The sequence below is a fragment of the Aquarana catesbeiana genome, linkage group LG01, assembly GCF_042186555.1.
Source record: "Aquarana catesbeiana isolate 2022-GZ linkage group LG01, ASM4218655v1, whole genome shotgun sequence".
Taxonomy (NCBI): domain Eukaryota; kingdom Metazoa; phylum Chordata; class Amphibia; order Anura; family Ranidae; genus Aquarana; species Aquarana catesbeiana.
Genome location: NC_133324.1, coordinates 596,007,717 through 596,147,180, shown reverse-complemented (window position 1 = coordinate 596,147,180; position 139,464 = coordinate 596,007,717). Strand labels below are relative to the sequence as shown.

The window sequence follows — 139,464 nt, the reverse complement described above, 5'->3', positions numbered from 1 at the left end:
CCCTGTCCAGATAGAATGGATATACGCTAAAGCCCTGTTGGACACTGGAGCTCAAGTGACTGTTATACAGAGACTTTTATGAGAAATATCTCAAACACCTGCCCTTACAAAAGCTAGAAGAGCTAGAGATATGAGGCCTAGAGACTCAGAACTTCCCCTATGATGGCTACCTACCCATCAAACTTACCTTCGACCCGAGTGTGGCAGGTAAGGCCGAAACCTTTGATACCTTGGCAGTGGTGTGTTCTCACCCTCCAGGGGCTGATAGAAGTTCCCTCATTATTGGGACCAACACTGATCTGGTAAGAAGACTGCTCACACCACTAGTTCAGGAGAAGAACACCCCAGTCAAGGGTGTGCACCCCATGCTAACACAGGTGTATCAGGATCTTGTGCAGGAACAGAAGACCCCACCAGAAGGAGTGGGAAAAGTCTGGCGTCTAGAGAAGAGTGAAAAGCTGGTACATCCGAGTGAAGTAGTCTGCCTAAAAGCCTCTATCAAGCTGAGTTGGAGACAGCCCGGTCCCTTCATCATCCTTGAGACGGACAGGCAGAAAGAAGATAAGGGCTTGGAAGTTATCCCTGAAGTGTTGTCAACCAAGGCACTGAAGAGAAGTAAAGGAAGAGTCTCAGTCAGTGTTCACAACACAACAGCCTTGCCTGTGAAGGTGCCTGCCAGAGTGCTGCTGGGACAGGTCAGCCAAGTAACCCCAGTCTCACCATGTGGTTTCATGGGAGAACAAGACAAAGAGATTCCTCTGGAAGAGTTCTACCCAAAGAACACACCTCTTACACCTGCCTGGATGGAGAGAGCCAAGAACCAGCTCCTGAGATGGAAAAGCTGCTTTCTCAAAAAGTGCATTCAACGTGGCGGTTGCAAAGAGTGCTGAACACAAAATTCGGTTAGAAGAGGCCAAACTCTTCCGAGAAAGGGTCAGGCGGATTCCACTGGGAGATCTGGAAGACCTGAGAGAACAGCTGGCTGAGCTAAAGAGGACAGGGATTATCAGAGAGTCCCGGAGCCCATATGCCTCCCCAATAGTGGTAGTGAGAAAGAAGAATGAGTCATTACGGTTGTGTATTCACTACAGGACACTGAACCGAAGGACCATTCCTGACCAATACACCACACCTCGGATAGAGGATGCCTTACAGAGCCTGTCAGGGGCAAAGTGGTTCAGCGTACTTGATCTAAAAAGTGGATTTTACCAGATCCCCATGTGCCCTGAAGATAGGGAGAAGACCACTTTCATTACCCCTGTGGGATTCTTCGAGTTCAGTCACATGCCACAAGGCCTGTCTGGGGCCCCGGCAACTTTCCAGAGATTGATGGAGAAGACTGTGGGCGACATGAACTTGATTGAGGTGCTGGTGTACTTGGATGATATAGTGTTTGCTTGCACACTAGAAGAGCACGAAGAGCGCCTGAAGAAAGGCCTGAAGAGACTCCACTACGAAGGCCTGAAGCTTTCAATGGAAAAGTGCCAGTTCTACCAACCCTCAGTAAACTACCTGGGACACATCGTGTCCGTAGAAGGAGTGGCAACAGACCCCAAGATGCTAGAAGCCATCACCTATTGGCCCAGACCCACAAATGTGACTGAGTTTAGATCCTTCTTGGGCTTTTGTTTGTACTATCAGAGGTTTGTAGAAGGGTTTGCCAAGATAGCTCACCCACTTACTGAGCTATTGAAGAATCAGGAGGAAGCTGGCCTAGACTCAGATAAACCTGGTAAATCGAAGGAGGGACCCAGGAAGAAGAAAGAGTTCATTCAAGACCAGTGAACCCAGCAATGTGAAGAAACCTTCAGACAGCTGAAGTGAAGTCTTACCACTGCTCCGGTCTTAGCTTATACAGACCCTACCAAACCCTATGAACTGCATGTGGATGCCAGCCGAGACGGGTTAGGTGGAGTGCTTTACCAAGAACATGATGGGCATCTAAGGCCCATTGCCTATGTGAGCCGGAGTGCAATTCCTGCTGAAAGGAACTACCCCAATCACAAGCTTGAATTTCTGGCCTTGAAGTGGGCTGTGGTGGATAAGCTGAAAGACTATCTGTATGGAGCAGAGTTCGTGGTCAAGACAGACAACAACCCCCTCACCTACCTGCTCACCACTGCAAAGCTGGATGCCACCGGCCACAGGTGGTTGGCTGCCCTCTCAGTATTTACCTTCAGCCTGAAGTACAGACCAGGAGCTGGTAACCGAGATGCGGATGCATTGTCAGGAAGACCTCACTCTTCTCAGGGTCAGCCAGAAGAGTGGACCCAGCTCACCCCTAAAGGAGTAAGAGCACTCTGTGAAGGGGCGGAACAGCAAGGAAAAGGAGGAGCCAGAGCTGAAGAGGTTGGAGTGTCAGCTGCAGGAGTGCCTAAATGCTACTGTAATGTTGCTCAACTCACAGAGGAGGGTTTACCCAAGTTAACCAGAAAGGATCTCCGCAGAGTTCAACAGGAGGATCCACTCTGTAGCCTGGTATTGAAAGCTTTAGAGAGTCAACGTCCTGATTTACTTCTCAAGAGCACTCAGAAAGAAGCTTGCCTACTACACAAAGAGTGGGATCGGTTGCTGCTGCAACAAGGGGTGGTCTACCGAAGGGGCCCCTCTGAAGATCCTGAAGAGAAGTGGCAATTGTTTCTGCCAGAGAAACACAGAGAAAAGGTACTGATCGCCTTGCATGATCACAATGGCCATCTTGGATCAGAAAGGACTCTCCAGCTAGTAAGGGACAGGTTCAACTGGCCTTACCTGAGGACTGAAGTGGAGAGGCTACCTGCCTCAGGTGCATACAGAGGAAGACCTTACCCCAACGAGCTGCCCCAATGAGTCACTTAGAAAGCCAAGGGCCAATGGATCTAGTCTGCATAGACTTCTTGTGTTTAGAGTCTGACCTGAGTGGACAAGGAAACATTTTAGTAGTCACCGATCACTTCACCCGTTATGCTCAGGCATTTCCCACCAAAGATCAACAAGCAGCCACGGTGGCACAGATTCTGGTGGAAAAGTTCTTCGTACATTATGGTTTACCTCAACAGATCCATTCAGACCAAGGGAGGGATTTTGAAAGTACTTTGATTAAAAGACTGTTGGATCTCCTAGGTATCCAGAAGTCCAGGACTACTCCCTATCATCCACAAGGAGACTCTCAACCTGAGAGGTTTAGGAGAATGCTTCTCAACATGCTGGGGGCCTTGACCTCTGAACAAAAAACGCATTGGAGCAAGCATATCACTGCCTTGGTGCATGCCTACACTAGTACCAAGAGTGATACTACAGGATATTCACCTTACAGGTTAAGGTTTGGGCGAGAGGCCAGGCTACTGATAGACTTAGCCTTTGGAACTTCCTTGGACCACACCTCAGAGACCTCTCATCGAGGGTATGTGGATAGATTGAGGAGGAGTTTGACGATAGCCTATGAGAAGGCCCAAGCCACATCAGACACCAGAGGAAGTAGGAACAAAAATTAACTTTGACTTAAAAGTACGAGTTCAGAACCTACAACCCGGTGACCGAGTTCTACTAAGAAATCTGGGCATCCCAGGCAAAAGTAAATTGGCTGATCGCTGGAGGTCACAGCCATATGTGGTATACAGACAACTTCCAGTGTATGAGATCAGACCGGAAGGAAGCACTGGACTAGTAAAGACCTGGCATAGGAACCACCTCCTACCTCTCACAGAAGCAGTCAGGATAAACCTAGAGGAAGATCTACCTTCTACGTCTTCTGCTGCGCATCGACCAGTAACTAGATCTCAGCCTGAAGCACCAGAAGCTGAAGTGGGTGTAGAGATGGAAATAAGTTGGCTATGGCCATCTGAAACACCAGAAGCTGAAGCGGGTGTTTCACCTCAGACAAGAAGTGAAGATAGTGGGACTCTTAGACCTGGAGCCCCAGAATTTGTACCATTGTCTGGACACTCGGAGGAATACTTGTCCCCCACTGGCATTGTGATGCAAGAGACTGAAATAGAGGAAAGGAAAGCTTGCCCAGAAGTGGTGACTATACCCAAGAGACAAAGAGAAAAGAGAGACATTCGCGCCCCAAAAAGACTGACATATGATACACTGGGCGAGTTTTCTGAAGTGACTCAAATTACCAGTAAGAGAAATACTGAAGTGCCTGGTCCTTCTGATGTTAGTTCAGAAAGAGATAACCCCATCTCACCCCTTGACACATCTGTACCAGACTCTATAGTGTCAATAGCTCCCCATCACATGAAAATTGGTGGGAGGCTCCTCTGTCAGTCTTTTGCAATCGCTTAGAGGCAAAAATGTGCAATAGGACTAAGATTTTGAACATCTTTGGGGACCAAAGACTTAAAGCAGGGGGGAGTATGTAGCGCCAGCATTTTTGCCTACTAATGTAATACAATGTTAATTTATGAGCAGTATTATAATTTAGTATGTGGCACCATCTAGTGGCCAAATTGTGGAATGGACTGTATTTTATTTTCCTTATTCAAGAATGTGAGGAATAGTACAGGAAGTGACTGTTTATTTACTTTTCACGATAACCTACCTACCCAGAATGCCGAGTGATTTACCCAGCAACACTCAGTACTGAAATGCATGCTGGGTAGGCTATAAAAAGGCTTCGTGTGGCCATCTTAGGTCTCTTCTGGGCGCGTGGCCTGCCTGTGAGGACCTGTGCGGAGGTGTTCCAGAGAGCGCGGCCTACACCTACTGCGGAGCGGCACAATCAGCGACTCTGCTGTGCAACAGTGAGCTGTAGAGACGCTGGGACAGAGCTGAGAAGGATCCGGAGACGACTGTCTGAGCCATCAGAGGGTCCCGGTTCATCTTGCGGAGCGGTGTAACGGCGCCGGGCGGCGGGAAGCAAGACCCAGTGCACCGGAGCGGAACTGTCCTGCTACACAGACCTAGATGGGTTAGAGGGCTGCTGCCCAAAGTTTTCTAACGCACTTTTACACATCTGATTCTGTAACACAGTGTGCTGGGACCTGTAGTTCCACACAAGGGATCTTAAGGAACTAAAGACTGAGTTTCAAACAGGCCTCAAGCCTATCCTTGCCTATACTTCTAGCACTGTGTTACATGAAGTTAATTGCATCAAAGACAGTTGCAGGTTACTATGCTACTAGGATAATTTTCAACATCTACTTTATCTAACCCCGGTTTATTTAACCGTTGGATTACAATTCATAAATAGCTAGCAGAAGATAGAAGACAAAGAAAAGACTGCCTCTTTCATTGCAAGGCCTTGCATCCTATTTCTGGTTAATGGAGAATTCACACTCTAAAGCAGGGGGAGCTCCCTAGGTATTGCATTTGTGCTTTATTTATTAATGTTGTCTTCTTGTAGTTGCAAGGGCGCACTGGAAGTGGGAAGGTGCCCAGAATTAAAGTGTTTCCCATTCTGGCATTAGTCCCACTTGGAGATGCACTTCCAGAGACCAGTTAATACAATTTTATGTGTACAACGTATTGTATGTTTGTGTGACAGTACCAATATTGTAATACTACTTTTATACTGATTCCAGTAAAGATCACGTTCCTGGTTAAGTACAAACTGTGTGTAGTGTTGTTCCTTTTTTAGCAGGTGGAACATCGGATACCCAGGTAATAACAAAGGTATACTGTTATTATATTGTACATTGTGGGGTTATCCTTCACTATTAGCTTCACACTAACACCGCATCACAGTTGTGATTGAGTCAAGCCATTGGGGGTGTTAAAGCAGAGTACAGGCCCAATCAAATATCAGCAGCTCCTTCGGGGGTCAGTGCTACATATATATATATATATATATATATATATATATATATATATATATATATACACACACACATACATATATATATATATATATATATATATATATATATATATATATAATATATATATATATATACATATACACACACACATACACACACAGTCTCATATTTTATATATATATATACACACATATATATATATATATATATATATATACACACATATATATATATATATATATATATATATATATATATATATATATATATATACACACACACATATATACATACATACAAACACACATATACACTCTGCATCCAGTGTAGCCTATATCTACAGTGCATTCTGTGGTGTACTGTTTTTTAAAACACTTCAGGCGGTGTAGACAGTATCTAATACAGTGTGTACAGTTTCTACTACACTTCTGGTGGTGTACACAATACAATGCAGCAATAGTACAGTTTCTACTACTTTTCTAATACACTTCTGGTGGTGTACACAGTATACAATACAGTGTAGTGTGGTGTTGCAAAACAAAAAATACATCATGTCCAGAAGGCCACCAAGGAGAGGCAGACACTCACAGGCCACTAAAAGATGGCAAGCAGCCTCTGTGTCTACAGTGGTGGTCGTGGACATGATGCATCCTCTGCAGGTGGTTGTGGGGCACGATTGTCCTTTTTTTCTGCTGCTGGTCGTGTTATTGAGCCAGAACATGCAGAAGAGTTGGTGGAGTGGATAACAAAGTCGTCCTCATCCTCTGTCACCCAGGCTCAGAGTAGTTTGCCTTACAACGCAGCTGCCAAAGCGGCATAATCCACCGGCTCCTTTTCCACAGTCACTCCTTCCATAGCCCCACTATCATGCACGGAGGAGTCCACATAATTATTCGACCACAGTGTTGGTTATATGCTGCTGGAGGATGCACAGCGATTTGAAGGCTCCGATGTTGGTTCCCAGGTTGAGGAAAGGAGTAACGAGAGCCTAGAGAGAGGGGGTGACGAGGAGGGAGGGGAGGATGAGGTCACTGATTGTACTTGGGTGCCTGAGAGAAGAGAGAAGGAAGCACAAATCCAATGAGGCAGGATGTCCTCTAGGGGGCAGCTTAAGGGCAGCCACCCTATTGTATCACACCGCAGAGCTCCACAATTGCAGGGCGCTTCTGACTCCCCGCTGACAAGTTCCTTGGTGTGGGCCCTTTTCGACACGTGTGCAGCAGATTGCACCGTTGCTGTTTGCAACCTATGTCTGAAGCAGATCAAGCGTGGCCAGAACAGCAGCCGCTTGGGCACCACATGTTTGACCAGACATATGGTGACCTGCCATGCAGTCCATTGGCAACAGCACCTGAAAGACCCACATCAAAGAAAAAGGCAGACTTCTCCTTGCTCCTCATCTGGGATCTCCAACCCTACTATACCTCCAGTCCTCTCAAAAACTTGCACTGAGAGGAATGAAGGTATAGCAATAGTTGTCTGAAGTACTTGCAGCCAATCTGCTAGCAGTACACCACCATCTGATTTTAGCAGGCAAATTTCCCTACCCCAGTTGCTGAACCGTAAAAAGAAATTTGGTTTCAGCCAACCACATGCTCAGCATCTAAATGCTAGCTTGGCCAATTTGCTAGCACTGCAACTGCTGCCTTTTCAGCTGATAGACTCTGCCCCCTTTCGTGATTTTGTGTAATGTGCTGTACATCAGTGGCAGGTTCCAGAACGCCATTTCTTTTCACGGAGAGCCATTCCAGCTCTCTACCGGCATGTGGAAGGCAATGTCTTGGCCTCGATGGACAGGGTGGTCAGCAGTAAGGTTCATATTATCGTTGACTCATGGTCCAGCAGGCATGGACAGGGACGTTACCCTTCCTTCATGGCGCACTGTGTAACTCTGCTGGCAGCTGAGAAGGATGCAGGACAGGGTTCAGTGTTGTTGCAGTTTCTTCCGCCAGCACGCCTCCAAAATACTAGCGGTGATTCTGCCACAGCTCTCTCCTCCACCCCCTCCTCTTCTTCTTCCTCCTCTATGGCCTCTTCCTCTGCAGATTTGTCCTCTGAACCAGCGGTGTTCCATAGGCGTTCAAGGGGCTACGCAAGCTGTCAGGCTAAAAGATGCCATGCGGTGCTTGAGTTGACCTGGGGGTCCTAGTAGATGACAGGCTCAGCAATGGCATGCAATCCAAGCTGCTGCTAACAAAGCAAACAGAATATTGGCATGCATTAAAAAGGGGATTAACTCCAGAGATAAAATGATAATTCTCCTGCTCTACAAGACTCTGGTCCAGCTGCACCTAGAGTATGCTGTCCAGTTCTAGGCACCGGTCCTCAGAAAGGATGTACTGGAAATGGAGCGAGTACAAAGAAGGGCAACAAAGCTAATAAAGGGTCTGGAGGATATTAGTTATGAGGAAAGGTTGCGAGCACTGAACTTATTCTCTCTGGAGAAGAGACACTTGAGAAGGGATATGATTTCAATTTACAAATACTGTACTGGTGACCCCACAATAGGGATAAAACTTTTTTGCGGAAGGAAGTTTAACAAGATGCGTGGCCACTCATTAAAATTAGAAGAAAAGAGGTTTAACCTTAAACTACGTAGAGGGTTCTTTACTGTAAGAGCGGCAAGGATGTGGAATTCCCTTTCTCAGCGGGGAGCATTGATAATTTCATAAAACGAATAGATAAGCACCTGAACGACCACAACATACAGGGGAATACAATGTAATACTGACATATAATCACACACATAGGTTGGACTTGTGTCTTTTTTCAACCTCAACTACTATGTAACACTGGGGCAGAGATTCTGTCAGCTCTGCAGGGGCAGGATTAGAGGTGGTTGATGCCACGCCAGCTTCAGCCAGGAATGGTTGTATGCAACAATGGCACCAACCTTCTCTCCGCCCTCTGACAGGGACACTTGACCCATGTTCCATGTTTGGCACACGTCCTGAATTTGGTGGTACAGTGGATCTTGAGCAGGTACCCAGGCTTACAAGATCTCGTGAGGCAGGCCAGAAAAGTCTGTGGTCATTTCCATCGGTCAAACAATGCCAGTGCCCGGCTGGCTGACATTCAAAGGGGATGCAACCTGCCCACCAACCGCCTCATTTGTGACATGCCCACCAGGTGGAACTCAACGTTGGCAATGCTGCAGTGGCTGCACACACACAGCAGAGGGCAATCAATGAGTACCTGTGCAAGTATGGCACCAGGACAGGGTCAGGGGAGCTTGGCTTCTTTTTGCCACGCCAGTGGCTACTGATCAAGGATGCATGCACTGTCCTGTCACCATTTGAGAAGGCCACATGGATGGCGAGCAGTGGCAATGCATGCATTCTTACCTCTCAAGGCCCCCTTTATCCAGGTAGCATTCCTGCGGGCCCGCCAAACACACAGGAATAAGAGGAGGAGGATTGTGTCAGCATGGGTGTAGAGGATAACACTCAGCAGCAGTCTCAAGGGATGGTTTTCATTCCCCAGAGACCCAAGGAGTTGTACGTGGCTGGGAGGAGGTAGTTACGGATCATGTGATCCTTAGTGACCCAGAATCGAATGCCTCTGCAAATTTACGCTGCCTGACCTCCCCGATTCTGCAAAGCCTGCAAAAGGACCCTAGGATTCGTGGTATCATGGAGAGGGATCATTACTGGCTGGCAACCCTTCTTGATCCATGTTACAAGGGTAAGGTTGCAGAACTCATCCTGCCTTCACAGAGGGAGCAGAGGATGATACATCTTCAGGAGGCCTTGAAGAAAGGTTTGTGCAAAGCATTTCAAGACCCTGGGGGGGTTACAATTTCCTGGTGCTGGACAACATGTTGCTGAGGCTTTGTTCAGTCAGAGGAAGAGCGGTGGAGAAGGTGGTCGGCGGACCGATGCCTTTAAACAATATTTCAGTCCTCAGTGCCAAGGTCTGATCAGTTCAAGCAACCATCGCCAGCGTCTGCATTACATGGTGCAGGAATTTCTAGGGGCAAGAGCAGACCTGGAGACCTTTCCAACAGAGCATCCACTGATTTACTGGGTCTCGAGGATGGACCACTGACCAGAACTTGCTCAATATGCAACTGAGCTACTAACAGATATCACATTAACTGACCAAGAATTGTATGTGTTAGACCAAGGTTTAAAATTTGCACGCACCAAAAATATGGATAAATTGAAACATTTGTGGAACTGCAGAAATTTGGGAGGAAACTGAATCTAAAAAAACATTCTGCTACTAAGGAAGCTACCACTTGAAGTGTTACCACCTGAAAAGTACACACATAGTGGTTTACGTAATAAATCTACATTTTACCCCAAAACATCTGCACACCAGTTTATAGATGTGTTTAAAAAAATGGTAGAAGCAGATATAAGAGAAATTCCAATACAAAAAGACTTTATGGACAAATCAATCTGGGAAGGGATTAAGGGATTAGAACAATCAAACAAAGGAATAACGTAATTCGCCCAGCAGACGGGGGGGGGGGGTATTGTCATATTAAAAAATAGATTATGATACAGAAATGACACGCATTCTGAGTGATGAAAGCACTTATAAAAAGCTTACTAATAATCCTACTCGGAATTGAAAAATTTCAGTTACAAGAATTAGTGAATAATAGAGGGGACAACAACATTCTTAACAAAAGAGAAAAAAGATGTTTAGTTCCAGGTGCCCCCATAATGCTGGTGCTTTACCAAGTCCCAAAAATACATAAGAATACAGCCAAACCACCAGGCAGGCCAATACTGAGTGGTATAAATTCACTATTCTCCCGACTGGGAGAGTATATAGATGTTTTTCTCCAACCCCTAGTGGCGAAAAGCCCATCCTATTTAAAAGACAGCAAAGATGTCATCAACCATTTACAATATGTTGAAATCAATGAGAACAGCATCTTGGTCACAATAGACGTTGAGTCTTTGTATACCAACATTCGCCAACAAGACGCAATGAATGCAGTCAAAAGGGCACTGAATAAGTTCACTAATCTGAAATACAGACAGAGAAAATTTATTTTAAAGGGCCTGAGACTTGCTATGACCAACAACTTCTTTTGGTATGGGGGACAACATTATAGCCAAATCAAAGGCGTTTCTATGTGTTCCTAAGTGTTGTTAACATTTTTCTTAACAAATGGGAGGAAGAGGTAATATATGGTAACATCTGGCCTGACCTGCAGGTATACCGCAGGTACATAGATGGTATTTTGCTGGTATGGAAAGGAACTGAGTCCACTCTAGATGAATTCATTAACCATATCAACAGCAGTGTCTATGGCATAAAATTCACGGTAAAAGTTCATAAACAAAATATAGACTTTCTGGACCTCTATATCTTTAAACAAGAGGGTATGTTGAACATGAAGAGCACGGACAGGAATGGCTATATTCCAATCAGGAGTTGTCACCACCCCAAGTGGAAGATGGCCATTCCAAAAGGCCAATTCATGCGTATAAAGAGAAATTGTACCATTCATCGAGATTACATAGAACAAACGTTTTGATCCAAAGGTTCAAAGATAAAGGGTATCACCACAACATACTATTAAAGTAAGAGAACAGGTGGGAGGCATGGACAGGAATGGACTCCTAACAACAAAAAAGAAAGAAGAAAATTAGTATGATGTCACCTTCATCACAGGCTTTAATAAACAATTCAAGTTTTTGGAACAAAGTATGAAAAAATACTGGCCTATTCTACAAAAAGATCCCATTTTAAATAAAGTACTACAGAGTAAACCTAAATTATTGTATCGAAGGGCCCCAGGTCTAAGAACAAAGTTAGTAAGAAATATACCTGACCCCCCCAAGAAAATAGCAACCACTATGTTAAACTTGGAAGGATTTTAAAGATGTGGACCCTGAGAGCACATGGAGGGCTCCCAGGAAAAGGTCATCTTTCACCTCTCACTAAACCAATAAAGAATACCCCATTAAACCATTCATAACATGTGGCACTAGAAACGTAACTTACGTCCTGGAATGTACCCGCGGCTACCAGTATGTGGGCAGGACTTCTAGGACATTAACAAAACAAGTCAGTGAACACATAAACATACATAGTGGATTCCCAAAACATAGTGTTTCCAACCATTTTAGGATGGCGCACAACAAAGACCCAGCTGGACAATCCTATTATGTTCTTGACACCATTAACAGACATTGGGGGGTGCCAATATGATCCAAAAAACATCCCAGAACGAAATTAAATGGACTCCAAACTTTAATACCATTAGGGTTAAATGTAGAATTAGATCTTAATTGCTTAATTACAGATTATCAATGATTAAATCAATTTTTAGATTTTTTTATAATTTTCTAAAACCTCTAGATAATTACTATTATCTAAATGCGAGCAACAAAGTTTCCATGAGACATCTATCATTAGAGGTAAGAATTCACACTCCCAATGAGATGTATATTATGATACTAATTATTTTAATTTTATTTTTATCATAATAACTTATCACATCACTTATTTCACAGTATTATACAATATCATTTTACAACTAATAAATCTCATGTCAAAATGTATAATTTAATTATCACTATAAATCCAAATTCACTGTACTTTATTAAAATATATTTTAATATATTTTATTTAATACTATGTAATTTCACTTATTCACACAAACTGCAAATTTAGATTGCACCACTAGATGGCCTTTCTAAAATTAACATTCCTAGTTTAAATGCTATTCGCCTTATGACCACTTTAGGGCCTCCTTATTACTCACCTATATTATATATATATATATATATATATATATATATATAAAACAATAACATCAGTATGATCTCTGTACATGTCACCTTGTCACAGAATTTAGATTGTACGCTCCCCCTAAGTAGATAGCAGGTGTTTAATATAATTAACGAGATTCGAAGTTAGGGTATAAATGCCCTTAACCAACATGGTGGAATCAGAACTTCCTGATGATGGCTCTGTGATTGGCCAAAACGTGTAGAGGTTTTACCGTGTCATCGCGACACACTTCCGCCCATGTGAAACACCCGGGAATCGAGTATATGCCGGGTGCCAGGACTATAGGCACTTTTAAATGTGAGTGGAAATATTTAATTGTCTTTTACCAAATAAACTTGTTTGTAATGGCATTGCGCAATGAGGATATTCCTTTGTAATTTCCATCCATATGAAGTTTTTTTTGGCATGAGATGTCAGTCAACAGACTTCTACAGGTCTGTTGACTGACATCTCACATGCTTAAGAGACCATACTAGAGATAGCTGGTCAACATCAAGTAATGAGTGCACATCCATGTGGGGCACCCAATCTGAGCACATGGATACGTCATTTAAGCACGAGCACTTTATATTATCACCTATAGGGATTGTATCAGATGTATATGTGTGTATATGAACTTAATTAACACTAAGCGCAGCAAACTGTTTTTATATTGCCTATTGCTTTCTAGCAAATTTTTACTGCAGCTGGTGTATGGTTGAACATTTTTCTGATATCCATAGACGCTAAGGTTTAATTTTTTCTTGTCAATTGAGCTACTGGCCTGTCCTGCATCCAGCGTGCTTTCTGAAAGCACATTCAGTGTTGCTGGAGGGTTTGTAATGGATCAAAGAGTGTGCCTGTCCACAGACTCCGTTGATAGGCTCACAGTCATAAAAATGAATCAGTCTTGGATCAGCAGCTATCAAGCACCTGATGCTGATGTAACTGATTGAATTTGCTATGGATGTGGGATCCCTTGAAGACTGCCTATGCTGACTATCCTATTCCTCCTCAATCTTGATGATGCTAGCTTCCAACAATATTTTTGGTTTAGGGCACCACCACCACCCAAGGCTCAATTTTTCTGCCCCTGTTTAACAGGGGCATGTAATTACAATTTTTGATATAATGTTTCACAGCAGGGCCCATTCCTGCGCCCAACAAGAGTATCTGTGAGGGGTTACAGTGTTGTGGCACCATCACAAGGACCAATTTTTCTGCCTCTTTTAACAGGGGCATGTAATTAAAATTCTTGATATAATTTTTCAACGCAGGGCCCGTTCCTGCGTCCAACAAGAGTAACTGTGAGGGGTAACAGTGTTCTGGTACCACCAACACCTAAGGCCCAATTTTCTGCAGAGTATATAGGGTAGGCCGTATAGTATATATACTGCTGTTCAGAGTATTTAGTGCCTGGGGGACATCAACGGGATTTATTTTAAAATATGGGTGCGGGGTTCCCCTTAATATCCATACCAGACCTGAAGGGCCTGGTATGGATTTTGGGGGTGACATCCACACCATTTGTTTTTGGGATTTTTATCTATATTGCTGGGATCTGACAATACATTACAGCCGTGAGCAGTTTTAAATTACATTTTTTCCTTTAGAAATGTAATTTTGCTGTGGCACTGTTATAAACATGGGAAAAATGCGCTACTTCACAGGCATACTAAGGACACCCCCCAGGCACGATATTTAAAGAAATATTTCATTCTTATTGTTTCACTTGTTTCAAGCATTATTAAAATCACTGAGCCCCAAAAAAAACGGCCGTTTTAAAAACTTTTTTTTGCATTGATACACGTCCCATGGGACAGGACCCGGGTCCCCAAACACTTTTTATGGCAATAACTTGCATATAAGCCTTTAAAATTAGCACTTTTGATTTTTAACGTTCGTGTCCCATAGACTTTAACGGTGTTTGCACACATTTTTTGCCTGTTCTGCTTTCTATTGCGAACCAAACCAGGGGGTGTTCCGGCTCATCCCTAATAAGAGGCAAGGCCACACCCCCAAGCCTGTTTAAAGGGGAGGGGGGGAATAGGGAAAGACTGCCACGCATCGCAGCCCCGGGGTCAAAAAAAATCTTGTCACCCCCCCTCTTCCTGAAAAGGGGGTTCACTCAGGGCTAAAGGAAGTATACTATATTGTATCACACTGTTTCTAATACCCCTATATTACAGCAATAAAAGCCAGTGTGTATAACTATAGATATTTATGTATATATGGCGATTTGAATTTTACAGACAGTTTGGCTCAATAAAGAAAGATGTATTAATGTGGATGAGTGATAAATTGTTTGATTATGGTGTGGCAGGTCGCTAGAAAAGTGGGTGACTTCCACCCTGTTTGGCAATGTAATAATGTGACCTGACACAACCTAATCATAGCAGTGGCAAACCTCAATCCCTAATATATGTTTAAACAAAAAATGAAGAGGAAAGAATGGGACTTTATATGAGGCATGTCACTGAATAAATATCTAGATTATATTGATCATTAAATTGTTTATTAATTCCAAATCAAGTTAAAAAGTATCAGTAATCTTTGGTAAAAGGCATGATATACTGTAAATAACAGTTAACCCATATACACATACAATTATTATGCAAAGTAAATACAACATAAATAGCAGTACAATTTCATAGATCATTCATCCATTAATAATAAACATAAGCAATTGCTCTTAGTGAGCCAAACTTGTCTGGCCATCAGTTCAAAGTGTACTCGACGCACGTTTTATGGCTCACTCCACTCATCAGGAGTAAAATGCTCTGAAATTAAATCAATAACGTATCTATAAATATAGGATACCCTTTAAAAAGAGAACCATCTCTCAAAAAAGGGGGGGTCTATAACTTACAAAATAGTCCAATAGCGACGCCCAACCTATATCCAAGGGAAGACGGGGGATAGGGATGATAATCCCCCCCCGGGGCTGAAGTGAGGAATCCCATCCGAACTGGGGACAGCAGCCAGGTGAATACCAGGCAACCATATCACAACCATATGAATCTTGTGTGTGCTTGATAACCCACACTGCTCTGCAAGGATATGTAAATGAGACCATGTGAGATGAATGAACTGTTGATAAGGTGAACCTATACCAAGGACTAAAGGAAGGTGATATATGGTGTGTGATTGCTGCAGTGAACTGAAGTGTTCTAACTAAAAGGACTGCTACCACTCTTCTTTGCAAAAATACTCTCTTTCAGATTGCGAGGACATCTCCTGTGCACAGCCCTCTTCAGATCACCCCACAGATTTTCAATCGGTTTCAGGTCTGGGCTCTCTCTAGGCCATTCCAAAACATTAATCTTCTTCTGGTGAAGCCATTCCTTTGTTGATTTGGATGTATGCTTTGGGTCGTTGACATGCTAAAAGATGAAGTTCCTCTTCATGTTCAGCTTTCTAGCAGAAGCCTGAAGGTTTTGTGCCAATATTGACTGGTATTTGGAACTGTTCCTAATTCCTTCTACCTTGACTAAGGCCCCTGTTCCAGCTGAAGTAAAACAGCCCCAAAGCATGATGCTGCCACCACCATGCTTCATGGTGGGTATGGTGTTCTTTTGGTGATGTGCGGTGTTTTTGCGTCAAACATATCTTTTGGAATTAAGGCAAAAAGTTCAACCTTGGTTTCATCAGACCATAACACATTTTCCCACATGCTTTTGTGAGACTTTAGATGTGTTTTTGCAAAATTTACCAAACTTGAATGTTTTTCTTCATAAGAAAAGGCTTTTGTCTTTCCGCTCTACCCCATAGCCCAGAAATATGAAGAATACGGGAGATTTTTGTCACATGTACCACACAGCCAGTACTTCCCAGATATTTCTGCAGCTCCTTTAAAGTTTCCGTAGGCTTCTTGGCATCCTCCCTGACCAGTTTTCTTCTCGTCTTTTCATCAATTTTGGAAGGACGTCCAGTTCTTGGTAATGTCACTGTTGTGCCATTTTTTCTCCACTTGATGATGACTGTCTTCAATGTTCAATGGTATATCTAATGCCTTGGAAATTCTTTTGTACCCGTCTCCTGACTGATACCTTTTAACAATGAGATCCCTCTGATGCTTTGGAAGCTCTCTGCGGACCATGGCTTTTGCTGTAGGATGCGACTAAGAAAATGTCAGGTAAGACCTACTAGAACAGCTGAACTTTTTTTGGGGTTAATCAGAGGCACTTTAAATGATGGCAGATGTGTGCTGACTCCTATTTAACATGAGTTTGAACGTGACTGCTTAATTCTACATCCCCAGTTATAAGAGGGTGTGCACACTTATGCAACCACATTATTTTAGTTTTTTATTTTTACTTCCCCCCACCTAAAAGATTTCAGTTTGTTTTTGAATTGAGTTGTACAGTTTATAGGTTGCATTAAAGGTGGAAAAAGTTCTGAAATTATTTATCTTTGTCTCATTTTTTCACATCACAGAAATATGACATTTTAACAGGGGTGTGTAGACTTTTTATATCCACTGTACATAGCATAATATTTCCAGGATCATTGGTACATCTTAAATCCATACCATTGCGATGGAGATGTGTTCACTGGAGTAAACAAAGTGATACCTAAGTCATAGATGTGGATAAAGAACTTGGAATCTTATAAAATTTAACTGTTGGAAGGAGACACCATAACCACTGATGTAGCATAAAGATTTTTCGGTTTTAAAGCTTACTGCTGGTAAGTGGGGACCCAGGAAGGGAGCACAGAGTGGCACTGGAATCCTCACAAGCAGTAACTGAACACGTGTTGGCCCTTTATTTGCACAGATGGACTTAATCTTTGATTGCACTTTATGAATTATATGTTTGCACTTTATCCACTTCAGCCTCGGAAGGATTTTCCCCCTTAATAACCAGACTATTTTTTAGAATACGACACCGCAACGCTTTAACTGACAATTGCGCGGTCGTGCATTGTTGTACCCAAACAAAATTGACATCCTTTTTTTTCCCCACAAATAGAGCTTTCTTATGGTGGTATTTGATCACCTCTGTGGCTTTTATTTTTTGCGCTATAAACAAAAAAAGAGTGACAATTTAAAAAAAAAAAAGCAATAGGTTTTACTTTTTGCTATAATAAATATCCCCCAAAAATATAAAAAAACAAATTTCTTCCTCAGTTTAGGGCAATATGTATTCTTCTACATATTTCTGGTAAAAAAAAAAAAAAAAAAAAAAAAAAATCGCAATAAGCGTATATTGATTGGCGCAAAAGTTATAGCGCCTACAAAATAGGGGATATGTTTATGGCATTTTTATTATAATTTTTTTTTTACTAGTAATGGCGGCAATCTGCAATTTTTATTGGGACTGTGACATTGCATCGGACACTTTTGACACATTTTTGGGACCACTAACATTTATACTGTGATCAGAGCTAAAAATGGCCACTTATTACTGTATAAATGTCACTGGCAGGGAAGGGGTTAACACTAGGGGGCGATCAAGGGGTTAAATGTGTATCCTAGGGAGTGATTCTAACTGTGGGGGGATGGAACTGCCTGAAGGAGGAGACATATCGCTGTTCATACTTAGTATGAACAACAGACGTGTCTCCTCACCCCTAACTGAATGGAGATCTGTCTGTTTACATTGACAGATCTCCGTTCTGTGTCTCTCAGGAGCGATCGCGGGTGCCCGGCGAACACGCGCATTGGCTCTGTCAACGCGCCGCGGGCGTGCCCCCGGTTGCGTGCGCCTCCTAGTGGTCTTAATGTAGCCAACATATACCTACAACGATTTGTCCAGGCGAGCCAACCTTCCACATTATAACTGCGGCGGCTGGTCGTCTAGTGGCAATTCAGTCACATTGATTATTTATGGTAATGGAGCAGAGCTAAGTATAATTTTTTTGCATTTCTTTTAGGGATTTTTTTACCTTACACAATAGCAGCAGCCCATCAATTCAAATTAATTTAATTTATTTTGTATTAATTGTACACACCATAGCGTGGGTTTTTTATAAAATTTTCATTTCTGCCGCTTGCCAGCAGGTGGGGTATACCTGCTGTAGGTCTGTTTGTTCACGAGATCAAAAGGAAAGTAAAACATTTTCTCTAGCAAAAGAAAAAGAGGGACTAAATGCCCTGTCGTTAAATTAGAATTTTAACATGGGATATGAATTGCCTCCTCAGAGTTGCACTCTGTGTGTCAATTGGCACAGAGGGGGCCTCAGGAGTCAGTCATTGACGGTGCCCATGCTGGACAATGGTAAAGTGATGGAATACAGCAGGCGCCTGACTGATCCAATCATGGCCTGAAAGGCTTCGACCGAGTGGGCGTGTCCGCGAACTGCAGAGGTGTGGCTGCGAGTCGGTTTTGTGATTGACCGGACACGCCCCATGCTGATGATACGTGACCCTTGTTGGGAATAAACAAGCATTGGAAGGCATTTTCTCTAGCAAAAGAAAAAGAGGGACTAAATGCCCTGTCGTTAAATTAGAATTTTAACATGGGATATGCATTGCCTCCTCAGAGTTGCACTCTGTGTGTCAATTGACACACAGAGGGGGCCTCAGGAGTGAGCATACACAAGAGCCCCCCTAACAAGCAGCTTGCTATGGGGGCACTTGGGGGGCCAACAGGGGACCTGGGAAGAGGAGGATCAGGGCTGCTCTGTGCAAAACTATTGCACAGAGCAGGTAATTATGACATAGTTACATAGTAGGTAAGGTTTAATAAAGACAACAGTCCATCCATTTCAACCTGGATGTAAAATGTTTATCATTTTAAAGTAGGGCTGCGGAAATTAATGATTAATTCCTCGACTAATCATTAATTTTTTGATCGATCAAAATTCTTTTGATCGGTACTCACCTCTCCGCCGGCTTCCAGGTTTTCAGGGAGTTCCATTGGAGATCTGGTGACGTCACGGACATTGACATCACCAGACTCCTCCCCCCTTTTCACAGTCATTGACGGTGCCCACGCTGGACAAAGGTAAAGTGATGGAATACAGCAGGCGCCTGACCGATCCAATCATGGCCTAAAAGGCTTCGCCCAAGTGGGCGTGTCCGCAAATTGCGGAGGTGTGGCTGCAAGCCGGTTTTGTGATTGGCCGGACACGCCCCATGCTGATGATACGTGACCCTTGCTGGGAATAAACAAGCATTGGAAGGCATTATGAAGGTGAGTGTGTTGTCTGTACTGGATAGGTCAATTGCGGAGGAGGAATCGTGGTGATTTAAAGTATATATACAGCTTGAATCTGTATTTTGGTTTTAGATTAGGTCATGCAGAGAGAAAACACCTCTCGGTTTAGGCTTTGCCTTGTGCATCCCAGTGTGGAGCTTTCATTTCACTTCCTGTCCCAGAGACACAATGGGAAGTGAAATGGCATTCTCATTTTAGATGGTTGTCAACAGGACTAGTATACCCATTGGAGGCATTACCCAGATAGCAAGCAATTGAGCTGCAAGTTTGAAAATGTCTTGTTAAAGTGGAGGTCCACCCTAAAAACAAATTTAACATTAAAAGACTCCTTAAAATTTTAAAGTCGTGGATTGTGGAAACTAACTAGTGTCGGGTGATTGCATATAGTGTATACCACATTTACCACTGACTAATGCAGAGTTGCAATGCAAGGAGATCAGCTAAAAGTAGTTGGGTCTGTATGTGTGTTATAATTAATCGAAATTAGTCGATTAATCGATTAAAAGAAAAATCGATTAATCGAACATGAAAATTTTAATCAGTAACAGCCCTATTTTAAAAGGGGAAAAAAAGGGAAGCTGTACAATCACTTTAAATCTTCAGAGAGTTCACAGGTCTTCTTAAAATGAGCTATTATAATTTTTGAAGTATTGATAAATAGGTGTTATATTTATGAACTGGCTGTGTCTATATGATTACAACAAAACATATTTAACAAGATTTTACCTTGCAGTGCAAAACACTAAGAGTCCACTTATACTTTTTCCAGTAAAGCGCAATACCAAACATATTATGTTGGAAGTCTGTTCTGTCTCATAATTTTATCAGTTTAAGATTTAAAATTGATTTTCACTCCCACCGTGACCCAATAAAAAATAAATGAAAGAGAATCTGCCAATGATCCATTGACTTCTATTTGTGTAAAGAATCCAGTAATAGCACCACTTGGGATGAGACACAATGAATGTGTAAATCTTTTTAACAAAGGAACTGCACTGCATTAGCTTAGAATGGTAATCCCCAAATGATGAAAAAAGTACACTTTCTGAAAGAGGTGGTTATGGAGAATAGCTGAATGAATTTTCTAACATTCACAAGCAACCTGTTAGCATGTCAATGTTTATTCTTTCTGAAAGCAGATAAAATGTTGAGTCTCCATGAGTCTTCATTAGTCTTGTAGTTTCTATTTTAAAACATATTCTCAATAGCAGACTGACATACCATCAAAAGATTAAAACATGAAATAAAGAATATGGAGATTACTATTGCTGACCTATACTTCTGAAAATGATAGTTGTCAGGCTTTTATGCTAATCAAATATATTCACCATTTTCTGTGTCACTCTTGAGAAAGCCTTACAGAACTTTTGACTTTGACTGTCTACTTGCTCTATGCTCATTCCAACTTGGTCGTTCAAAAAGTATTGATGTTGGGGCAACCAAGCAGCTAGCATGTTCAGGAAGAGGTCAGCAATAGAGGCCTCCATATTTCACTCAGTACAGTTTTCTTTGGGGATGTGCCTGAACTGCAATGGTTAATTGCTTCTTTTGGTCTAGAGAAAAAAAAAAAGATTTACTTACCCAATTCTCTACCCTGCAGCTAGACCAGTCCCTGCAGCATTTTTTCCTCCGTGCTTTAGCGGTCTAGGGTCCTGACCTCATCAGGACAAAAGCAGAGTCCAAAGCTCTGCCTTGGACATCATGACGCCAGGGACAGTCTACTGGTGGAGCGTGGGGGACAGGTAAGTAAAACCTTTTCTCCTCTACCCTCAACATAATGAGCTATTAACCCCTATGGTGCAGTCACAGCCCTACTGCAAGGGATAATTGTTTAGTTGCCCAAAGTTGCGATTTAAGTAACTGCATTAGGACACAACCAGCAAAAATATTTTTTTACTGTTGCTTTATGGTATAAACCAGGGGTCCTCAAACTTTTGAAACGGGGGGCCCAGTTCACTGTCCCTCAGACTGTTGGGGGGCTGGATCAATGCAGCCTCACCAGTGCCCATCAAACGCAGCCTCTCCAGTGCCCAGCAATGCAGCCTCACCAGTGCCCAGCAATGCAGCCAGCCTCTCCAGTTCCCAGCAATGCAGCCAGCCTCTCTAGTGCCAAGCAATATAGCCAGCCTTTCCAGTGCCCTGCAATGCAGCCAGCCTCACCAGTGCCCAGCAATGCAGCCAGCCTCACAAGAGCCCAGCAATGCAGCCTCTCCAGTGCCCATCAATGCAGCCAGCCTCTCCAGTAAACAGCAGCGGTCAGGGTAAATGGCCTTGGTCATAGTTTGAGGACCCCTGGTATAGACCATAGGTTATTATAAAGCAAAGAGGTGGTCATCCTTTTTCCAAATCAGTGATTCTGTTTTTGAATTTTCTGACATGTTGGTGGTATATCTTTATCTTGAATGTTATAAGTTGCACTAGTAAATACAGCTAGATAAAAGAAAAACTGTGTCTTCATTTCAGGCTGCAAAGGAACAAAATGTGAGTATTTTAAAGGGGGGTGATTCTTTACTATACCCACCGTACTGTCTACCTAACAACATAACAGTTTGACCAACTTACCCATAATTATCTCGCTTCAAGGCTGCCTTGGGGTGCATGTCAAAGTCTTTCAAAAAGGCAATCAGCACCTCCAATCTAGCATAAATATAAATAAAACTTTAATTCTGAAAATAAAATCATCACAAACTGTTGTAGTAAAATCCTGCTCAAGCCAAATAACATTTAGATCTTTACAAGTTTCTTTACAAAAAAATGCATACTTGAACATTGAAAGTGAAGCAATTAGATTGGTCAGGCCAGCAAGTAATAATATTATGGAATGCCAGCTTATTATGTAATTTTTTTCAAAACATTTACAAAGGTGCCAAATAGACCCCTGAATTGTGTAAATGGCCCCAGCTCTAGTGTCATGTGCCAATATCACAGCAGGATAGTCTTCCGCAGTCAGGTATCAAAAATAGAATTTTGCAGGGCTTGTAGTACCCCAAGTAGGGCCACAACAGTATTATGTTCATATAATATCACAGTACATCTTTTTCTTCAACATTCAAAACTGTATGTTTTGTAATGCCGATATTCTCCAGTGTTAAGTCTTTTCTCAGTTCAAGATAAGATTTAGGAATTGGTGTGCAAATTGTATAAAAAACAGGGTGGTATCCAATTTTCATCATCCAGTCCAATAATACCTGCAAAATAAAAACCACAGAAAACAGTCTGTTAGTGCAAATTGTAAAACAACTATCACAAAAATTCCATGTTTCGTACACTTATACAGTAAAAGGTGACCGCTATATGCAAACTGACAATTTCATATTCAAGTCAAGTAACCCAGAGAAACGCACTCATCTTTTTTTTTGTGCTTTTGCCAGTGCCATGGATGGAATGTTGTTGAGGGACACCAGTTCTTTTCTCTTCTCCTATATGGTTTCTCTAAATAGAACTGTACAAGCATTGAACTTGCTGCTGTGTTTTTCTTGGTCATTCTTTAGGGGCAATGCGTTTCTGTATCGACTTAAGAATGCAGCTATTGTATCTGATTCTTCTGGCTGTGGATTGTTATTCTCCAGGAATGAGTCAGATCTGTACACATTATTCACAAAGAATTGATGTAGAAAAAGAGAAGTGATGGCAGAAAAAAGTATGAATAGATCTATGTGTTTCCCAAGCATGGTTGAATTCACTTATTGTTGATTAACTCACAACTACTCTTTCACTGAAATAATACTTCATAATGTTAGTTTTGAACTTTCTTCCTGCTAGCTTGAGGTCATATCCTGTGTTCTTGATTTTAACTTCATATTGATTTATGTCACCCCTTTGCCTTCTTTCCTCCAAACAGTACATATTAAGTTCCCAAAGTCTCTCCTGATATTTTATGCCTTAGACCTTTCACCTTTTTTGTTGTCCGTCTCTGGACTTGTTCTATCTTATCTTTTTGTAAGTGAGGCCTCCAGAACTAAACACAGTGGGGTTGATTTACTATAACTGGAGTGCAAAATCAGGTGCGGCTTCCATTTTTTTTTTTGGGTCAAAGTTTAAATTTAACAATTTAGCTGCACCAGGATTTTGCACTCTCCAGTTTTAGTAAATCAACCTCAGAATTCTAAATGAGGTCTAACTAAAGATCTATATAGGGGAATAAGGACCTCCTTCCTCCTGCTGGTGATCCCTCTAGTGATGCATCCTAAAACTATTTGCTTTTCCCACTGCATGGCGACACTCTTTGCTCATTTTGCAATCTTCTAAAATAAGTACCCCCAAATCTTTTTCCTCTTTAGTGCTGGTCAACACTGCACCCCCAATATTGTACTGAAGGGATTCTTTTTCCCTAGGTGCATAATTTTACATCTGGAAACACTGAACTGCACTTTCCACCACTTTGACCAATTTTTCAGCAATGCTAAATCCTGCTCTATGTTACAGACACTTCCAGGGATATCAACCCTATTACATAGCAAGAAGGAGGGTTTCACCGTATCAGATCAAAACTGTAGGTGCCATATCCGTACTATATATTTGAGATAATAAGGAAATCCCCCTTTGTTGGGACTTTGTAGGCAACATACACATGTGTTATGCAAAAGATTGCATTTATTAAATATGCATAAAAATACGACCATAGAAAATGATCGATTATTAAAAGAACATCAAAGTTTATACAAAAAATGTACACATATGAAAAACGACAAAAACAAAAAAACAACAAGTTACATGAAAAATATGACAACAAAACTGTAACGGGGTACTGGGGATTACTATATACCGGAGAGTACAATTTTGTTGTCATATTTTTCATGTAATTTGTTGTTTTTTTGTTTTTGTCGTTTTTCATATGTGTAAATTTTTTGTATAAACTTTGATGTTCTTTTAATAATCGATCATTTTCTATGGTCGTATCTTTATGCATATTTAATAAATACAATCTTTTGCATAACACATGTGTATGTTGCCTACAAAGTCCCAACGATGGGGGATTTCTTTTTTTTCTCAACCCTATTACATACCTTTGTATCTTCAGAAAAAAAAAAAAAAAAAACATACCTTAAACACCAAACCTAAAGTTACATCACTTACAAATAGACTAAAAATAGAATAGGACCTAGTACAGAGCCTTGTGGTACACCATTAGTATGTATGTAGCTGCATTTAGCCATCAATGTCACTGAAGCAATACATAGCACTGTAGCAGCAGCCTCTGTCTAATTATGGATATGTTTCCTCTTTTATGGGCAGCAACAAGTGTGAGCCAGGAAGCTGAGGAAATATTATTGGTTTGAGGTTAGCTCAACTGACTGCACAAAGCATAAGAAAAAAAGTTAAAAATATATTTTCTGTAGGTTCTTGACAAAGACTTAACATTATACATGTAACATATGGAACACAAATCCCCACTTCTATTTTCATGTTAGAATGTATTTAAAGTAGATGTTCTATTAGTATATGGCTAGTACCCACCTAAAGAATGTGCTGCAGCTCACCACCTTCTTAAGAAATAGGACATGTGGTACAATTATCTAAGTACATTAAGCAGGTTTATTGAAATTAATGGTATCCGTGTGATTCTGCTATGCTCAGATGTGAACAGAGCCTTATGATTTCATAGAAAGCAGGTGGTAGGAGCCTTTAAAACATGAAAGAGGAGCCTAAAGCTCTACCTACAGGCTGGACATAAAAACATATTTTTTTTAGTCCTGACAATACTCAAAAAATATATATACAAAGCCACTATACATTCCCTTCAACTCTGGTTAATAAAATCAGTTCTGGGATCCCAGATCTGTACGATCGTGTATTAGTAGCCAGAGATATATGGATCAACACCATATTAAACTGTAACATTTGGTTATGTATCAGAGGTTTCTTGCAATACTTACAAGAGAACTGTAAGACTTGTAAAACCGTCTTTTATAAACACGCCCACTAGGACACCGTAAAGCAATGGTGACCACCTGTAGGAAAGATGACATTACATTAATCCTAGCTAAAAAATTACATTTTTTCTCTTAAAATATTCAAGAATGTTACCAAGGTATGTTAAAATCGAGAGCATGAGGACTGCGACAGTTATTATTTTAGGGTGTTACAGCACTACATTGTAACGTTGATGTAAGTGTTATATGTTAAAAGACAATTATAATACAGCACAATGCAGTGGCCAGCTATGACTTTCTATTCATCTCAGTAGTAGGGACAGTCCAATGGAAACATGATTTTCTTTTTTATTTACACCAGTACAAGCCATCAGGCTTATTGCACTGTTTTAGTGTAATGTATAACCCAAGTAACCAATCAAAATATTCTCTCTGGTCTGATTATAATAAATAGGATTCTAGTGGTCTCCTGTTGGTTACCACAGTTTGCACAATATTAAGAGATTAGTCAGTGAATGTTATGAGACAGTCCTGACAAAATTGGAACTAATAATTTTTAGTTTTCATACTTGCAACAGGCCTCATCATGTCCAAAAAGACCAAACAATTCTGTAAATGTGAACATACTGCATGCACAGCCTAAACTGTTAGATTTTTTTTATGTGGTGGATGCCTCACGGCAGCTCTCCACACACCGCTTCTACATCTCCTAAGGGACATAGAGACAGAAATGTTTGAGATGTAGGCATGAGGAAATAGAACAAAAGAATAGCAAGGGGATACGGTAATCTGTATATTTGGGCAGAGGAGACTTGCTCCTGATGATATCAGAGTCTCCAGAATTCCAAACTGGCAGGATGCTGTCAAGATCCCGAGGGTTAGGGAGATGCTATGGTTAAGATGTAATCGTCTGAATAGAAAAAGGTGTTCCAGTAGAATTACCTAAGGTTGAATGCTTCCTCTTTGCATCTGCCAAACCATGAGAAAGATCCAGACATCCACTTCTCAAGATTCAAATTAATCTTATTCGGTAGTGGAAGAAAAAAAAAACAATTATACAGCGATCAGTGCTAAAAATAGCCACTAATTACTGTATAAATTACACTGGCAGGAAAGGGGTTAACACTTGGGGGCGATCAAGGCGTTAAGTGTTCCCTAGGGAGGTTTTTCTAACTGTGGGGGGAGTGGACTGACTGGGAGTAGAGAGAGATCACTGTTCCTGATCACTAGGAACAGATGATCTCTCTCTACTCCCCTGTCAGAATGGGGATTCGTTTGATTACATTGACAGATCCCTGTTCTGGCTCTCTGCTCAGCAACCACGGTTGGCCAGCGGACATCGCAGCCACCGGGCACGCGCATTGGTTCCGGCAACGCAGGAGCGCCTGCTACTGCAGTTGAAGCGGCCGCCGTACAGCTACGGCGATTCGCGCAGCCTTGCCAACCTGCCGCAGTATGACAGCAGCTGGTCGGCAAGCGATTAATCTGTTCTGTACGGCAGGTAATGATGCTTCTGGAACAGTATTAGGCAGGAAGGATGAAATCCATAGTTTGCCCAGAATGGGGACTGATTGGTGGTAGCATGAACAGAATTATTGTATGCAAATTCGGCACAAGGGAGCAAGGCTACCCAATTATCTTGAGCAAAAGAAGAAAAGCAACAGAGATATTGCTCTAGAGTCTGATTTGTCCTCTCCATTTGGCCATTATTCTGCGGATGATAGGCGGAAGACAAGCAGACTTCAATGTTCAAGGCTTTGCAGAGAGCCCTCCAGAACCTGGAGGTAAGTTGCACGCCACTGTCGGATACAATGCTGTTTGGCAGGCCATGTAACCTAACTATATCTTTGATAAAGAAGTGTACTGTATCCATAGCCGAGGGAGTACCTACCAGGGGCAAAAAGTGGGCCAACTTTGACATGCGATCTACTACCAACAGAATAGTGGAGAACCCTTTTGAGGGGGGCAAATCCATTTTAAAGTCCATGGATAACATCTTCAAAGGGTGGTCTGGGGCTGGCAGTGGTCTTAACAGACCCCAAGCTTGAGTGTGACTACCTTTATTTTGAAGACAGGTTGTACAGGAACCCATGTAATCCTTGCAATCTTGCCTTAGATTAAATCGCTGAATAAGCTCAAGAGTTTTGTGGACCCGATATGGTCAGTCAGCTGGTGGTCACGGAAGGTTTTCAGGACCTGGAGTCTGGCTCCTTGGGGTACAAAATCTTGTCTCCGTGCCACAGAAGTCCTTTCTGTTTTCTGAGTGCAGAAGTCTCAGATTCAGAGCATTATGCTGAGGTCTGTTCAAGAGTAGTCTTCAGATCAGGTTGGATCAGAAGGAAATTCTGAGGGGACAAGATAGTGCTGGGGATGACAGTCTCAGGAGTCTCTGGGAACATGCGTGAGAGAGCATCTGCCTTCCCATTCTTGGATCCTGGGTGATAGGTGAGATAAAAGGTAAATCTGGAAAAGAACAAAGCCCACCTGGCTTGCCGTGGTCTTAGACGTTTGGCGGATCTGAGATACCCCAGGTTTTTATGATTGGTGAATATCAACATGAGGTGAGCTGCCGTCTAGTAGATATTGCCATTCTTCTAGTGCAACATTTATGGCCAGAAGTTCCCGATCCCCCACATCATAATTTCTTTTGGGCTGGCTCAATTTTTGGGAGAATAAAGCTACTGAATGCAATAATGCTTTAAGACCTTGACGTTGGCACAGGACAGCACCTGTGGCAACTTCTAATGTATCGACCTCCAAGACATAGGGCAGAGCTGGGTCTGGGTGTTGCAGAATGGGAGCGGAGGTGAACAAGGCCTTTAGTTTATCAAAAGGCGCTTGAGCATCCTGGGACCACTGAAAAAGGGTGTGGCAAGTCTGCTGAGTAATCGGAGCAATAATGCTAGAAAATGTATCTTCGCTGGAAGTTAACAAACCCCACAAAGCTTTGGATGCCCTTCTCATCTGTGGGGGCACTCCAGCATGGTGGATACCTTCTGAGGGTCCATGGCCACCCCATCTATGGAAATGATTAGGCCTAAGAATTGTATGAACGTCTTTTCAAATTCACACTTCTCTGCTTTCGCGAGAGAGTCCACACTCTCTCAGAGTGGCTAGCACCTTTTAAACATGGGTTCTGTGCAGCTCCAAGGTGGCAAAGAAGATGAGGACATCATCCAAATAAATGATCTGGAAGTTATCGAGGAACGCTCTAAAAATGTTGTTTACAAAATGCTGGAAGGTAGCTGGGGCATTATATAATGGCATAAAAAGATATTCAAAGCGCGTTTGAAAGGCTGTCTTCCATTCATCTCCCTCACGAATGCGCACAAGATTGTAGGTGCCCCGTAAGTCCAGCTCAGTAAAGACTTGGGCAGCCTGAAATCTCTGGAAGAGCTCAGGAATGAGAGGAGAGGATAACGGCTTTTAATGATGATCTTGTTGAGTTCTCTGTAGTTTACACAGGGCTTGAGGGTATGGTCTTTTTTCTCCACAAAAAAGATGCTTGGACCAGCTGGGGAAGAATGAAGGACAAATTAACAAAAATTCCTCTTATAGTGGGATTTCATAGGCAACTCAAGTATAGACAAAATATGTTTAAAAAATAATTTATTTTATTAAAGTTCCTTATAAAATATTATTTAATATTCATATATAGTACATGTGAAGCTCTGTGCTTCATATCACCTTTAATACATATGACATTATGGAAATAACAAATTATTTACAGAAAGTTTTTATAGTGGTGTCTCCTAGCTAGACGCAAGTATTGCACCATAGACAACACATTCCAGCCATCAAGAAGCTGGAGAAATCCAACGCGTTTTAACAATTTCAAAAGAGGTCTTCTTCAAGGATTATGTACCACTCTGCAACATAGATCACCTTTTTTTTTTTTTTTTTTTTTTTTTTAGAATCATCATAACACTTATATGGCATCATTTTGTATCATATCTCACACTATGAACTTACATAGTATTATCTTTCTGGTCAAAAATGCCTTTCCCAAAGTGTTATATATACAGGCAGCACTGAGGCTTCAAAACACAAGGAGCATTTGGTCGCCCGAATCAATGGGGTGGACAATACACCCAATCCTCGTGTTCTAAGTGACAATGGGTGAATCCCAACAAGAATTTAATATTCTCTTTCCAAAAGATATTCCCGCTGATATACATATCTGACGGAACTAAAAACCACATTAAGTGTGTAGCTACATACAATATCTAAGATGGGGGACCTACAAGGCAGGGAATGAGAGGAATTGATGTCCAATATTCAGACTAATTTTAAAACTAAAGAACAGGTGGAGTCAGATGTATCCTCTCTATTTTCTAGTCTGAAAAAAAATCTTGAGAAAAAAATCTGCCTTATTAAGTCCTTTGAGAGATACATACGGGAAAATATAAACCCCATTGGGCTTAGAATTCAAAATGTCCCTACATTGGATAATATAACAAATGATATGAAAAAAAGAGTGGGAAAGTAAATTGAATGAATGCTCAAAAAAAAAACTTAATGGTTTTGCTACAAGAGGAGTATTTACGACAACTTAAAAATCTTGATAAAGACATTGGTTCCTTATATGCACAACTGGCCCCCCTGAAGGTCCATGAACAATACAATGAACAGGAAAAAAAACTCATAGAACATCTAGAAATACACAGCAAAGGAATTCTCCAGAAAAAAAGTATTGGAGAGACAAAACGCATAACCGAGACTCAGCAGACAGGTGGCCTACACGGTGGAATAGACACACCAGTAAGCAAGAATTCAAATAAATCCAATGACACAGTGAGGAAAAATGGGAAAGAACTGGGCGCCACGCCAAAAACTCGTTAAGGTAGATTTTAGACAAGCACTATATGAGTCAACCACACAAGACACACAAAGGCATAGAACTGTACATGGTAAAGACCACACAGAAGGAGGATTAACTATTATTAATCTGTCATCTCACTGGCTAACGGAAGAAGAGAAACAGGTGCTGTCCCTGGGGCTCTCTTTCTGTCCCAATAAAAGTATAGGCAAATTTGAGACCATCAAATATGTACATTTATTTTCTAGAAAATTACTATTTAAAAAGTATGTAGTTTAAACAGGCAAAAAAGGAAGAGGAGGTCAATCCTAATCTTACAGCGGTGGATTTCAGAGCCATTCAGGATCTGAACCTGCTGATCCAAGAAAGTGAAAATAGCAGTGATAAGGAAGAAAAAATACCCCAAAAAAGCTTCCGTAAAAAAACACATAGGTTGCCACCCTTAAACCAGAATTCTGCCCTGGCCCTGTTTGTTAGACAAACAACAAAAGAAATTGAGACTCTAAATAGCAATACAAGGATCAGTAATCTGGATCCAAACGAACAGGCTGCCTTAAAATAATTGAAAGCTAACATCAGAATTAATATAAAACCCTCAGATAAAGGAGGAACTATAGTCCTTATGGACAATGAAATGTATGCAACATGTGTCTAAAAATCCTCAAAAATAAGAAATGCTATCATAGGATCCCTGCAGCTTTGGTTGATAAGTTCAATCAGGAATTTTAAGAGTTAACAGATGAGGCATTAATAGATGGAGTCATCTCTAAGGAGATGTGAGAATTTATTTGGATCAAACATACCCGCATACCAACCTTCTATGCACTCCCGAAGGTGCACAAAGATGCAACCAATCCACCAGAAAGACCGATCATCTCTGGGAACAGTTGCAGCTCTGAGAGAATAAGCCAAATAATTGAGGCACATTTGAGACCACATGTGACCAGTCTAGCGTCCTATACTAAGGATACTATACACCTACTGAAAATATTGGAAATCCTAGAGATCCCAGAGATGGCAATCCTCATTACTGTGGATGTAGAGTCACACAACAGTATTCCACATGACAGAGGTATTGCCACCATTAAACACATTCTCGGACAATAAAGTATGCAGGAATGTAGATTTAATGAGATGATACTTCACATGTTAAACTTCATCCTGCATCACAACGTTTTTCTTTTTCAGGGCTCCCGCTACCTCCAGGTACAAGGCGTAGCAATGGGGACATATTGTGCCCCATACTACACCAAACTGAACCTGGGGGTGTGGGAGCAAGACTTTCTCTTGGATGATTGTAACTCTGTATACGTGCCTCATACAGTAGCCATGTGGCAAAGATACATAGATGACATTCTAATTGTCTGGGATGGACCAGAACACCTACTCAAACAATGTTTAGCCAAAATGAATCAAATTTATTATTAACCATGACCTATGATTTCCATAAGGTCAACTTTTTGGATATATGCATCTAGAAAGAGAAAGTAGGGCAATTCATCAGTACGCTCCATAGAAAGGAAACAGCGGGAAACACCCTGTTGCATGCCGATAGTTTCCATCATCAGTCCCTAAAAAAATCCATTAGGCAGGACTGCACTATCAATGAGAACTTTCAGATGTAAGCGGACGAACTAAGAGGCTACTGTTATGGGGGCTATACAAAGTCCTGTTTAAAAAGCCTTCAACCATGTAAGGTCAACTAAGAGATAGGATCTTCTTTTTACAGTGAGGAAAAAAGTTTTGGATCCCCTGCTGATTTTGTATGTTTGCCCACTGACAAAAATGATCAGTCTATAATTTTAATGGTAGGTTTATTTAAACAGTGAGAGACAGAATAACAACAAAAATATCCAGAAAAATGCATTTTAAAAAAGTTATAAATTGATTGATTTGCCTTTTAATGAGTGAAAAAGGGATTTGACCGCTTCGTAAAACATGACTTAATACTTGGTGGCAAAAGTTTTGCTGGCAATCACAGAAGTCAGATGCTTCTTGTAGTTGGCCACCAGTTTGCGCACATCTCAGGAGGGATTTTGTCCCACTCCTCTTTGCAGATCCTCTCCAGGTCATTAAGGTTGTGAGGCTGAGGTTTGGTAACTCGAACCTTCAGCTCCCTCCACATATTTTCTATAGGATTAAGGTCTGGAGACTGGCTAGGGCACTCCAGAACCTTAATGTGCTTCTTCTTGAGCCACTCCTTTGTTGCCTTGGCCGTGTGTTTCAGGTCACTGTCATGCTGGAATACCCATCCACGACTGTTTTTCAATGGCCTGGCTGAGGGGAGAAGGTTCTCACCCAAGATTTGACTGTACATTACCCCGTCCATCATCCCTTTTGTTGCAGTGACGTTGTCCTGTCCCCTTAGCAGAAAAACACCCCCAAAGCATTATGTTTCCACCTCCGTGTTTGACGCGGGGATGGTGTTCTTGGGGTCATAAGCAGCATTCCTCCTCTTCCAAACACAGCAAGATGAGTTGATGCCAAAGAGCTGGATTTGGTCTCATCTGACCACAACACTTTTACCCAGTTCTCCTCTGAATCATTCAGATGTGCATTAGCAAACTTCAGACAGGCCTGTACATGGGCTTCCTTGAGCAGGGGGACCTTGCAGGTGCTGCAGGATGTTAGTCCTTCACGGTGTAGTGTGTTATCAATTGTTTTCTTGGTGACTATTGGTCCCAGCTGCCTTGAGATCATTGGCAAGATTCTCTTGTGTAGGTCTGGACTGATTCCTCACCGTTCTCAGGATCATTGAAACTCCACAAGGTGAGATCATGTATGGAGCCCCAGACCGAGAGAGATTGACAGTTATTTTGTGTTTCTTCCATTTGCACCAACTGTTGTCACCCTCTCACCAAGCTGCTTGGCGATGGACTTGCAGCCTATTCCAGCCTTGAGTAGGTCTACAATCTTGTCCCTGACATCCTTGGACAGCTCTATGGTCTTGGCCATGGTAGAGATAATGGAATCTGATTGATTGCTTCTGTGGACAGGTGTCTTTTATACAGGTAACAAGCTTAGATTAGGAGCACTCCCTTTAAGAGAGCATGCCTAATCTCAGCTCATTACCTGTATAGAAGACACCTGGGAGCCAGAAATCTTGCTGATTGATAGGGGATCAAATACTTATTTCACTCATTAAAATTCAAATCAATAACTTTTTTTGAAATGCGTTTTTCTGGATATTTTTGTTATTCTGTCTCTCATTGTTAAAATAAACCTACCAATAAAATTATAGACTGATCATTTCTTTGTGGGTAAACGTACAAAATCAGCAGGGGATCAATTTTTTTTTACACTCACTGTAAGTCCAAAAAAAGGAAATAAAAAAGGATGCGGTTACTATAACTATTCTAAGATTTTCAAATGAACATACAGAAGTACGAAACATACTACAAAAACATTGGTCAATCCTAAGAGGCTTTCTTCTGGGATGACACCCATGCAGACCAATATGATGCAATGTGTGGTGAATGGTCTGAGCACTGACAGGCTGACCCCCCCACTGCTTCAACCTCTGCAGCAATGCTGGCAGCACTCATATGTCTATTTCCCAAAGACAACCTCTGGATTAGGGATGAGCCGAACACCCCCCTGTTCGGCTCGCACTAGAACATGCGAACAGGAAAAAAGTTTGTTCGAACACGCGAACACCGTTAAAGTCTATGGGACACGAACATGAATAATCAAAAGTGCCAGATCCCGGCCCCCCCCTGTGTGAAATGGTAAGGGTGTTAGTACCCCTACCATTTCACTAAAAAACTGTCAAAAATGTTAAAAATGACAAGAGACAGTTTTTCACAATTCCTTTATTTAAATGCTTCTTCTTTCTTCCTTCATCTTCTTCTTCTGGTTCTTCCTCCGGCGTTCTCGTCCAGCATCTCCTCCGCGGCGTCTTCTATCTTCTTCTCCTCGGGCCGCTCCACACCTATGGCATGGGGGGAGGCTCCCACTCTTCTCTTCATCTTCTTCTTCATTTTCTTCTCCGGGCCGCTCCGCATCCATGCTGGCATGGAGGGAGGCTCCCGCTGTGTGACGACGTCTCCTCTTCTGACGGTTCTTAAATAGCGGGGGCAGGGCCACACGATGACCCCGCCCCCTCTGACGCACGGGACATGATGGGACTTCCCTGTGGCATTCCCCGTGACGTCACAGGGAAGTCCCGTCAAGTCACTGTGTGGCCCCGCCCTCCGTTATTTAACCTCCCTGGCGGTATGATTATTTCGGATTTTAGGTGCTGAAAGCGGTACAATTATTTTGCATGGAAATTTGGCGTTTTATATTGTAGGTCTGTAAATCTTAACAATAACACACTTAAATCTGTCCAAACCAGAGTCTAGTAGATATCCCGGGTATGATAAAGTTTGAAACACAAAAACATAAATTATAATATAATAAATAAAAATAAATAATTAAAAAAAAAAAAAAATAGTAATAAAATAAATTTCCCCACAATTCACTATCGCTCAATTCTGCAAGTGTTCTAATTTACTATCGCTGTTTTCTAGCTGGTCTAAAGCCACTTTTGACATAAAGGGACACTTTTTGGTTGCTATGGACAATCTCCAGTTTCCAGGCAGAAAGAACAGTGTATATCATGTAAAACTGCATGCAGGGCATAGGACAAAGCACTGGGGACAAAAGGGATGTGAAATCATTTCATACAGTACTGTAATCTGTAAGATTACAGTACTGTATGTGTTATGATTTTTACTTTTTTTTTAATTTGCCGCCAGGCTCCGCCCCCGTGCGTCGCGCTGCTCGCAGGGAACGGAGCCTGGCACGGAGAGACTTCGGAGGAGGACGGAGCCCTCGGACACTGCGGGGGACATCGCAGGATCCCGGGGACAAGGTAAGTAACGCCGCCCCAGGATCCTGCAATGCGATCCCGAGTGTGGCTCGGGGTTACCGCTAATGAGACTGAATTTTAACCCCGAGCCACACTCGGGGAAAACCGCCAGGGAGGTTAAGAACCGTCAGAAGAGGAGACGCCATCACACAGCGGGAGCCTCCCTCCATGCCAGCATGGATGCGGAGCGGCCCGGAGAAGAAAATGAAGAAGAGAAGAAGATGAAGAAGAAGATGAAGAAGAGAGGAAGATGAAGAGAAGAGCAGGAGCCTCCCCTCATGTCATGGGTGCGGAGCGGCCCGAGGAGAAGAAGACAGAAGACGCCGTGGAGGAGATGCTGGACGAGAACGCCGGAGAAGAACCAGAAGAAGATGAAGGAAGAAAGAAGAAAGAAGAAGCATTTAAATAAAGGAATTGTCAAAAACTGTCTCTTGTCATTTTTAACATTTTTGACAGTTTTTTAGTGAAATGGTAGGGGTACCCCCTTACCATTTCACACGGGGGGGCCGGGATCTGGGGGTCCCCTTGTTAAAGGGGGCTTCCAGATTCCGATAAGCCCCCCGCCCGCAGACCCCCACAACCACCGGCCAGGGTTGTGGGGATGAGGCCCTTGTTTAGGGGGACCCCCACGTCATTTTTTTTTTTTTTTAATTTTGTCCGGTGTTCCCCTTAATATCCATACCAGACCTGAAGGGCCTGGTATGGAATTTAGGGGGACCCCCACGTCATTTTTTTTTTTTAAACTTGAAATTCCCATGCTGTTTTTATCAATGAACTTCTATGTGTATTGTCGGACCGGCAATGCAATAGCCGCGAGTAGTTTTAAATGACTTTTTTCCTTTGAAATGTCATTTTGCTGTCAGACTGTTCTAAACACGGGAAACATGCGCCCCTTTACAGGCATACTATAGACACCTATATATACAAAATATCTATCAGTGGTATAGGGCAGCAAAGTGGTGTAGTGGATAGCACTCTCACCTAGCAGCAATAGGGTCGCTGGTTCAAATCCCGACCACGGCACTACCTGTCTGGAGTTTGCATGTTCTCCCTGTGCCTGCGTGGGTTTCCTCCGGGTACTCCGGTTTCCTCCCACACTCCAAAGACATGCTGGTAGGTTAAAAAGAGCCCTGAGGCGATTCAGTTCGCATAGGTAGCGCTATACAACTCATTAATTCATTCACACCCCCCAGCTACGAAATTTAAAGGGATATTACACTTTTATTGTTTGACTTTAAGCATTATTAAAATCACTGCTCCTAAAAAAACGGACGTTTTTAAAACTTTTTTTTGCATTGATCCATGTCCCCTGGGGCAGGACCCAGGTCCTCAAACACTTTTTATGACAATAACTTGCATATAAGCCTTTAAAATTAGCACTTTTGATTTTTCCCATAGACTTTTAAAGGGTGTTCTGCGGCATTTGAATTTGCAGCGAACACCCCAAATTGTTCGCTGTTCGGCGAACTTGCGAACAGCCAATGTTCGAGTCGAATATGAGTTCGACTCGAACTCGAAGCTCATCCCTACTCTGGATATGATGCTGAGCACATGCACTCAACTACTTTGGTTGACCATGATGAGGTCTGTTCTCAGTGGAACCTGTCCTGTTAAACCGCTGTATGGCCTTGGTCATCGTGCTGCATCTCAGTTTCAGGGTCTTGGCAATCTTCTTATAGCCTAGGCCATCTTTATGTAGAGCAACAATTCTTTTTTTTCAGATCCTCAGGGTTCTTTGCCTTGAGGTGCCATGTTTAACTTCCAGTGACCAGTATGAGAGAGTGAGAGTGATAACACCAAATTTAATACACCTGCTCCCCATTCACACCTGAGACCTTGTAACACTAATGAGTCACATGACATCGGGGAAGGAAAATGGCCAATTGGGCCCATTGTGGACATTTTCACTTAGGGATCACTTGCCAGCGGTTTAGACATTATTTGCTGTGTGTTGAATTATTTTGAGGAGACAGCAAATGTACACTGTTATACAAGCTGTACACTCATTACTTTACATTGTAGCAAAGTGTCATTTCTTCAGTGTCGCCACATGAAAAGATATAATAAATTATTTACAAAAATGTGAGGGGTTTACTCACTTTTGTGAGATACTGTAAGCGTTACGATTCTAAAAAAGGTGATTTATGTTGCAGAGTGGTACATTATCCTTAAAGAAGACATCTTTTGAAATGGTTGAAACGCGTTGGATTTCTCCAGCTTCTTAAATCTTGGAATGTGTTGTCTATGGTGCAACACTTATGTCTAGCTAGGAGACACCACTGTAAAAACTTTCTGTAAAAAATAATTTATTTTCCATAAGTGGATATGTCATATGTATAAAAGGTGATATGAAGCACAGAGCTTCACATGTACTATATATGAATTTTAAATAATATTTTATAAGAAACTTTAATAAAATGAATTATTTTAAAATATTTTGTCTATACTTGCGTTGCCTATAAAATCCCACTATAAGAGGAATTTTTGTTATGCATCAAGGGATGATGGCAACTACACCCCCAGTCATATGAACTTCTTTTTCGATGAAGACAAATTAACCCCTTTTCTAGGTTCTAGTCAATGTATTTGCGTAACGCCTCAAGCTCAGTCTCTGAAAGCAGCAATATTCATCCAAAAGGAATCTCCGCACCAGGCAAAAACTTGATTGGACAATCGTAAGGAGGTGGTAATATGTCGACTTTCATTTTATCGAAAATGTCCAGGAAGTAGTAGTAGACTGCAGGGACATCATGGCTGCCGCCTGTAACAAGACATTCAGAACAAGTTGAGTTGGGGTAGGTCCAGGGACTTATGGTATGTAGAGCTCCGGCGGGAGAACTTACTGGGTCTCACAGGACAGCTGCGAAGGAAATGTCCGGCTCCTCCACAAAAGGTTGGCTTGCTGGCGGTGAAGTCTTTCATTGAAGGTCAGAGCAGAGCAGACCACACCAATTTGCATAGGCTCTCCTTTGGAAGTTACTGGAGTGGCAGGCATAGGAGCAGGAGCAGGTGGGACTTTAGGCAGCATCCATAAAGGCTGGAACGATTGTGACCTTCACACCCGCAGGCGTCTGTCAAGTTGGATGGCTAGCTGAAAGAGACCCTCTAGTGTGGTGGGGGCCTCCACTTCTGCCAACTCATCCTTAAAAGCTTCAGACAGGCCAAGCTAGTACTGATATCCAAGACTGCCTCTTTCCACACTGTATCTGCAGAGCATTTATGAAAGTCCACCATATAGTCTTCTACAGGGCGCCATCCTTGCTGCAAGGCATGAAGAGCAGCTTCAGCAGTGGCCACGTGTTGTGGGTCATCATATAATTGGGCCATAGCCTCAAAGAATGCATCCACCAAGTTAATAACAGGATTCTTCTGCTCCAGCAGGTGGTGGGCCCAAGACTGGTTCATCGTACACTAGAGAGATAATGAACCCCACTTTAACAGACTCTAGAGAAAAAGTTATTGGCTGAAGGGCCAGATATAGCAAGCAGGCATTCTTGAATGCTCTGAACTTCCTTTGATCACCCGAGAAATGTTCTGGAGTGGGTACTCTTGGTTCAGGAGGTGCAACCACCACAGGAGGAGCAGAAGCTGAGCATTTTTGGACAGGTGAGGCGGATGTAGCATCTGCAGCAGGCGGATCAGGAGTTGCTGTAGCAGAGGACACCATCAGGTTCTGTAGACGACCCTCCAACTGTAAATATCCATCCTGTAGGCTCGTCACTGCTTAGGTAAGGGCTGCGACTTGCTGGCACAAAGCTTCGAGCACGGAAACACCTCTGTCGGCCTCTGACATATTGGTTGGATGATACTGTCATGTACCTGGTTGGAGGCCAAAGTGCTAAGAGAGCTTCCCTTGTGGCTGAGTAAAGGGCAACCTTGAAGGTAGTGACCGGGAGTGCTATGCCCAAAAGGAGCAGGGGTTGCCAGCTGAGACAGGCTAAGTGATGAGGAGATGTCCGCTGGATGGTGGCTGGACAAGCAGGATGCACTGCTGGGCAGGAGTTCCTCAGATGTACCAGATGAGACTTGGCAAAAGGGAGAGTCAAAAACAGGGTCAGGAGCCAGGCCAGTAGTCATACTCGGAATGTCAGCCAGGTGTAAGGAAAAAAGCAGAGCTCGGAGTAAGCCAGGGTCATACACTGGTAATCAGGCAGCAGCGGAGTCCAAAGAGCATGCCAAAGGTCATACAGGGATCGGCAGGCAGCAGCAGGGTCAATGGAGCAAGCCGGGGGTCAAAGCCAGGCATGGAGACAAAACAGGTCAAAAGGCAAGCCGGATCGGTAACAGAAAATCCAATAGTAAAAGGAAGTCTGGAACACACGGGGAAGCATCCAGCAACTAATGGACCAAGCTGCTGGCTTCAAAGAGGCCACTGGGCGCCAGAATCTGTCATGCATTGTGTGCACCCTGGCACACGTGTCTGCGCAATTGCACACTAATGTTCGCAGCCGCATGTGCATTTGCAGTGGCGAATGTCTAGACGCCACCAATCTGCAATTCCGTTAGGCATTAGCAGATGTGCCAGTTCTTCGGCGAACCGTTCCTGACATGGAGGAAAGAGGCATGGAATCAGTTTATCAGCGGCATCAGGGAAGATATACATTTGGTTTCTGGCATGCTTTCACCCTCCAATAATCTGGGGGTCACATGAGAGGGTGAACTGCTTTACAGTTTTGGGTTCAGTTTTATGCTTCTTTGGAACACTCAATCACGTGGATTTATGTGTAATTTTATATAGACTCTCACTTTTGGAACTTTAGCTGTGTTTAAAAAAAAAAAAAAAAAAAAAAGTTTTCAGTTTATAGCACATTCTTGCACTATACATACACCCTGTTCCAAATTATTATGCCAATGATATTTTTCTCATTTACCTAAATAATTGATGTAAACAACAGTCAGCATAATTCTCATGTTATCAACTATTAAGAGTACAATTCAAATTTTATTGAACAAACCTCCTAATGATAACAGTTTTTTTTTTTTCGAAATAAAAAAACTTACAATGCACTGTTCCAAATTACTACGCATAGTACGTTTCAAAACACTTTATAGGTTGTAAAGAACTGAAAATTGTCATTTGTTGTGTTTGCAGCATATTTACAGAAATCAAAAGCTATTTCAATCAAACTTTGAACAACATTTTAACTTTTTAAACATTTTAACAGGTCACGTTACATTTTAACATAGGACCCCTTATTTGATAGCAGCTTCACGAGTCTTGCATCCATTGAGCTTGTGAGTTTTTGGACAGTTTCTGCTTGAATTTGTTTGCAAGATGTCAGAATAGCCTCCCAGAGCTGCTGTTTGGATGTAAACTGCCTCCCACCCTCATAGATCTTTTGCTTGAGGATGCTCCAAAGGTTTTCAATAGGACTGAGGTCAGGGGAGGATGGAGGCCACACTATGACTTGCTCTCCTTTTATACCTATAGCAGCCATTGATGGTATTCTTTGCAGCATGAGATGGTGCATTGTCATGCATGAAGATGATTTTATTACGGAAAGCATAGTTCTTCCTTCTGTTCCAGGTAAGGAAGTGGTCAGTCAGGGACTCCACATACTTTGCAGAGGTCATCTTGACACCTTCGGTGACCCTAAAGGGGCCGACCAGCTCTCTTCCCATGATTCCGGCCCAAAACATGACTCTACCACTGCCTTGCTGACATAGCAGCCTTGTTGGAACAGGGTGGCCGTCCACCAACCATCCACTACTCCATCCATCTGGACCATCCAGTGTTGCATGGCACTCATCAGTGAACAGGACTGTTTGAAAATTAGTCTTCATGTATTTTTCTGCCCAATGCAGCCATTTCTGCTTGTGAGCATTGGTTAGTGGTGGCCAAATGGAAGGTTTATGCACAGTTGCAAGACTCTGGAGGATTCTACACCTTGATGTCCGTGGGACTCCAGAGGCACCAGCAGCTTCAAATATCTGTTTGCTGCTATGTAATGGTTTTTTAGCAGCTGCTCTCTTGATCCAATGCATGGATCTGGCAGAAATCTTCCTCAATGTGCCTTTATCTGCACGAAACCCGTCAAACTCTGAATCAGCCACAAATCTCTTCATAGTGCGATGATCACGCTTAAGTTTTCATGAAATATCTAATGTTTTCATAGAAAAATATGTATAATGGCTGCGCTTAGGACAAGGATTAAGGTGTGCAGCCCCCCTAAAAGGAGCTTCCCTAAGGATCCTCCAAAAAGTATAAATAATCCACAATGGCGTAGGCGCTCCCTATAGGATAATATGGGATGACCAACTGCAGTGAGGGGGGAAGGGAGGGTTAATTTTCTCCTATGTGTCCTAAAACGTAGTGTTGTAAACTAAATTAAATATCTGAATAGGGTTTGCAAACCACGTAGACTCTAGTGGTGGTCTGTGAAGACCACAAGTAGATTGTGCCAAACTAATAGCACTCTTTAAGTGATAAGAAAAATCATAATAAATGGTGAACACATGAGTATGAAAGGTGTGAGCTAAACACCTATATTTGGTAGTGATACAGTTTCAAAAAGAGACCACCATATGGTATAGTGATTTAACATTGAACATACCTAAAAATGCACCTCTACCTACTAATTCAGGTATATGCAAATAACACCAAACAAATTATAAATAGTGATCGTAGTCCATAGAGTGATAAATTTCTGCAGAAAACGTGTATAGATTTTCTTCAAGCAAAGCCGTGACTGAAGTGCTTTTTAAATGTTCTTAGTGACTTTTGTGCTCCCCCTCAAGGGTCCCCACTCACCGAATTCAACAACCACGAAGGGGCATACAGCATATGATTGTATCATCCACAGTCTCCTCACCACCGCAATCGTGTAGGGCACCCAGGGTAGTCTCCGATCTCCGTACTGATGATTAAATTATATTGATGGTAGCTCCTTGTTTTTAGGCAGAGAAGCACTCCTGGCCCATCAGGGATGTCAGTCTTCTGGTACAAGACTCTATGACCTGTGCGGAGTACACGGGCTCATCCACCGGCCACCTCCTTCTCTCTACCCAGGTGCTTTTGAAACTGTATCACTACCAAATATAGGTGTTTAGCTCACACCTTTCATACTCATGTGTTCACCATTTATTATGATTTTTCTTATCACTTAAAGAGTGCTATTAGTTTGGCACAATCTACTTGTGGTCTTCACAGACCACCACTAGGGTCTATGTGGTTTGCAAACCCTATTTAGATATTTAATTTAGTTTACAACACTACGTTTTAGGACACATAGGAGAAAATTAACCCTCCCCTCCCCCCTCACTGCAGTTGGTCATCCCATATTATCCTATAGGGAGCGCCTACCCCATTGTGGATTATTTATATCTAATGTTTTCATACCTCGTCCAAGGCATTGAACTATTTCACTCTTTTCGGCAGCAGAGAGATCCCTTTTCTTCCCCATATTGCTTGAAAATGGTGCTCTGCTTAATAATGTAGAACACCCTCCTTTAGTAGTTCTTCCTTTAATTGGGCTCACCTGGCAATCTAATTATCACAGGTGTCCAAGATTGTTTTCGGTAATCAAAAGAGCCCTGAGACACAATGCCATCCATGAGTTAAACTGAAAAACAAAATATTTAATCTTTGTGACACTGAAATAGAATTTGCATAATAATTTGGAACAGGGTGTATTTTTGTAAGGCATTTATTTAGGATTAGCTGCTATATAAGTTTATTTATATCTTTATGAATATATTTTTTCAGGTTGCATTTTCGCTTATCAAAGTATTAAGTACGTGTGAAAGCCTTAAAAGCGAATTGCTTGCTATTAACTGCACTTTGCAAAGCCTTTATAAATAAGCAATTTATAATCCACTATTAGTATGACATTTCAGCATGGTCTCAAGCAAAAACATAGTACATACCCCTACTTCTAGTTCACTAGGTTCTTCCGGTAAAGAAATGACCTGTTAACAAATAATAATGTTACTGAACAGTAATACATTATTTACACACATACTTGTTGCATCATTTACAACAAGAAATAGCAAAATACAATGCATTTATAATAAACTAAGCACACCACAGAAAAGAAATAATTTGGCAGTTCACATATAGAACATCTGGTATGCTGTTCTACTCTATCTCCTGGGTCCTAATTTGATAACCTGAAATGAAGCCTCTTAAAGTTTGTCAGGCCAAAAACATTTTTTTAGTTTTGCATTAGTTTTGCATAACGTAGGGAAAGACTGAAACCTCTGTGTCTTTTTGCAAAAGCATGTCTCTTCTGCAATAAAGAGTTTAGGTTTAGTTCTGCTTTAAATCTTAAAGTCAATAAATCTTACACCACTCCCTAAGCAATAACATCTACAAACAAAACCCTAAAAATAAAAACCCTACTGAAATCATACAATAAAATTAATTCAAGTCCATTAATTAATGAATTAGTCCAACTGCAGAAAAAATAAAAAATCCACCCATGCAGTGGGCTGCCTGCAAGTGTTAAATGCTAGTACGGTCTGGGGCAGAGGATTGAGGAGTGAATACACACTCCTTGTTCCATCAGGATCCTACCAATGCTGTGATCGGTCCCCAGTAGTCTGATCTGTAAGCTAAGACTGGCTCTGATCACACTCCAGCCTTCTTAGCATACCATACAGGATTAATGTCCCTGTATTGTATGTGACGATGGTGAGGCACTGGAGTGTCAGGACAAGTCTGATCATTGGGGGAGCATAGGCTGAGTTCCCAGCACAGAGAGACAACTGATAACGGTGTGTTCTCCTGCTTAGTGTGGTCAGTTTTCATAGTAAAGCAGAGGGACTGGCAGGAACACCAGGAATTTCACCCAAATGAAGCAATACAAAGAGAACAGGGTACTTTTTCATACAAGTACATGGTACAGCAGGCACATATCAGAAAAATGAAATGTTGAGGTAACAAACACTTTAATGCTGGTTATATATCACAATGGCTAAATGTCTGTAGTTCATGTTCAGATTTGAATACCATAAATAACAACATGTTATTAGATTTTTATTCCAGGAGTATAGAGTTTGGCAATTCTAGAGAAATGCTTAAATAATGCATTACAATTTAACTAAACCCATTTGATTTTAGTCAACAAAAATGTAGGAGATTTTAGTGGACTAAAATACAACTAAAACAATTCAGATGACTAAAATACGACTTAAACTAAAATGGCATTTTAGTCAAAAGACTATGACTAAAAATCGAGATTTAACATCAAAATTAAACACTGGACAGTAGAGGTTCTAACCCCACTATTCTAAAAACACAAACATTCTCCTAGCAACTTCTGGAGGTTGCCATTAATAACTGTCCTATCAGAATAAATGGGGCTGCAGCATGCATGTGTAGTGTGACAAGGAGCTGGTTTTCTACACAGTGAACATTACCGGATTGGGGCCAAAGGTAATTATGTAACTGAGTGGGCTGCACTCAGGGAAGTGGAAGAAGTTAAAGTGGTTGTAAACCCTCCAAAGCAACTTCAGCACATTCCACTCCTCATAAATAAACCTATTGATCGCAGCCTGTGAAATTCTCCTTACTTGTTTAATCTGCTTACAATCCATCCTGCAATGTTTGATTACGTCACCGGCGCATGCGCGTCTCGTCCTGTGAATAATGGCATGCTCTGTGTGCTGTTTCCCCATCCATAACATGATGTGTACAAGAGCTCCGCTGTCTGCGGCACAGCTTTGCAGACTCGCGAGACTAGGCAGTCACTAGCAGCTTCCTGGTTCTCTCTAGTGACCTGACGTAAACCAGGGCATAATACAGACTAATGAAGAAAGTGGCTCGAGAAAGAGGCTTGGTTAAGAAACGATCGCGCATGTGCGCGATATTAGCAGGGGAAACAAGGAAGGGCGGAAGATGAGTCAGAAAACAGTACCTAAGATGGCACCGCTAATTGCAGGAAGAAAACTTTTTTACAAACTACTAAAACACAGTAAGTAAGCAACGATTATACTGTGCAAGGGTTGGAAATACGTTTTCATATCACACGAGATGAAAATCGCGATAAGGAATGCAGAGTTTACTTCCTCTTTAAAGGACAACTTCGGCAAAGGTGACGTTGTCCTTTGAACTTAAAGGGATAGTTCACCTTTACCACAAAACTGCCTATGCAAATCAGGGGCATCTATAGATAAAAAAATAAAAAAAAATATGCAGCTCTGACTAAAGTTGAATAAAGCCCTTGCTATAGGTGCAGGCCAGTTACATACTTTATGAAACCTGACTGGAATACTCCCAGGACGTTGCTAGGTACTCCCAGGACGTTACTAAGTGAGGCCTAGTCATCCTCCACCATCACAGGAGTGAGCTTTCAAATGCTGAGCTCAGAGCTACTGCATCAGGGAGCGAGAGTATGTGAGGGGGTTTAAATGAGAGAAACAGCTCACGCCTGTGATGGTGGAGGTGAGCAGTGATGACTAGGCCTCACTTAGAAACATCCTGGGAGTGCTTAGCAATACCAGTCAGGCGTCATATAGTATGTAAATGGCCTACACCAGGGATATGCAATTAGCGGACCCCCAGCTGTTGCAGAACTACAAGTCCCATGAGGAAAAGCAAGACTCTGACAGCCACAAGCATGACACCCAGAGGCAGAGGCATGATGGGACTTGTAGTTTTGCAACAGCTGGAGGTCCGCTAATTACATATCCCTGGCCTACACCTATAGCAAGGGTATTATGCATCTTTAGTCAGAGCTGCACACATAGGCGTGCGCACAGGGTGTGCCAGGTCACACCCTAATCAACCAGTGTGGCACAGATTCGCCCTGTTTAGACCCCTGATATTTCATTAAAGTAAAAAAAAAAAAAAAAACCCAAAAAAACCCCATAAAATAAAAAAACAAAAAAAAAAAAACAAAAAAAAACCACCACTACTGACACCGTCCACTGCCCTACTGAAACCGTCCATTGCTCTTCTCACATCGTCAGTATATACTGCATACACACACACGCAAATGTGTTTAAACTTTGGGGTGCTCCGCCTAGTGCAACAGGCTGTGCACAACTATGGCTGCACAGTTTGTTTTAATATACAAACACCCCTTACCTGCCTAGGCAGGTTTTTTGTAAAGGTGAACTATCCTTTTAAATCCCAAAAATCCCATTGCTGCCCCCAAATCTAACTACAACTCAACCTTTAACCTCTGTATGACTATTTTAACCCATTTCAACTGCACAAAAAGTTTCATGACAATACTATTCTATACTATTTAAATGTCTGCACCCAAATTGCAGAATATCCAAATATCCTGCAGAATACTGGATACAGCTAAGGCCCCTTTCACATGGGGCGGACTCCGCCATGAGCAACCTGCTGAGCGGGGAATCTGTTTGCTGATCCCTGGCGGATGGCTTGTCTGTGTCCGCTCCACTTATGCAGAGCAGACACAGACACAGCTCACTGTCCTCTATGGGTGGTCAGAAGTAAACGGACCGCCTTTCCATTTACTCCCAACAGCCATCCCATCTGTCTGTTTTTAGCGGATAGGATCGGATGTCGGTGGGTATCAAAGGACACATGTCAGTTGACACCTGACGCTCCATAGAGAGCAATGGATGGTCCGATCAGGTCAGACTAATAAACTGACAGGCATGTAAAAGAGGCCTTAGTAGAAAACTCTTTAGTGTTTTGACGATACATTTTTGTGCACAACAGGACACACTCTCTATTTTTTTTCAGCAAGTGCCCTTTAAAATTTATGAATACATCAAACTGATATTTTCAGCTCTTTCATCACATAATTTAATTTGAGCATTTTGTACTGGATACAGCCCAATATGTCATGGTGACACAGGTACGCTTACTTCTTGTTTTTACACACAGATCAAATCCTGAGTTTAACGCCTGCCTAGCCTTTATGAAGCAGTGCATATGGGATCATAAAATCTCTGGAATTCAAGTTGAACAGGAAACACTGACATTGCAAGGAATACAGAAAGAACTAGAAAATGATCTCATTATCTGTTTGCCTTAAACAATGCACCTGCTAAGCTTATTTGCATCTAAAATAATCACATAACTACAATGCATTTTTGGAACAACCCTTCCTGTTGTAAAAAAATATATATACAAGCTATAGTTACTAACACAAACAAATATCAATTTCCTATGATAAAAAATACACTGCTTTAGTTAAAGTACAGTATATGAAAACACACAACTTGTAAAACAAGCCATTCGGTTGAAAATATAAATGAAAGGCAAAACATTTGTGTATACATATAAAAAAATACCCCCCCCCCTTTTTTTTTTTAATAGTGATCACTTACTCTGTGTTCTCAGCTGCATAAAGAACTCAGAGCTGTGGGAGGAGAAATAACAGAACACCGATCTGTCCAGTGAATGGCTGTGCAGGGTGGGGTGTCAGCACAAGCCTGATTATTGGAGAGCAGGCTGAGTTCTCAGCACAGCTAGAGAACTGACCATGCTGTGCTCTCATGCCTAATGTGGTGAGTTTTTAATAGGAAAGCAAAGAGATTGGCAAAAGAGAACAGGATACTTTATCATACAAGTACATGGTACAGCAGGCACATATCAGGAATATGAAATGTTGGGTTTACATATTCTTTAATAACAAAAAAACAAAAAGTTATGTTTGGAAGGAAAACCTGTCCAATATTCCATCTCGAAAACTAAATAAACTCTTTAGGCATACACAAGTAACCTACACTTCAAAACACCACTAGGAAAGAGCTCTAATCTTTGCTCTTAACGACAAACCATGGGAAATTGTAAAATGAACTCCATCAGCACTAAAATTCAGGAAAGTGCTTACAAATAAAAAATAATAATAATAAAAAAACTGTTTAATTATTTTTCATGTAATTTACAACACCCAAACATGCTATACCTGTCTACCATTGCCATTTCTTGGCTCCTACACTGTAAACATAAAAAATGAAAGTAGCAGTCCAAGGTCTATGGGGGAAGAGAATAGTAAATTTACTCAGCTTCAGAGATTTTCAAACATGCTTGCAAAATGATGTGACTGTAGGTTTTTGGCACATCCCAAAAGCTAAACCCCAAAATATTTCTCTTTTTCTATACTTTTCTGTATGTCGTTGCTGCTGATCCCCAGCAGCCTATTTGCAGTCATCATCCATACTTTATGGACTCACTACAATAGAGGCCATTTCATGGGGCGCGTTTTCTGATAATGATAAAAGCACAGCATGCCTTCACAATAAGTGTCGGCACAGCCACTTACAGCTGTGGAAGGGTTAACTCTTATGTTCTACTGCTAGCATTTTGCAACCTTTTGGGGTCTCAGGGGTTGGTCATGAGATTGGGACTGTACTGAGACTTACGGTTCCTCCGAGGAGCACTGTTTTTCGTAATTGGCCTAAGCTTGAACTTCTCTCATCGAGATATGCCAGCTATGGACTTTACCTGCACAGATACTCTGGGGCAGCCACTGCTAGCGTTAGATTTGGAAAGGTTGTTCTGCTAGGTTATGCTTATCATGCTGTACTTTTAGTAAAAGTTATTAACCGCAAAAAGCCTGGTCTGAAGCCATTCAAGGGGTGCATATGGTGTCCTAGTGTGCACACACAAGGGCCTGAGTCTACAAACACCTGTGACAGCACATGAAAGGTTCTAGTCAAACTTCAGCAACAACAGGTTGACTACAACTAGTTGTTGGCATGGTACCTGGTAGGGTGACAGGTTCTCCGGTGGCAAGGGGGTCCAGTGTTATGGCTCCCTCCCTAGATGTCTGTCTCTGTCGGTCTCCGGGAGTGGACTAGCATCACAGAGAGTCATGGCCTGGTCAGTTGGTATGGAGCACGAAGGGTTAAGTGAGCATGAACGATGCTATGTGCTCAGTGGGACTCCATTTAGCTACTGGGAGTGAGGTGGCAGAGTACGCTGACTGGTGGAGTGAGCATAGGCTCTACATGTTCCTTTACGAATGCAACAGATACACCTTACAAGTGTGTAGTATACAGGACCTCGTCCTTGGAAAGGATTCCACACAGCACTGCACACAATTGGCTTGTTTATGAGTGGGAGGATTGCCCTAATGTTTGATTCTGCACATGATTGCAGCCCTTGATGGGTCCCGGCAATGATGAGCATGCCCTTAGGCAAGGTGTAAACCCAAAACATATCATTCTGGTCACCTGGCGTAGCCCAGAACTCAACCTGGGTCTCCTTTGTGACCCTTACTAGTTAATGGGGAACACATGGAGTAAGGGTCACCTGTCCATCACAAGGCGCACACCCTACCCTTACAAGCATTCTTCACTATGCGGACCTGTCCAGAACAGCACAGCCTTTCCCGCAATAACATAATCTAGGTTTGCACTGTTGCCCTATTCATTTCTTTATTACTGTACTGATAGAGATTATAGAGATACTGTATAGCTTACCCATAGGAATGAATAAGGCCATGGCATGCATGGGCACTAAGAGGAAGACATAGTGGGAACTTTTTCACTGAAAAGTCTGGGCAGGGCTGCACAGCATAGGTATCTGGATAAAGTAGAAAGGTAAGTATTTGAGCTGGTGACTTATAGTTGACCTGCAATTTTAAATATATCAGCAACAGATGTTTGCTAGGACTTTATAGTGGGTGGGATCAGAAATGCTAATGTCTCAGAAACAAGTGTCCCAAAGACCTTACAGTGGACACGATTAGAAATACACGGTTGCAGCTTCTGTGCAATAGAAGGTTCCAGAACACCAGGCTATTGATTATGTCATTTGTTAGCAGTGAACTGGTGCGATACATTACAACTATCACTGGATGAAAAACAAGAGGCATGAGTCAGTAACCTGTTTGTATGTCAAGGCTTAGTTTTAATTTTTGGCACATGATGAAAATGCACGCTGTGATCCTTAAAAAAAGATCATGAAGAGTTAATAACAATTTGCTCTGAGATGTATCAATCATATTGAATCCTAGCAGGTACCCAGAGTAATACCTGGTTTATCCTATAACAGCAGGTACCCAAAGTAATACCTGGTTTATCCTATAACAGCAGGTACCCAGAGTAATACCTGGTTTATCCTATAACAGCAGGTACCCAAAGTAATACCTGGTTTATCCTATAACAGCAGGTACCCAGAGTAATACCTGGTTTATCCTATAACAGCAGGTACCCAAAGTAATACCTGGTTTATCCTATAACAGCAGGTACCCAGAGTAATACCTGGTTTATCCTATAACAGCAGGTACCCAGAGTAATACCTGGTTTATCCTATAACAGCAGGTACCCAGAGTAATACCTGGTTTATCCTATAACAGCAGGTACCCAGAGTAATACCTGGTTTATCCTATAACAGCAGGTACCCAGAGTAATACCTGGTTTATCCTATAACAGCAGGTACCCAGAGTAATACCTGGTTTATCCTATAACAGCAGGTACCCAGAGTAATACCTGGTTTATCCTATAACAGCAGGTACCCAAAGTAATACCTGGTTTATCCTATAACAGCAGGTACCCAGAGTAATATCTGGTTTATCACCAACCCATTAAAATATCTGAAAATACCTTTTTAGGCTGTGGCTGTTCAGCTTTCAGTACAGGCTTTGTAACATGCTCTGGAAGTTTTCTTTTCCGAATAGCCTTTTCATTTGCGGTTTCCACTCCATAGTCCTCACTATCTACATTATCTTCAGACTCCTCTGCCTCCTGCTGGGTGAAATGGAAAAATCTGAGATTATGAAGCAAGCCTATGTTTATTCAAATTATGTAAGGCATTGCCATAATTAACATTCTTATGTTAATGTTCGTCCAGTGATACACTACAAATTAAGGATACAATCTAGCTATGTATAAAATAGCATTTCTCCGGAAAAGAATAGTATATTTTTAGAGGCCACATGTTTTCAGTTATTATCAGTTATCTTAAAATAATTTTGATCTGACTTTCATGTTTTTACATGCTTACGCTTCTATATTTTTGTTATCAAATTATGTAGAACAGTTTGTAGATTACCCATAAGAGTGAACATACACTTGTTCCAAAATGTTGCTGCAAAGTTTGTATCATATCTCAAAATCACAAATACAAAAACATTACCCCAAGGGGAAAAAAAAGAAGCAGGACTTTACTGGTACCAAGAGAATACACAATTACTTGAAATTCATACATTTTATTTACAAGCATGTTTCAAAAAAAAAATTAAAATTAGGGGTATTGTATTCCCCTCTTATACAGTTATATCTTCCATATTGAATTCTGATCTTATACATAGATTCAGAAATGGAGAGTTGGTAAGGTCAACACATTTCCCGAGATTGCATCCTCAGGACCTCTCATATACATTTAAGGAAGTGTATCCTAACTAAAGAATTACAGAGTACAAAATAATATACAATACAAAAAACATCATGGTCTCCTGTTCCTGTGCAAGGTCAGCGCATTTCACAAGATTGCTTCCTCAAGACCTCTCACATGCACTCACATGTCTCTACATAGAAAAGATACCCGGCGGTAATTGGCGAAATGTAGTGTCAGAATGTTTATACTGAAATAATAAAATAGTATTGTAATCATGAAAATATGCAAATCTTTGATTTGATTTGGGAGATTTACAATTTTCTACCAATACCAATAAGAAATTCAAGTTCGTTTATCCGTGCTATTTTGAAGACAAGTGATACAAATGATGTTGCTTAAAAATATATATTTATTAACTAAAAATACAGTGCAAAATAATATCAGGTATATTTCATGATAAAACAAATAAATGGATATACTTCTACATAGCAAAGATAAATGATGGTTCAGATAATATTCACAGTTCTCTTATTCAATTTCTTATAACAAAATACCACATTTCAATACTTAAATGATACTTGTACATTTTAAACCTGGTAACTTGTGAATAGCCTTCCGTGACTTCCCGGACTTACGTAAACAAATATTGTTTACCTTAACCACTTGACCACTGGGCACTTAAACCCCCTTAATAACCAGACCAATTTTCAGCTTTTGGTGCTCTCACATTTTGAATGACAATTACTCAGTCATGCAACACTGTATCTATATGAATTTTTTGTCCTTTTTTTCACACAAATAGAGCTTTCTTTTGGTGGTATTTAATCACCGCTGGGTTCTTTATTTTTTGCGCTATAAAAGAAAAAAGACCGAAAAATCTGTAAAAAAATACATTTTTCTTCGTTTCTGTTATAAAATTTTGAAAATTAGTAATTTTTCTTCATATATTTTGGCCAAAATTTATACCGCTACATATCTTTGGTAAAAATAACCCAAATCAGTGTATATTATTTGGTCTTTTGTGAAAGTTATAGCATCCACAAGCTATGGTGCCAATAGCTGAAAATTGATCACACCTGAAGTACTGACGGTCTATCTCATTTCTTGAGACCCTAACATGCCAGAAAAGTACAAATACCCCCCAAATGACCCCATTTTGGAAAGAAGACATTCCAAGGTATTTAGAAAGATGCATGGTGAGTTTTTTGAAGTTGTCATTTTTTCCCACAATTCTTTGCAAAATCAAGTTTTTTTTTTTCTTTTTTTTTTTTCACAAAATTCTCATACTAGCAGGTTATTTCTCACACACAGCATATGCATACCACAAATTACACCCCAAAACACATTCTGCTATTACTCCCAAGTACGGTGATACCACATGTGTGAGACTTTTACACAGCGTGGCCACATACAGAGGCCCAACATGCAGGGGAGCACCTTCAGGCGTTCTGGAGCACCCAGGCCAATTCTGACATTTCTCTCCTACATGTAAAAATCATCATTTATTTGCTAGAAAATTACATAGAACCCCAAAACATTATATATGTTTTTTTAGCAAAGACCCTAGAGAATACAATAGCGGTCATTGCAACTTTTTATCTCGCACGATATTTGCGCAGCAATTTTTCGAACGCGTTTTTTTTGAGAAAAAACTGTTTTTTGCTTTAAAAAAAAAACAAAACAGTAAGGTTAGCCCAATGTTTTTGCATAATGTGAAAGATGAAGTTACGCCGAGTAAATAGATACCTAACATGTCACCTTTCAAAATTGCACACGCTTGTGGAATTTATTTTTATTTATTTATTTATTTCAGGTACTTATATAGCGCCGTCAATTTACGCAGCGCTTTACATATACATTGTACATTCACATCAGTCCCTACCCTCAAGGAGCTTACAATCTAAGGTCCCTAACTCACATTCATACATACTAGGGACAATTTTAGACAGGATCTAATTAACCTACCAGCATGTCTTTGGAGTGTGGGAGGAAACCAGAGTACCCGGAGGAAACCTACGCAGGCACAGGGAGAACATGCAAACTCCAAGCAGGTAGTGTCGTGGTTGGGATTCGAACCAGTGACTCTTCTTACTGCTAGGCGAGAGTGCTAACCACTACACCACTGTGCCGCGGAATGGCGCCAAACTTCGCCACTTAAAAATCCCCATAGGCGACGCTTTAAAATGTTTTACTGGTTACAAATTTTGAGTTACAGAGGAGGTCTAGGGCCAAAATTATTGCTCTCGCTCTACCGATCGCAGCGATACCTCACATGTGTGGTTTGAACACCGTTTTCATATGTGGGCGGGACTTACGTATGCGTTTGCTTCTGCATGCGAGCACACGGACAGGGGCGCTTTAAAAATTTTTTATTTTTTTTTTATTGTTCATTTTACTTTATTTATTTTAGTTTGACACTTTTTTCCAAAAAAAAAATGTTTTTGATCACTTTTATTCCTATTACAAGGAATGTAAACATCCCTTGTAATAGGAATATGGCATGACAGGTCCTCTTTACAGTGAGATATGGGGTCAATAAGACCCCACATCTCACCTCTAGGCTGTGCCTGAAATAAAAAAAAAAAAAAAAAAAAAAAAAAAAAAAGAAAAAGATCCTGGCTTCGATCGTAGCGGTGAGTCGGTAGAAGCACCGGAGGGCGGCGGGAGGGGGGGGGGACGTCCCCTCTCGCCTCCCGTAAGAACGATCAAGCAGTGGAACTGCCGCTATGATCGTTCTTATGGTGTAGGGAATCGCCGGCTGAAAAAGCTGATATCTGAATGATGCCTGTAGCTGCACCCATCATTCAGATATCCCCGCACAAAGTCAAGGACGTCGTATGATGGAAGGCGGGAAGTGGTTAAAACGCTTTTTTTTTTTTAACACAAAGTTGTCCATTTATACAATATTTCTACCACATAACATGTACATACCAAAAATGACACCCCAAAATAGATTCTCCTACTCCTGAGTAAGGCGATAGCACATGTGTGAGACTTCCACAGCCTGGCCACATACAGAGGCTGGGTATGGCTGAGCATGGCTGGGTATGGCTGAGCATGGCTGGGTATTGCAGAGTATCGCCGAGTATGACTGGGTATGGCAGAGTATGGCTGGGTATCACCGAGTATTGCAGAGTATGGCTGGGTATTGCTGGGTATTGCAGAGTATGGCTGGGTATGGCAGAGTATTGCGGGTTATGGCAGAGTATTGCAGATTTTTGCGGGGTATTGCAGAGCATGGCTGGGTATGGCAGAGTATGGCAGAGTATGGCTGGGTATCACAGAGTATTGCAGAGTATGGCTGGGTATTGCGGGGTATGGCAGAGTAATGCGGGATATTTCAGGGTATTGCAGGGTATGGCAGATTATTGCGGGGTATTTCAGGGTATTGCAGGGTATGGCAGAGTATTGCGGGGTATTTCAGGGTATTGCAGGGTATGGCAGAGTATTGCGGGGTATTTCAGGATATGGCAGAGTATTGCGGGGTATTGCAGGGTTTGGCAGAATATTGCGGGGTATTTCAGGGTATGGCAGAGTATTGCGGGGTATTGCAGGGTATGGCAGAGTATTGTGGGGTATTGCAGGGTATGGCAGAGTATTGCGGGGTATTCCAGGGTATGGCAGAGTATTGCGGGGTATTCCAGGGTATGGCAGAGTATTGCGGGGTATTGCAGGGTATGGCAGAGTATTGCGGGGTATTGCAGGGTATGGCAGAGTATTGCAGGGTATGGCAGAGTATTGCGGGGTATGGCAGAGTATTGCGGGGTATGGCAGAGTATGGCAGAATATTGCGGGGTATTCCAGGGTATGGCAAAGTATTGCGGGGTATTCCAGGGTATGGCAGAGTATTGCGGGGTATTCCAGGGTATGGCAGAGTATTGCGGGGTATGGCAGAGTATTGCAGGGGTATTGCGGGGTATGGCAGAGTATTGCGGGGTATGGCAGAGTATTGCGGGGTATTCCAGGGTATGGCAGAGTATTGCGGGGTATTCCAGGGTATGGCAGAGTATTGCAGGGGTATTGCGGGGTATGGCAGAGTATTGCAGGGGTATTGCGGGGTATGGCAGAGTATTGCAGGGGTATTGCGGGGTATGGCAGAGTATTGTGGGGCATTGCAGAGGGCATTGCAGAGTATTGCACAGCATTGCAGGGCATGCAGAGTAGTGGGGATGGCTGAGCATGGATGGATGGATGGCTGGCTGGATGTCTCTGTGCAGCGTTGTGGGCACTACAGATGCAGCCCACAACGCTGCAGCCATCCATCCATCCCCCTCTCCGCTCACAGTGTACCGATCGGTACACAGGAGGGGAGAAGAGGAACCGGCGTCATCAGATGACGCCGGTTTGTTTACATGTGATCGCGCCGTCATTTGACGGCGCAATCACATGGAAAACGGCCGCGATTAGCGGCCATTTACCGGGATCCGTATGGACCCGGCGGTCACGGATGCTCTCGAGTGCGCGCCCTAGGGGGCGCGCGAGAGCAGAATTCTGGGAGGACGTCCCTGGACGTCCTCCCAGAGTTAAGCAACCGCCCTGTAGCCGTCATTTGGCTATGGGCCGGTTGTTAAGTAGTTAATACTATGATGTGATCTCTTCTCAAAACCAACAGACCTTCTTATTACACTCTTAAATGCACAAACAAAAATTGTTATATTGTGCACAGCTTGATAATTTGATCAAAACTTATATTTTAGATTTAGAATGAATCAATGGTTTAACACATACTATAACCAATCCAATTCTAAAACTTTGAAGTCAGTCTTATGAGTTATAACAATATATATGTATCTTCCTTGGTTTAGAAGCAAAACAAATTCATACTGCAGTTAGAATTCACTTCACTCCAAAGCAGAACTAACAATGGATTGGATTAGTCAAGAATATGCTCAACCAAACTTCAATTACCTAAAAAGGTATACATTGGAAAGATTAATACTTTACCAGGTCTTTAAGAATTCTGTCAGTTTGAGAAGCAAAGTCCCAAAAGAGACTTCTTTCCACCTTAGAGATAGACCTGTCCAGCCATCCTCAGAGCTCCTCCAGATCTTCCCCTAGCTCTCTCTTCCTGCTATCTGTCTCTCCTTTTTATCTCACCCCAAAAGTGGGTGTATGTCTCTTTACTATGTAACTGATGATGTCATATGACGATGGAGTTTATATGTTACCTTGACAACCAAGACCAACGCCATTTTGAATAATTACCAATTTCAGCCTCTTAGGGGCGGTGTTGGATCAGAAATTACTTTAAATGTGATTGACATGACCTTCTGACCTTGGCTTAGCAAAACATCACTAATTGTCTAATGGTTGACAATCAAGTGTCAATATCCCCAGCTTTCCTGGCGCTTCTTAAAATATATGTGTATGAGACAATATACCCCACACAATTAACTGAGGTCGTAAATGCCATGAAAGTGTAGTCAGGATTCTTACGATAAGCCTACCAGTTATTCATGAATGGTTTCCTAAATAAGGTACCATATTTGCACCCTATTAATAATATATATATGTAGTAAACAGGTTTATATAATGTTACCTAATAAAGATACATTGTAAAGATGTATAAAAGAAACATTATTATTTAAAATATATCATTTGTGGATAAGCCCTTTTTTGTTACGTGGTTTATTCTGAAAATATTATTTAGTTTTGCAGGCTGTGTAAGTTTGTACCAACTCCCCTTATCTATAAGTCTCAAAGGCAAAAAATATATAACCTGGGATACTGGTATTTTTACACAGTCTCAAGACATAAAGCAACTTTTGCAACAATGCCTATTCATGGGCTATGAACTCTGATTCAACTTTAGAGCCAAAATGGCTCCTCTCATGTTCATTTGAAAAATATACAATATAAAGGCCTATATATATATATATATATATATATATATATATAAATTCTTTTAACCCCAAATGTTCTGACAGTAGTCAGACTGAATGGTTCATATGAGGTACAATGGCTCTAGACCACATTTTCAAATATGCATATACAGTAAAACCTTGAATTGAGAGTAACTTGGTTTGAGAGTGTTTTGCAAGACAAGCTAAAATTTTAAATACATTTTGACTTGATATACAAGTAGCGAGTACAAAAAAGAAGAGAGGCGCCTCGAAGTGTAGCAATATGGTTACATTTAATGAAAGCACAAAATTTGGAAACTCACATTGTTGATGATTAAATGAGGCACATCTAAGTATGCAGATATCTGGGGTAAAGCTGTCCACATAGACCATCCTCACCACCGTTGGCGTCATCCCTTCCACAAGCGCTTCAAGCCTTGCTTTCAGATCGCTCTACTGCAGGGTAGTCTTCCCGGTCACGATTGCAGACTGACAGCGGTGAGAGCTGGCGGTGCGGAGGATGGTCTATGTGGACAGCTTTACCCCGGATGCTTGCATACTTAGATGTGCCTGTTTTAATCATCAACCATGTGACTTGCTAAATGTTGTACCTTCATTAACCACTTGCCGACCGCCGCACGACTATATACGTCGGCAGAATGGCACGGGCAGGCAAAAGGACTTACAGGTACGTCCTTGCCTGCCCGCGGGTGGGGGGTCCGATCGGACCCCCCCACGGTGCCTGCGGGGGTCGGCAAATCTCCCCCGGCGATCGGTGGTGAGGGGGAGGCCATCCATTCGTGGCCCCCCCCTCGCGATCGCTCCCAGCCAATGGGATCATTTCCCTGCCTCTGTATTGTACACAGAGGCAGAGGAAATTATGTCATCTCTCCTCGGCTCGGTATTTTACGTTCCGGGCCGAGGAGAGAAGACTGCAATGTGAGTGCACCAACACACACACACACAGTAGAACATGCCAGGCACACAAAACATCCCGATCCCCCCCCCGATCGCCCCCCAATCACCCCCCCCTGTCACAAACTGACACCAAGCAGGTTTTTTTTTTTTTTTTTTTCTGATTACTGTATTGGTGTCAGTTTGTGACAGTTACAGTGTTAGGGCAGTGAGTGTTAGGCCCCCTTTAGGTCTAGGATACCCCCCTAACCCCCCCTAATAAAGTTTTAACCCCTTGATCACCCCCCGTCACCAGTGTCGCTAAGCGATCATTTTTCTGATCGCTGTATTAGTGTCGCTGGTGACGCTAGTTAGTGAGGTAAATATTTAGGTTCGCCGTCAGCGTTTTATAGCGATAGGGACCCCCATATACTACCTAATAAGTGTTTTAACCCCTTGATTGCCCCCTAGTTAATCCTTTCACCACTGATCACTGTATAACCGTTACGGGTGACGCTGGTTAGTTTGTTTATTTTTTATAGTGTCAGGGCACCCGCCGTTTATTACCAAATAAAGATTTAGCCCCCTGATCGCCCGGCGGTGATATGCGTCGCCCCAGGCAGCGTCAGATTAGCGCCAGTACCGCTAACACCCACGCACGCAGCATACGCCTCCCTTAGTGGTATAGTATCTGTACAGATCAATATCTGATCCGATCAGATCTATACTAGCGTCCCCAGCAGTTTAGGGTTCCCAAAAACACAGTGTTAGCGGGATCAGCCCAGATACCTGCTAGCACCTGCATTTTGCCCCTCCGCCCGGCTCGGCCCAGCCCACCCAAGTGCAGTATCGATCGATCACTGTCACTTACAAAACACTAAACGCATAACTGCAGCGTTCGCAGAGTCAGGCCTGATCCCTGCGATCGCTAACAGTTTTTTTGGTAGCGTTTTGGTGAAATGGCAAGCACCAGCCCCAGGCAGCGTCAGGTTAGTGCCAGTAGCGCTAACACCCACGCACGCACCGTACACCTCCCTTAGTGGTATAGTATCTGAACTGATCAATATCTGATCCGATCAGATCTATACTGGCGTCCCCAGCAGTTTAGGGTTCCCAAAAACGCAGTGTTAGTGGGATCAGCCCAGATACCTGCTAGCACCTGCGTTTTGCCCCTCCGCCCGGCCCAGCCCAGCCCACCCAAGTGCAGTATCGATCGATCACTGTCACTTACAAAACACTAAATGCATAACTGCAGCGTTCGCAGAGTCAGGCCTGATCCCTGCGATCGCTAACAGTTTTTTTGGTAGCGTTTTGGTGAAATGGCAAGCACCAGCCCCAGGCAGCGTCAGGTTAGTGCCAGTAGCGCTAACACCCACGCACGCACCGTACACCTCCCTTAGTGGTATAGTATCTGAACTGATCAATATCTGATCCGATCAGATCTATACTGGCGTCCCCAGCAGTTTAGGGTTCCCAAAAACGCAGTGTTAGTGGGATCAGCCCAGATACCTGCTAGCACCTGCGTTTTGCCCCTCCGCCCGGCCCAGCCCAGCCCACCCAAGTGCAGTATCGATCGATCACTGTCACTTACAAAACACTAAACGCATAACTGCAGCGTTCGCAGAGTCAGGCCTGATCCCTGCGATCGTTAACAGTTTTTTTGGTAGCGTTTTGGTGAACTGGCAAGCGCCAGCGGCCTAGTACACCCCGGTCGTAGTCAAACCAGCACTGCAGTAACACTTGGTGACGTGGCGAGTCCCATAAGTGCAGTTCAAGCTGGTGAGGTGGCAAGCACAAATAGTGTCCCGCTGCCACCAAGAAGACAAACACAGGCCCGTCGTGCCCATAATGCCCTTCCTGCTGCATTCGCCAATCCTAATTGGGAACCCACCACTTCTGCAGCGCCCGTACTTCCCCCATTCACATCCCCAACCAAATGCAGTCGGCTGCATGAGAGGCATTTTCTTTATGTCCTCCCGAGTACCCCTACCCAACGACCCCCCCCAAAAAAGATGTTGTGTCTGCAGCAAGCGCGGATATAGGCGTGACACCCTCTATTATTGTCCCTCCTGTCCTGACAATCCTGGTCTTTGCATTGGTGAATGTTTTGAACGCTACCATTCACTAGTTGAGTATTAGCGTAGGGTACAGCATTGCACAGACTAGGACACACTTTCACAGGGTCTCCCAAGATGCCATCGCATTTTGAGAGACCCGAACCTGGAACCGGTTACAGTTATAAAAGTTACAGTTACAAAAAAAGTGTAAAAAAAAAAAAAAAAAAAAAACACAAACAAAAATATAAAATAAAAAATAATAGTTGTCGTTTTATTGTTCTCTCTCTATTCTCTCTCTCTCTATTCTCTCTATTGTTCTGCTCTTTTTTACTGTATTCTATTCTGCAATGTTTTATTGTTATTATGTTTTATCATGTTTGCTTTTCAGGTATGCAATTTTTTATACTTTACCGTTTACTGTGCTTTATTGTTAACCATTTTTTTGTCTTCAGGTACAGCATTCACGACTTTGAGTGGTTATACCAGAATGATGCTTGCAGGTTTAGGTATCATCTTGGTATCATTCTTTTCAGCCAGCGGTCGGCTTTCATGTAAAAGCAATCCTAGCGGCTAATTAGCCTCTAGACTGCTTTTACAAGCAGTGGGAGAGAATGCCCCCCCCCCCCCATCGTCTTCCGTGTTTTTCTCTGGCTCTCCTGTCTCAACAGGGAACCTGAGAATGCAGCCGGTGATTCAGCCAGCTGACCATAGAGCTGATCAGAGACCAGAGTGGCTCCAAACATCTCTATGGCCTAAGAAACCGGAAGCTACGAGCATTTTATGACTTAGATTTCGCCGGATGTAAATAGCGCCATTGGGAAATTGGGGAAGCATTTTATCACACCGATCTTGGTGTGGTCAGATGCTTTGAGGGCAGAGGAGAAATCAAAAAAAGAGTACCTGTCACTACCTATTGCTATCATAGGGGATATTTACATTCCCTGAGATAACAATAAAAATGATTAAAAAAAAAAAAAAATGAAAGGAACAGTTTTAAAATAAGATAAAAAAGCAAAAAAATAATAAAGAAAAAAAAAAAAAGCACCCTGTCCCCCCTGCTCTCGCGCTAAGGCGAACGCAAGCGTCGGTCTGGCGTCAAATGTAAACAGCAATTGCACCATGCATGTGAGGTATCACCACGACGGTCAGATCGAGGGCAGTAATTTTAGCAGTAGACCTCCTCTGTAAATCTAAAGTGGTAACCTGTAAAGGCTTTTAAAGGCTTTTAAAAATGTATTTATTTTGTTGCCACTGCACGTTTGTGCACAATTGTAAAGCATGTCATGTTTGGTATCCATGTACTCGGCCTAAGATCATCTTTTTTATTTCATCAAACATTTGGGCAATATAGTGTGTTTTAGTGCATTAAAATGTAAAAAAGTGTGTTTTTTCCCCAAAAAATGCGTTTGAAAAATCGCTGCGCAAATACTGTGTGAAAAAAAAAAATTAAACACCCACCATTTTAATCTGTAGGGCATTTGCTTTAAAAAAATATATAATGTGTGGGGGTTCAAAGTAATTTTCTTGCAAAAAAAAATAATTTTTTCATGTAATCAAAAAGTGTCAGAAAGGGCTTTGTCTTCAAGTGGTTAGAAGAGTGGGTGATGTGTGACATAAGCTTCTAAATGTTGTGCATAAAATGCCAGGACAGTTCAAACCCCCCCAAATGACCCCATTTTGGAAAGTAGACACCCCAAGCTATTTGCTGAGAGGCATGTCGAGTCCATGGAATATTTTATATTGTGACACAAGTTGCGGGAAAGAGACAAATTTTTTTTTTTTTTTTTGCACAAAGTTGTCACTAAATTATATATTGCTCAAACATGCCATGGGAATATGTGAAATTACACCCCAAAATACATTCTGTTGCTTCTCCTGAGTACGGGGATACCACATGTGTGAGACTTTTTGGGAGCCTAGCCGCGTATGGGACCCCGAAAACCAAGCACCGCCTTTAGGCTTTCTAAGGGCGTAAATTTTTGATTTCACTCTTCACTGCCTATCACAGTCTCGGAGGCCATGGAATGCCCAGGTGGCACAAAACCCCCCCAAATGACCCCATTTTGGAAAGTAGACACCCAAAGCTATTTGCTGAGCGGTATAGTGAGTATTTTGCAGACCTCACTTTTTGTCACAAAGTTTTGAAAATTAAAAAAAAGAAAAAAAAAATTGTTTTTTTTGTCTTTCTTCATTTTCAAAAACAAATGAGAGCTGCAAAATACTCACCATGCCTCTCAGCAAATAGCTTGGGGTGTCTACTTTCCAAAATGGGGTCATTTGGGGGGGGTTTGTGCCACCTGGGCATTCCATGACCTCCGAAACTGTGATAGGCAGTGAAGAGTGAAATCAAAAATGTACACCCTTAGAAATCCTGAAGGCGGTGATTGGTTTTCGGGGTCCCGTACGCGGCTAGGCTCCTAAAAAGTCCCACACATGTGGTATCCCCGTACTCAAGAGAAGCAGCAGAATGTATTTTGGGGTGCAATTCCACATATGCCCATGACCTGTGTGAGCAATATATCATTTAGTGACAACTTTGTGCAAAAAAAAAAGGAGGTGATCAAATACCATCAAAAGAAAGCTCTATTTGTGGGAAGAAAAGGACGCAAATTTCGTTTGGTTACAGCATTGCATGACCGCGCAATTAGCAGTTAAAGCGACGCAGTGCCAAATTGTAAAAAGTGCTCTGGTCAGGAAGGGGGTAAATCCTTCCGGGGCTGAAGTGGTTAAATGTAACCATATTGCTACACTTAGAGGCGCCTCTCTTTTTTACACTGTAGTTCCTGCAGGCTGCCATTTGTGGATGGACATTTTATGGTTACACAACCTATCACATTGCTACAATATTTTTATATGGGCTATAAACTGAAGGACTTATGAATAAATGGTTGTGGAACAAATCATCTGAGTTTCCATTATTTCTTATGGGGATATTTGCTTTGATATACAAGCGCTTTGGATTACAAGCATGTTTCCGGAACAAATTATACTCGTAAAATTATATTTTACTGTACTGAAAAATACTTTGATCTTAAAAATGAAAAACAAAAAGATATCTGGATGCTTGCCAAACAATTGCCAAGTGCTGTAGCCTGTACATTAGTTTATTCCTGCCTGACAACTTAAACCATTTTTCATCTCATGGCTTTCTAGACATATTTCAGATTTCTGCCAATTTGCCTTTGTCATCTACATACATAATTTCCATTGTGGTCTCTTGAATGACACAGGCTGCATTGTGCGTGTACTTTTTTTCAAAGCATTTCAACAGAATTCGATAGCAGGCAATTCTCTGATTAATGAGTCGTGTGTGGTACACAAATATTTACATGTAAGCAGGCCAAGCAGCAAATCTATGAAATCTAATATAGAAAAAAGAACTAACCATTATAAATGTGCATGTGTCATCAGACACAATAGGCTATAAAACTATATTACAGCACGTATACAATAATCCATTTTAAAATGGCCAGATTGTAAGTGTTCATATAGAAAGACAAATTCCATATGCAGTTTTTAACACATCAGAATATACCCAAAGCAGACATATCAGGGGAAATTTAGTTAACCACTTCAGCCCCGGAAGGATATACCCCCCTAATGAGCAGGCCATTTTTTTGAGATATGGCACTGCACCGCTGACAATTGCGTGGTCGTGCGACGCCGTACCCGAACAAAATTGATGTTTTTTCCCCACAAATAGAGCTTTGGTATTTGATCATCTCTGCGGTTTTCATAAACAAAAAAAGATTGCCAATTTTGAAAAAAAAAAAAACACAATATTTTTTACTTTCTGCTATAATACATATCAAAAAAAAAAATAAAAAACAAATGTATTAATCAGTTTAGGCCAATATGTATTCTTCTACATTCTAATTAAAAAATAAGAATAAAAAAAAAAAAAAAATTGCAATAAGCGCATATTGATTGGTTAACACCAGGGGGCAATCAAGGGGTTAACTGTGTTCCCTGGCGGTGTTCTAACTGTGTAGGGGATGGGCTTACTAGGACAACACAGAGATCGCAGTTCCTAATCACTAGGACCAACAGATCTCAGTATTGTCCCCTGTCAGAACGGGTATCCGCCTTGTTTACATAGGCAGGTCCCCGTTCTGCCTTTCTGTAACGCGATCACTGGTGGCCAGCGGACATCGAGTCCTCCGGACCTGCTCCTGTGGCGCGCGTGCCCACTGTATTTAACGCATGAACCGATGTAACAGGTACGTCAGTTCGCGCAACCAGGGCCACCCTGCCGCAGTATATGTGTGGTGGGCGGTCCAGAAGTGGTTAAGGGCCGTACACATGGGCCGAATATCGGGTGGCATCAGCTGGTTCAATAGAAACTGGCCGACATTTGGCCCATGTGTATGGCAGCTGGTCTGACAGAAGCCGGCTGTTTGGCCAGCTTCTGTCGAAGGGGCATGACCGGAAAAGGTCTGACGATCAGCATCCGATCAGCGCTCTCAGCCAATGGTTAAGAGTGCTGACTGGTGTGTTCTGGCGGAGGGGAGCTGTCCCCCTGTCAGAACACAATAGCTCAACAGGGGAGATTGCTGCACTAACATCGCAATAGTTAGTACAGCGGCTCCTCCCCGCTGAGTTGAACGAGAAAAAACTAATAGTGTGCACTAGGCTCAAAACTGGAGCACTCAGAATTTGGTGCAGCTGTGCATGGTAGCCAATCAGCTTCTAACTTCAGCTTGTTCAATTAAGCTTTGACAATAAAACCTGGAAGCTGATTGGTTTTTATGCAGAGCTGTACCAGACTGCACTCTCCAGTTTGAGTAAATCTCCCCCACTATCTATGAATCCTTTGTTTCTTCTCAATACCTTTAGACTAGGTTCGCATAGCAGGAGATTTTGACCGGCTCTCTCCCCATCGGCTCCGGTGCGAATTGCACAGGAGCCCTGTGCATCTTTTGGTCCATTTCAGGTCAGAATTTAGCCCAAAATTCAGGCTAAAATTGGACTTGAAACTGTAAATGGAGACGCACCGGACTCCTGCTGTGAGCCGCTGCATGTTCTAGTGTGAACCCAGCCTCAAAGAATGCTTGAGCCCTTCAAAAGGGCCCAGGGGAACTTAAGACCACCACTTAAACTTGAAACAACAACCACACTTCTTTAGAATTCAATATTAATGCCGGTGCCAAAAGGCGAACTTGACATATTTAGGCTGATAGGACTGAGGTTGGGATAATTTTTGTACACTATATGGCCAAGAGTTTGTGGACCCCTTAAGTACACAGATGGCGAGCTTTTGTGTTTTTGTGCATTGCTGTACAACAATGTTTTTTGCACAATTTGTATTATCTGTATGTATTTAAAGCATAACTCCACTTTTGTTGAGAAAAAAAACATTCCCCTCTGGGTGATCTATGTACATTACAACAATTTTAACAAACTTTGTTGCAGATTCCTACCTTTTGCTATTCTGAAGAAATCCATGTGTGTTGTCAGTGCCCATGTGGGAAAGTGAGTCTAATGGGAGTGGTTTCTTAATTATCAATCAGCTGTGCACCTGCAGGGCACTAATGAGGAAAGCTGCTGGGCCTGCATCCCTTTAGATGCAATTTCCTATTGGGAGCATCTCACCAAAAATTAAATTTGTGTTGCAGGGGATGCCTGATATCTGACTTGCATCTTAGTTCAAACTTCTGGAAAATTGATGAGTCAATCACACAAGCAGGAAATTATATATGGGGGGGGCGTTATGTACGCATTCTGTGTACAGAACACCACTAGGTAGCCATATTGCATTGCATTTTCAGAAAATTACAGAGCTGCAGATTGAAAAGGAAAGGTATTTTTTTAATACCATTCAATTACAATATGACTTGTGTCGCATTTGCATACGCTATATTATTTTTTCTTTATTTACTATTTTTTTCCCCCATGAAAGAGGAGTTACCCTTTAATTATTGTTATTGTTTGCAGTTGCAAAGATCTCCCCCCGATTCCGCCTAAAGAAGCAGTTCTACTGGGAAACGTATCAAGTTCACTAAAACCCCTTGGTTCCAGATTTCCCCACCATTTGTTCAATCAGTGGAATTGTTATTACATCATCATAGTAGGTGAGGTTGAAAAAAGACACAAGTCCATCAAGTCCAACCTATGTGTGTGATTATGTGTCAGTATTACATTACATATCCCTGTATATTGCGGTCATTCAGGTGATTATCTAATAGTTTCTTGAAGCTATCAATGCTCCCCGCTGAGACCACCGCCTGTGGAAGGGAATTCCACATCCTTACCGCTCTTACAGTAAAGAACCCTCTACGTAGTTTAAGGTTAAACCTCTTTTCTTCTAATTGTAATGAGTGGCCACGAGTCTTATTAAACTCTCTTCTGCGAAAAAGTTTTATCCCTATTGTGGGGTCACCAGTACAGTATTTGTAAATTGAAATCATATCCCCTCTCAAGCGTCTCTTCTCCAGAGAGAATAAGTTCAGTGCTTGCAACCTTTCCTCATAACTAAGATCCTCCAGACCCTTTATTAGCTTTGTTGCCCTTCTTTGTACTCGCTCCATTTCCAGTACGTCCCTCCTGAGGACTGGTGCCCAGAACTGGACAGCATACTCCAGGTGCGACCAGAGTCTTGTAGAGCGGGAGAATTATCGTTTTATCTCTGCAGTTGATCCCCCTTTTAATGCATGCCAATATTCTGTTTGCTTTATTAGCAGCAGCTTGGCATTGCATGCCATTGCTGAGCCTATCATCCACTAGGACCCCCAGGTCCTTTTCCATCCTAGATTCCCCCAGAGGTTCTCCCCCCAGTGTATAGATTGCATTCATATTTTTGCCACCCAAATGCATTATTTTACATTTTTCTACATTGAACCTCATTTGCCATGTAGTCGCCCACCCCATTAATTTGTTCAGGTCTTTTTGCAAGATTTCCACATCCTGCAGAGAAGTTATTGCCCTGCTTAGCTTAGTATCGTCTGCAAATACAGAGATTGAACTGTTTATCCCATCCTCCAGGTCGTTTATGAACAAATTAAATAGGATTGGTCCCAGCACAGAACCCTGGGGAACCCCACTACCCACCCCTGACCATTCCGAGCACTCCCCATTTATCACCACTCTAACTCGCCCTTGTAGCCAGTTTTCAATCCATGTACTCACCCTATGGTCCATGCCAACGCACCTTATTTTGTACAGTAAACGTTTATGGGGAACTGTGTCAAATGCTTTTGCAAAATCCAGATACACCACGTCTACGGGCCTTCCTTTATCTAGATGGCAACTCACCTCCTCATAGAAGGTTAATAGATTGGTTTGGCAAGAACGATATAAAGTTTATGGTTATAATTATCTGAAGTAAGGTTTCCCCCTGGAATGATGTTTGTAGATGAGAATTATTTCTTGAATACTTGCTTTAGGCAGGGATACCATTTTAATGAACTTTGTCTTAATCTTTTTTCATATTTTTGTAATAAACTTTTACATTTTTAACACGTTGTTGTTTCTTGGGCACCTCAAAAATCTAGTTCTCTATTTTTTTACTTGTATCTCGACTTAGGATGTGGTGTCCTTTGTTTTGCCCACATATATAGTAAACCTGTTAAGACATTGTAAATACTAACCAGTATACCTTTATGAGCTTTGTTTGAGTATTTCATTCTAAATCTACAACTGCCATGATTCTGCACATGTGATCAGTTATGACACCAGCCATTGGATGGTTTGACAGTTTGGTTGAGAGCACAACCAATGGGAGTGTTATATTTCTGGCACAGGCCGGAAAAGAAACTGTTTTATGGATGGGTTTACTTCTGCTTTAATCAGCCAAAAGTGTATTTGTGAAGTAGAGTGTTGGATGAGAAGATCTGGCTTGCAATTGACATACTAGTTCATCTCAAAGATATTCAGTAAGGATAAGGTCGCATGTCTGTGCAGGCCACTCAAGTTCCCCCATTCCAAATTCACCAAACCATGTCTTTATGGACCCTGCTTTATCTTGTCACAAGGTTAGAAGCACACAATTTTCTAAAATGTCTTTAGGCTCAATTCACAAAACTTTAAAAACACAAGAATAAATATTTTTATTTTGTGTCAAATGACCATCACTTGGAAATAAGGTTTCTTATCCTAATGTTTGATCTTCCCCACTGTTTGTGACAAATAAATTAACCCAACTGCTTTGCTAAATGACACACCCCGGAAAAGAACAAAAACAAGGCTTTGCAACCACGTGACCACAAAATTAAACTCCTAAAAATGGTTTTACTAACATAAACAAGCTTGTGGTTGAGGAATGATATTATTATAAACCAAAAAGGGAGGTCAGGAAAACTCCTAGTAAGTAAATGTGTCAAAATAGGCTATCAGAGTGTGTGCAATCAGCACAATTGTCACAATAGTTGAATACCTGTTATAAAACACTGAGCCTAATACCTAATTGCAGAAATAAAATCTAAAGCAAGTAGGTAGGTTCCTCTGAACCATAACATAACATGTAAAAAAAGGACCAGAGGGTCTAGAGACAGGATTCTTCAAAGAGGAACACTCAGGCTATGAAATATTAGAAATGGAACAAATTATTGGTGAATATAAATTATTACCACCCACAATAGAAAGTAAACATACATAACCTCCACCGCTAAATGAAGTAACATAAATAAATAACAACAGACACACCACCTAACACCCTCCTCATTCACTCCATGGCCCCCCAGAATCAACCAACTACTAGGACACGACCAAGGATATAGAGCAATAAAAATATGGTGTATGAAGAACCAAATTGCAGATATTATAGGCTCTAAAAACACCCAGGTGTATATATAACTAGTGATGTAGATTGACTTGAATAAGTAGATATGGTAGATCCTGCCAGAAACAATGTATGGAAATGAAACCACTGGGGCCGATGACCAAATATTCAGAGTGGATCCTTGGAAAAAAAATAGTAGAAGAACTCAAGCTTGTCGTACCTTCATAGGAATATCAGATCAGTGAAAACTGTCAATATACATAGTTACATAGTTAGTCAGGTTGAAAAAAGACACAAGTCCATCCAGTTCAACCTTAAAAACAATAAATAAATAAAATAAAAAATATCGTACAATCCAATATACCCAATTTTATACCCTCAGTTGATCCAGAGGAAGACAAAAAACCCCAGCAGAGCATGCTCCAATTTGCTACAGCAGGGGAAAAAATTCATTCCTGATCCCCCAAGAGGCAATCGGATTTTCCCTGGATCAATTTTACCTATAAGTGTTAGTACCCAGTTATATTATGTACATTTAGGAAAGTATCCAGGCCTTTCTCATAATTAAGATGAGTGTCCACATACTTTGGGTCATAGAGAAGGTGTGGTTAGGTGTTTGCAAACTTTTGGCCATATAGTGTACCATATACTATGCAACTGTAAATGATGCTTGAACCAATTGTGCATTTCAAAGCCTCATAAGGTGCCTCTCCTGCTGTCAAGCTGATCCAGTAAGACAATCATGAGACGCACAAAGTTCAAAGCAAAACAGGAAAAGAAGTTGTTATTTTCAAATATAACAGAGTGATCTATACTCTTATGGACAGACAGACTGTTCCACTATCTGCTCATGGAGAGCAGGCAATAGATTCGGTTTGACAAATTCAGTCAATTGGAGTCTTGGTACAAAACAATAGTATATAAATGTAAACTTAAGACAGCATGCCTTCTAATCTTACTTACACCAAGTGCATGACCTTCAGTTAATTTCCAGGTTTGGCCTGTCATCCTATAAAAGGTTTCTTCTTGCTTTTTAAGTTTTTCAGCTTCACGTGGCTTTAAAACATCCTCAGAGTATTCTCTTGCCTGTCAATGATAAATACTCCAAATAAATACAGTGTCTTCTGAAATAGGCAAGTGTTATGCCATTCCTATAGCCCAGGATAATGTACTAGAATGCAACAAAGAAACTGATTATTTGAAACAAGTACTCCCTAACATGCCACAAATAGATTAAGGCTTGAGTAATTTGAAATATACATATTGGGATTGAATTACTAAAACTGGAGAGTGCAAAATCTGGTGCAGCTCTGCATAGAAACCAATCAGCTTCCATTTTTTTTTGTCAAAGCTTAAAAGGGTTACTAAACCCTCATTTTTTTGTTTTGTTTTAAATAACAAACATGTCATACTTGCCTCCACTGTGCAGTTCGTTTTGCACAGAGTGGCCCTGATCCTCCACTTCTGGAGTCCAGCGGCGGCGCTAGTAGCTCCTCCATGCATCGGGAAACTACCTAAAAGAATCTCTCTCCTTGGGGGTATCCATGTGGGCGCACTTCTGAGTCCAGATTTTGCATCCATAGACACATAAAGCTGGACTCGACCCTGCCCCATTGGATCTGATTGACAGCAGCGGGAGCCAGTGCTGCACTGCTATCAATCAAGAGCCGAAACCCCAGCCAGAGAGGGCGTCTCTGGCGTAGTTAACGAACGGGCTCAGGTGAGTAACGGGGGGGCTGCTCAGTGACAGCAGTTTTTTCACCTTAATGCATAGGATGCATTAAGATGAAAAAACGCGAGGGTTTACAACCCGTTTAATTGAACAAGCTGAAGTTGAAGGCTGATTGGCTACTATGCACAGCTGCACTAGATTTTGCACTCTCCACTTAGTAAATCAAAATCAACCCCATTATGTATAGGAGATGATTTAACAGTGGCAGCGGATCTGTAAATTGTATGCACAATCCTACATCTTCTCTACTGTAAAGGTGATATGTCTTAGCCAACTGTTGCTACTGGCCTGCCTGCTCTCTTCCTTCATCTGTGTTTTGATTCTTCCTTGTGCTTACAAGCACAAAATGTTCCCAGTGCAGAAGGATTATAACTTCTGTTATTTACGGTTATCCGAAGCTCCATTAGAGAGATTTTCCCTCATTTCCTGTTTAAATGACAAAAATTTAACTGAAAGAAGGGAAGGCAAAATACAGACAGAAATAAACATGTAGTTCTTGAGTAGGGGAAGCCAAGAACCCTTGTCATATTAATTTATACATCTAATCTAATGAGAGCGCCAATTGTCCAAGAGTTCAAGGTTTTTAACCGCTTGCCTACAGGGCAGTTACACCCCCTTCCTGCCCAGGCCATTTTTCAGCACTGTCGCACTTTGAATGACAATTGCGTGGTCATGCCTCACTGTACCCAATGAAATTTTTATCATTTTCTTCACACACAAATAGAGCTTTCTTTTGGTGGCATTTAATCACTGCTGGGTTTTTAATTTATTTATTAATTTTTTTAGTAGAAAAGACCAAAAAATAAAATAAACATTTTTTTTACCTATTTTTTGTCAGTAAATTTTGTAAATAAGTAATTTTTCTCCTTCTCTGATGGGCACTGATAGGCTGAACTGGTGGACATTGATGAGGTGGCACTTATGGGCACTGATGAGGCGGCACAAATATGTGGCACTGGTGGGCACTGAGAGGTGGCACTGGTGGGCACTGATAGACGGCACTGATAGGCGTCACTGGTGAGCCCTGATAGGCGGCACTGGTGGGCGGGATTGATGGGTGGCACTGATGGGCAGCATTGATAGGCAGCACTGATAGCCAGCACTGACTGGCTATCCCACTAATGGGGACTGATTGGTGGCACTTGTGGGCACCGATTGCTGAAACTGGTGGGCACTAATTGCTGGCACTGATTGGTGACATGGTGTTGCTATATTGTAATCAGGGCACTGATGATCAGTGCCCTGATTACATGTTTTGTTGTTCCCGGCGAGGAGATGGCGCTGATCGGCTCTCCTTGCCACACACTCTGTCAGTGTGAGGCGAGGAGCGCCGATTACCGGCATCTCCGTGTTTACATGTGATTGGACACAGCCGATCACATGGTTAAAGAGCCGTGGACGTGGCTCTTTACAGAGATCGGGGTCGCGCCGTGTCCTAGCAACACGACGCGGGTGTGCGAGAGCGGCTGTTCTGGGACACCGTCATATGACGGCGTCCCAGAACGAGAGCGGCACCGTCCTGCCGTCATTTGATGGCGGGCGGGCGGAAAGTAGTTAAACATAAAATTAACTCATGGCAGAAAAAAATCCAACACTTTTTCAGAGCTTAGAAATTTTGCCAGTGCTTCAAGTGATTGTAAAGGGAAAATTGTTATATATAAAAAAACAAAAAAAAACAAAAAAAAAACCACAACAAACATGTAATACTTAGCTGCTCTGTGCAACAATGGTTTTGCACAGAGCAGCCCCGATCCGCCTCTTCTAGGGTCTCCCACCGGTGCTCTAGGCCGCCTTTCTTGCTGAGGTCCCCCATAGCAAGCCGCTTGCTGTGGGGGCACTCGTGCGTGTTTGCTCTTTGTGTCCATTAGACATAGAGCGTGTCTCAGCCCCGCCTCACTGGCTGTGATTGACAGCAGAGGGAGCCAATGGCTCCTGCTGCTGCATCTCAGCCAATCAGGAGGGAGAAACCTGGGAGAGCCTCGGGTCTCGAGCACAGCTGCATTGGGATTTGGCTTAGCTAAGTATTAGGGGGGCTGAGAAGGGAGCTGCACATTGAAGGTGTTTTACCTTCATGCATAGAATGCATGAAGTTAAAAAAACCTTCAGCCTTTACAACCACTTTAAGTGGACTCAGGTAAGCAGATATCAAATAGATCTGCACTGTGATTTACTGCTTGGAATGGTTGTTAGTGAGCGCAATAAGGGCTGTTTGCTGTGTTCCATAACAATGGCTTAACCTATACTCCCCCAAAACAGTTTTAAGCAGTAAATCTCAGTACAGGTCTATGGCTTACCAATTCCATCCAAAAAAACCCCAGAGAAAATAGAACATTTTATTACAATATTCTCACCTTTTTGTTTAAAGAATCTTGTTGACATTTTCTCAAAATTTCTTGCTGTCGGTCGATTTCATCTTGTGGCACTAAAGTTTTTTTTGTTTTTTTTTTAAATGAACAGAAAAAAGATTAGCTGTGTATAGAGAAGTTGTGAATGTCACAAGTACCTAGGAACAAGCCAATTCTAACAGGAGGTCCCATTGTAATTTCAAGGTCCTTTTAGGTAGAGGCAGTGAAGAGTCAAGAGCTTCGGAAAGTAACAGCACATGCCTCCCATATACCAAAAGCTACACAGATGCTACAGTGTTAGTAGATGTACAGTTGTGCTCATAAGTTTACATACCCTGGCAGAATTTATGATTTCTTGGCCATTTTTCAGAGAGTATGAATGATGACACAAAAACTTTTCTTTCACTCGTGGTTAGTGTTTGGCTGAAGCCATTTATTATCAATCAACTGAGTTTACTCCTTTTAAATCATAATCACAACAGAAACTACCCCAAATGACCTTGATCAAAAAAGTTTACATACCCCAGTTCTTAATACCGTGTATTGCCCCCTTTAATGAAGGAATGAATGAATGAATGAGTGATTTGTATAGCGCTACCTATGCCAACTGAATCACCTCAGGGCGTTTTTTGCCGCCGGTGTCCATCTACGGTATAGCGCGGTCCTTTACCCCATAGGGTCTCGATGGCGCTTACAAACACATACACATATTTGGCCAATTTTTTTTTTAGACAGGATATAATTAACCTACCAGCATGTCTTTGGAGTGTGGGAGGAAACCAGAGTACCCGGAGAAAACCCATGCAGGCACAGGGAGAACATGCAAATTCCAGGAAGATGGTGTCGTGGTCGGGATTTGAACCAGCGACGCTATTGCTGCTAGGTGAAAGTGCTAACCATTACACCACTGTGATGCCCTTTATTATCTGCCCATTCCTCTTGGCCAAAAGCTTCCAGTTCCTGTAAATTCTTGGGCTGTCTTGCATGAACTGCACGTTTGAGATCTCCCCAGAGTGGTTCAATTATATTGAGGTCAGGAGACTGAGATGGCCACTCCAAAACTTTCACTTTATTCTGCTGTAGCCAATGACAGGTCGACTTGGCCTTGTGTTTTGGATCATTGTCATGTTGGATGGTCCAAGTACGTTCCATGCACAGCTTCCTGGCTGAAGAATGCAAATGTTCCTCCAGTATTTTTTGATAACATGCTGCATTTATCTTGTCATCAATTTAGACAAAATTTCCTGTGCCTTTGTAGCTCACACATCCCCAAAACAGCAGCAATCAACCTCAGTGTTTCACAGTACGAATGCTGTACCTTTCATCATCAGCCTTGTTGATTCTTCTCTAAATCTAAATTATAGTTGTAGCCAAAAAGCTAAATCTTGGTCTCATCACTCCAAATTACTTTGTGCCAGAAGGTTTGAGGCTTGTCTATGTGCTGTTTGGCGTATTGTAAGCGAGATACTTTGTGGCATTTGCTTAGTAATGGCTTTCTTCTGGTGACTCGACCATCCAGCCCATCTTTCTTCAACTGCCTCCTTACTGTGTATCTTGAAACAGCCACACCACATGTTTTCAGAGAGTCCTGTATTTCACCTGAAGTTATTTGTGGGTTTTTCTTTGCATCCTGAACAATTTTCCTGGCAGTTGTGGCTGAAATTTTAGTTCATCTACCTGACCGTGGTTTGGTTTCAACAGAACCCCTCACTTTCCACTTCTTGATTAGAGAATTTGAACACTGCCGATTGGCATTCTCAATTCCTTGGATATCTTTTTATATCCCTTTCCTGTTTTATACAGTTCAACTACATTATCCTGCAGATCCTTTGACAATTTTTTTCCTTTCCCCATGACTCAGAATCCAGAAACGTCAGTGGATGAAAGATACAAGGGTCTGTCAGGAGTCCATAAACTCATTGACATTTTATACACACACACTTATTACAAGCAAACTGATCACAGGTGAGGATGGTTACCTTTAATAGCCATTCAAACCCTTTTGTGTCAACTTGTGTGCATGTTATCAGGCCAAAATCACCAGGGTATGTAAACTTTTGATCAGGGTCGTTTGGGTAGTTTCTGTTGTGATTATGATTTAAAAAGAGTAAACACAATTGATTGATAATACATGGCTTCAGCCAAACACTAACCATGAGTGAAAGAAAGGTTTTTGTGTTATCATTCATATTCTCTGAAAAATGGCCAAAAAAATCATAAATTCTGCCGGGGTGTGTAAACTTATGAGCACAACTGTAAGTGCTGCCACAAGACAGTCATCTTAAAATTCACTTTTCATTTTGAAAAATCAACCACCATGTAAACATTTAAAGTTCACCTTTAATACCTGTTTTTTCCGGTTTTCCCATATTGTTTTTTTTCAAAACTAGCTGGTTGCCACATGCAGGGCAGCTGATAAGGCAGTACAGCCAGCCCTCCTCTACTGGCCCTCATCAGTTCAAAAGGGGCCCAGGCATCTGATGAGCAGGAGGGCGGCTGCACTGCCTTATTCTACACTTCTTTCTCCCTCCAGTTGTGGTGCAGGAGGATCGATTGTTGGATCTGCGCCCCCATACACCTGCTTTCCGGAAACCCTCTGTGTGTCCCCCCTCCCTGCAGCGCTTCCAGTTTCACTCCTCTCCCACCGGCAGCTGCAGGCACACAGGGGGATCAGCAGGGCCGTCTTTAATAATGACTGGACCCAGGGCAAAGATTTTTATTGGGCCCCCCCCAGCTAGACTCAAAATGAGTTTACTGCAGCAGATCAGGCAGCGATTGTGATTGGCTGCCAGAGATTACAACACATCATTACAGCTCACAGATTAGTTGCTAGAGGTTACAGAACATCATTACTGCTCACTAATTGGATTCTAGAGGTTACTGCAAATCATTATTGCTCATTAATTAGTTGCTAGAGGTTACAACACATCATAACCTCTCAGTGCAAATAGCAGGTGTGGTCAAACTGCACTAGCATTGAGGGGTGCACTATGTGCAGAGTGCAGGACGGAGGTGGGTGCAGAGTGCAGGGGTTAGGTGAGCACAGGACTGAGGTGAGTGCAGAGTGCAGGGGTTAGGCGAGTGCAGGACTGAGGTGGGTGCAGAGTGCAGGGGTGAGGTGAATGCAGGGGTGAGGTGAGTGCAGGAGTGAGGTGAGTGCAGGAGTGAGGTGAGTGCAGGAGTGAGGTGAGTGCAGGAGTGAGGTGAGTGCAGGAGTGAGGTGAGTGCAGGAGTGAGGTGAGTGCAGGAGTGAGGTGAGTGCAGGAGTGAGGTGAGTGCAGGAGTGAGGTGAGTGCAGGAGTGAGGTGGGTGCAGGAGTGAGGTGGGTGCAGGAGTGAGGTGGGTGCAGGAGTGAGGTGGGTGCAGAGTGAGGTGGGTGCAGAGTGAGGTGGTGCAGAGTGGGATGGGTGCAGAGTGGGATGGGTGCAGAGTGGGATGGGTGCAGAGTGCAGGAGTGGGGTGGGTGCCAACCCCATTAAATCATTCTTTGCAGCTATTACCTTTTGTACCACCACCCCCTCCCTTTAGAATGTAAGCTCTACGAGCAGGGCCCTCCTGTACCTTTTGTATTGAACTGTACTGTAATTGTGTTGTCCCCCTTATACATTGTAAAGCGCTGCGTAAACTGTTGGCGCTATATAAATCTTGTATAATAATAATAGTAATGTCTTGATCTCATGGTCTTTGTGTTTTGTATAAATATTATTCACTACGTGGTCAGTTAGATGGATGCCTCTTATGCCCCGTACACACATTCGGATTTTTCGACAGAAAATGTTCGATGGGAGCCTTTTGTCGGAAATTCCGACCGTGTGTAGGCTCCATCGGACAGTTTCCATCAGAATTTCCATTGCACAAAATTTGAGAACTGGTTCTCAAATTTTCCAAGAACAAAATCCGTTCGCGTAAATTCCGATCGTGCCACATATGCTCGGAATCAAGCAGAAGAGCAGCACTTGCTATTGAACTTCATTTTTCTCAGCTCGTCGTATGTGTTGTACGTCACCGCGTTCTTGATGTTTGGAATTTCCAACCAACTTTGTGTGACCGTGTGTATGCAAGACAAGTTTGAGCCAACATCCGTCGGAAAAAAAACATGGATTTTGTTGTCGGAATTTCCGATCGTGTGTACGCAGCATTAGAGTTCATGATTCCTTAGCACTTTATATGCAGTTTATAGCTAGTCATTGTCCTTCCTTTCTATAAAAGTTTATGTGTCTCCATGAGGCATGGAAGACATAACCTGATTATTATGGTCTTCTGCTGTTCCTTCTCCCCCTCATACTTGTTGACACTTTTGTTACATGTATGGAGCACGCGAGTATTGTTTTCTGCTCTTCCTAGTGATCTTTTATCTTTGTTCTTTTCAAAACAACTAATAAAAATGATTAAAAAAGAATCCAGCTGGAGTGAAATGTATGGTAAGTAATACAGCCTCTAGTGATATCTCTTCTGATACCCCTAGAAATAACAAGCATATAACCCTTGCAGTGTGAGAGAACCCCGCTGAAGGTTTTTTTTTTTTTTTTTTTTTTATAATCGTGGGGTTCAGTCTTGAAGGAAACCTGTACTAAAAGAGATAAGGAGACTGCCATCATTGATCTCCTTCTGAAAATACTAGCTGCCTGCCTGTCTCTGACTTCACACAACAGTTCCAAACAACATTTTCTGAATCACTGTCCACAATCATGTAACTAGTGAAGTTAGAGAAAATTCAGAATTCTTGAATTGCAAATTTGTTTTGGGTCAGTTACCCATAAATCATCAAAGCTTTGGGATCAATGTAACAACCAGCCAACAAGTGTTTTTAAAAGAAAAACTCAATGATGACACCCTATGCCAGGGGTGTGAAACTCAATTTCATTGTGGGCCACATCAGTATTATGATTGCCCTCAAAAGGGCCGGTTGTATCTGTAAGATTAGATGTTCAGCACATCCCCTCCCCTTACATTAGATGTCAAGAGCCACCCTACCAACAGAAGTTGAGTTCCCTACTCTCCCTAACTTCACAATGCTCCCCCTTTCCTTATGCTGCTGCTGGGAAGAAGCTGGATGCATTGCTTGAAAGCAGAAAGTAGGGGTCTGGAGGAGGACCAGAGGAGGGCTGGAGCTCTCCTGCAGCTGCAGGAGAGGTGCGAGGGTCACATGAAATGGCCTGGAGGGCCGGATTTGGCCCGCGGGCCTTGTGTTTGACACCTGTGCCCTATGCCATTTTACAGTATGTGTTTGCTTTAGCCAAGTTGGCTATGTAACAAAAATAGAAACGATGCGGGATTGGAAAAATGGATGAAATATTGAGAAATAACTTTTACAGTATTCCAGAGACATGGAAGTGGATTTTAAAAAAGAACTAAAGTCATTTTTTGAATTTTGGATAGAAAAATGGAAGGTTATAAGCCCTGCCAGGTTTTTTTGCCATCTGTGTCCCATCAGGGAAATTTTCTTTCACTCCCTGTCCCATAGCCAAAAGAGAAGTGGGACGAAAGTGAGGGAATCCCTGGTTGTCACCAGAAGTGAGACAAAGGTGAGGGAATCCCTGGTTGTCACCAGAAAAGTGTCCTCATTGGAAGATATCCCCTCTAATCCTGTTCTGGTGACCTCTGGAAATTTGAGACTACCTTCACTTTTGGTGATAACAGACACCAGAACAAATAGAGGATGAATCTCCCTAACTGGGACACAGACAGCAATAAACACCTGACAAGTGTTCTAGTCCCTCTCCACCCTATCCAAAACTAAAAAAAAAAAAAGTTCTCCCTTCAGTTATACTTTAATATTTATCAAGGTAGATGGTTCCAAACTTTTTCTTCAAAACAGCACACAATGATCATATGGCCTTACCTGTTTGGGAATGACTAGTTTGACGAAAAGAGGAAAAATATGGAGTCAAATAATTAATGGCCAATGTAACAAAGGCTAGAATCAAGATGAACCTTCCACCCCAGAAAGCAATCTCTTTGAAACCTAAAAAAGGACAACAAGAAAAACAAATGACTTGCGGCAATGATTTCAATACACAGGCACAATAGTGTTTTAAAATGTCAAAAGGATGGCTTGAATTGATTAGTGTTATAAGCAGTACAAAGCCATCAATACGATAATAATCTGCTTTTTCACAGCGCTTGAAAGGAAACCTGTAATTAACACAAGCAGGATTTGCTGAAGACATCCATTTTTAATCCCTTCACTTAGCTTTGATCACTTTGGGGTCATTATTTGTGGCTTATCATAGCTTCTTCTTTCTTTTAAAAGTTATACGTTTTTCAAGAAAATATACAGGCACTGAAGGCCTATGAAATACTTTACATTGGAAAGGGGAAATGCAATTGTTCTTAGCAAGCAATCGGATCTCTGAAGCAGAACTGTGGTTCCATCAATTTTCTCTTTGTGGGATGATCAGGCCTCAGTTATAGATCAATAGAATAGAATTTTCTCTTTGTGTTATTGAATAAACCTGTATTTTTTTTGTACAGTTGCTGTACAGTATTCTGTATGGGCCAACACAGTAATTGCTATTGGTTATTTTCAAAATAGAGAATACGTACCCATATATGCCCGCCCCGACGATAAAATACCAAAATGAATTCTGCAGAGGCATTTAGGACAAGGTCATTATGTACAGTTTATGAAGTCCTCCCTAATAAATCAATAGCCTGTGGGCAATACAGGTATGCTCAATTGTATTTAAAGCAGAAGAAAACAAATTGATTTAACAGTTTCAAAAACTGTTGCATTTAAGGCATGGAGGGAATGCTAACTGTCCCATTGGTTGTGCTCTCAACTAAACTGTCAAGCCATCAAATGGTAGGTGTCATAACTGATTGCATGTGCAGCACCGTGGCAGTTGCGGATCAAACAGGGGCTAATATGGCAGATTCCCTGGCTGAAAAGGATAGGATGGTTTACTTCCATTTTCAAATAGGTAGCTGTGTTGAATGAAGTGGAGAGCCTGGATAAAGCGGCGGTTCTCAGATAAACATCTGTAAGTGCGCAAAGGATTTCCACAGTGTAATGTAAACACGGGACCCTAGGACTTTTCTGCAGCCACAAGGCTGTGAACAGTAATGCTGACACCCACTGACAGAAGATAGAGTCTCTCCAGATAAGACTGCTTCCTAAGCTCTGACTTCTGAATGGCAATGTGTTTCAGGGCTCTGTCTCTCTTTCTTAACCTCCCTGGCAGTTTTCCTGACTGTGGCTCGGGGTTAAATTTCAGCACCATTAGCGGTAACTCCGAGCCACACTCGGGATTGCATTGCAGGATCCAAGTGCGGTGTACTTACCTTGTTCCCAGGATCCTGTGATGTCCCCCCGCAGTGTCCGTGGGCTCTGTCCTCCGCCCGATGCCTCTCTGTGCCGGGCTCTGTTCCCTGCAAGCGTCGCAATGAACGGGGGTGGAGCCCGGTGGCAAATTCAAAAAATTGAAAAATCATAATACATACAGTACACTGTAATCTTACAGATTACATTACTGTATGAAATTATTTCACATCCCTTTTGTCCCCAGTGCTTTGTCCAATGTCCTGCATGCAGTTTTATATTATATATACTGTTCTTTCTGCCTGGAAATTGGAAATTGTCCATAGCAACCAAAAAATGTACCTTTACGTCAAAAGTGGTTTTAGACCAGCTAGAAAACAGCGATAGTAAATTAGAACACTTGCAGAATTGAGCGATAGTGAATTGTGGGGAAATTAATTTGATTATTATTATATTATAATTATTTATTATATTATAATTTTGTTTTTCAAACTTCATCATACCCGGGATATCTACTAGACTCTTGTTCAGACAGATTTAAGTGTTTTATTGCTAAGAATTACAGGCCTACAATATAAAACGCCAAATTTCTATGCAAAATAATTGTACCGCTTTGAGACGCAAAAATCTGACATAATCATACCGCCAGGGAGGTTTTAAAGCAGTAATAAAGGCTAATAAAATTAAAATACAATTAAGAATGGTCCCCTCTCCCTCCTTCTACCCATCCTGCATTGTCAGCAAAAAAATCTGTGTAAATACGTATTTTTGATCTGGTCCAGTCATATAACACAGCAGCTGCAGTTTCTGTGTAAGGGACTGGGAAAGGAGGGGTGGGGACAGGAGCAGCAGTCGACCTGCTCACAGTGTGTTTATGTTATGGTGGGGGGCACCACAAGGCAGCAGCCTGTAAAGTAAATTTAACCAAGTTGAGAGTTTCCCGCACTCATTCCATGTGTTACTCACCTGCCCTACTGCCTGGGGGTTTACCTACCTAGATAGTTCATAAGATTGAATAAAGACACCAGTCCATCTAGCTCACCCTGAGTGTGTGTGTGTGACTAAATGGACAGGAAGAACCTGAGCAGAGCAGTGATGTCTGCAGTGGTGAGGTCCAAGGTCTTCACCAATGGTATACTTAGGGGGTGCAGTCCGCACCAGGTACCAGGACACTGGGGTGTTGGCCGGCCATTAAACATTTTTTTTGTTGGACCTTGCAACTATCAAACATGCAAAAGTGGCACTGTAGTACTAGTATCATAAATCCCAGCTGCAGGGATGATCAGGGGCGCTTGGCATCTTTGCCCTGGGCACGGGCTGACCTTGTCCCATCAGGCAACATGCTGGCTCCCATCGCCATTCAGCCCCTAGGCGCTCCCTCCTCTCCCCTGCAGATGCCCTTCTGTCTCTGACACAGGGAAGCCAGAGCATCTGGGCCATGTGACTGGACAGGAATAAAAAAGGTATTTACACACATTTTTTATTCAGATTATGCAGGATAGATGATAAGAGGGATGAGGCAGCATTTTTAAGATTAATTGACAATTAGCCTTGTTTTCCACCTTAAAGCTGATCCCCAACTTACTGTCACTTGAACTAATTCCTTTGGGCCAAGCTGACCCAAACAAACTACACTAATAAGTGTCCTGTATACCTCAGCTACATACAGCATACAGCACATTGTTCCAGCTGTGAAACGCAAGCTTCCCTTCCCACACCTGGAACAAAATTGAGTCGGGCTGAATGCTACTCAGCCATTCATAGGCAGCTTTGTATTATATCTTTTTTCAATGGCCAGAGAGTATGACACTCGTTCAGAGAATACAAAGCTGCCTATGAATAGCTGAAAAGGGAAATTTCCTGCCCTGATGCACAGGGATAGATATTGAGCTAAAATATCCCCAATTTTGCTTTATTACAATATTGGTGCATTTAATATTATTTTCTTTAAAAGGTCGAATTCCACTTTAAGAACTGCAGTGTAATATGTAGGGAGGTTCAAAAACCGGCTGTGCTGTCTGGCAGTGGTGTCAGGGTCACTAGACTGAATTATACATTTTTAGGAAGGTTGACTATTTTACATGTTATTACACCTGCCCACCAAAAGCGACCTACTCAATTGAATAGAATTGGATTGTGCCGCAATCATGAGTCAAATGCTAGGCTCATGGTTAGGGTGCAATCTTGCCATTCAATAACCCCATTTGATTGTCAAAATAAAATAAAAAAAGCTGTCAGCTGCAGCAGTACTGCTCCCTGAAAATTGATCTGCAGGTCACTTTTCAGAGGACTTAATCATATGTGCAGCAGCCCTTGCTGCCCCTCTGAAAAGATATTTGTGGTGCTTTGCTTTTCAAAGGCGTTTGGCAAGTGGTGAGGAGACGACATGTCACCTCCCCGTCTCCTGTTCTAATTCTCATGTTGTATTCACACTGCAACAGATAGTTGCCTGAGCGCTTTACCACCAGCAGCTGCCCATTTCTGGCTGCGGAAGGGGGCAGTGTCGTGCGTGATTCAGTGCATCACATAGCTCCATTTAAAAAAAAAAAAAAAAAATTTTTTACAAGCTTTATGCAAAGTATATGAAAATTACATTTAATTAATTTCATAGCAAAGTACAGCAGCGCAATGTGCTGCAGTGCTATACATTGCCATGCGATTTGGCACCATGTGCTGTGATAAAATGCAGCATGTAGCGTAGCCCTAGGCTGGGATGCAGTGTCAATGGGACACATAGGAAACAATTGTTTCCTGTGTGTCCTTGTGGTGACAGACGTTTTACAACTCCTGCATTTGTGAATTTACCCTGAAAATTCCAACCCACAGCAACGCAACTGAGTGCATTGCATGCTGTTACAGGGAGATTGCGGCGTGGCCCTGTTCACTTGGGTCAGGTCTGATAGCGGTACCACCTGCCAAATAAGACATGCCGATTAATTTTAGCTGCGTCCGTGAAATAAAGCATTGCAGCCATGGCAGGTGGTTAGGAGGCAACATGTCACCTCCTTATCTCCTGTTCTAGTTTTGAGGTTGTATTCACACTGAACTAGGGTTGCCACCTCATCCCTTTAAACCTGAACACATATTAACCACTTAAGGACCGGAAGAATTTTCTCCCGTAATGACCAAGCCATTTTTTGCGATGTGTCATTGTGTCGCTTTAACTGACAATTGCGTGGTCATGCAACACTGTACCCAAACAAAATTTACGTTCTTTTTTTCCCACAAATAGATCTATCTTTTGGTGGTATCTGATTAACTCTGCAGTTTATATTTTTTGCGCTGTAAACAAACAAAGAGCGACAATTTTGAAAAAAAAAAAAAAAAGAACAGTTTTTTTTACTTGTTGCTATAATACATATCCAAAAAAAAAAAAATATATATATATATATATATATATATATATATATAAAACAAAATTTTTTGATCAGTTTAGGCTGATATATATATATTCTTCTACTTATTTTTGGTAAAATCACTAGGAACAGTAGATGTCTGTCATGTACGGCTGCCACCTCATCCCTTTAAAACCGAACACATTAATTACAGGTTGTGTGGCTGATTAAGGTGGTAATTAAACTCACTTGGTGTCTTATCTGAATTAAATTAGCCTCAGAACCCATGTAATTAATATGTGTTCAGGTTTAAAGGGATGAGGCGGCAACCCTACTGTCATGTCATCTGTCAGAATGGGGATCCGCCTTGTTTACAAAAGGTAGATCCCCATTCTGCCTCTGTACTAGGCGATCGGGGGGTCGCCGGCGGACACAGGGTACGCCCGACCAGCAGGCATGCTCCCACAGTGAGCACGAGAGCGCATAGCCGCCGGCATGTGCCCGCAACGGCGCAAGCCGACGTAGGACGCAGATTTGCACAGGGGAGCCAACCTGCCGCAGTGTAACTGCGGCGGCTGGTCCTTAAGTGGTTAATTACACACGTTCTGTGGCTAATTAAGGTGGTAATTTAACTCACTTGGTGCCTTATCTGCATTAAATTGGCCTCAGAACCCGTGTAATTCATATGTGTTCGGGTTTAAAGGGATGAGATGGCAACCCAAGCTGGCTGAGTGCTTTACCACTCTGGCAGCTGTCTGTTGCTGTATGTGGTAGGGAGCAGTGTCACGTATGATTCAGTGCATCACATGGCTGCCCCCCCCTTCCCTTTTTTTTTTAAGTTTTATGCAAAGTACACAAAATGTACATTTCATTCATGACTGCATGTCCTTGTTTAGGTGCGTGGTCAGAGGTGATAAAAGCAAGTGGTTGACCTGCAGCTGCAGGCAATGGAGCCTTAATGGCCCGTACACATGGTCTGAAAATTGGATGAAAAATACCGCCTTCGAAGCAATGGTATGATAATCAGATCATTAGTACAGAGCTTTCGAGACAGTTCATCCGATATTATCCGATCGGACAAACGCGAACATTTTTCTCATACGATACCAGTACGATTTTCATTTAATCAGTACAGTTGTCATCCGAAAAAACAATAGAAATATACTACAACACATGACATCACTTCCGATTTTTTATTCTGTCGTACAAGAATTTTCGTACCTTTAGTAACCTCTCCATTTTCGATATACAACTAGCGTGCTTAAAAAAACAAAAAAAAAACGGGTGATCTGTCATCTGATTTTCGGATCGTATGTACGGGCCATAACACTGTGATCGTTCCTGAAAACTATAGGCAGGTGCAATAAAAATGTAATCATCCCTGGAAAGTTGCATAAAAATAACATGAAAAAACATTTTGTTTCAATTTGTCTGCATATGATCATAAAAACAATATTTCGTATCTTATTCCCAGTTGGATTTTCTATCTCTGAACTCTCAATGAGAAGAAAGACAATGTGCTGCCCCCTGGTGGTCAATGAGAGATCGCTCATTCCCTAGAATCCAGCCTAAGCAGCCACGTCTGTTCTAATAGAGTCTATAGAAAGATGGGGGTTGGAAATCAAGCACTTGGTTTGTATTCTCCAGAAAGCCTGCGTGCTGTTTCCACTCTGCAGGGTATAATACGAGATATGATTGCAATTCCCAACAGATCTATCAATATTGTGCAGTGATGATCAGTCCCATACATACAGCTACCAGTGACAGCCCTTCACCTAACTCTGTGTATAGCGATCAGTTCTGCACAGTGTAGATAGGATGACAAGTGTATAATGTACCTATTGGCCGACTCGTGGACACCAGCAGGATGAAAAAAGAAATAATCAATAAGCAGAAGATCGGAGTCTTGCTCACTTCCGCTGCCATGTCTGTGGAGGAGGCGGGGCTAGTTGTCAGTGCTGGGAACATGTGACCGGAACACTGCACATCATCGGTGACACATTATTACATCACATGACATCACATGTCTTCATGCTGTGCTGCTCTATTGCATATATGGAGTGTGCGATCTACTGCTCTTTCTTCTGCCAACTAGGACACGTTCCTAAAACTGTACTACTAATAGGAAAGGCAAAAGCCAGCCTTTGCAATAAATGCAATCACATTCATAAAATAAAAAGGTGCATTGATTACATGTGTTGAAGTCTGCAGAGCATTGCAACTGCCAGCAGCTTAGGCGCCTTTCACACGGGACGGCTGTTCTGCAGCAGTTAAAAGCATATAATATGTTCTGTGAAATTCAAGACTCCAGGCACTGCAATCAGCTGCATTTGTACAAAGAGATTACCTGCGTTTACGTGCGTTTACATGCAGCTGCGTTTGGAACATTCTTGCCATTTCTGATGTGCTTCCTGTTGCTTTTCTTTCCTTGTTGCTGCTGCTATCCGCAGGAGAAATAGTACACCGCGATTACCTGCAGTTATGTGCAGATAGCTACAGATAGCAGCGCAGTCAATTCTATTTTTTCTATCTGCACCAAACCGCATGTAACTAAATCGCAGCTAAACGCAGTGTGTGAATGGGGCCATAGGAAAGCATTGTGTGCTTTTATCTGCAGTAGAAAACTAGAAAATCCACAGCTAAAAGCACAATTCTATCCGTCCGTGTGAAAGGGGCCTTATGGTGGGTGCAAGGTTAGGTACAAACTTCTGCATTGTTTACAGCTCAGCCACAGTCCCAGCATTCCTCCTGGGATCTCAAAAAGAATCTCATATGCCAAAAGGAAAAAAAAAAAAAAAAAAAAACTGCCTTAATGCGGTTGTAAACTGCCGGGCGTTTTGTTTTTCTTTTTTTTGTACCCTACAAGGTAAAGGAATAATGTGCTAGTATGGATCACATACTAGCACATTATGTTCAACTTACCTTAAAACTAAGAAATTCCAGCGCCGTGCTGTCACCGCTGCAGATACTCTCATCTTCACCCATCTTTACTCATCTTTCTTCTTGCATGCGCAGACGGAGGAATGCTGGGACTGTGCGTCTACGGCAGAGGACTCAGAAAGAAGGGGCCGGTGATGTCACTGGCTGCATGTACAGTAAATATCTTCTAAACAGTGCACATTTAGGAGATATTTACAATACCTATAGGTAAGCCTTATTATAGGCTTACCTATAGGTAAATAAATATAGAAAAGTGTGGCGCTAAAAAAGAATGGTATTAAACCATATAACAATGACTAATGTTTAAACATTCAGAACTCCTGCAAACATAATAAAATGTACACAAAAATAGGAAGTGGAAAATGAATGAAATTTAAAAGTGGTTGTATACTTATTTTTTAAACTTTTACCTACAGGTAAGCCTATAATAAGGCTTACCTGTAGGTTAAAAAAAAATCTCTCCTAAACCTGTACTGTTTAGGAGATATTCCCCTCACAATGAGCCGCTGACTGCAGCGGCGCATGCGCACAGGGGATTCTCGGCTGAAAGCCCAGCAGACGCCGGACCTTGCCGGAAAGTAGTCTCCCGCGCGCATGCGCGGGAGTGACGACATCGTGGCCCCAGCCACTCACAGCGCTGGAGCCACGATACCCAGAAAACACGCCGAGGAGAAATGTGAGTTCCCTCGGCGTTGACCGGGTGAGATGCCGGCGCCTCATTCTAACTTAAGTATCTCATAATGAGCTAGTACGCGGTGCATACTAGCTCATTATGCCTTTTCCCTTACAGGTGTAGGGAAAAAAAAAAGTTAGCGGGTTTACTACCGCTTTAAAGTCCACACTGTGAAAAGTGAGTGAAAACATTCAAATGTAGTACAAAAAATAAGTGAAAAAAACAACAAAAGTGTTGAAGTGTTGATCCCGGCGAGTAAATATCAACCTCCAGGTATGAAAACAATAGTGCGTGAAAATAAAGTAATGGGAGAAACCACCACCAATAAAACAAGCTTACCGTAGCGTATGGACTCAACAAGGCATATGCCAAATAAGTCGTCCAAGCTTTGTGGTGACAAAGCACCGATGACTGGGAACGTCAACGTTTAGGGATGTTTGACACTGGAAGATGGTAGTCACACTTTTCTCCAGGGGATACACATCACAAGAGCAAAACTCAGAGGTAGAATCCGTTGCATGGGTTCACAGATTTTAGCCATAAATGAAATAAAAATGGGATAGCAGTCAGCAGATTTTTAAACACAATAAAAAACACAACTACCTTTTTATTGGAAAATATTTTGGCTGCGGCCTTTATTATTGGCTTTAACGAATAAATATTGAAAAGTTAAACTTTAATAACACGTAAAACAGCTCAGCCACTACGGCTCAAGCTGTATAATGAAGATAAAGGGGAATCTCCCCACTTAAAAAACATATATAACTTTGTTTAACTTTATATACATAAAAAAAAGGTGACACTAGCCACATAATAAAGTGAAAGCCTGCGACAAAGGGAGGGCGGGAGGGAACACCACAGCTGATGCTACTGAGGCGATTGAGCCTCTAGGGCTCTGAATCCCCCTTTTATTTGATAATACTCATAACAAAAAATATTTAGCTGCCCAGATACAGAGGTCACCTGACCAGCTAGGCAGCCAAAGGCCAATGGGAATGCTTCCCACACTTTTCCATACCTGAGGAGGTTACCAATAATAGACTAAGAAAACCCCTGTCACTGCCTGGATACAATTTAGACCTATTTCCAGAGTTCAGGGAGCCAATGGGAACTCTTCCCGCAAATTTAGCTCTGAGGGGAGAATAGAAACCTCGGCTGCCGCAATCCCATGAGGCAAGGGTGGCTTAAAACTGTTTCCCCCCCTTTTCCTTGCATTCCACATAGTGTGAATCCGCTTAACAGGAAATGTATTATATTAAAAAATAGTAGAAAACACTCACATTTGAGTAGAAACTACAGGTGCTTGTATAACTGGAATATTAATGCAATGGAATCAGTAGGCTCAAACCGACGCGTTTCATCTGAGAAGACATCATCTGGGGTGTCGCCATACTGAAGCCATCAAGCTTAAATAGGTAAAGACCCCCTATAATAAGAGACAAACGTGGTGGTGATTAGCCAAATAGAACTGTGGCCACTTCCTGATTGTCAAAATGGTGGCGGCGCGTGCCATTCAAGCCTCGCTATTAGAAGGTAGAAACACTTCCTGATAGAACAGCAGTGATGCACGGCAATACACTCTGAATGGCGAAGCAGCGTTGACCTAAAACACCAAGACTCATTATCACGAATGCCAGGAAATGACATACATCCAGGTCCTGGCTTTTCTTCCATGATAGTGGACAAAGGGCAAAGTGTGCGCTTCAAGCCTTGCTGTAAATAGCGATCAGCTTGGAAGAATAAAGGACACATATCCTAAAAGTATATAGTGTGCACATTGAGCCTCACAATAAAACATCTAGCATCACTTTTATCATAACATCGCAATGATCTTATAACCCATCCATGTTAAATGGTTAAACGAAGGGCCAAAATTTAAATGGCGCTAAAGATAGCACATCATTGACAAATGGCACACGATTAAGGGAAGATTTTTTTTTTTAAATAAAATGGAAAGATAAAAAATACAAAGTGGAAAGTAGTATATATACACAAAACCACCTATTAAGGGGAGATTTAAAAAAAAAAATACAAAATGGAAAGTAATACCTATATTTTTTAAGGTATTATCAAACTGGTATGTTGAAGAATAAACATAGAAGCAAAACCCAGCTGGACATCAGCATGATGATTTTTGAACAGATACCTCACAGGGTTGAATCTTAGCGGGGGTATTAATGTATAAATATTGGAAATAGTAGAAGGCAGCGATGGACGTTTACTCCCACTTTAAAGAGGAAGTAAACATCCCTGTATTGTTTGTACCTACAGGTAAGTCTATAATAAGGCTTACTTATAAGTACTGTAAATATCTCCTAAACTGGCAATGTTTCGGCACATGCACTCTGAAAGAAGGGCCGCCTGTGCCGTTTGTTCAGAGCTCTGTGCTGTGACCAGTGGCTCCCCCACGCATGCGCGGGAGTGATGTCATGCAGCCGGAGTTTGCGAAAACCGGAAGGAAGATAGGCGAAGATGGATGCGGCCTCCAGCAGTGACAACTAGGGCTTCGTTTGCAGGTAATTTTCACAAAATGTGCTAGTATGCAATGCATACTAGCACATTATGCCTTTACTTTGCAGGTCAGCAAAATGTAAAAAAAAAAAAAAAAAAGAGGCAGCGTTTACTTCCTCTTCAACGGATTGTTTCACACCATGAATTGCACAGGAACGAGCTGTGTGATTCACCTGAGATCTGGGTAAAGTACAATTTCAGCACCAAAAGTAGCGCATGTACTAATTTACAAAACGCACAGCAACTGGATCACATTGTACTACTGTAGCATGCGATATGGTGCAGGCAAATGCACTGCATTCGCTACCTGCATTTGGGGTGTCATTAAGTTAATATACCTGCTGCTGATCGCAAGTGCAGTGCATTTTGGAGCGATGCTGCAGCAGCTAGGTTAGTTTTAGATTGTAAGCTCTATCGAGTAGGGCCCTCTGACACTTCCTGTATTGAATTATATTGTACTGTACTGTCTGCTCTAATATTGTAAAGCGTTGCGCAAACTGTTGGCGCCATATAAATCCTATATAATAATAATATGTATGTTTGTTATTTTAAATTCCTACACTTCTCCAATGAGGTGCATGCTTTTCTCTTTAACCATTTTAATACAGGGCACTTTCACCCCCTACGGGCTCAGACCAATGTTCAGCTTACAGCGCTGTTGCACTTTAAATGACAATTGCACGGTTGTGCAACACTGTTCCCAAATTAAATTTTTTTTTCACACAAATAGAGCTTTCCTTTGGTGGGATTTAATCACTGCTGGGTTTTTTATTTTTTGCTAAACAAACCAAAAAAGACCGAAAGATTTGGAAAAAAAAAGTTTATTCTAAATCTTGCAAATAAAAAAAAAAAAAAAAAGATCTTCACTGATGGTCACTGATAGGCTGCACTGGTGAGGCAGCACTGATGAGGTGGCACTGATGGGCACTGATAGATGGCACTGATAGGCACCGTTAGGTGTCGCTGATAGGCACTGATAGATGGCACTGTTGATCAGTGTAAACGATGTGCTGACAAGCTTGCCGGTTAACGGCTCCCCTTTTCTTACACAGACACAGATGGAGAGGAAAGGACTGCCGATAACCAGCAAGTCTGTTTACATGTGATCAGCTGTGATTGGACACAGCTGATCACATGGTAACGGACCGATGTGATTGGCCCTATACCCCAATCTGTGTTTAGCTGTGTCTGAAGCATCACTTGTATGGTAGCCCCTCCATTTCAATGGGCTGGCCTATGTGCAAGAAATGCAGAAAAAAGTCTGACCCTTTTTCAAAATTGCACTGCACCGTGCAAAAACCCATACCTTAGCAGATGCATTGGGGTGCCATTAACAATTAACGGAACTGCCGCAGAGCTGTTAAAGGGCAGCACGTTTTCTGTGTGTGGGGAAAGTATGCGATTTTGCACACGTTCTATTTCCAACATGCACAAATGTGAATGTAGGCTAAATGTCTCAATTACATTAGTGGTCAGTGTAAATCTTCTTATTACACTGGGGCTCGTGTAAATCCCTCCTTGCATAAGTGGTAAGTGTAAGTCTCCCCTTACATTAGTAATCACTGTGAATCCCCACTTACATTGGTCGTTAGTGTAAATATCCCTTTACATAGGTGGCCGGTGTAGAAATCCCCCCTTATATTGGTAGTAAGTAAAAAATTCTCACTTACATTGGTGGTCCATATAGAAGTGTCAGGTCACCTTGAGGCTAGGTGACAGATGCACTCTGTAGAAGTCAGAAGTGCACCGCTAAGGTAGTGGACCCTAGGACTGACTGCTGCGGATTGAACCCTGGGAGGTTCAGGAAGCAGGTCTACTGGATCACTGACACAGATCCCACTGGGAGCTAGAGCATAGATTCCCCAGGGAGCAGAGTCTAAGAGCCAGCAGGTGTTCACCAGAGCCTCTAGTGGTGAGGATGGACTGCGCTGCAGTCTGGCTCCAGGTCGCGGCCCCAAGGGTCTCACAGCTCACGCTCACGGTAGACTACAGGAGAAGAGGAAGGAGTCAGCAGGCTGGAACAACAAGGAAAGTAAGGGACAAGCCAAGGTCGGGGCCACAAGCAGACAAGGACAACAGCATTCTTGCCAAGGTTCAGGGTCACAGGCAAACAGGGATGGTCGGGGACACGCCAAAGGTCAGGGTCATGAGCAGACGGGAATAGTTAAGAACAGGCCAAACTCGGTAACTGGAATCAGACGTAAGAAACACAGCAAGTACACACGAAAGCTAACACACAATGGTTGATCAGCACTGCTGGCTTGCAGTGCACAGGTTAATATAGGGTTCCCTGATAGGGCCTGGGGTGGGGCCATGCTTAGAGGAGAGGTTACAAAAGCAGTCAGGTGAGGGTCAGCTGGTCTCTAGAGATGAACACATGGAGACAGGTAAGCTGACTGACAAACTCTATTGCATAACCATGACAAGAAGTCACCATTACATTGGTGGTGACTGGTGAGTGTAAATTCCCCATTACTTTGGTGGTGAGTGTAAATTCCCCATGAAATTGGTGGGCAGTGTAAACCCCCCTACTTTGGTGGCCAGTGTAAGAATCCCCCTTATATTGCTTGTGGGTGTAAAATCCCCTGTTACATGATGGTCAGTATAAATTCTCCATTTACATTGGTGGTTAGTTTAGGGTCTCCCATTACATTGGTGGTCAGTATAAAAATGCCCCCTTACATTGGTGGTCAGTGTAGAAATGTCCCCTTACATTGGTGGTCAGTGTAAAACCCCCTTACATTGGTGGTTGGCGTCAATGCTCCTATTACATTGGTAGTCAGTAGGGATGAGCTTCGAGTTTGAGTCGAACTCATGTTTGACTTGAACATGGGCTGTTCGCAGTTTGGGGTGTTCGCGGCAAATTCGAATGCCGCGGAACACCCTTTAATAGTCTATGGGAGAAATCAAAAGTGCTAATTTTAAAGGCTTATATGCATGGTATTGTCATAAAAAGTGTTTGGGGACCTCGGTCCTGCCCCAGGGGACATGGATCAATGCAAATAAAAGTTTTAAAAATGGCTGTTTTTTTGGGAGCAGTGATTTTAATAATGCTTAAAGTGAAACAATAAAAGTGTAATATCCCTTTAAATTTCGTACCTGGGGGGTGTCTATAGTATGCCTGTAAAACAGCGCATGTTTCCCGTGTTTAGAACAGTCTGACAGCAAAATGACATTTCAAAGGAAAAAAAGTCATTTAAAACTACTCGCGGCTATTAATGCATTGCCGGTCTGACAATACACATAGAAGTTCATTGATAAAAACGGCATGGGAATTCCCCACAGGGGAACCCCGAACCAAAATTTAAAAAAAAAAATGACGTGGGGGTCCCCCTAAATTCCATACCAAGCCCTTCAGGTCTGGTATGGATATTAAGGGGAACCCCGCACCAAAATTTTTTAAAAAATGGCGTGGGGTCCCCCCGAAAAATCCATACCAGACCGTTATCCGAGCACGCAACCTGGCAGGCCGCAGGAAAAGAGGGGGGATGAGAGAGCGCCCCCCTCCTGCCCCCCAAAACACCTTGTCCCCATGTTGATGAGGACAAGGGCCTCATCCCCACAACCCTGGCCAGTGGTTGTGGGGGTCTGCGGGCGGGGGGCTTATCGGAATCTGGAAGCCCCCTTTAACAAGGGGACCCCCAGATCCCGACCCTCCCCCCTGTGTGAAATGGTAAGGGGGTACAAAAGTACCCCTACCATTTCACTAAAAAACTGTCAAAAATGTTAAAAATGACAAGAGACAGTTTTTGACAATTCCTTTATTTAAATGCTTCTTCTTTCTTCTTTCTTCTATCTTCTATCTTCCTTCATCTTCTTCATCTTCTGGTTCTTCTGGCTCTTCCTCCGGTGTTCTCGTCCAGCATCTCCTCTGCGGAGTCTTCTTCCCTTCTTCTCCTCGGGCTGCTCCTCATCCATGGCATGGAGGGAGGCTCCCGCTCTTCTCTTCATCTTCTTCTCTTCATCTTCTTCTCCGGGCTGCTCCGCATCCATGGTGGCATGGAGGGAGGCTCCCGCTGTGTGACGCTTCTCCTCTTCTGACGGTTCTTAAATAACGGAGGGGCGGGGCCACCCGGTGACCCCGTCCCCCTCTGATGCACGTGGACATGACGGGACTTCCCTGTGGCATTCCCCGTGAAGAAGATGAAGAGAAGAAGATGAAGAGAAGAGCGGGAGCCTCCCTCAATGCCATGGATGCGGAGCGGACCGAGGAGAAGGGAAGAAGACGCCGCGGAGGAGATGCTGGACGAGAACACCGGAGGAAGAACCAGAAGAACCAGGAGAACCAGAAGAAGAAGAAGATGAAGGAAGATAGAAGATAGAAGAAAGAAGAAAGAAGAAGCATTTAAATAAAGGAATTGTCAAAAACTGTCTCTTGTCATTTTTAACATTTTTGACAGTTTTTTAGTGAAATGGTAGGGGTACCCCCTTACCATTTCACACAGGGGGGAGGGCCGGGATCTGGGGGTCCCCTTGTTAAAGGGGGCTTCCAGATTCTGATAAGCCCCCCACCCGCAGACCCCCACAACCACCGGCCAGGGTTGTGGGGATGAGGCCCTTGTCCTCATCAACATGGGAACAAGGTGTTTTGGGGGGCTACCCCAAAGCACCCTCCCAATGTTGAGGGCATGTGACCTGGTACGGTTCAGGAGGGGGGGGCGCTCTCTCATCCCCCCCCTCTTTTCCTGCGGCCTGCCAGGTTGCGTGCTCAGATAAGGATCTGGTATGGATTTTTGGGGGGACCCCACGCCGTTTTTTAAAAAAAATTTGGCGCAGGGTTCCCCTTAATATGCATACCAGACCTGAAGGGCCTGGTATGGAATTTAGGGGGACCCCCACGTAATTTTTTAAAAAAAATTTTGGCCAGGGTTCCCCTTAATATCCATACCAGACCTGAAGAGCCTGGTATGGAATTTAGGGGGGCCCCTCACGTCATTTTTTTCTTTTTAATTTTGGTTCGGGGTTCCCCTGTGGGGAATTCCCATGCCGTTTTTATCAATGAACTTCTATGTGAATTGTCGGTCCGGCAATGCATTAATAGCTGCAAGTAGTTTTAAATGAGTTTTTTTCCTTTGAAATGTCATTTTGCTGTCAGACTGTTCTAAACACGGGAAACATGCGCCCCTTTACAGGCATACTATAGACACCCCCCAGCTATGAAATTTAAAGGGATATTACACTTTTATTGTTTCACTTTAAGCATTATTAAAATCACTGCTCCTGAAAAAACGGCCGTTTTTAAAACTTTTTTTTTGCATTGATCCATGTCCCCTGGGGCAGGACCCAGATCCCCAAACACTTTTTATGACAATAACTTGCATATAAGCCTTTAAAATTAGCACTTTTGATTATTCATGTTCGTGTCCCATAGACTTTAACGGTGTTCGCGTGTTCGAACAAATTTTTTGCCTGTTCGCATGTTCTGGTGCGAACCGAACAGGGGGGTGTTCAGCTCATCCCTAGTAGTCAGTGTAAAACCCCCTTACATTGGTGGTTGGTGTAAATGCTCCTTTTACATTGGTGTTCATTGTAAAGCCCCTCCTTAGACTGTTGGCCAGTGTAAATATCCCTCTTTATATTGGTGATAAGTGTAAATTCTCCATTGCATTGGTGGTCAGTGTAAAAATCCCCTGTTACATTGGTGGTCAGTGTAGAAACCCCCACTGCATACACGCAAACGAGTTCCAGCTTTGCTATACACAGGATTTTTGCCAGCTTTAAAAACCTATGACCATCAGCAACCACAACAAACGATGCAGTACTCAGCAGAAAGGTCAGTGGTTAAATTATGTTTTTTAAATGTTTTATGCCAAATGTGTTTGCAGGGCAGGTAATTGCTATCACTGTATTCTCTGCACGAACTGTTGAATTGCAGCACTTTAAATAAATTGTACAGACTAAAGCTAAATCTATAAGTATCAAAATTTAGCCAGTTCAGCAGGAACCAGATGAATTTCAATCCATGTGCATTTCTTTAGACTGGCTTCTGTCAAATGGTCCTGCTGGAAAATCAGCATTCGATCAACCCCTGCAGCATTGGCAGAAATACCAGGGTCACAAAGGTTGCACTTGCGACCGAGCCCTGGAGTAACGCCACTGTGGGGGGCCTGCAAGAGCCTGGACTGTGTGTCCCCAGTGGCTGCAGGGCTCTGAGCTGTGAGTGTGTCTGGCACAGCCCAGAGCCAGCACTGATAGGTCCCTCCTCCCCCACGCCCCGCACGGAAGAGAGAGGAGAGAGAGAGCTGATCAGCATTTTCCTCCTCCTGCCCTCTCTTCCAGTGTCTGTCCCGCCCACACTCCCCGGCAGTGTTGTGCCTCAAAGAAGAGGAAGTGTGGGTGGGTAGTTTTTAATCCAGCTGCCAGATATGGAAAGGTGCAGCCTGTTGATCCATCTATCCATCCATCTGTGAGTTAAGTGTCCCCCCTCCCTCCCTTCTGTCTCCTGCCTCCCAGTGAGCACAGTAATGTAAGAGGGGCTTAGATGTAAGGGGTTCTCTGTGGACTTTATTTTTTTTTTTTCTATTGTCCCCTAGATTCTAAGCCCATACCATTATTGAACCAGATGGGTTCATGCAAGTACATACTTATATACTACTTTACTTCTATGCTGTTATGACACCATCTACTGATACATATGCATTCGTGTTTCAGTTAAGATTATTAATGGATACTGGAGATCTTTGGTGACACACACACCCCCATCCCGACCATGTCTTCCCCCCGTTTGTGCTCTGATGGGTTGGTTTTATCTCTGCCTCCTCAGCTCCCGAGCCGGACGCTCATTACTGTTGCCTCTGGGTATTCAGCATTTGGTAGTCTGCTCCAGCCCCCTGGTAAGTATAGGGCCATGCGTTTTGGACCCTCTTGACTAATTGTCACGATATCATCTCTGTGTTGATAGTTATTTGGTTCATTATACCCTCTACAGATGTACTACACACGCATCTACCCCTGATGAAGCGAGCAGTCTTGCAAAACACGTTGGGATACTTTTCATGCCTGCGTACTTTGCAATTTACATTTTATACTATGATACGTGTAAAAATGACAGTTTTTACTGTATGTATCATTTCAGTGGCTTGGCTATGATTCATGTTATTTATGTTTGCATGACAATTTTAATACATTTTGAGACTGCATTTACTCTGTCAATTGTTGGTTAACTGCATATCACCTCATTTAAAGTCCCGGGGCAATTTTCTGTATTTTGTAGCATATATTGGGATGGAGGTGGTTTGCGGGTGACACCAGACCTTTTCCTTTTTATTTTTTTCCTTTTTTTTTTTACATTGTAAGTGCAAATTCTGTGAACTCTGATGTAAGGGGACGCTGTGGACTATGAGGTAAAGCGGGGCTTTGTGAACTCTGATGTCAGGGGAGCTCTGTTGACTCTGATGTAAAGAGGACTCTTCAGACTCTGGTGTAAGGGGGCTCTGCAGACCCTGATGTAAGGGGGGTCTGAGGACTCTGATGTAAGGGGCACTATGCGGACACTGATGTAAGGAGCACTCTGTGGACTCTGATGTAAGGGGGGCTCTGTGGACTCTGATGTAAGGGGCGCTCTTTGGACTATGATGTAAGGGGCGCTCTGTGGACTATGATGTAAGGGGCGCTCTGTGGACTATGATGTAAGGGGCACTCTGTGGACTCTGATGTAAGGGGGGGGGGCTCTGCAGACTCTGATGTAAGGGGCGCTCTGTGGACTATGATGTAAGGGACGCTCTGTGGACTATGATGTAAGGGGCTCCCCGGACTATGATGTAAGGGGTGCTCTGTGGACTCTGATGTAAGGGGCGCTCTGCCGACTCTGATGTAAGGGGGATGTGCGGATTCTGATGTAAGGGGCTCTCTGCAGGCTCTGATGTAAGGGGGGCTCTGCAGACTCTGATATAAGGGGGGCTCTGCAGACTCTGATGTAAGGGGGCTCTGCGGACTCTGATGTAAGGGGGGCTCTGCGGACTCTGATGTAAGGGGGGCTTGGCAGACTCTGATGTAAGGGGTGCTCTGCCTCCCAGTGAGTACACTAATGTAAGAGGGACTTAGATGGAAGGGGTGCTCTATGGACTCTGATGTAAGGCGGGCTTTGGTGAGCAGAGACCCCCTTATACCAGAGTTCCCCTTTACACCAGAGTCGACAGCATTCCCCCTTACATCAGACCCCCCCCCCTTTAAATCAGGGTTCACCTTTACATTCCAGAGTCCACAGAGATCCCCTTTGCAATGTAAGTGGAAATTCTGCAGACTCTGATGTAATCAATAAATTCTGATGATTTTAACTGCTTGCTGCCCGCCCACCATCAAATGACAGTGGAGCAGTGCAGCTCTTGTTCTGGGACAACGTCATATAATGGCGTCCCTAAACGGCCGCTCTCGCACGCCCGCAGGGGCGCGCAGCACGGCGATCGCAGCCGCGCTGCGTTGCTAGAACACAGCGCTACCCCGATCTCTGTAAAGAGCTGCGTTAGCCAGTCACATGTAAACAAAGAAGTGCCGGTATTCGGCTCGCCTCACCTCACACTGACAGAGTGTGAGGAGAGGAGAGCCGATCAGCAGCATCTCCTCACAGGGGGATATGTAGGAATGTAATCAGGGCACTGATCATCAGTGCCCTGATTATAATAATGCAATACACTGTCACCAATCAGTGCCCACCATTGCCCACCAATGCCAGCTATCAGTGCCCACCAGTGGCAGCAATCAGTGCCCACCACTGCCCACAAGTGCCACCAATCAGTGCGCATTAGCGATGCCAGTCAGTGCTGGCAAGTCAGTGCCACCTATCAGTGCTGCCCATCAATGCCCATCACTGCTGTCAATCAATGCCCATCAGTGTCACCCATCAGTGCCACTCATCAGTGCCCATCAGTACGGCCTATCAGTGCTGCCTATCAGTGCCCACCAGTGCCGCCTGTTAGTGCCCACCAGTGCCGCATATCAGTGCCACCTATCAGTGCCCATAAGTGCGGCATATTAGTGCCTCCTCATCAGTGCTACCTAATTAATGCCCATAAGTGTCGCCTCATCAATGCCCATAAGTGCCACCTCATCAATGCCCACCAGTTCAGCCTATTGCCCTGTACACACGGTTGGACTTTGTTCGGACATTCCGACAACAAAATCCTAGGATTTTTTCCGACGGATGTTGGCTCAAACTTGTCTTGCATACACACGGTCACACAAAGTTGTCGGAAAATCCGATCGTTCTGAACGCGGTGACGTAAAACACGTACGTCGGGACTATAAACGGGGCAGTGGCCAATAGCTTTCATCTCTTTATTTATTCTGAGCGTGCGTGGCACTTTGTCCGTCGGATTTGTGTACACGCGATCGGAATTTCCGACAACGGATTTTGTTGTCGGAAAATTTTATATCCTGCTCTCAAACTTTGTGTGTCGGAAAATCCGATGGAAAATGTGTGATGGAGCCTACACACGGTCGGAATTTCCGACAACAAGGTCCTATCACACATTTTCCGTCGGAAAATCCGACCGTGTGTACGGGGCATAACAGTGCCCATCAGTGCCGCCTCATCAGCGCACATCATTGAAGGCAAAAAATGACTTTGTTACAAAATTTACTGACAGAAAAAAAGTAAAAAACATTTTTTTTCAAAATGTTTGGTCTTTTTTTTTTTGTAAAAAATAAAAAACCCAGCAGTGATTAAATACCACCAAAAGAAAGCTCTATTTGTGTGAAGAAAATGATTAAAAGATTTGTTTGGATACAGTGTAGCATGACCGCGCAATTGTCATTCAAAGTGCGACAGCACTGAAAGCTGAAAAATGGCTTGGGCAGGAAGGGGGTGTAAGTGCCCTGTAGGCAAGTGGTTAAAGAGCAAGTAAGGAGTTGCGGACCATCTTTTCCAATGATTGTTATTGCAGCTGTGCGACTGCCTTTCCACACCCAGGTAGCTCTAAAAATGTTCTAATCTTATTGGGTAGTAGCACCCTACCGTTGCTTTATTTTATGACCTCTTTGTGTATATCCTGCTTAAGCCTAGCCATACACATGTATCTTGTTCCACCCCAGATGAAAGAAATCACTCTATTCGCCTATCCACACTAAATGGTGCGGATGGAGGAATTTCCTCTGGTAGTTATTTTATTTAAACAGCTACAGCAGTTGCGGCTGTCTGAATACCTAAACAGTGTCTGCATCTGATTGGATGATACATCTTATAGGATGTAGCCACTGTTCGGCCAATAATTTTTTCCTGGCTCCTTTGATTTTGAAGCTGGCCTTTGTTGAGCTGGGTGGTGCCAACAGGGCCACCCATGGCTCAAATTTCGGCTGATTCGGCAGAACATGAGTATAGCTGGCTAGCTCAACAAATACATAAATCATTCTCTGCCTACAATGGTTTGTTGAACGCACAGCAAAAAAAAAAGTGTCCCTGGAATTTTTTTTTTACATTTTGGCAACTATGAACAATCTATTCATACAATATCAAACCAATCAATCCCTTGTACTACATAGTTGATGGTAGATCTAAATGAGATTGTACAGTCAGATTGTATCGTGTATGGTCAAATTTAGGCTGTTGTTAATGCGATCAGGCTCCTTAAATCTCTGGTGATTGTGCATGATTTTTTGCTAGCATTTAGTGATAGATTGCTACACACAGGGAACAATGAAGCATATGTACCCCTAGCCCCCTAGAGCCACTGGAAATTGCCCAGGTTCTTTTTCCCTGTATTTACCCTGCAGCCAGGCACACATTTATAGTGACTCTTTGGCCCACTGACACGTTCAGGGTTTTTTTTTTGGTGTTTTTATTTTTGGGGTAACTTGGAAAGCATTGGGGAATTTGAGGTGGATACTCCAAAAATGTACAAGATGAGGACAGTAATCTTCCTTCTGTAGAACTGAAGCAAATGTCCTTGCAAAAGCAAACTGTGGACTTGGCTTTGCAGTAGGAGCAGTTAAAACACAAAAACATCTTCTTTGGAACAATTAGGCCCCTTTCACACTGAGGCGCTTTGCAGGCGCTACAGTGCTATAGATAGCGTCTGCAAAGCGCCCTGAAAGAGCCGCTCAATGCACTCCAATGTGAAAGCCTTTTAAAACTGCCCCGTTAGCGACCGAATAGTGCCGCTAAAACTACGGTAAAGCGCCGCTTTACCTCCAGTGCCCGCAACGCTTCAGTGTGAAAGTAGCCTTAGAGCAGACTCCCTTCACAGAGAATGGGGAAATAAAGGGGGAGGCCATCTTTGGCCGCCCTTTCCTCATGGGATTGTGGCATCGGCATTTAGGAATCAATTTGAGGTTCTCTCAGGTAATTTTAAATTTGATTGGCTATTTAAGGTCAGGTGATTCAAGGGGTTATAGAAAGTTAATAGATTGATTAGGGATTGATTAGGGATTGGTCAGTTAAGGTCAGGTGTCATAGAAAATTCTGGAAGGTTAGCAACTTAATTAGGGATTGGTCAGTTAAAGTCAGGTGTTTTAGAAGGTTCTGGAAGGTTAAGAGGTCAGTCAGGATTGGTCAGTAAAGGTCATATGACCTTTTAGAACATTCTAGAAGGCCTTTTCTGGCCTATTTAAGGGAGATGTTCAGTTAGGATTTTGCCAATTACCAGAGAAAATACAGCGCAAAGAGCTCCGGCAAATGTGGCTATTATACTATTGATCCTGTATTTTTCTCTGGCGGCATGAAGACCCTGGTACGTCAGCTACTGGAACGAGCGGAGGCGGCTGGAGGAGAAGACTGGATCCGGCATTGCCTTGCCTTACCTGTGGGTCAAGATTCTGGTGGAGCTTTGAGAAGATCGGAATCAGCGCCATAACGAGTGGTGAAGATGGATCTCGGCAGCGTCCATGTTGGGTCGCTGAAGAAGAAGTGTTTCCGGCGCCTGTAGTTCCAGAGGTCGAGAGGCAGGAAGACGTCACGCAAGCCGAAGAAGAGGGGCGTAGAGCGAGCGAGAGGAAGCGTCTTCCGAGGAGGAGCTTCAGTCCGGCTCCGCCCTCGAAAGAAATTGAGAGGCGAGAGAGGTCGGTTTCGTCCTCGGGTAGTCGGCGAATGATAGAATGATAGAGGAGATGGGCGGAACTATCGGGTGACGTCAGAGTCTATCGTATGGTCGCCTGAGCAACTGAGACGGCCGATAATCAGCTGGGGCTCCTCAGTCACAGCGGGGAAGCACTCAGGGAAGCTAGCTTGGTTCCTCCTACTTTTCAAGCAGCCGGCATTCCAATTCCTGTGTGGTGTGCTTCGCCAATGCCTACTAATGGAGTCAATAGTGCTATAGGTAATGATGGTGAGTGTACAGCTTTCTCCCAACTCTCTAAATTGTCTTCTTCTTTACAGCAACTTATTGCAGTTATGCGTGCACAATCTGTTTCTTGAGGCAGGAATGTCTGGAGGTACAGATGATAGCGCAGCAGGGGTTTGGTCGGCTGTTCTAGCTGAACCAAGGCCTATACCTCAGACGTCTATTGTTTCCTCACAAGATGCTGGCAGCAGCCCAGTGGGCACTGGGCCTGAAAAGGGGTTTAGAGAATGCATGCCTTGTTTTCTTTCTCCTCTGGGTTTTCATTTGCCTTCATCTTTAAGGGAGAAAATCTTGAGAGAGGAGTTTATAGATATAAATTTGGTTCTTCCCCTTTCTAGAGAATTTCCTAAATATGAGAGGAGGGATGATAAGCCAGAGGAGGACCGGCGGAAGCCGTTAATTAAATCATTTTACAGTTGGTTACAAGCCTTTTGTATATATGCGAGCGTATTATGTGAAAAATTCCCGTCACAAAGCTCTTTGTTATTTCAACATATTGACATTATTTTGGAAGCTTATAAAAGCTTCAGCGATTTTTCTTGGTTAGCTTATGATGAGGCTTTCAGACAGAAATTGGCGGTCCAACCCTCTTTGCGATGGGGGTCTAAGGATGTCGGTCTCTGGTTGAATTTATTTTTACCACAAAAACAGGCTTTTTTGCGCTCAGCTAATACTGTTTCTACTTCTGCTACGGGTACTAGCTATAAGAAAGGTTTATGTTTTGCCTACAATAAAAAATTATGTGAAAAATTATGTGAAAAATTCCCGTCACAAAGCTCTTTGTTATTTCAACATATTGACATTATTTTGGAAGCTTATAAAAGCTTCAGCGGTTTTTCTTGGTTAGCTTATGATGAGGCTTTCAGACAGAAATTGGCGGTCCAACCCTCTTTGCGATGGGGGTCTAAGGACGTCGGTCTCTGGTTGAATTTATTTTTACCACAAAAACAGCCTTTTTTGCGCTCAGCTAATACTGTTTCTACTTCTGCTCTGGGTACTAGCTATAAGAAAGGTTTATGTTTTGCCTACAATGATAGCCAATGTAAATGGTTATCTGCTTGCAAATATAAGCACGAGTGTGCTTTTTGCTCAGGTAACCACCCGATCTCTAAGTGTTTTCGGAAACAGCAAACAAGTCAAAAGGTCGGGAGGTTCAAATGATTGTTTGCATTTATTAAAATCTTTTCAATTAGTATGCAATTATTTTGGGATTCCATTGGCAGAAGAAAAAACTATTTTCCCGAATAGTTGCATTGAATTTTTGGGAATAACTTTGGACACGATCGCCATGGAATTTAGATTGCCCACTGAAAAAATGTATCGACTTACTCAGTTTCTGAGGTTATTCCTTAGAAGACATAAAGTAACTTTAAAAGAAATGCAATCATTGTTAGGTCAATTGACATTTGCAACAAGAATTCTGCCTATGGGTAGGGTCTTTTCCAGACGGTTATACACATCCATTTCGGGTTTTAAAAATTCGTCAGCACATATTAGACTTACTCTGGATATGAAGCAAGAGTTGCTGGTTTGGTTACAATTTTTGGAACAATTTAACGGGAGAACTTTGTGGCAACAGGACTTTATTATCGATAGTGACTTTCAGCTTTCAACTGATGCCGCTGGCTTGGTTGGATTTGGTACAATTTGGAAAAATCATTGGTGTACATCTATTTGACCTTCCAGGTGGATCACGAATGGTTTTTGCAAAAACATAGTTCTTTTAGAGCTGTTCCCTATTATTGTATCTTTAGAACTCTGGGGTTCTTTCTTTACTAATAAGAGGTTGTTATTTAGTACTGACAATAAAGGTGTTGCTTTTGCGGTTAACAGCCTCTCATCCAAATCTCCTCCAGTGGTTTCTTATTTACGTCATTTAGTTTTTCTATGCCTGAAGTGGAACATTTGGATAAAGGCTAAGTATATCCCAGGTAAGACTAACATAATTGCTGATGCTCTCTCTCGCCTACAGATGGACCAGTTTTTCGAATTAATGCCAGAGGCGGATGTGGTGGGGGCACCTTGCCCTTCACATCTGTGGGATCTGATTTGATCTTTCAGCATATTAAAAATTCTGTAGCCCCTTCTACTTGGAAGAATTATACTTCTTCGTGGCTTTTGTGGTCTAATTTCTTGTTAGCATTGAACATTCCTGTTTCTTCTCATTCTGAAAGTATTGTACTTCTATTTCTTCACTCGTTAATTCAGAAGAAATATTCCTGGTCTCATATTAGTAAAACTTTGTCAGGGATTTCCTTTTTTCTTCGCCTTTACAGCCTGCCTCCGTGTCACAGTTTTTTCTCTGTGAGACAGATTTTAAAGGGGTATAGGAGGATTCATTTTCGGAAAGATGTCAGGTCTCCTATTACACCTAATATTTTATCAAGAATTTGTGTGGCAACCTCTCAGGTATGCTCTTCGGATTACGAAGCCATCCTTTTTTCAAACCTCTGGACAAAGTTCGTAAAAGGATAAATAAGGCTATGGAAACATTTCTAGTCCCTAACTTAGGTTTGTCGTTTTGTCATCTGGAACTTGAAGGTAGATTGCCAGGTTTGTAAAGACATGACGGCATACATTTATCTGACGTAGGTTTGGATATCCTTAACTTGGATTTACAAACATGCATAGAGTCGGCCGCGGTCTGGGGTTGTGTTGACAGAAGAGTTGATGTTATCAACTCTTCTGTCGATTGGGAGATTTAAGAAAAAGATTTGATGATAAATGCTGAGTCAGCTCGAGTCTCAGTGGCTGGGTTGAGTATGGTTTATTGATAAATTAAATTTTGGTTGAGAATATGATTTATGAAAGTGAATTTGATGTTATAAATAAAAAATTAATTTGGTATAAAACCAATAAATCAGGCCGTGGCCAATTTTATCCAATAAATAATAGAATAAAATAATTTATTATACTTATATTTGTGTGTTGTTTATTTATTTATTTATCTATGCATGTTTGTTGATTTGCATGATGCCTACTATCCCATGGGGAAATAAAGGGGGAGGCCATCTTTGGCCGCCCTTTCCTCATGGGATTGTGGCATCGGCATTTAGGAATCAATTTGAGGTTCTCTCAGGTAATTTTAAATTTGATTGGCTATTTAAGGTCAGGTGATTCAAGGGGTTATAGGAAGTTAATAGATTGATTAGGGATTGGTCAGTTAAGGTCAGGTGTCATAGAAAATTCTGGAAGGTTAGCAACTTAATTAGGAATTGGTCAGTTAAAGTCAGGTGTTTTAGAAGGTTCTGGAAAGTTAAGAGGTCAGTCAGGATTGGTCAGTAAAGGTCATATGACCTTTTACAATATTCTAGAAGGCCTTTTCTGGCCTATTTAAGGGAGATGTTCAGTTAGGATTTTGCCAATCACCAGAGAAAATACAGCGCAAAGAGCTCCCCGCCCTACCCCCCCCCACTCCCCCCCATCGCGGCCGATTTATGTGGTGGCTCCCTTTGGTGAACAATCAAAGGGGAGATTTAAGAAAAAGATTTGATGATAAATGCTGAGTCAGCTCAAGTCTCAGTGGCTGGGTTGAGTATGGTTTATTGATAAATTAAATTTTGGTTGAGAATATGATTTATGAAAAGTGAATTTGATGTTATAAATAAAAAATTAATTTGGTATAAAACCAATAAATCAGGCCGTGGCCAATTTTATCCAATAAATAATAGAATAAAATAATGTATTATACTTATATTTGTGTGTTGTTTATTTATTTATTTATCTATGCATGTTTGTTGATTTGCATGATGCCTACTATCCCATTAGATAGACTGAGCTCTTCAGGACACCAGTCCCCTTTACACAAACACACAGCTGACTCTCTCACACCAGAGGGGTGGCAGCAGCCCAAAAGTTTCTAAGATCTCTCACAGCAGTCTTTACTCACAAAATGTCCTTGGGAAGTTGGTTGCCTCCAACATCCATGCAACAATTTTTTCCTGTGCTGTGATACTAGACTAAATCTTCAGACGACAGCACCTCAGTCAGCTCTCTGTAGCAGCAAGCCATCCAGACTGGAAATTCCCCCTCCAGCATAAGACAAGACTGCTCTGTGTCTCAGAGTATTTATACAGACTCCCAGCAGTTTCAGGGCCACCCTCCCTGGGATTGGCCAATTCTGTATAAATATTAATGCTGCTCATTTGCCTTGCTCCACACCTATGTTCTAGAGACATCCACAGTTCACCAGAAAACAGAGGAAGCAATCAAACCTGCAGCAGATGAAACACTGAACAGACCAGAATAATCAGCACAGTCTCACTGATTACAGTGAGCAATACTACATTTGGCTAACAACAAAACAGCAGCTCTACTGGATACAGTGAGCAACAAAAAGGAACTTAATCCTGGCACCTCTCTAGGAAGGTAATACACATAGCATGTAGGCATAATTAATTGCTAATAATCAATCATATCATGCTCTAAATTTGTGCTATTAATCACTACTACATTCAATTACATGTGTAATTATCATAAGTGATTGATTTCAGACAATCGCTGGTGATTTAATAGCATGATCACACTAACTGAATGGGCAAAGCCCATATTTTTGAAGAATTAGCCAAGAATGTGTATTTGTGTTAGTCTGAATATCTGCTTTTGATGTAAAGGCAATATTTTTTATTTATTTTTAGTTTTGGGTGTAGTGGAGAAAGATTGGGCCCTCTGTCAAATTTTGACTGCTCTCTGTCTCCACTGTTTCTCCTGATGACTTAGGCTCTGTTCACATCTTGGCGTATGTGGGTTAACAATCACGGTAAAATCACACAAATAGAATCGCGGGACGCCCGTCGCCTGAAAGAAGTTCATGTACTTCTTTTGGGCGACAGGCGTCCCGCAATTCTGTTTGCGCAATTTTACCACGATTGTCAAACCGCGAGAAAATCGCCACTATTGGAAATTCGGAACGCGGAGATGTGAATGGAGCCTTACTAGTGTTTTTCGGGCATTTTTAAAAAGCTTTTTTGAAGCTTTTTAAAAGCTTTTTAGAAGCGTATTACAAGCATTTTACAGTTTCAGGTGTTTTTGTTTAGCTAATAGAAAGCACTAGGGGGAGGAGAGGGAGAGGAAATAGGGGCGGAGAGCTGCTGTTTGAGCAGAAAACAAGCCAAAAAAACGCTTGTAAAACGCTCAAGTCAGATGTTTAACCACTTACCGACCGCCGCACGACGATGTACGTCCAAACTTTGAACGGGGATATCGTTGTTATGGCAGCAGCTAGCTGCCATAACCCTGGTATTCCCGTTTTCGTGCGGCGGCCGGCTTTCAGATAAAAGTGTTGTCTGCGGCGGATTCGCCGCGAGATCACTTTTATCGGTGGCGGGAGAGGGGCCCCCGCTGCGATCCGGTGCCCTCCGCCGCTACCGATGGCTCCGGTCGCATCTGTCTCCGTTCTGTGCCTGGAGACGAGTGAGGCTAAGATGGCGCCCACTCGTCTCCATGACACTGCTGGGCGGAAGTGACGTGACTCCTCTTAAAGGCACATTTTTTCAAATGTCATTTTTTTTAAATGACTTTTTTTTTTTTTATTGCATTTTAGTGTAAATATGAGATCTGAGGTCTTTTTGACCCCAGATCTCATATTTAAGAGGTCCTGTCATGCTTTTTTCTATTACAAGGGATGTTTACATTCCTTGTAATAGGAATAAAAGTGACACTTTTTTTTTTTTTTTTAAAAAACAGTGTAAAAATAAATAAAATAATGTAAAATAAATAATTAAAAAAAAATTTTTTTTTTAAAAACTCCCCGTCCCGACGAGCTCACGCGCAGAAGCGAACGCATACCCAAGTAGTGCCCGCATATGAAAACGGTGGTTAAACCACACATGTGAGGTATCGCCGCGACCAGTAGAGCGAGAGCAATAATTCTAGCCCTAGACCTCCTCTGTACCACAAAATATGCAACCTGTAGAATTTTTTAAACGTCGCCTATGGAGATTTTTGAGGGTAAAAGTTTGACGCCATTCCACGAGCGGGCGCAATTTTCAAGCGTGACATGTTGGGTATCAATTTACTTGGCGTAACATTATATTTCACAATATAACAAAAATTGGGCTAACTTTACTGTTGTCTTATTTTTTTATTCAAAAAAGTGAATTTTCTCCAAAAAAAGTGCACTTTTAAGACCGCTGCGCAAATACGGTGCAAAAAAAAGTATTGAAACGACCGCCATTTTATTCTTTAGGGTGTTAGAAGAAAAACCATATATAATGTTTGTAATTTTCTAGCAAAAAACATGTAAACACCTAAAATCCAAAACGAGGCTGGTCCTTAAGTGGTTAAGCTACTTTCACACTGGGGCGGGGGAGGGGCGTTAGCGGTAAAGCGCTGCTATTTTTAATTTTAGCTGTGCCTTCCGGGCACTAGTTGGGTCGCTTTTAACCCCCACTAGTGGCCAAGGAAAGGGTTAAACGTGCCTGAAAAGCGCCACTGCCAAATCACTTTGCAGGCGCTTTGGCAGCGCTGCCCATTGTTTTCAATGGCAGGGGCGGTGGAGGAGCGGTCTATACACCGCTCCCGCACCGCCCCAAAGATGCTGCTTGCTGGACTTTTTTTCCCATCTTGCAAGCGCACCGCCCCAGTGTGAAAGCACTCTGGCTTGCACACTGGGGCTGCAGAAGAGACAGTTTACAGGCGCTTTTCTTTTTAGCGCAAAAACGCCTGTAAAACGCCTCAGTGTGAAAGGGCTCTTAAAGTCTATGGGGCCAAAAATGCTTGTAATCTGCCAAAAAGAAGCTCATGCGACAGGTGTTTTGCTTCAGGTGACAGAACATTCATATGTGAACAGGGGCCATTGAAATTATTTGTTTGTTGAGTGTTTTAGAGACAAGCTTCAAGCAGAAAATAGCTCAGTTGTGAACGAGCCTTAGGGAAAATGTTCTAGTGACAACTTTCTTAGATGATAATCTCTTTACGGATATTTCCTATTTGGTCTCCAGAACAGCAACTAAAGGGAAATCTCCCTATTGGAACACGGACAGCACGAAATTACCTGACAGTAAAATTACCCATCCTATACCCTACCCAAATGGAAAAAGGTTTTGACTATACAAAAACTATAATTTGTGTAGAATCATTTTTGGTTTCCCTGCTTAACAGAGGAAAAGCTATTTAAATGTAATTGCTGTCTGATTAACAGAGAGCTGTGATTGGCTAGTGTAGCCTGCTCAATGTGCTCTGGTGCTGTTCATGCTGTCTTGAGTTTTTCTGTATGCAAACAACTAGGGAATGTTCTGGATTAATAGGCAGAAACCATCCAGATGGGTGCATGAATATTCATACAGCCCTTGCCAATTACAAGGGGAGGTGCCCCATGCATTCTGGGTGCCTGTATTCTAGGAGCACATGGGCTCTGGGTCTTTCCTAGAAGCAGATTGCACCAGCTAGGGGCCTCCCCTGGCACATGCTGCCATGTGGCCTCAGGCGGGTGACCCGAGGGCCTGAATTGGGAGAGTGTGCTGCCATGAGGTCTCAAGTGGGTGTCCTGAGGGCCTGATGTTAGTGAGTGACCCTGGTTCCAGTGGCGTCTCCAGCTTTCATATTTAGGGGGGGGGGCAATGGGGGGACAGGGACAAAAGTAGGGAGGCAGTTATAAAATGCAATTAGATATATATATATATCTATATCCTGGGGCCCTTCACTACGATCCCACAAGGGCCTTTTCACATGTTGTGCAGTGAGCTCCCTTCCTACTGTATTGCCCCCCCCCCCCCCCCAAGGTGGCAGAAAACAAGAGATATATGTCACCAGCATACCAAGAAAATATAAGGGTCCAAAGCAATGGGAGAACTATCAGGGTTGCAAAGGTTGTCTTGGCACCGGGCAATGGTGTTCTGACACTGTGGGGTTCTCCAGCCTCCTCTTGCTGTCCTGCCCCTGCTATTGACAGCGCTGGTCTGGCATCTCTTGGAATTTACAGGCTGGTTCTCCTGTCCTAAGGACGGGAGAAATCAGTCTGTTTTTTCAGTAACTGAAAGTCCTGGTGGAGTCCTTCCTGCAACTCACTCTTCTCCCTGCCAATGAGGATGCAGGGTAAGGAGGAGATTGGGTGGCCGTGGTTGTGTGAGCGCTCACATTATGCAGTATCAGCGAGCAGAGGGAGGTGGGAGGAATCACCCGCAGGAGCTGACTGGGGATGCTCTCCCTCTTAGACATTGCCTTTTTGTAAAAAAAAAAAAAAAATGTTTCTTTTAATTGGGGGGGGGGGGGGGGGCACATGGTGGGGCACAGCATGATGTTGGGGGGGGCCCCCCTAGGGACACCATTGCCTGGTTCTACAGAGACCAGGCTGAAGGGGCTGTCTATTCAAGATCTGGTCTGGTATCACTGGTATAGAGTATCGATTGAAAGTTGGAAGGAGGCTCCCAGCTTTCCCTGGACATTTTATGAGTACAGACAACCTAAACTTTCCTAAAGGATCTATAGACTTGTGCTTTTAACCCCTTCTGGTGTGCTATATATAGTCAGCTGAGGGACTGAACAAGGGAACACTGGCTGGTGTTCTCAAGAGCTTGTCCAACCGTTGCTACTGCATAGGACTTTGCTCGGTTCTACTACTTTTGGACTGCCAAACAGTCTTCTGCAACTGTCTGGTATCTGATGAGCTTTGCTCTGCTACTACTGGGGACTTTTTACTCACTTGCGAAATTACTTTGTGCTACTTTGAAGGAAAAATCTGCTATCTGCCTCAGCAAGGACTTCGCCAGAGCTTAACTGAAGGATCAGTTAGATGTCCTTAATTGTGAATAGTTCTATTTCTTGGAGTATCGCACTAAATCCCCTTCCCTATCCAAGTTTTCCAAAAATAAAATAATAAAAGCAAGACCCCTAGACTGGTCATTGAAGACATCAAGCACCTGGCTGTGTGAATCTACCTTGTTCCTGTCTGTGGGGCAAAAGTGGGAAAGACTCGGGCAATATACCAATGACTCCTAAGGGGTTAGTGCTACACTGACCTTTCCTCTGGCTCTGTAGTGCAGAAGCCTCCTGTAGTAGTAGTTCATCAGCCTCCTGCTGTCAAGGTCCCTGGTCACCATATGGTTAAAGAAGACAGATGTTGGCAGTGATAGAGAATGCTGAGCTGTTATCACTGTAACAAAGCAAACTTAGAAGTTTGTTTGCCATTATGTGCTAGTATGCTGGCATGCATCCTTGACTTTGCTTGTAACATAATTGTTTCTAGTCAGTGATTTAGAAGATATGAAGATTGGAGAACACCAGGAAACAAACATATTCAGATCATAAATGGCTGCCCCATACAGATTTGCTTTAATCTAAGCACTCCGAAGAATTAATTTAGGGGTGATACTTTAATACACCGTCCACGTTACACGTAAAGTCCTGATAAGACATACAAAATGCCTTTATCAAGGTGAATACATGTCATCAGCTATGAACGCGTGTGAAAAAAAGCCCAACTCTGGACTTAAAAATGCACTATACATACTGTAAGTGGAACTACCCTCTCTATTGCAGCCTTACCTCTAAAGGGTACACACACTTTCTCTCCTCAGCGCAAAGCCCTCTTACCGCCTGCCTGAGTTCATTTCTAAGAGGAAGAGTTAACCTGTGAATTAACAAAGTCATCATACCTTTCATGCAATCATGAAGGCTTGTTCATACCAGATGTGTTTATATTACTTTTTCTACATTTTCCAGTGTAGACAAAATGCACAGACATAAAAACCTCAGCAGCTTTCAATAGTACCTGTTCACACCATTGTCTTGTGGTATGGTGATTAAAGGTTATCCCTCCGGTTATCACAAATGCTTATTAATTTTGGTTCTCCTTATGTCAGGGGTGTCAGAGCTAAGGAGTGCGTTAAGCACAGAGTTTGGGGGTACGCTAAGTACAGAGTGCATTTTTTAGGGGTGTGCTATGTACAGAGTGCAGGGTTCAAGAGTGCGTTAAGTACAGATTGCAGAGTTCCGGGGTGTTTTGTGTACAGAGTGCAGGCTTTGGGGTGCACTATGCACAGTGTAGAACCACAACCCCCCCAAAGCTTCCTCGCATCTCTCTCTCTCCTACCTGACCCGCTCTAGTACCTCCCTATGTAGGCCACTCTAGTAAATACCTTGGACTGTCTACTTTCCAAAAAGGGGTCATACCCCCCAAATTACCCCTTTTTGGAAAGTAGACATTCCAAGAGGAATGGTGAGTTTTTTGAAGTTGTAATTTTTTCCCACAATTCTTGGGAAAATTAATATTTTTTTTTTTACACAAACTGGTCATATTAACAGGTTATTTATCTCACACAGCATATGCATAATTGCAATTATACCCCAAAAAACATTCTGCTACTCCTCCCGAGTATGGCGATAACACATGTGTGAGACTTCTACACAGCCTGGCCACATACAGAGGCCCAATATTGAAGTAGCACCTTTAGGCGGTCTACAAGCATAAATTGCACATATCCTTTCTCAACCACCTATTACACTTTTGAAGGCCCTGGAGCACCAGGACAATGGAATTGTCCACAAAATAACCCCATTTTGGAAAGCACACACCCCAACGTATAATCTATGAGGCATAATGAGTCTTGGAAAATGTGGACAAAAAATGAAAATGCATTTTTTTTACACAAAGTTGTCCATTTATAAGATATTTCTAACATATAGCATGTACATAGCAAAAATGACACCCCAAAATGCATTCCGCTACTCCTCCATAGTATGGCGATACCACACGTGTGAGACTTTTACACAGCCTGGCCAAATACAAAGGCCCAACATTGAAGTAGCACTTTCAGGCGTTCTACAAGCATAAATTGCACATATCCTTTCTCAACCACCTATTACACTTTTGAAAGCCCTGGAGCACCAGGACAATGGAATTGTCCACAAAATGACCCTATTTTGGAAAGCAAACACCCCAACGTTTAATCTATGAGGCATAATGAGTCTTCTGAATGGTTCATTTTTTTCCAGAAGTTTTCAGAAAATGTGGAAAAAAATGAAAATGCATTTTTTTACACAAAGTTGTCCCTTTATAAGATATTTCTAACACATAGCATGTACATAGCAAAAATGACACCCCAAAATACATTCTGCTACTCCTGAGTATGGCGATACCACATGTTTGAGACTTTTACACAGCCTGGCCACATACAGAGGCCCAACACCCAAGTAGCACCTCCAGGCATTTTAGCAGCATTAATTGCACATATCATTTTCTGACTACCGATCACATTTTTGAAGGCCCTTCATATTTCTAACACATAGCAGGTACATACCAAATAACAAAAGATTACCTGTGGTTTTAGAAGTGCAGTGGTCCACATAGGAGAGCATCGGTCCAGGCAGCAGGCAGGAATGAGGTCAGCGACAGCAAAAGCAATCATATAGGCAGCAGGAAGGAATACTGTCCATAGTTCGTACAGGCAGAGATACTGTCAGCACAGCCAGAGCACAGCCAGAGCACAGCCAAAACACAGGTCCAGGTAGCAGGCAGAGGTGTCCCGGCAGAAATACTGTCCAAAGTCAGTAGAGGCAGCAGGCAGATATATGGTCAACACAGCCAAAGTATTGGTCCAAGCAGCAGGAAGAAACATGGTCCATAATGTCATGGGTCATTACAGGCAGCAATATGGTCAGCACAGCCAAAGTATTGGTCCAGGCAGCAGGAAGGCCATCAAGCTAAGGGCCAGGGGGACAGGGGTAGAGGCTTCTCCCACCCAAATCACTTTGAAGCCTCCGGGCAACCAGACCCTGTTCTGGGAGCACAGAAAACGAAAAACTGGTTTTCTCTACTCAGAACGCTATTCTGAAGCCCCTCACATATGTGAGACCCCTGTGTACTGAAGTAGATGGCCAAAAGATCAGTCCAAGTGGCAGGCAAAAACATGGTCGATTAACAGGCCAAGGTCGGTGCACGTGGAAGTCAGAAACATGGTTTAAACTGGCAGGCAGAGGCATCATCGGTAAACAGGCTGAGTTTGGTGCACGTGGAAGTCAGGCAGGGACAGAACAGGGATCCTCAGGAGTCCTTCTATCACAAGCACAGCAGCAGTGCTGATAGCCAGATCATCTGAGACAGCGTATCTTCCTGTTAAATCATCTCTGCTGCATCTGTGGAACTTGCTTATGGACACCAGCCTATGGTAAGTAATCAGTATTTGCCTTGTATACTACTGATGTGCCCGAAGAGAGGAATAATAACTACAGTGCCAGTTTACTGAACTGCATTCTGTATCTTTGGTGAATGTACTGTAAATTTGTGCCTTATATGCTAAGAAGAGAACTGTTTACTCAGCTTTTGTAAATATAATTTTCCACTGCTTCTTATCTGGCAATTAAAGTTACTTCATTTACAATACCACGCAGTGTGTGTTCCCTCTATAATACAGCCACACTAATTCCCCCGCTTACAGGCAGTATATTATATGTTGGTTGTTGGAGGCTTCACCTCCCTGTAATTCTAAGCATATACAGTGGGGACGGAAAGTATTCAGACCCCCTTAAATTTTTCACTCTTTGTTATATTTCAGCCATTTGCTAAAATCATTTAAGTTTATTTTTTTCCTCATTAATGTACACACAGCACCCCATATTGACAGAAAAACACAGAATTGTTGACATTTTTTGCAGATTTATTAAAAAAGAAAAACTGAAATATCACATGGTCCTAAGTATTCAGACCCTTTGCTCAGTATTTAGTAGAAGCACCCCTTTGATCTAATACAGCCATGAGTCTTTTTGGGAAAGATGCAACAAGTTTTTCACACCTGGATTTGGGGATCCTCTGCCATTCCTCCTTGCAGATGCTCTCCAGTTCTGTCAGGATGGATGGTAAACGTTGGTGGACAGCCATTTTTAGGTCTCTCCAGAGATGCTCAATTGGGTTTAAGTCAGGGCTCTGGCTGGGCCATTCAAGAACAGTCACGGAGTTGTTGTGAAGCCACTTCTTCGTTATTTTAGCTGTGTGCTTAGGGTCATTGTCTTGTTGGAAGGTAAACCTTCGGCCCAGTCTGAGGTCCTGAGCACTCTGGAGAAGGTTTTCATCCAGGATATCCCTGTACTTGGCTGCATTCATCTTTCCCTCGATTGCAACCAGTCGTCCTGTCCAGTCAATGTCAGATGGGCAGGGAAAGAGGTGGGTTACATGACAGCTGTATATCAATTACAGTAAACTTATGAGCACAACTGTATGAATAAAGGTAGTTCGCTTTTTTTCTTAATTAAAATAATTACAGTGCCATTACTCAAATACACAAAGAGAAGGGGTAAATTAACCAGTGTGTGTTTAGTATTACTTTATTCACTATGCTTCTGCCTACTCTTGTACTGCTACTACCTCTTTGTGTCCTAAACCTGGCCTGTTAACCTCCCTGGCGGTATGATTATTTCGGATTTTAGGTGCTGAAAGCGGTACCATTATTTTGCATGGAAATTTGGCGTTTTATATTGTAGGTCTGTAAATCTTAACAATAACACACTTAAATCTGTCCAAACCAGAGTCTAGTAGATATCCCGGGTATGATAAAGTTTGAAACACAAAAACATAAATTATAATATAATAAATAAAAATAAATAATTAAAAAAAAAAAAAAAATTGTAATAAAATAAATTTCCCCACAATTCACTATCGCTCAATTCTGCAAGTGTTCTAATTTATTATCGCTGTTTTCTAGCTGGTCTAAAGCCACTTTTGACGTAAAGGGACACTTTTTGGTTGCTATGGACAATCTCCAGTTTCCAGGCAGAAAGAACAGTGTATATCATGTAAAATTGCATGCAGGGCATGGGCCAAAGCACTGGGGACAAAAGGGATGTGAAATCATTTCATACAGTACTGTAATCTGTAAGATTACAGTACTGTATGTGTTATGCTTTTGACATTTTTTTGAATTTGCCGCCAGGCTCCGCCCCCGTGCGTCGCGCCGCTCGCAGGGAACGGAGCCTGGTACGGAGAGGCTTCGGAGGAGGACGGAGCCCTCGGACACTGCGGGGGACATCGCAGGATCCCGGGGACAAGGTAAGTAACGCCGCCCCAGGATCCTGCAATGCGATCCCGAGTGTGGCTCGGGGTTACCGCTAATGGTACTGAATTTTAACCCCGAGCCACACTCGGGAAAACCGCCAGGGAGGCTACAGCGGTGCTCCCCCCCCCCCGAAAAATGTAAATACTAATACAAATACTGTAGCTGCTGACTTTTAATGTTAGGACTCTTACCTGTCCTGGAATCCAGCGATGTCGGCACCCCAGCCAATGTTTCCATCGGCTTTTGGGTGCTGCCGCCACCATTGCCTGTAAGGGAAACTGGCAGTGAAGCCTTGCTGCTTCACAGCCAATTCCCTACTGCACACGTGCAAAGCACGCTGCGCTTTCCGAATGGCCCGGCGGTGGGGAAGGAGGAGGGGGCCGAACTTCTGACGTACCTCGCCGCTGTCAAAAACAGGTACCCGCTCCTCCCTCCCCCCTGAAAGGCACCAAATGTGGCACCAGAGGGGACAGATAAGCGGAGCTTCCACTTTTGGGTGGAACGCTTTAATAAACACAGACTTGCCTACTGTTTGACCTACTGGTCTTTGAGTCTCATTCCAGATCGTGTCATGCTGAAAGTATTTTAACAAATCTTTGCCTATAGCATTCAGTCAGAATTTCTGTGTAATTTCCCGACTTGAACTGCATACATGACAGCTGCATGCTATTTGCCAAAAGCCAGATATTTTTGTTATAAAAAACTTTCCAAAGGGAATGTTTCACTCACATAGTCTTCCCCCTTTCTTTAAGGGACAGGAAAGCTTTGTGGCATATGTCAGCATAGGTAATTGTTTGCATTAGTTGAATCCTTCCCACAGAACACTGAATATTACATATTTTTTCAGGCTAAAAAGTATCATACATTTTTAACTTAACTGATCATGACAGTTTAAAATAGTAGGAAATCCAGTTACACAATGATGATGCACAAGCATCATCAAAGTGGTTGTAAACCCTTATGCCGCGTACACACGAGCGGACTTTACGTCAGACTTTGCCCGGCGGACGGGATTTCGACGGACAATTCGATCGTGTGTGGGCTCCAGCAGACTTTGTTTGCTCAAAAGTTGGACGGACTTAGATTTGAAACATGTTTTAAATCTATCCGTCGAACTCGAGTCCGGTTGAAAAGTCCGCTCGTCTGTATGCTAGTTTGACGGACAAAAAGCCACGCTAGGGCAGCTATTGGCTACTGGCTATGAACTTCCTTGTTTTAGTCCGGTCGTACGTCATCACGTATGAATTCGACGGACTTTGGTGGATTGTGTGTAGGCAAGTCCGTTCATTCGGAAAGTCCGTCATAAAGTCCGGCGTAAAGTCCGCCGTAAAGTCCGCTCGTGTGTACGCGGCATTACATATACCCAGCGAAGTGACTAATCCTCCTACATAAATTGTACCTTTTAATCTTCAGTCTTCTCTTCTCAACATCATTTCAAAGTCCAGAATTTACAAGGCTTGTCTGAGCTGTCAGAAAAAGGGTGTGGTTTACAGTCTGCAAAGCTCAGTAAGGAGAGCTCTGAGAGCTGATTGGAGGGAATGGACACACCCACCTTCACACAGCACACAGGAACAGAGTTGAGGTTGTCAATCTGCTGGAGCTGCCTCCTGTCACCATTTTTCTCTTGGTGTTAGGAAAACTTGTCAGAAGTGATTAATGTTGATAGCAGAGGAATGAGACATCAGAGAGAAATGACACTTCGTGCTGTTACTAAGACAATTACACATTATAAAGGGATATGCTTTGCTCATATTTCATTTCTGAGGTTTACAACCACTTTAACCCCTAGGCACCAAGCGCATGCTAATATGCAGTGTCTCAGCATCCGGGCCTTGGTGCCGAGCAACCATATATTTGTGTGCAATAGCGCCAATAGTGCTGTTCTGAGAGCATGCACCATGCATGCTCCCAGCACAGTAACTGGAGGCTACCTGAAAGCTCCTGTTTGCTGCTGATGGCGGTCACATGACCATAAGCCCTGTCCTGCCTCCCGACGTTCTTAAGCCCTTAAAGGGCCGGCAGGTGCCGGCTCTAAGGGGTTAAGTAAACAAAAACTTCCTTGAGCTTGTGCACAAAACAATTCTCAGAACAATAGCTATATTTGATTGCTTTTGCATGTGTTAAATAAAGTTTTAACTTCAATAGCAAGAAATCCTGTGTCCTGGAATGTTTATTTGGTGCCGTCTGAAGTAAGAACTGACAACTCGATTGAACAACAACTTTGGTGACAGAGAAAGTGAGGTCAAACCAGACAACACCTTCAATAAGTTTTTTTGTCTTTGCTGCCTGCTGTCACCTCTTCTCTCCTGAGACCTGTTCGCTCATCTGGGTCAATGAATCTTTATCTGAATCGACATTCCTTGCTATGTCAAAATTTGAAGAACATAGAAACTTGCTGAGACTTTTCAGGTGCTAAAAAGATGTAATACAGGTACACAACTGTAATTCATTAAAAAAGCTTAAATTTGTTCTAAAAATCCTTTTTAAACATTTTTTCCATAATATTAAAAAAAAAGTTCCAAGCACCTTTTCCTAGGAAGCCTGTTCAACGCATTGGTACATCAACAAACCTCAAAATTCAATGCCCTATGATATATAGTGCATTTTCACATAATACCCTGGATGTACCATCCTTCATAATTTTACATATATTAAGTAGATATCATTTTAGTCTTGCATACTGATTGTAGTGAAGGGGCCCAGAAAAGTTTAACAGCGTTTCTTAAGTCAGTTGACCTCAGAAACAAGGTAGCGTGAACAGTTGGTGAAATGTTAAAGGCATCAAATTCCCTAAGCCCCCCAGGACAAAGTTTAGTAGGAGATAAAAGAGGAGTCTTAACCACCATCAGCACCTGACACAAATAAAAAGGCTCTTTGATCACAATATACAGTAGCTTTTTATATATAGCATCCAGAGTCCTGCCAATAGCTAACCACTTTCAAAGAGTTCTACTTTTTCTACTCCCAGCAATAAACTCTGTAAAATGTATTTGCTCTAAGATCTTTTTTATTTCTTTTAAAGTGACAACCAAACCTGTTGTTCTCCACTCCCAAACCTCTCATCATTCAGAACTGTTTATATTATTTGGGGTAGTAATATAGGGAAATCAGCTGATTAGGACTCCATAAGACAGTAAATAATATTTATTACAAAGTTATACCAAACGCAGGTTATCGAGTCAAGGGAGCAAATATACAACCATTTCAACAGCAGAGGATGTTCCAGTAATAGTTACATAGTTACATAGTTACAGTACATAGTAGTTGAGGTTGAAAAAAGACACAAGTCCATCAAGTCAAACATGTGTGTGTGATTACATGTCAGTATTAGATTGTATATCCCTGTATGTTGTGATTTCAGGTGCTTATCTAATAGTTATTTGAAACTATCGATGCTCCCCGCTGAAGCCACTGCCTGTGGAAGGGAATTCCACGTCCTTGCCTCTCTTACAGTAAAGAACCCTCTACGCAGTTTAAGGTTAAACCTCTTTTCCTCTAATTTTAATGAGTGGCCACATGTCTTATTAAACTCCCTTTCGCGGAAAAGTTTTATCCCTATTGTGGGATCATCAGTACGGTATTTGTAAATTGAAATCATATCCCCTCTCAAGTGTCTCTTCTCCAGAGAGAATAAGTTCAGTGCTGGGAACCTTTCTTCATAACTAATGTCCCCCAGTCCCTTTATTAGTTCTGTTGCCCTTCTCTGTGCTCTATTTCCAGCACATCCTTCCTGAGGACTGGTGCCCAGAACTGGACAGCATACTCTAGGTGCGGCCGGACCAGAGTCTTGTAGAGAGGGAGAATTCTGGCAGTCACCAGCCCCCGTTTTACTTACCTGAACCCCTTCATTCAGTCGGAGGGGACACGCTGTCTCTCTCTCCACGGGCTCCTGGCTCTTGATTGGATAGATTGATAGCAGCACAGCCATTGGTTCACGCTGCTGTCAAAAAATCCAATGACATGGGCGCTGGGGGGCGGGGCCGAATACGGCATTCTGTATGTGTCTGTAGACGCAAGTGCTGGACTCGGGAGCGCGCCCACAAGGTAACCCCCTTGGGGAAGTGCTTCTCCAAAGGGGGTTATCAGATGTGGGGAGGAGTCGCGAGAGCCGCCGGGGGACCCCAGTAGAGCAGGTTTGAGGCCACTCTGTCCAAAACGAGCTGCACAGTGGAGGTAAGTATGATATGTTTGTTATTATAAAAAAAATTACCCTTACAATCACTTTAATGCATTCCTTTATGCAGAGGGTTTATGTAAAATGTGGGTTCTATTCCACACTTTGTCTTTCTTATAGTATGAGTAAGGTGGTATAGTGCATGGAAGTCTCTATACAAAAGGTGCGGCAGGGCCTCATACAAACCAAGGCTTGCTGTTCCACTACACCCAAACAACATACCCCAGAGTGCTGTGAATGCTTCATTATAGCTAGACAAAGGCACTTGGAGTGGATAAGAGAATCCTTCTCACTAAGTTGTTGCATTATAACAGCGGGGAGACTTCCCTACTGTGAGAATACACTGAGGAGTGCTGCTGGCCATAGCCCACAGCACTGACTGAATGGGAAAAATCTGACAGGGTGATTGTATGGAAGTCGATCTTCTGTACAACCAGCCTGCCCATACATGCATAGAAATTTGGACGGTCCCTGCTAAATCGGCCAAATTTCTTTTTTTTTTTTTTTTTTTAATTCTTTATTTATCGTTTTGTTTAAATAACAATACATTTCCTTGCAGGGAGATGTCTTCAAACATATCCTCTATAAAATTTATAACACAAAACCCTGTGTCCCCTCCTACCCCCCGTCCCTCCCTCCCCCATCCCCCCCCCCCCTCAGGACCGTGCTAGTCTAGTGGAACATGAGTCCATATACATTCAATTATGGTAAATCAACAATCTCCTTCAGATAATCCCAAGTCCCTTTGAACTTGGTCCAGGCGGCCCATTTCCCTGGTTGCTCTTCTTCTTTAGGTTCGACTCCTCCCCTGTCTAGTTTTTCGATGTTATATATTTCGTTGAGACTGATCAGCCAGTCTCGCGTGCTGGGCCTCAAGACATTTGTCCAGTTCAAGGATATCTGTCTCTTGGCTTCATCCAGCATAATAGGGACTAGGGAGGACTTATAGTTTTTTACCGAGTCCGAAGTTTTGTGGAAAAGACAGACCCATGGGTCCTCATCTAATGCTATTCCAGTAATGACTTTTATTAACCTTAGTACTTTTTTCCAGAAGGTTTTTATAACGGGTCACCCCCACCAGATATGGGCCATTGTTCCTAAAACTTGGCATCCTCTCCAGCAGGTGTTTGGTTTAGTCCCATCCATTTTACTAACCCTATCTGGTGTGGCGTACCATCTCGCAAGGCATTTAAAATGGCTTTCTGTTCTTCTGGTGTCTATTGCTACATAATGGGCCATCTTCAAGATCTTTTCTATCCCAGCTTCGCTACATTGAGACCCCAATTCCTGTTCCCACTTTTTGATATAGGGGGGTATCTCCAGTTCCTCCTCAATTCCCAAGATCCTGTAAATTTGCGTTATTGCCCTTCCTGTCTGTTCCTTTATGCAGAGCTGCTCAAATGGTCTAAGTTCTTCCATACTCCTAAGTGGTTTAGGAAGTCTCTCTATGAAATGGGAGAGCTGAAGAAACCTCCATCTGTTCATTACCCAGAGATTAGATTCTGTACTTAGTTCTGAAAATGTGCGGATTTGCCCCTTGTGTAGGAAGTGTTTCAATTGTACCATATCACCCTTCAACCAGCTCCCTCCCACCTCCCTCCTCCCTGGCTCAAAAAAAATATTATCTTTCATGTGTATCAGTGGTGAATTATATGACCATTTGTTCTTACAGTGTATCCTATCCCAATGTTTAAATGTGTTTTGCGTTAATTGTGATGTGTGAGTGCTCAGTGGTCTAAATTTTGGGGGATTCCAAAGTGCCTGTCCTAAATTTGTGTCACTCAAAAAGTGTTCTATGTGAACCCAACATTTATCTGTGTCTTTTTTGTTCCATTCCGTGATCCTAGATAGCACTACAGCGCTATAATATCTGCTAAAGTCCGGTAGAGCTATTCCCCCTTTTTTCTTCCCCCTGCTAAGAACTGTATAGGCGATGCGTGGTTTTTTACCCCCCCCATACTGCCCCATTTATTAGCCTCCTAAGGGCCTTAAAAAAATACCCGGGTAAAGGGATGGGCAGCATTTGAAATTTGAACAGGATCTTGGGTGTTAGACTCATTTTTATCGCGTTGACTCGCCCAAACCACGAAAGAGGTCTGGTCTGGAGTCGTCTCGCTTCTCGTCTGGTATCATCTAGCATAGGTAAAAAATTTTTTACGAATATTCTGTTGAAGGAGTTGGCCAATTTAATCCCTAGATAATCCATCTCCTCTTTCCAAGGGAAGGGAAAAACTGCAGCTAAGTGACATTCTTCTTGCTTATTTATATTTATGTTTAAACATTCTGATTTGCTGGAATTAACTTTGAAATTCGAAACTTCTCCGTATTTTCCAATAATGTGAAGTAAATTGGGAAGGGTTATTCTAGGGTTGGTAACAAAGAACACGATATCGTCAGCGAAAGCCGCTAGTTTGTGCTCCTCCGTTCCGACCCTTACTCCTCCACAGTCCACACTTTTGCGGATGGTAGACAGTAGCGGTTCAAGGGTCAGGACGAACAAGAGAGGGGACAGGGGACAACCCTGTCTTGTTCCATTGAGCATCCTGAAGGGCTTAGAAGTAGTCCCATTTACTCTCACCATCCCTGCCGGGTTACTATATAGGGCCCTGACCCAAGAGACAAACCTCTGACCAAGCCCTAGGGCCTCTAAAGTGTTCATCATGAACCCCCAGTCTACCCTGTCAAAAGCTTTTTCAGCATCGATTGACAGGAATAGAGCTGGGGGTCCACCTTGTTTACATACTTCTGATAGGAGCACCGCCCTAACCCCATTGTCCCTACACTGTCTCCCTTTAACAAAGCCTGCCTGGTCCGGGTGCACAAGATTTGTCATTTTCTCTTTAAGCCTATTTGCTAAGACTTTTGCATAGAGTTTGATGTCTGCGTTCAGAAGGGAGATTGGTCTATAACTAGAACACAATTTGACGTCCTTCCCTTCCTTCTGAATAAGTGTAATTATAGCAGTCAAGGCCTCTATTGTCAGATCACCTCCTGTTCCAAGGCCATTCCAAAAGTGGCAAAGCCTCGGGACCAGGATATGTTTCATTTTCTCTAGGTAGAGAGTGGTGAAACCGTCCGGGCCTGGACTTTTCCCCTTCGGAGACTCCCTTAATGCTGCCAAGATTTCTTCTTCTACCAAAGGTTTATCCAATAGTTCCCTGTCTTCTGCTGACAGACCCCTTAGTCCTGCCTCCTTCAGGAATTCCTTACTCCTGTCTGAGCGGGATGAATCTTCTACTCCCCGATGCCCTATCGAATATAAATCCCTGTAATACTTTTGAAATTCGTCTGCTATGGCACTATTCGTCACTCTTACTGCCCCTTCTTTGCTAAGTATTTTCTCCACGAAGTTCCTGCTTTTTTTTTCCTGATTATCCTGGCCAGGTGTTTACTGGGCTTGTTGGCCCAGAAGTAGTTGTTCCTAGTTATGGCGTTTATAGCTCTCTTGGCCTCTAGGTCCATCGTGTCTCTTAACTCCTCCCTCTTGGTGACCAGTGCATGGTAACTATCTAGATCACGGCCCTTAGCTTTTTTATGTGCTTGTTCCAAGGAAAAGATTTCCTCTATCAATTTTCCTCTAGCTTCTCTATTCTTTTTTTTCAGACCTGCACCTATTGAGATTAGGATACCCCTTATATAAGCTTTATGTGTGTCCCATAATAAAGCTGGTGATACATCCCCCGTGTCGTTTGCTTTAAAGAAAAAGTCTACTTCTTCTTGAAGTCTCTCCACAATCTCGGGATCTCTCAATAGATCCTCGTTCAGTTTCCATGAGTAAGGACGCCCTTGCCCATCTGGTATTCCAATCTGCAACACAATCGGGGAGTGGTCTGATAGGGTCGTTACTTCTATTTTTGTTTCTTTTATCCAATCTAGCAGGTTATGATCTATAAGAAAATAATCTAGCCTAGAGTAGGTCCCGTGCACAGGGGAGAAGAACGTGTAGTCCCTCTCATTGGGATGCTGGAGCCTCCAGACATCCATTAACTGACTTTGATGTAGCTTACGCCTAATGGCCCTGAGTGACACCTTCCCTGTCCCCTGAGCACGGGACGTACCATCCAGTTCCGGGTCCAAACAAAAGTTTAAATCCCCTCCCAAGATCACCTCGCCCTCTCCGAACTCAGACAGTTTTTTCAAAATCTGGCCCAGAAAGACCGTAGGTTTCCTGTTGGGGCAATAGACGTTTACTAGGGTGACCAGTTTAGGACCAAGTTTGCCTTTTAAAAAAATAAAGCGGCCATCAGGGTCTGCCAATCTTTCTCCTAGGGAGAAGTTTATGTCCTTTGAAAGCCCGATGGCGACTCCCCTCGACCCCCTATCGGGGGAGTCCCCATAGAACCACTGCGGGAACCTGGCTGAGAAAAGCCTAACTCTAGTGTCAAGGGTCAGATGAGTCTCTTGTAGAAAGATTACATCCCCCCTTAGTCGTTCCAGCTCTTTTAAAATTTTATGTCTTTTACAGGGTGAGTTTAGGCCTTTCACGTTGTATGAAATAAATTTAATTTCTAGCATATCTGGAGGTTGGCTCATCTATAGAATCCTCCCTTATTCCTAGCACGTCCTGCGGTACCCTCACCCCTCCCACCCCACCCACCCCACCAACACCCCCCCCTCCCCCACCACCCCCCCACCTCCCACCCATGGTGAAATTATCACCCTGAGTCCCCCAGATTGGAGCTTCGCCCGTTCCAATCTTCAGAACTCCCTCCTCAGGGTGAAGCTCCAGCGAGAGCTCTAGCGTCTACACTCCCTCCCGAAGGAAGAGAATGTATGAGAGGTATCTTGGCTCCTTAATACGGTGGGACCGCCCCTGAACCTCCACCCCCCCCCACATCCCCCCAAGGACAGCAAGCTACAACACCCCCCGGCACCACCACAGCCCATATTTTAGTTTAAAGCTCAAGGCCCTCCCCCCCCCCCTCCCGCGCCAATCCAGAAGGGAGAGGGGGAAAAGGCCAGGGGAGGGAGGGGGGGGGGGGAGGGGGGAGGCCGACCGGGAGAAGAAAAAAAAAAAAATTCCTCTCCACTATCTCGCCCCCCCCCCCCCCCCCCACCACACCAACAACAGATCAAGACATTTTAGTATTTTAGTCCTCTGAGTCTCTCAATCTATTTTGACCTGAGACATATCTGGGATGGGAATGCCCAGTCTGTCACAGAAGTCCCGTGCCTCTTCCAAATATCTCTTCCTGCTTGGTCTACCGTTTTTTAGGACGATCAGGGAAGTTGGGAACCCCCAACTGTATTTAAGATTTGCTTTCCTTAGCTGCTCCAAGATTGGTCTCATCTGTCTTCTACGAGCGAGAGTTCCTGCAGAAAGATCGGAAAATATCTGTAGCTCTTTGTCTTCGAACATTATGGGGGGGCGCCCTTCAAATTCTTCCATATTTTCTCCTTATCTTCGTATTGGTGGAATTTAACGATCACGTCTCTAGGAGAGTCTTGTTTTGCATGAGGAGGCCTTCTTACTCTGTGTACCCGGTCTATCAAGATAGGCTCTTCTTTTCGCTTTCCCATTATAGGATTAAAGATTTTCCTCATCTTTTCCCCTAGGTCCTCACCCTGTTGCTCTGGGATTGACCTAATGCGTAGGTTTTGTCGCCGACTTTGATTCTCCTGTTCTTCCAATCGAAATACCATATTACGGTTTTCGATCCGCAGTTTGTTGAGTTGATCTTTTAATTCGGAGATTTCCCTGAAACCTCCTCCACCTCCTCCACTCGACGCAGGAGGTGACCCATGTCTGCCCGGACATTGGATATTTCAGTTTTTATCACATTTTCTAACTTAGTGAACATTTCTATAAGATCTATTTTACTTGGTACAAGCGCCATTATCCTTTGTTCTTCTGCCGAGCTCCAGACCGATACCCCCTCCAAATCCAATTCTTCACGGACTTTGTCTCCCTGAGCCCCTGTTTGCTTCTGTTGCTCTTTCTTTTTATCTTTTGACCCTGGTTGTTTTGTCTCCATACCTGGACTTTTGGTACTTGCTTCTTTTAAATATCTTTGGATGGAGCTGGTATTGAGGCTATCTCTGGTATTCTGGGGTTCAGTTGTTCGCGTTGAGCGGCCTCTCATAATTTCACCTCTTGCTGCCGTTTACTGCTACCCCTTGCTCAAGCCTATTTACCCTGGGCCTATTATCCCCTCAAGGGGCTAAGGTTGTACTGTAGTGTACCCTCACTGTATGAATGAGTGATGGAACAGTCCAGGTGTGATGGTCAAGAGGGGGGAGAAGAGAGTGGAGGTGGGGGGGAAATGCACCTCGCCACCAGTGCCGTCTGCAAAGCTCAAGGCACAAAACGTCCAGCCAGTATATAGTCCATAAAAAGATGGTCTCCCTCACAGCCGGCTTTGGCGGGATTCACAGGGGATGTTGTATTTAAGGAAGGTTCATTTACTCCTCTGCTATGGCTGCTGAGCGTTTTTTACCTTTCCCTTTCCTCTTCTTTGCTACCTCCCTCCTCCCCTCTTATCCCCGCCCCCTCCACGCCTCCCCTCCTCCAAAAAGGGAGAAAGGGAAGACCTATAGGGTTTTATTCACAACACAAAGTCAATGTGAAAAAGTAAAAATAAAATAGAGAGCAAGCTTTTGGCCTACTTTTTACCGCCCATGGGAGGAAGTTATCAGTACACAGTCATGTTGGAAGAATCAAATATCCTCTAGTTTTCCTCTATTTCCTGCAGATACTCTGCACTTGTGTCCATGAGAGAAAACACAGTTCATAAGTCAGGCGATTGTCAGTAAACAAGCTGTGAATGCTGGGTTTTAGTAACCGGGGTTATGTTGTTAATTATACATCCTTTCAGAACTTTGTTTCTTATATCCACAGTTTTTCAGTTGTAATACATGCGGTTCAGAGTTTAAGCAGATGCATTGTTTCCCTACCGTACCGGTGAAGAGTCACAGGACCTCAGCCTGGTTTAGGATCCCCTGCTTCTGAATCCTTCACGGTGTCAGTCTCTGAGGAAACCATCTGCTAGAAATGCTGCTTGGATGTGTGGAGCTCAGATTATGTTCCTCCATACCAGGGGGAGGGGGGTCCGCGGATGCCGTCTCCCTCCGTCTCCTCAGCGGTGGGGGAGCAGGGGGGGGATGGGAGGCCAGGCGGACTAGCCCAGGAAGCGGCCGCTACACCTAGCCCGGTCCGTGCTCAGCGGTCTCTCACACGGCGAGACCTCCGGGCGCTCTGTCTCTGCACCTCCGCCAGAGCTGACGCTGGGCTCCTCCCTCGTGCGGACGTCACACGCCCATCCTCCTCCCAAAACTCGATCTCATAGGTTTTCCAAAAATGTTATTTTTTTTTAGTTCGGGTTCTTTTTCAGTTTATAGTCATTTATATGAGTATTATAAAATTGAGCGCCCGAACAGGGACTTGAACCCTGGACCCTCAGATTAAAAGTCTGATGCTCTACCGACTGAGCTATCTGGGCTCTTAAATCGGCCAAATTTCAATCTATGTATGGCTGGCTTAGTTTTGGGAAGTCTATTATGCTGCAAGAATAACGATATTTGTCTGTCAAGCTATTTAAAAAGGGATAGTTGCATCCACACAAGGGCTTTACTGAGTATATTTAAAAGAGAGGAAGTAACATCATCCTAATTAAGTTTATTTTACCTATGAGACATAATGGAAACATCCTCCACATTTGAAATTTAGCTTTAGTGAGGAATCAATATTGGATCAATACAGAGAATTATTGATTTTTCTCAATTTATTTTGAGGACAAAGAAAACATATAATTCGTCCAGTATTATTAGAGTCGTTTATGCACCTGGACACCTCCGGCTTTTGAGTAGGTCCAGAGTGCTACTGCTAAAGGCTCCATCATTGGGGGAGATGGGGGACATCACTGACTTGTGCCCCTCCCCACCACCAAAGGGGCAGAGACCATATGTCTAAATTATTAGAGGCCTGGGGGCTCCAGTATAAAAGATCAATCCAATGAATGAACAAGGGGCCACAACCCAAGTACATGTACCCCCAATCTATTAAATCAAACGCTTTTTCAATGTCAAGCATCACAATTACTCTACCAAATGTCCAATAACCTTAGACAAATGAGTTGTTAGAAGTTTAGTGAGGATCTGTCATATTGAATAGTGAGATTGGTCTGTACAAACTACATTGCAGTGGATCTTTTTCTGGTTCCTGAATGAGGACCATATGCGCCTGGTACATAGAGTCTGGGAGAACCCCCTCATGACACTGCATATGGAGGTCACAGAGAGTTGGAGCAAGTTCCTCAATGTGTTTTTTGCATTATTCGGAAGGAATCCCATCAGGGCAAGGCATTTTACTATTTGGAAAGAACTGTATGGCTGCTTTGATCTCATCTACAGTGGAGTGTCTAGAAACATCTTGCCTGGATCTAAGAGAGATGAGATGGGCATCTGTTGCAACCTATTGTGTAGAGTAGAATGCTCATATGGTGCAATGGGGGCATAAAGATTTGATAATAGTAAAAAAAGGCCTGTAGATTTTCTTTTAGATTTTTGATCAGCTGCTAGGTTGGCTAGAAGTTTCCTATTTTTGTCTCCCCCCTTAAACAGAATCTCTCTCAACTTCAAGTACGAGCAATGTTCCAGATCTGTCCTATTCAATGGACGTTCTCTTCAAACCTGCTTAAGTTCTATTACATGTTTGATTGTAACCGGGACTAATAAAGAGGGGGCATCTCCCCTGTAAGGACAAACACAGCAATAAATTCCTACAGAGGTTCAAAACTTCCCCACACTATCAAGTTGTCTTTTGTTCCTTAGCTTCCAGTTTGTAGGAAGGACCCTGTTTATTCATCTGAAACTACAAGCAAGTGAGTGGACATTTCTGGGTAGCTTCATTCACAGTCTCACCTAGAGCCTTAATTGCATGGAAGACCCTGTTACCAGCACTTTTGGAATACATGTTATGCCAGAAAGAATTTTCATAAAATATGCTGGAGAGGAAAAGACACAGATAGTCACTACCATTATAGCCTAAGCATTACATATAAAGCATTAATAAATACAAAAGCAAACATTTATTAAATTGTAGCTTACCACTTCTTATATGTGATGGGTGCGTTTGTTTTCTTTTTTTTTATGCTTTCTTTCCTTTATTTTCCCCAGGTGATCCTGCCAGTAAATTTGTTGTTTTTCAACAGAACAAGCTCTCTTGCAAATGTAGCAGCTACAGTGTTGAGACAAACCATTTAACACTGACAGGGGTGCTTACAATGATCAGCTTTGGTTTATTCAAATAAAACCTTTATCCCAAAAGCCCGAAAAAACTGCTGTAACTGCTTATAAAGTGCGAGTTGGAGTTTGGCTTCAATTTGTCACAATGTACCCAAATCTGCTAGTACATCTAACACTCCCCTCCCTCCAAACGGACAATTCTGCTGTCCAAAGGTGCCCCTATGCTCCTACATCCACAGTGGGAGCATTCTAATAGAAGGGATTTGTTTTTGGCCAGATCACCAGGTGAAAACAGAGGGGAAACAAGGCTAAAGAAAGAAGACCAATGCAGGCCCTGCATAATATTGTTAATCTGCAATGTATTACATTTTTGGATTTAATACCACTTTAATTCTGCAAGTATTTATAAGGCGGGATTTAAAGAAACATGACATGGTTTGCAGCCTGACCTTCTTGTGAAAATATGTTTGCCTGACTGTCACCAGCCTCCATCTTTTCACTGGCCCAGAACAAGTATCCAGCAAGTGAAGTCAGGACTCCTGAGTTTCATATTTGTTTAGGGTCATTGGCAAAGTATAAAAGCATTTGGTGCAGCAACAGGAGAGCCAAGGCAACCGGAATTTTCTCAGAGTGGTCAACAATGGCAGGCTTTATATTTTCTGGGCTACACAATTGCTGAAATGCCCTTATAGATCTGTAGCCTTCAGCACCCCTTGCATGTAAAAACATCAAATTGGAAGCTATACTTGTAGCACCCTCTAGTGTGATAGAAAGGGTAGCTTACATAGTTTGTTAATGTAGGTAAATTATTTTGTCTGAGAGCCAGGCTGTATATACAAATATACCTCGCTGCCTAAACACACACAAGCAGCCAGCAGTGTAAAAATAGAACTCATCAGATGTATACCTGTATGAGTTCAATCTCTCCGGTAAGCGACTGGTGCTTCTGGTGGTGGATTCTTTATGTCATTCACATTACTTTTTGATGCACACTCAGGATTTCAGTGACTGTCATTTATTATATTGGATTACACATTTAGAAACACAATAGGACCTTCCTGTGGTCCCTTATGCTTATATATGGACACTATTCTTTATTGAGTATATGTTACAATATATTTATAATAATAATATTTTTGTAAATTTCAATATTTTTCCACATGTCAATTTCACATTTTTGATATTGGTCATTTGTTAGCGCTGCACATTCTCTATATTTCTGAGATCCAGGTTGGGCAGAATCTGGGTGAGGGTGAGCATCTCTGTTACCTCCCCCTACTTGCCGGAACTTTTGAGAAACTTCCAGAAGAATGGAAGGGGGTTAGAAGGAGCTGCCTGGAGTATTGATGAGGGCCCCAACCAATGCCCAGCCAAGTGGGCTGACAGGGGGAGGGACCTCTTAAATACTCAGGGTCAGTCCAGCAGGGGCAGTGGAGTTCAGGTGGAAGATTGGAGATTGATTGCTGAGGAGGCTATCGGTGGCCCTTGAGGGTAGCCCCCTGGTCTGGGGGACCTATGGCCTGGGTCTCGGGTGCTGGAGGGATTCTCTTCAATACACTGAGGAGTCCTGACTTGGATGCACGGGAGCAGGTGTGAGGACAGCGGAAGAGAGCGTTAGCATGGCGAGGAAATCTCCAGGAGAAGTCAGCCAAGAGGGCTGGTGAGTGTGCAGCCTGGGAGGACTGTGGGACTAGCCAGAAGGGCTAGAAAAAGGGCAGCTGCAGCCAGGTGGGCTTGCAGTGCCTGAAGAGGTGGTGCTGGGATCAGTAGACACAGGGATGGAAGCTGGACACTGACTTTGTTACACAACCAAGGGGCCTGTGGTCCCTGTCTGTAATGGGCCTTTGCTTTATCTGACTGATGTCTTTTTTTCAGATCATTTAACAATGTGCCAGCTGAGTCTGAGATTTTGTTCTGCAAGCAGTGATGTGCTGGAGGAAGCTGAGGGGTGTGTAAATAGACTGTACATAGGAAAGTTGTCCCTGAAGAGTTTGCTAAAGTCAAGTGGGCATCCCATAATTCCCCTAACCCCATTCAAGTTTATTAACCCCTAAAAAAAACCCAAAAAAAACAAAGCTGCTGGGCTGTTTCTTGACTCAAGACTGCTGTGGAAATTTAGTGTGCCTAGCTGTTCAAGGGTGGGGGATCCCTATTTACCAGCGGCTCCTACTGGGGTAGCGCTACATACTGTACACATAACTTCTAGTTATTGAACTCACTTATGCTGCTATAGGGTGCACAGCGCAGCTGGAATCTGGTGAAAAAAAAAGTAACTAAGGATTGTTTAGAGGAAAGAGTTGAGGAAGCTATTTTATTTTCATGTGGAAGAGCAGTAGGTTAGTGGTTAGCACTTTGGCTTCGCAGCACTGGTATCTCTGGTTTGAATTCTTGCATTTTCCTTCTTTGCCTGCGTGAGATTCTTCCCGGACTGCAAAGACATGCTGGAAGGTGAACTTGCCATTGAAGGTATGCATAAGATAGGGACCTTAGATTGTAAGTATACTGTATGTAAAGTGCTGTGTAAGTTGTCAGCACTGTATAAATACATGTAATAAATAAAACAATTCTGTAGAGACCAGTATTGATTCGTTTTTTCTGGTCAATCCAGAAAAAAGACTGGATAGCCAAGGAGACTTATTTTGGAAGCCTACAAACTCATTTGTTAAATGTAAATGCTATAATTGATACTGCCTCTTGATTTATTAGCGATGTGTCAGGCAATGATTCATCACTGAGTCTAATGAAGTCTATAATGTTTAAAAATTAAGATTGAAGATCTCATTGGCAATGTCAGCATTACTCGTTTGTTTTAGAGCGTTTTGTAGTGTCTGTAACTGGGCTTCCTTGCCAGAAGTATTCCTCCATGTCTGCAGCATGTCTAGAATCTAGGAGTAAGAGCAAAGTGCTTCGTTAGATGAATCAGAGATATCAATAAAAATCTTTAGCTTATTCATATGTAAATGTAGATACACATGCTTTTTATTCACCAAATAATGTTGTGGTTATGTTGTGCACAACTTTCCTTACAGTAAACTCTTATGTGCATTTAAAAGCTCCAAACACAGGATTATAGTATGTGAGCTGTATGTATAATTACGCTGTTAAAGAAGGCCATAGGGGAGATTTACTAAAATGGGTGCACTCAGAATCTGGTGCAGCTGTGCACAGTAGCCAATCAGCTTCTAACTTCAGCATATTCAATTAAGCTTTGACAATAAAACCTGGAAGCTGATTGGTTTCTATGCAGCGCTGCACCAGATTTTGCACTCTCCAGGTTTAGAAAATAACCTCCCGTGTCTGCTAACAGACCAGCTCGCCCCTAGAGTCTGGACCCCAACTGAGGTCCCCAGATTGCCACATGTGCAGTACATTATATTGAGACCACACTTTCTTTGGTTGCAGACTATATATACTGTACATAATCTGAAATGTTCAGTCCCAAAGCAAAGATGTACTTCTTCAAATATCCCCCTATGCAATTCCATATCTTCTGATGTTATGATTGTGTGTGCAAACAAGTGCCTACTGCCCTCACCTATAACTGACCTTTACAACAAGGAGCACATGGAAGGGCAACACATGCAAACAAATCCATAGAAATTCCAAGCTCAACTTACTGACCAGCCTGAAACCAACCAAATTAACCTGTCTAACAGTATGCGTTAAAAGCAGGGGGTTAGTTCGCACACATTTGCAAATACATGCGTAAGCCACAAGCCCCATCAAGGCACCCCAGTATTTTTTGTAGTCCTAACTCTAAATTGAGAGCCTCCATAAAGGAAGCACATGCATTATAATGGATAGGCATTACCATTTGCAGGGTGGACTGGACATTACGATTGTGTGTGCCCTAGCAGTGGCTCTAGGATGTGTGTGTATGTGTGTATCTGTGTGCTCTCTCCTTGGTAGAGAGCAGTGTGTATGTGTGGTATGAAAATAAATAGAGGTATTTTTGGAAAATTTTGCTGAAGGTGAACTTATACTTTAAAGTAAAAGTTTTTTTGTACATTTAAAACAGGCACTTGCTTAAAGAGGAGGTCCAGCCCTGCCACCCAAAAACTCAAAGGCAGCAGCTACAAATACTGTATATTAGGTCACTTACCTGTCCAGGGACCCCGCGATGTCGGCACCCCAACCGATTTTCTGATCGGCTCTTGGGTGCTGCCACTGCAATTCATGGCACAGGAAACCTTTCGGCTTCACAGCCGGTTCCCTACTGTGCTGCGCTTTCTAACTGGCCCGGCGGCAGAGGAAGGAGAAGGGGGACCGAACTTCAGGTGGACCTCGCCACATCTCGCCACAGCCAAGTCTCCCGCAAGTGGGGACCGGTACCTGTCAAATACAGGTACCCGTCCCCCTGAAAGGTGCCAAATGTGGCACCAGATGGAGGGAGGAAGCAAACAAGCGGAGCTTCCACTATTCAGTGGAACTCTGCTTTAAGGTGGATGTAAACCCACTCTCATCAATTATAAACTACTGCCATAGCGCTGAACTATAAGGATATACATGCCTCCTGCATGTATCCTTACCTTTCAAATATCTCCCCTTTCTCTGTTTGGAGCCCCGAAAAACTCCGGATTCAATGGGCGGGTCTGTTGTGCGGCACTCGGAGGGTGAAGTCGTGACATCAGCAGGCTTCCTGCCCACCTCTACACTCCCCTTGGCCAGAGCGAGCACAGGAGAGGCAGAGCGCGCTCACGGCCCCCTGTCATTCCTGCACACATACACATGGATCTCCAGTGACAGTCGGGGATGATCAGTGCGGTGGGGACAGCTGTGAGCACCGATCCCCCTGCATGGCTTTCAGCTGACAGCCACGGCAGGGAGAGAAGGAGAAGCGGCTGAGGAAAAGCCATGCAGGGAGATCGGTGCTCACAGCTGTCCCCCTGCTGCACCGATTATCCCCAACTGTCCCCCGTGTCTTCCTCCTCCTCCAGCGCCCGTGTTCTCCTCCAACACCCCTCCCTTCATCTCTGGCCCCCTCCGTGTCCTGTTCATCCGCCCGTTGTGTCTCTGTGTCTTCTTTCTCCACCCCCCACTGCCCCACTGACACCGTCCTCTGCCCCACTGACACCATCCACTGCTCTACTGACACCATCCACTACCCCACTGACAACAACCACTGCCCCACTGACATCGTCCACTGCCCCACTGACACCGACCACTGCCCCACTGACACCATCCTCTGCCCCACTGACACTGACCACAAATAAAAAAAATAAAGAACTACTGCTCCACTGACACCGTCCTCTGCCCCACTGACACCTTCCTCTGCCCCACTGACACCTTCCTCTGCCCCACTGACACCATCCACTGCTCTACTGACACCATCCACTGCTCTACTGACACCATCCACTGCCCCACTGACACCATCCACTACCCCACTGACACTGACCACTGCCCACTGACATCGTCCACTGTCCAACTGACACCGTCCTCTGCCCCACTGACACCGACCACTGCCCCACTGACACCATCCTCTGCCCCACTGACACTGACCACAAATAAAAAAAATAAAGAACTACTGCTCCACTGACACCGTCCTCTGCCCCACTGACACCTTCCTCTGCCCCACTGACACCTTCCTCTGCCCCACTGACACCGTCCACTGCTCTACTGACACCATCCACTGCTCTACTGACACCATCCACTGCCCCACTGACACCATCCACTACCCCACTGACACTGACCACTGCCCACTGACATCGTCCACTGTCCAACTGACACCGTCCTCTGCCCCACTGACACCGTCCTCTGCCCCACTGACACCGTCCTCTGCCCCACTGACACCGTCCTCTGCCCCACTGACACTGTCTACTGCCCCACTGACACTGTGCACTGCCCCACTGACACCAACCACTGCCTCACTGACACTGACCACAAATGAAAAATATAAAGAACTACTGACACTGTGCGCTGTCTGACCAACTCCTGTATCATGTCCGCACACTCCTTGACCAACTCCTGTATCATGTCTGCACACTCTCTGACCAACTCCTGTATAATGTCCGCACACTCTCTGACCAACTCCCGTATCATGTCCGCACACTCCTTGACCAACTCCTGTATCATGTCTGCACACTCTCTGACCAACTCCTGTATCATGTCCGCACACTCTCTGACCAACTCCCGTATCATGTCCGCACAGTCTCTGACCAACACCCATGTCATGTCTGCACAATCTCTGACCAACTCCTGTATAATGTCCGCACACTCTCTGACCAACTCCTGTATAATGTCCGTACACTCTCTGATCAACTCCTGTATCATGTCCGCACACTCTCTGATCAACTCCTGTATCATGTACGCACACTCTCTGACCAACTCCTGTATAATGTCCGCACACTCTCTGACCAACTCCTGTATAATGTCCGTACACTCTCTGATCAACTCCTGTATCATGTCCGCACACTCTCTGATCAACTCCTGTATCATGTACGCACACTCTCTGACCAACTCCTGTATAATGTCCGCACACTCTCTGACCAACTCCTGTATAATGTCCGTACACTCTCTGATCAACTCCTGTATCATGTCCGCACACTCTCTGATCAACTCCTGTATCATGTACGCACACTCTCTGACCAACTCCTGTATCATGTCCGTACAGTCTCTGACCAACTCCTGTGTCATGTGGATGGATATGACACGATGGAAATGTTTGGGTCATGATTAGACAGCTATGGTTTGGGTAAAAGGTGGGGATGGGAAGAGACATCGTGGTGCAGTCTGGAGAGGATGACTTCTTTATTCTGCATGATGTTTGTACAAGGAAATATAGACTTGGTGGGAGCAGTCAGGTGATACGAGTAGGGAATTGGTGGGAGCAGTCAGGTGACACGGGTAGGGACTTGGTGGGAGCAGTCAGGTGACTCGGGTAGGGACTTGGTGGGAGCAGTCAGGTGACTCGGGTAGGGACTTGGTGGGAGCAGTCAGGTGACATGGGTAGGGAGTTGGTGGGAGCAGTCAGGTGACACGGGTAGGGACTTGGTGGGAGCAGTAAGGTGACTCAGGTAGGGAGTTGGTGGGAGCAGTCAGGTGACATGTGTAGGGACTTGGTGGGAGCAGTCAGGTGACACGAGTAGGGACTTGGTGGGAGCAGTCAGGTGACTCGGGTAGGGACTTGGTGGAAGCAGTCAGGTGACTCGGGTAGGGACTTGGTGGGAGCAGTCAGGTGACATGTGTAGGGACTTGGTGGGATCAGTCAGGTGACATGGGTAAGGACTTGGTGGGATCAGTCAGGTGACACGGGTAGGGACTTGGTGGGATCAGTCAGGTGACATGGGTAGGGACTTGTTTGGGAGCAGTCAGGTGACACGTGTAGGGACTTGTTTGGGAGCAGTCAGGTGACACGTGTAGGGACTTGGTTGGGAGCAGTCAGGTGACACGAGTAGGGACTTGGTGGGAGCAGTCAGGTGACACGGGTAGGGACTTGGTGGGAGCAGTCAGGTGACATGGGTAGGGAGTTGGTGGGAGCAGTCAGGTGACACGGGTAGGGACTTGGTGGGAGCAGTAAGGTGACTCAGGTAGGGAGTTGGTGGGAGCAGTCAGGTGACATGTGTAGGGACTTGGTGGGAGCAGTCAGGTGACACGAGTAGGTACTTGGTGGGAGCAGTCAGGTGACTCGGGTAGGGACTTGGTGGGAGCAGTCAGGTGACATGTGTAGGGACTTGGTGGGAGCAGTCAGGTGACATGTGTAGGGACTTGGTGGGAGCAGTCAGGTGACATGTGTAGGGACTTGGTGGGAGCAGTCAGGTGACATGTGTAGGGACTTGGTGGGAGCAGTCAGGTGACATGTGTAGGGACTTGGTGGGAGCAGTCAGGTGACATGTGTAGGGACTTGGTGGGAGCAGTCAGGTGACATGTGTAGGGACTTGGTGGGAGCAGTCAGGTGACATGTGTAGGGACTTGGTGGGAGCAGTCAGGTGACACAAGTAGGCTGTAAGCTTTGAGCCCATTTAGCCTTACTGGGTGTAATCTATGAAAAGTGAGACATCCACCCCTCCCCCACAAAACACATCCTGGTGATCAAAATGAATGCTGCAACTGTGATCAGGTGACCTCAGACACACACTGCACCATAACAATAATCAGATCACTGGAGCTTCTACTCCGCCCAGCTCTGAGTAGATACATCTCCCCTAAATCAAATCATTTGTCTGTATGTATTCTGCTGGCCGTCCTGTGAGATCACTGCACAGTGCATTTCCTCCTTCTGTGGATCACACCCCATCATGAGAAACATCCAGTCAAAACCCAGGAAAGACAGCCAATCCTGGGAGAGCTGGAGAAGAAAGAGGGGAGGGGGTGGGATATGAATTGTGAAATACACAGAATGCCTGTCTCTTGATTTTTCGCATGAGATATGTAAATCACCTGTCACTCACAGCACTGGGAAGAACTGACTGGTATTTCTCTGTCTGTCCATTTTTATCTCACTGAAAAAAGATAAGAGGATTGCTCAGAGCTGGATTAACTCTTTGTGGCAAGACTGGGCACAGATGACATGAAATCCTATACTGTAAAAGTTACAAGCCTTAATTAAATGTTTTTTTCGGGTTTACATCCACTTTAATTTACTCTCATAATACAAATATAGAAGGCTTACTATATGTATCATTACTTTTTGAAAGAAGATGCCTACTAACAAGAATAGCTCATACTTTGGGTCTGGAAGCCAACTGAGGTCCCCAGATATGCAATACATTGCAAAGAAGACCACACATTCTTACATTCAAAAATATTTATTTAATATGGAACTTTCAGTACCAGTGCAAAGGTGCACTAACAAATGAGGTCAGAACTTTAAAAAGGTTGAAAACCACCACATAGTAATTCTGAGCTTTATCAGAAGAATTTTCAAACAATTTTAACCACAATCAATCAGTGTTTAGTCATAAAAAATGACTTTAAGGACCACTGCAACCTATCAAAACTGTAAAATAATTAAACTTATTGAACTTCATGGACTTGTGTCTTTTTTCAATCTGACTATGTAACAGTTGGTAGAAGTCTGCCTTGATCCATGCAATCATTTTTGCAATTAAATGCTAGTTGAAAGTAGTTGAAATTGTCTACAAATGTCTGTGTGTAATCCTTGACATAGGTGGATAAATATGTCCCTTAGGATGATGGGGGGGGGGGGGGGGGGGGTGTCTTGCTGGGACACCCTGTAGTTTACCTTTGGATTCAGTCACTAACATTTTCTTTACATCAAGAGCCTGCTATGGGTGTGTTTCAGAATTCCTCTCCTGCATCATGAGCAAGGGTTCCCAAATCACCAAACTGATAGCAAAAAGGAACAGGAAATGCTGGTGATCTACAACACTACCTGTAGGAAAACCTGAAACCTTATTCAAGCATTTTTTTCAATTAAAGGTTACATTTTCAGTTTTGGCTAGTGTGAATCTTTGAATGCAATTCGTGTATTTGCTATAAGGAAAATGGAGTATAGCATGGCAGAAATAGATTCATACTTGTTTTTAGTAGTTTCTTAAGGTAGTTATTCTCTGTGATACATTCCCTTAGTGTAACTTTATTACCTTTTCTCTGAGTTCAGAACGGTTCTGCTCAAAGAAAATGGAGTCTTTTTCTAGGAAGCCCAAGTTGTTTGCTAGGAGTCTCCAGTCTCTTCTTCTTTTAGCCATTAGGAAGGCAACCTGTTGAAGTTGCTCATCACGTACTCTCCACTTGTCATCCACATCTGTGCTTGCCTACCAGATGGAAAATATGAAGATCTTCTGTAATACTGGCTATACACATAACCTATGATCAAGCATAGATTCAGGTGTTTCAAGTGATCTTTCATTTGGAAATGTTAATTTGACACACCAAAGACAATTTCGCTTGCTTACTTACAATTTGATTGGGGCTCCACCAGGAGTGATCATTCCTTTTCAACAAAATGAATACCTTATTGATTGAACCATCAATTTAGTGCAATTGATTTCTAAAGGGTGTAATTGTTTGTGGTGCATCCCCACAAGAGCTGTTGGTGAACTTAATCCTATTCCCCTGGTTAGAGCACTCACAGACAGTCACACAGCATTTTCTTGATTTTTACAATCAAAGGAACAGTCTAGGGGTATCTTTTTTGTGTTTTATTGCCACTAAGAACTAGAATGGGGATGAGGGGAGCATGGGA

The 139,464-nt window shown here is 43.0% G+C and overlaps 2 protein-coding genes across 4 annotated transcripts in view; both read right to left on the bottom strand.

The window, feature by feature from the left end:
- Positions 1 to 22,283: 22,283 nt before the first annotated feature.
- Positions 22,284 to 85,558, bottom strand: UBXN8 (UBX domain protein 8). 2 transcript variants are annotated; one of them, XM_073598445.1, is made up of 8 exons: positions 85,421 to 85,558; positions 78,829 to 78,951; positions 72,993 to 73,063; positions 69,873 to 69,995; positions 50,667 to 50,810; positions 43,056 to 43,097; positions 25,522 to 25,596; positions 22,284 to 22,833 (listed from the first exon to the last, which is right to left on the bottom strand). In XM_073598445.1, exons 1-8 carry the CDS (start codon positions 85,548 to 85,550, stop codon positions 22,669 to 22,671), a joined length of 873 nt encoding a protein of 290 aa, XP_073454546.1. In that variant the 5' UTR covers positions 85,551 to 85,558; the 3' UTR covers positions 22,284 to 22,668. The 2 variants fall into 2 exon arrangements, with proteins under 2 accessions (XP_073454546.1, XP_073454554.1); XM_073598453.1 differs by having other exon boundaries at positions 50,667 to 50,807.
- Positions 85,559 to 125,234: 39,676 nt separating this feature from the next.
- The window catches only part of LOC141107581 (uncharacterized), a 337,458-nt gene continuing 323,228 nt past the window's right edge, over positions 125,235 to 139,464 (bottom strand). For both annotated transcript variants that reach the window (XM_073598426.1, XM_073598433.1), the window contains 2 exons: positions 138,863 to 139,033; positions 125,235 to 132,205 (listed from right to left, as the gene is read on the bottom strand). In XM_073598426.1, coding sequence (XP_073454527.1) covers positions 132,077 to 132,205; positions 138,863 to 139,033 — 300 coding nt within the window. In that variant the 3' untranslated portion in view covers positions 125,235 to 132,076. The remainder of the gene's footprint in view (positions 132,206 to 138,862; positions 139,034 to 139,464) is intronic.

What these genes read in the sequence shown, in the direction of transcription:
- UBXN8 (XM_073598445.1), bottom strand. Translation starts at nt 85,550, where the DNA reads ATGTTCCCAGCACTGACAACTAGCCCCGCCTCCTCCACAGACATGGCA. An exon ending in AAGATTCTTTAAACAAAAAG is followed by an intron (nt 69,996 to 72,992) that starts GTGAGAATATTG and finishes TATCATTGACAG; the next exon opens with GCAAGAGAATACTCTGAGGA. An exon ending in CTAGTGAACTAGAAGTAGGG is followed by an intron (nt 25,597 to 43,055) that starts GTATGTACTATG and finishes TCTTTCCTACAG; the next exon opens with GTGGTCACCATTGCTTTACG.